The sequence below is a fragment of the Cyprinus carpio genome, chromosome A8 (genome assembly GCF_018340385.1).
Source record: "Cyprinus carpio isolate SPL01 chromosome A8, ASM1834038v1, whole genome shotgun sequence".
NCBI lineage: Eukaryota > Metazoa > Chordata > Actinopteri > Cypriniformes > Cyprinidae > Cyprinus > Cyprinus carpio.
Genome location: NC_056579.1, coordinates 25,799,880 through 25,944,058, shown reverse-complemented (window position 1 = coordinate 25,944,058; position 144,179 = coordinate 25,799,880). Strand labels below are relative to the sequence as shown.

Sequence of the window (144,179 nt, the reverse complement as noted above, 5' to 3'; positions counted from 1 at the left end):
GCTGGGGAGCGGTCTTAGATGGCCGTCCAGCCCAGGGGATCTGGAGAGGTCATCTTCTCGAATTGGCACATCAATTGCCTCGAAATGAAGACTGTATTTCTGGCCCTGAAATACTTCCTCCAGTAGTTAAGAGGCTACCATGTCCTAGTGCGGGGGGACAACACATCTGTAGTCTCTTACATAGATCGCCAGGGCAGACTGCGGTAGCGCCGCTTGAACGAGTTAGCGCAGCAGGGTCTGCTTTGAGCACAGGACAAGTTCCTGTCCCTCAGGGCGATTTACATTCCTGGGCATATGAATGTGGGAGCACACTTGCTGTCCAGACAAGCTGTGAAACACGGGGAATGGAAACTCCACCCCAAAGTAGTCATTCAATCTGGGATTGCTCTGCTCCCGGGAGTCCTAGCCAGGGTCCGTCGACAGGGGTCTCGCCTCTTACTGATAGTGCCCCGTTGGCCGACCAGAGTCTGGTTCTCAGATCTAATATCCCTCCTCGACGGCTCGCCGTGGGCGATTCCGATCAGGAGAGATCTTCTCTCTCAGGCGCAGGAGACAGTATTTCATCCCCGGCCCGAGCTCTGGAACCTTCATGTCTGGCCCCTGAGGGGGACCAACTAAGAGATGCTGGCCATTCAGCAGATGTAATAGAAACTATTCTAAGTGCTAGGGCTCCCTCCACTAGAAGAACTTATGCCCTCAGATGGCGTGCTTTCGAGGGCTGGTGCAAGACACACCATGTAGACCCAGCTCACTGCCAAATTGTTTCAGTACTGGAGTTCCTGCAAGAGAAAATGTCCTCAGGCACATGCCCTAGTACTCTCAGAACTTACATGGCCGCTAGTTTGGCTTGCCATGTTCTGATTGACAGGGTTTCTGTGGGAAAGCACCATCTAGTCGCCCGCTTCATTCTTGGGGCTAAGCGGTTGAGGCCACCCACTAGAGCTACGGTCCCTTCATGGGATTTAGCCATAGTGCTCGAAGGGCTGGCTGGCACCCCTTTCGAACCATTAGAATCAGCGCCTGACAGGCTTCTGACTCTAAAGATGGTTTTTCTTATGGCCATTACCTCTCTAAAGAGAATTGGGGATTTACAGGCTTTGTCAGTCCTGCCTTCCTGCTTAGATTTTGCCCCTGTGCGAGTCAAAGTTATTTTGCATCCTCACCCTAATTATCCTCCGAAGGTTCCTTTCTCAACCATACATCCGGTCATTCTCGAAGCCTTCTGTCCTCCGCCATTCACGACGGCGGAGCAGGAAAGACTTCACTTACTGTGTCCAGTACATGCTCTTCAATTTACGTCCACCGCATTAGCCAGTGGCGTAAGTCAGAGCAACTTTTCACATGCCATGGGGGCTGCAACCGGGGGGCAGCTGCCACCAGGCAAACAATTTCACATTGGGTGAGGGATGCTATTGCCCTAGCCTACGAGGCGCGTGGTCAGACTTCGCCTCTAGGAGTTAGGGCCCATTCAATCAGGGGGGTTGCATCTTCAATGGCTTTAGCAAGAGGTGCGCCCTTGCAACAAGTGTGTGATGCGGCAGGTTGGTTCTCTCCGCACACATTTGTCAGATTCGATAGCTTGGATGTCCATGCTACTCCGGGCTCGCATGTCCTTGAGTCGACATCCCAGAGTCATGTCTGAGACCTCTTCGATGTTGTGCGCACACACTACTCAACCCTGGGGGTCCAGACACTTACAGTGCGGCGGCGTTGGTATTCTCGTTCCCATTAGCGCTATTGAACACAGCATTGAGTGTAGCTTTTGATAAGGGAACGTCTCGGGTTACTTGACTGTAACCCTGTTCCCTGAAAAAGCGGGAATGAGATGCTGCGCTTCAATGCCGCACTGTCGATGTGCCTGGACGTCTCTTCAGACAAAGGGGTAACCTGAAGATGTGTCCGTTTCACGTCTATTTATAACCTGCAGGTGCACGTAACCAATGACGTCACCTACCGAGGTTATTGAAGCCAATTCTTGGCGTGTTTGACACACATGCTTCACAACCGGTCGAACAAAGAATGTTCTCATTAGCGCTATTGAGCACAGCATCTCGTTCCCGCTTTATCAGGGAACAGGGTTACAGTCAAGTAACCCGAGACGTTAGTGCAACTAAGCAAATGAAGAGAAAGCAAGCCCACGTATGCTGAAAACCATTCTCTGTAAGAGAAAGTTGGTTTATGCAATGTTAAGACATATGAAATGAAATGTTATTTGAATTGCAGAAAGACAGAATTTAATGTGTTACGAGTTTTATGCTCATGAACTTATTGAAGAGATCAAGAAGGTTAGTTAAGTGCTTCTGTGAATAGTCAAACTATGTCAGTGCAAGTAAGCAAATGAAGAGAAAGCAAGCACACGTATACTGAAAACCTTTCTCTGTAAGAGAAAGTTGGATTATGCAATGTTAAGACTAAAGCTTGCCTACAGGAAAGATGTTTATACTATATGAAATGAAATGTAATTTGCAATGCATAAAGATAGATTTTAATGTGTTAGGAGTTTTATGCTTATGAACTTATGTTTCATGGGCCCTGCACCTTTAGCATTCGATGGAAGCCTTCAAGCAGAGTGAGTCTTAAAAACAATTTCGGAGGCTAGAGCCCCATGTATGAGACGATCAAAAGATGTAAATTTGCCTTTACAGTTAGTAAAAAACAATCTAATGTTAATTTTTGTAAATCTGCAGATTCCAATAAGTTCTAAGCAAGGCTAATCAAGACGATCTGGAAATGTAAGTATTGCATTTTTGCTTGTGACAAAAAGGTATACTTGTTAAAACATTACAGAATTAAACCTGGGGGCTATACAAGAAGCCAGCTATTTCCATGCCTACATCAGGAATGTTTATATACTTTTAAGTATTTTAATAGTCTTAAAGTACACATCTTGTTTTCATACAGCAAATGAAAAACAACAATCTGAAGGAAAATTTGAAGCTAAATTTTTCTGTCAGCTTTGTGATTTTATTGAACCCTGTCATTTACTGAATATTTTGCCCACCTTCGACGTAGACATCTCAAAGACCACCAAAAAGTTCAGTGTCCATTTCTAGGCTGTAGATTTGAAAGAAGTGTCTATTCCACGTTCAATGCACACAAAATTAGCATCACCAAGATCAAAATTAGAGTTAATAGTAAGAATAGAGAGTAATGAGAATGAAACTGATGACAGTGTTATTGACACTCAAGAGTGTGCTTTGCAAGAGATGCTTTCAGATGAATTATGCCAGGATGATGTCAATGTCAGACTGAATCTCAAGATTTAGGACAACATTTGGAGCATAATTTAGCAGCTCTTTTTTTCTTTTTTAAATGCAAACAAACCAACAGCTTACCCAAATAGTTCAGTTGTCCCAGCCACTTTTGCAAAATAATGTGAAGGCAGTTCTTAAGAAACACTTTGGACATGTAGATGAGTCAGTTGTGAAAGAGGTGTTGAGACTGTGGAAGAGAATGACATATTGTCCAAATCATGTGGAAAAAATGGATGTCTTCCACCTAGAAAGGAGAAAAGGAGAGCATCATATGTAATGTGTAACTTTCCTCTGGTAATGCCTATAGAGTTTGTAGTTGAGAAAAGAAGAAAAACAGTAGCATATGTTTCCCTCTTTCAGATGCTTCAGAAACTATTGAACAAGAAAGATGTTTTGAATAAGGCTATGACAAAACAAGAATATAAACCACATGATTAGAGAATTCAAGATTCAATATTTTTATTTGTCACATACATACACTATTAAATAGAGCATATATAACCAGCAGTGAAATGTGATTCAGGTCCACTCCATGGACAGTGCAATTATTAAAGAATACAACACAGATGAAAATATACATAAATATAGCTATGAAAGAATGAAATAAAAGTAAACAATAAAAATATAAGAATAAAATATAAAAAATATGTATACTGTAGAATTAAATATAGAATTGAAAATAATGTGCATAAAAGTAAACTGTAGTCTTAAATATTAAGATACACAGGGATGTACAAGAGGCAATGTGCATATGTGCATTATACTGTAGTCTTAAATATTAAGATACACAGGAATGTACAAGAGGCAAATGTGCAAACAGGTTGACACTTTCAGTATGTCAATGTGAGGTATTGAATGATGAATATCTTACTGATAAAGTGAATATTAAGTGGAGACATGAAGATGTTAAGAGGCTGGTTTTCAGTCAAGGAGCCTGATGGACTGGGGGAAGAAACTCCTCCTAATTCTCTCGGTTTTTGCCATCAGGCTACGGAAGCGCTTACCAGATGGCAGCAAAGTGAAAAGATGGTTACTGGGGTGGATTGAGTCCTTGATGATTTTAACAGCTCTGCTTTTGCAGCATTTGAGGTAGATGTCCTGCAGAGAGGGGAGAGCAGACCCTGAGATGCGCTCTGCTAAGCGTACAACTCTCTGCAGGGCTTTGCAGTCTTGACTGGAGCTGTTCCTATACCACACTGAGATACACTGAGTCAATACATTTTCTATGGCCCCTGAATAGAAAGTATTCAGGATTGCTGGTGAGACCCTGAATTTCCTCAGCTGTCGCAGATGGTACAGTCTTTGCCTGGCTTTATTAACCTGTGTTTGAATGTGGGTAGTCCAAGTCAGGTCCTTGGAGATGTTTACACCGAGGTATTTGAAGCTGCTCACCCTCTCCACAGGGGTCCCGCTGATCATAAGAGGTGTATAGGGCTGCTGCTGTCTCTTCCTGAAGTCAACAATCAGCTCTTTAGTTTTGCTCACATTCAGAGAGAGACAATTGTCCTGGCACCATGATGTTAATTTCTCTACCTCATCCAAGTATGCGGCTTCATTATTGTTGTGAATGAGGCCCAGAACCACAGTATCATCAGCAAATGATAAATGATAATAGATGTGGAGCTGTGGGAAGATACGCAGTCATGTGTGTAGAGAGAGTAGAGCAGGGGACTCAGGACACAGCATTGTGGGGCTCCTACATTCAGGGTAATGGAGTTGGAGGTGTACTGGCCTGCTTTCACCACTTGAGGTCTGCCGGTGAGGAAATCAAGAATCCAGTTGCAGAGTGAAGAATTCAGGCCGAGGTCCATGAGTTTAGAAGCCAGCTTGATGGGGACTATAGTATTGAAAGCTGAGCTATAGTCGATAAATAGCAGCCTTACATAATTCCTGTTATTGCTGTCAATGTGTGTGAGAGAAGAGTGCAGGATGTGAGAGATGGCATCATCAGTGTATCTGTTGGGGCAATAAGCAAACTGAAGAGGGTCCAAAGTATCAGGGATGGAGGAGCAGATGACATTTTTTTTACCAGTCCCTCGTAGACCTTCATGACTATTTATGTGTGTTTGGCGGCTCTTACTGCGCAACATGTCCCAGTCTACGTCATCAAGAGCCGCTTGTAGCATGGCTTCTGAGTGGGCGGACCAGCGCGTCACCACCCTCTGCACCGGGGGATCTTGAATGAGCCTTTGTTTATATTCCGATGTGAGGAAAATGGCGGCATGGTCCGATTTGCCGAAAGCCGGTAGTGGGCGAGCTTTGTAGGCATGCTTAAACTGAGTGTAGCAATGATCCAGTGTATTCGGTCCTCTGGTTGGACAGGATACATGTTGATAAAAATTAGGCATAACTTGCCTGAGGTTGGCTTTGTTAAAGTCCCCAGCGATGATAATAGCAGCGTCAGGATGTTTGTTGATGTTGCCGCTGAGTGCATCGTGAAGCTCAGACAAAGCCAAACCGGTGTCTGCTTGTGGTGGGATGTAAACAGCAGTAACAATGATCGATGAAAACTCACGGGGCAGATAGAATGGGCAGCAAATAATGGATAAATGTTCCAGATGAGGCGAGCAGGAGCGCGACAGAGTGGAGATATTCCTGGGTTCACACCATTTCTTGTTAATCATGAAACACACTCCACCACCTTTGGATTTACTAGCCTCGGCTGTCCTGTCCATCCGTAAAACAGAGAAGTTTTCAGACGGCATTAAAGCAGCGGCCTCACCGAGGGCGTGAGCCATGTTTCAGACAAACAAAGGGTGATACAGTCCCTAATGTCTCGTTGTAAACTTATCCTGGCTCTAAGATCGTCCATCTTATTCTCCAGAGACTGGACATTGGCGAGCAGAATGCTCGGCAGAGGAGGACTGTGAGCTCTTTTCCTCAGTCTGTTGAGGCTCCCAGCGCATTTCCCGTGGTGTTTCTTGATCCGTCGCCTCGGGTGGTTATTCAGGTGGCCATTGTTCATCTCGGCGTTCCAGAGAATACCAGATGGCCACAATGGGTTGAGGGATAAAGTGTCCTAAAACAGGTTAGTGAAGCGGTGTCCAATGTCCAAAAGTGTTCTTTTGTCGTAAGTGATCAGTGCAGAGGTTATGTGTGTAAAAAGAGGCAAAGATAGGTAAAAAAGTAAATAAAAACACAATCTAAACGGAGTGACCTGGATGGCGACCGGACTTGGCAGCGCCATCTTAAGATAAGAGACATGTAGTGATGGCTCATGCTTTAGAGAGAATGCCCTTCTTAGTTGTGATGAATACACAATCGCTCTGGGTCTGTACATTGATGTGTTTGAAAGGGCTAACCCTTTAGGAACATCTAAAAGAAAACATAAGATGTGTGCACTTTACTGGGTTATTGCAACTTGAATGGAAAATACAGATCCACACTAAACTTAATTCTGCTTGCTTTCTTGTGCAACACTGAATCCATAAAGTGTAGCATTTGGACCAATCAGACACACAACTATTTGTTATATTTAACAAATAATATCTAACACCCCTCACCTTACCAAAGGGCCAACTATGAGGGTCTATGGACCCTCCCCACAAAATGCAACTAACACCTCAAAATGGCAGAACGACCACTGGTTCCATGGCAACCAAAGACAAACCATCTGATCACACTAGTTCCCTTTCAGTCGGTCACTCTCGACGTCACGTCGGTGACTGACAAATTGGGATATCGCTTCGATAGACCAATCTACTTTGAGTGTAAACTATACGAGCCAATGCACATTGGCATGCAATTATTGCATCCAACTGCCACTGATCACAGCGTGAGTATAATAAGGCAGCAGGTGCGATGCATACCAGCTTTTCTCTTCGGAGCCAATCGTTAATATTTTTCTGCTCAAACTGTGTCTAGCTGTGAACTATGAGTTCACCACGCACTCGGAAGCTTTGTGAGTTGGCGAGACGCACTTCAGCGGTGGTTGTTTCCGAGTCAAGTGGGTTGCGCACTTCAGGCTGCACTACCCCCTGTCGTGTTGCAAGCAGCCAATTCTCCTGTGTGCCTCAGCACTAAAAGAGAATTTCCTAAAGAGCAAATTTCTCTAAAAGAAGAGACCGATCCAGCACTTTTACTGCCAGAAACCGGCTTATGGGCTCCTCCTCCTTTACCACCCTAGACTGCATCCCACCGAAGGGGAGACCCGGTGCTTCCCCCAGTGGAGCAGGCGGTAGCGATGCAATTGTGTCCTAAGTCTGCCTCCTGCTGGCGGGGAGACCCGGTGCTTCCTTCCTGGGCCTGTAGGCATTCGTCTGGTCTAACCGGCAGTGCCTATATAGGTTGCGGGGAAGCTGCTTCCGCCTTACACGCTATGGCGTTACTGCAGGTGCACCAGGCAAAGGCACTGAAGGACCTGCACAAAGGTGGTCACAATCCGGAAGTTCTAAAAGAACTCCAAACTGCCACTGACCTTGCGCTCCAAGCGACGAAGGTCACCATGAGTTCTCTGGGTCGTGCGATGTCCACGATTGTGGTCCAGGAGTGCCATTTCTGGTTGAATCTGGTTGAAATGAGGGACGCCGACAAAGATCGGTTCCTTAATGCACCAGTGTCCCAGACCGGCCTCCTCCGACACTTTCAAAAAAACTTCCCACAACATCTCGTCTGCACAACAGCAGAATAATGACACTACAACAACCTTCCCCCCGGCGGGCAGCTGCTGCCTCCACCCATCCGCCTGGCGCAGCCCCCCAGCCTGCTCGTCGCCGAGGGCAGCCCCCTGCATCCACCCCCGCTCCCATGCTGCGTCCGCAGAAGCCTTCGGCAAGTGGCGCCATAGAGCTGGGCGTAGGCAGGCCGCCTCACCCATCCTGGCCTAAGTCAAAACTGGTGGTGAGCAGAAGAGCAAGAGGCCCCGGGACGGGCGACCCAGAGAGAGGTAGCTGCTTCTTGGGGGATGGTGAAGGCACCTCTCCCTCCCCTGGAGGAGGGCTGGGTGGAGAATCTGGAAATATCAAAGAGAGAGCGGTTTTCTCTATCTATTTCTCTGGGTCCCAGGAGGGCACGGTGAGTTGTGGACGGCTAAGCACCGGACCTCGCAATCAGTCGCGTGTTAAAATCATTCGCAAAACTACCGCCAGGTGGCGCAAAGGGACGGATTGCGAACTGAATGTAATTTTAAAATGAAAGGAAGATGTAAAATAGGATAGTCTTAGGCTACAGTCTACTCATCAAAAATTTAAAGAAAGACCTTTACACAAAGGCTCTTATGCATGCTATTGTTTTTGTTTTTAAACAGTCATTTATATATATATATATATATATATATATATACACAGATTAAAATGTTTCATTTCAGTTCATTCTTGGTTAAAAAAAAAAAAATAATAATAATAATCTTCAGGTTCCATTTGCAGAGCGAAATGAGAACGGTCCAGCATTTACAAATAATTCTTATTAACTCTGTTATTATTCTTGATTATTCAAACTGCTAACACTTTGCATTTTTGAATTATGCCTTTACTGTGTGACCATAATTGTGAATTGTGACTTTGATCGCACTGGTGCCTCACGCGCACATATCTGGAAACAGCAGTCGTTCACCGAGCCATGCGGCGCGAGCAGCGGGCCACTTTGGCATATTTTTGCTAATTATGAATTTTTTTTTTCGTCAATACTGAAACACGTGTGAAATCCAAAGCCTATTTTACCTAATGAATAAGAGTTTAGCTTCAAATGGGCAACATGTTTGGATTTGTCCCGAATGAGAGAGATAAGCCCAACCTTATGTATCGCTTTAAATAATTTTTAATTATTATTATTATTGTTGTTGTTTATAAGCCTATATTATTATATAGCCTGCTGCAATTATATTTATCCATTAGAATTATATATTTCTAATTCTTGTTCTGTTCTGATCATTTTTTTTACATTTAAAGGATTTGTTGTAAAGTGAAGGGAACTAAAAATGTCCTGTTGGTACATTAGCCTATAGCATTATTAGGCCTGCCGTTATTATTTCTGAATGTAATAAAATGCAACTCTTACAAATGTAATTTATTTTTTATCGTGTTTTCGTGTATGTTTTTATCAAGCTTTATTTTTCCATTGCATCTAAAAATGAATTTGTGCATTACATTCACTTCTCGCGTTGCTCAGATGTGGCCGATTTCAAAATGTTTGATATAAAGGTTGCTGTCACATTTTATACAGGAATTGTTCGTTAAAAAAAAAAAAAAATAAAAAAAATATCTAATTATATTGTTAGTTTTATGCTAACATGCAATCAAGTCTTCGGATACTATACAAACTACAAGTTCATTTAGGCTATTCAACATGCACTGTGACATTTTACCGTTTCAACTTATAAACTTTTTTAAATCTATGAATCGCTCGCATATATCCTACAACCTACAAATAAGGGCTAATAGAGGTTCTTTCTTTAATTAGTTATTTATAATGTTTATTCTTGAAGAAAATAAGTATTTATTCTTTAATAAAATAAGGGACGATCCAAATATTTGTAATGTACAATAATATAGGCCTATCTGCCTGCAGGTAAAAAGTTATATTTGTTTTGATTCATCCATTTATGTAGGCTACAATTAGCCTATTCTAAAAATAAAAATAAAAATAAATAATGTCATAAAAAATGCCATCGGTCTGAATAAATTTTACCATTATAGAATTGGGGGTAGTAATTTAGGAGGTGAAAATACAGTGAAATTACAAATGGCATGGGATTTCAAAGCATGACAACTGAAGGTCTATGAAACATTTGATGCATTTTTTTAAACAATGGCACTTAAAGTTTTCAACTAAAATATTACTATTTCAACCACATAGCCTGTGAATAAATAAATAAAATGCATACTTTTCAGTGAAAGAACACTGAGAGTGTAGGTTGCTTCTGGTGTTTGGATTTGTACTTCAATATAATGAGCTCCAAGTATAAGAATAGCCTACTCTAGGTTTTTTATTTTTATTTTTTTGTTATTATTTTTTTTAACTCTCTATTTAACAGCATTAACTTACAATGAAATGCGTCTTCCTTCATGCAGACTGAATGTTTTCCTGCCTTGCTAAATGTTGGGTCAGTTTGTGCGAGTCCCACGCGCTGTGAAGCGGGAGCAGCTTACGGAGGATTCCGCTTGGTCTTAAAGCCTTCCGCAAACGTCTACGTTCACAAATAACAATGATTTTGGCAAAAATAATGATTAATTATCAATTGATAATTTATTATTTTGGTCTAGTGAAAATAATAATATGGGCTGCGAGAAAATAATGAATAAAAAGAGTAGGGCTGCTGTGAGTGCAGGCATGTTTCAACCCAGTAACATGACAACACACCGTTCCTCACAGCCAAAAAAACAGACCGAGTTCAGTTCAGCTGGAGGGGGCTGGGGGTAGTTCTGTATAGCTTGTGGGGGTCGAGATAAAGGTGTGAATTTCTTGCTCTTTCATATGGACAGTTTTATGAGGGTTTCAAACTTGCAGAACAGGTTTTAGGACAACTTTAAAGAAAGGTTTGATCCACTTCAAATGTTGACTACTGTATAGAGCAATAAAGTTTATTAGTTATTATAACTTCATTTCAGAGGAAGTTGCCTTAACTTAAAAAAAAAAAAAAAAAACTGTTGCATTAGGGCTGGGCGATAGGCCTATGCCCTAAAAAAAAATCCGATTTACAATTTAAATCGATATTTTTTTTCCCTCCCTACTTAAAATCAATATTCTTAAATTGCAAAGAAATTGTTCAAAACAAGTTTTAATATAACAATATATTATTTTTTAATACTAGCCCATCATGCATCTAACCATCCACTCGGCGTTAAGAGCTGTTCAGATTAAAACTGCCAGCTCCACAGTGAGTCAGTGTCAGGACAGACCAAGTGTAGGCCTAAATCAATTTTCTAGTCTATATTTTCATCTCGTTATGCCGCTGGTTTAGGTTATGTATTTATTTTTATTTCTTATATCAATTATTTGTAAATATAGCAGACACTGTCTAACCGTGTCTACACTGGATGGCCTTGTTCATATAGGGCGAAACATCTCTCTCACTCGGCAATACAGTAGGCCTATGTGAGCGGAGTGGTGCATGAAAACAATATCATCAGAACATAGAAAGGTATACAGTTTTGAAACATGAGGGTGAGTAAATGACAGAATTTTCCCTTTATATAATAATTCAGTATTTTGTAATTGGTATTTTAGTTCCTTAACAGATGCTAAACTGTTCAAAAACAATAAAATGTGCTAAATCAGAACATGCTTCTTTTTTGCTTATGTCCACAAATAATGTGTTCTTTTCTACACGTGATTAAGACGTTTTATGGACGTTCAGGTCTGAGTGGACCGATTTTAAACCTTTGTCAAGATGTGTTTAACTTCGACATAATTGATTGCCTTTCACGATGTTACACAGTTGGTGTGTGATCATTTTATATGCAGGCTTATATATACATACACTTAAACTATGCAGCAACAAATTTAAACATCCAGAAGACGACGCATTTAGATGTCCAGAAGACGACGCATTTAGACGTCCAGGGACGTGCAGAAAAGACGTGCAATTCACGGCCAGATGACGTCAAAGACGTCCGTTCAACTTTCATTTTGGAACTATTTTTCAACCATGACGGGACGTGTCGGACGGACGTATTTTCAACGGTCAATAGACGTCCAAATGTTTGCTGGGAAGCTATAGCTAAATCTGTTTATCATGTGAATTATTGCTAAATATGCAATTATATTACGGGCTGTTGGCATGAATTGTATTCGTGATGGAGCGGTGCTGTAGCGAGTGAAAACCACGACGGTCCGACTTTTAAAAAATCCACTCCTCGCTCCAGTCAGAATCACTCTGCTCCGCTCATACTCTACTCGGCAGTGTGTCTCAAACGCGCGGGGAGGGTTGAGCCCAATCATTCTCAAAACATAAAATATTTATTTTATTTAAATTTTCAGTGTTAAGGCATCTCTCCATTACAGACCGTTCTGAAAGAAGAATTTATGCAAACGCGTATAAAATGCTTTAAAAACTTTAACAGAGATGTCTAGAGGGTATTTAACAGGTCTGCTTCCCACGTAAGATTTTTCTAGTTATAGTCGTTCATTTGTCATTATTACTAATCGCAGGTTTATAATAAATTTACAACTACAATCCAGCCTTAATATATTCCGCGCTCAAGAACATGCATTAAGTTTGTCACAAAGCACAGGCAGAAGTAGCCTAATAATTATGAAAAAGGAGAAATTTTAATTATTTATTAATAAACAAATGTTTTCTTGTCGGCTGCAAGATGAAATTCACAGTGCTGACTCTCTCCACATGGACGCGCCTTTAAAGAGAAATACAACCTTCACAGATTACATAATTCTTTCATTTTGAATTGATTCGTTTAAAAGACATTTCAAACTTTCTGTAGATATATTTCTCATGTATGTGAGACGCCACAATTTTCAGTTATTTCATTATTAGGAAAAAAATCACGTGATCGAGAGGGCGCCTCCCTGTCATGCATGCGCATTAATAATTTTTGAACAAACACTTGAATAAAAATTCACATTTTGCATATGCATTACAAAGTAAATAATTTTTTTACATGCAATTATCCAAAATCAAACCAAACAAGATTTGTAATGAAGATAAAATATGTAGACAAATAAGAATAAATGCTGCACGTGCACTCAGCATCATGCAAGTTGTCAATTAATGAAGCTCTTTTTTTTTTACAGCGTGTGCACTTTGTTGATAAGTGAGGACGTTTTATTAATCCATCCATTCTTTAGAGTTTCAATGATTTAGTTAAATCGTGCAGGTTTAATTTATTCGTTTCTTGTTTTAATCAGGCCTAAATAATGGGAGCGAAATTATACAGTGCCTCACGTTTTACTAAAATAAAGAAAATAATTTATAAAACATGCAAGCCTAGCTCACAATACGCTACCACTTTTAATGCTCCGATGCAAAGTAAACCACATTTTCTTTTTAATAATATAACACATAATTCATATTATATAAATAATACTGCACACTATTTAAATGTGTCTAATCTAAAATATAGTGTAGAGAAAATATAAGCACAGGCTCATAGGCTTGACATTTATCCTGTTTGAATTCGTTCTAAGAAACGCACATATCTTCAGAGGGACTAAACTTTCATCAGTGAATATTAAAAAAAAATTTCTTTCATTTTCCCCGACTGCAGTCAAATATAACACTTCGGTGAGGCAAAGCTGACGTCTATTTGCGAAAATGTGCTTTGATGCGCTTGTTTGAAAACTTGTGATTATAGCGCCACTCAGCGGTCAAAAGCTGCAAATGCACTTTGCAGACACCGCGGCGGCGGTACGAGCAGCGGTAGAACCAACGTTTTGGATGGCCACTTACTGTATGTATATACTTTTACTAGTTTTCACATAACGTGTAAACATTTTACTAGTTAGACTTTTTCCAAAGACTTATAATTAAAAATAATTAAAATATTATTCCTGACTAAATGTATAATCAAGTGAAATATTATGAAGTTTCAATAACAATATACAATACTATACCATTCAAAAGCTTGATGTAAATAATATAAATGTAACAAATAAATGTAACTGTAACAAATGTAACAAACAATGCTGTTCTTTCAATTTATCCCCCCTAAAACCTGAAAAAAATATTCTCAGCTCTTTTCAACATTAATAATAATAATAATAATGATAATAATAACAATAAATGTTTTTTTTGTAGAAAATAAGATTGTTAAAAGGATTTCTGAAGGATTGTGTGACTGGAGTAATGATGCAAAAAATTCAGTTTGAAAGTCAGCTTTGATTGTTCCTAATAAACTGTTTAACTGCACTCACAAGTGAATATTAAATTATGTTGTGGGATAATTAAATATATTCTAAATAAAACTACAAACATAAAATTATATACATTTATTTTGTCCTCACATTCTTTCTTGTAACCCATCCCTCTCAGTGACACAGCTGACTGAATGGCTCATTATGCAGCTCATTATGTGGGTCTTTGTATTCTCAGGTGTAAATCACAATGGTATTCATGATAGTTGACGCCTACTCGCATATGACTTTTACTAACAAAAAGTGTCTTAGAAAATTTAGATCAATATATTGTTTTCTGTAAGTGATGATTTTCACATCATTTAGAAAAAAAAATTTAGGCTACAAGCTCCAGTTCTCAAAAGTCCCGGGAACCAATGTTCTGTATGTGTTTTATTGCCTTTTTCAAGTGATTTAACATTTTTAGTTTTTCACTAACCACGCATAACATTTTTTTTCTCAAAAACACAACCATGTACATACATGCTGCTCACATATTATTATAGCCCAGTTTGTGCTGATTACAGTGAGATTAGACTTTAGCCATTTAGATATTTATAAGAAACTGAAAAAAGCACAAATGTCAGGGCATGACAAAACTTCTCCAGCCCCCCAAAATACCCTTAGACTCCAGAGGGTTAAAATCTATATGATGTTTGATAGGGAGCCAGTGCAGTGTTGACAGAACCGGGCTAATATGATCATACTTCCTGGTTCTAGTAAGAACTCTAGCTGTTGCATTTTGGACTAACTGGAGTTTGTTTACTAAGCATGCAGAACAACCACCCAATAAAGCATTACAATAATCTAAACATGAGGTCATAAATGCATAGATTAACATTTCTGCATTTGACATTGAGAGCATAGGCCGTAATTTAGATATATTTTTGAGATGGAAAAATGCAGTTTTACAAATGCTAGAAACGTGGCTTTCTAAGGAAAGGTTGTTATCAAATAGCACACCTAAGTTCCTTACTGATGACGAAGAATTGACAGAGCAACCATCAAGTCTTAGACAGCGTTCTATGTTATTACATGCAGAGCTTTTAGGTCCTATAATTAACACCTCTGTTTTTCAGAATTTAGCAGTAAGAAATTACTCGACATCCAGTTTTTTATATCGTATGGTGCCCGTGAGAGGACATGGTCGGTTCACTTAGTTTTGTCGTGGCCACGACATAATAACTCGTGGGAACGTGATAATATGTCGTGGCCACGAGATATTAATTCGTGGGAACGTCATAACTCGTGGGAACGTCATATTATGTCGTGGCCACGAGATCATTTTGTCGAGGTAACGACATCCTTATGTCGTGGCCTCGAGATGTTATGTTGAGGGAACAACGTGCATTTCTTGTGGCCATGACTTATGTTGAGGGAACAACATGTTTTTCTAGTGGCCACGAGTTTAATGCGTAAACAAACCTGCGTGACCATAGCAACCCGGGATTATCAGAGATGTATTCATTATAATATTTTATTTTGAATTACGAAATTATTATAGTATTTATTATAGAAAATATTTCATTATTAAATTATTATAATAACCATATGCCTTGGCTACGGGACGTTATTGTGTGTGATAGTCAGCATTCAAATGAAGTTTATCATGAATAAATAATAAATAGAATGAATAATTGTTATAATGAATGAATAAATAGATTCATTTGTAAATGAAAACACAACACGCTCATTTATCATCACATCACGTCAAAACTTTATTGGCACAATTGTCAGATAAATGATAAATGAGCCTGTTGTGTTTTCATTTACAAATTAAACTAGTTATAGCCCCGTCAAGCACCACCATAGCCGTCACTGGCACGTAATAAAGTCCGTAGCCAAGGCATATGGTTAATATAATAATTTAATAATAAAATACTTTCTATAATAATATAATATTTTCTTAATTCAAAATAAAATATTATAATGAATACATCTCTGATAATCCTGGGTTGCTATGGTCACGCAGGTTTGTTTACACATTAAACTCTTGGCCACGAGAAAAACATGTTGTTCCCTCAACATAAGAAGTCGTGGCCACAAGAAATGGATGTCGTTCCCTCAACATAACATCTCGAGGCCACGACATAAGGATGTCGTTACCTCGACATAATAAGACGTTCCCACGAGTTAAAATGACGTTCCGACGAATTAATATTTCGTGGCCACGACATATTATCACGTTCCCACGAGTTATTATGTCGTGGCCACGACAAAACTAAGAAAACAGACCAATCCCTCACACAAACAACTCAATATCGACTATGCATTCCGTTAGTTTTTCAAATTGGTATGTTTCGCCGGGCCCAAATATAGAGCTGAGTATCATCAGCATAACAGTGAAAGCTAACAGCGTGTTTCCTGATGATATTTCCCAAGGGTAACATGTAAAGCGTGAAGAGTAACGGGCCTAGTACTGAGCCTTGGGGTACACCATACTGCACTTGTGATCGATATGATACCTCTTCATTCACTGCTACGAATTGATGGCGGTCATATAAGTACGATTTAAACCATGTTAATGCACTTCCATTAATGCCAACAAAGTGTTCTAGTCTATGCAAAAGAATGGTGTGGTCAATAGTGTCGAACGCAGCACTAAGATCCAATAGCACTAATAGAGAGATACAACCACGATCAGATGATAAGAGCAGGTCATTTGTAACTCTAAAGAGAGCAGTCTCAGTACTATGATACAGTCTAAATCCTGACTGAAAATCCTCACAGATGCCATTTTTCTCTAAGAAGGAATATAATTGTGAGGATACTACCTTTTCTAGTATCTTGGACAGAAAAGGGAGATTCGAAATCGGTCTATAATTAACTAGGTCTTTGGGGGTCAAGTTGTGGGTTTTTTGATGAGAGGCTTAATAACAGCCAGTTTGAAGGTTTTGTGGACATATCCTAATAACAATGAGGAATTAATAATAGTCAGAAGAGGATCTATGACTTCTGGAAGCACCTCTTTTAGGAACTTAGATGGAATAGGGTCTAACATATATGTTGTTGGTTTAGATGATTTAACAAGTTTATACAATTCTTCCTCTCCTATAGTAGAGAATGAGTGGAACTGTTCCTCATGGGATCTATAGTGCACTGTCTGATGTGATACTGTAGCTGACGGCTACATGGTTACAATTTTATCTCTAATAGTATCGATTTTAGAAGTAAAGTAGTTCATAAACTCATTACTGCTGTGATGTTGGGAAATGTCAACACTTGTTGATGCTTTATTTTTCATTAATTTAGCCACTGTATTGAATAAATACCTGGGGTTATGTTCATTTTCTCCTAAAAGAGACGAAAAGTAATCAGATCTAGCAGTTTTTAATGCTTTTCTGTAGGATAGGTTACTTTCCCTCCAAGCAATACAAAATACCTCTAGTTTTGTTTTCCTCCAGCTGCGCTCCATTTTCCGAGCTGCTCTCTTTAGGGAGCGAGTATGCTCATTATACCACGGTGTCAGACTGTTTTCCTTAACCTTCCTTAAGCGTAATGGAGCAACTGTATTTAAAATGCTAGAAAAGAGAGAATCCATAGTTTCTGTTACATCATCAAGTTGTTCTGAGGTTTTGGATATGCTAAGGATTTGGGATACATCAGGAAGATTACTTACAAAGCAGTCTTTTGTGGTAGAACTGATGGTTCTACCATACTTGTAACAAGAAGTAGAATTAACAGTTTTAGCTATATGAAGTTTGCACAAAACTAAATAATGATCTGAGATATCATCGCTTGGCTGCATAATTTCAACACCATCAACATCAATTGTGTGCCTTGCCCATTCAGATTGCGAGCTCATTCAACTAGAAGTGTTGCATCCTCCTGGGCGCTGGCTCGTGGCGCCACGCTGACAGATATTTGTAGAGCTGTGGGCACGTTTGCTAGATTCTATAGCCTTCATGTAGAGCCGGTATCCTCCAGTGTTCTCACCTCAAACGGGTAGTGGCACAGAGAGGCCCGGGTTAGTGTCGGCTTGCTAAAACTATTCCAGAGTGTCCGTACTGTAGACCCTGCTGAGATCCTCCATCAGCTGAGATCCTAGGATCTTTTGTGAATGGAAAGTCAAGGCCAAGACCTGGCAGAAAATTATGGTGTCCTTAGAAGTCTAGCTCAGCATCCCCATCTTCTCAGACTCTAACAGAACCACCGACTGGAGGCGGATCACTGATGTGAAGCCTTTAAGGTCTGAGAAGATTCACGCCTCTCAGGATGGGCTTGCCCAATGAGAAAGGCTGAAATTCCAAGAGGGAGGTTGGAAATACTGGAGAGTTTTACGGCCTTTTGTCTGAGAGCACATGGAACTCGATTAGGTGTTGATGCAAAATTACTAAAGATTCTTAGAACAAAACATTGCCTATGTACCAACATATAATATACACTCTTGTTTAGATCATCAGAAGACAAATTCATAGATACTAACATGGTAAGATTACATATAGGTAAGATTACATGAATGAGTGGTTCTGTCATAAGCATGCATAAAACAGTATACAATGCAAAAGAAAATATACAAGAACAGTAACAACATACACAATGACCTGAAGCATATGTGTGTTCATTCAAAGAAAGGTTTTCCTATGAATTAATTAGAGAAGAGTCCATTTTTATGGGCATTATTTGTCTGTTTTAGAGAGACTTGAGTAATAGTTGCCCTGCCCACATTCCTTTCAGCAATATAACATCTCGGTTACGTATGGTAACCCTCGTTCCCTGAAGGAGGGAATGGAGACGTCATGACGGTGACCGACGAATTGGGATATCGCTTCAATAGACCGATCTACTTCGAGTGTAAACTAAACGAGCCAGTGCACATTGGCATGCAATTATTGCATCCAGCTGCCGCTGATCACAGCGTGAGTATAATAAGGCAGCAGGTGTAGAGGGGCTCCCGCGCCGCCAGAGACGTGAGCTGCTGGACCCGCGGTCCGGACGAGAACCGCACCCGTTACACGGCAGTCGGGCCAGGATGCTGGGCCGTCTAGCCCCTTCAAGCGTCGTGGCAAGCGAGATGGATGCAGCTGTTGGAAGAAGCCGCCGCTCCTCACGCCCCAGACCAAAGAGGGGAGCGCATGCGGCTGCCAGACTCCGCCCCTTACCTGGACCATTCCTGCACGCGTGAGTGTATGTATGTATGTTTGTTTGTTAGACTAGTTTGTGTTAGTGTTTAGTTAATAAAACTACTGTGCACAAATTACACAAGCTTCTGATTCTGCCTTGCAAATTAATTGTCTCTTTATGATTTTGATCCTTGCTACATGCTCTATTGCATTATTAGGCTACCCTAAGAAGGTTGTTTTCTTTGGCCACGAAAATATCCTTTCTTAGAGTTTATATGAAATTACTCTTAATGTTCACTGGACAAACAGATTAGTTGATGGCAATTTAATTCTGCTACAGTTACTACTGGCAGCTCATATAAATAATTGTTATTAATCATAATTAATAGTGATATCAAAATGGTATGGCTCCGAAGACGGCTGCTTCTGTGCTTGGCTCTCCAGTGTTTGTACTGTTTTTGTTCGTTTTTTCCCATTCGTCAGAACACACCAAACACGATCAGTTTCACCAGGGGTGAATTGCTGAACATTCGTCAGAACACAAAATCTCCCCTTTTACCGGATTTCAATTATTCGGGGACCGTTTTACTGAACATTTTTGTCAGTGGAGCAGCGGCGCTGATCAAACGCTTCAAAAAGTGCAACCGGGAAAAGCGAGCTGGTGCGCTCATTAGACTCATTAGGAAGCGCGGATTTCGAACGCCGTTGCCTAGCATCCATCTGGCAAATCTCCACTCTCTACCCAACAAAACGGACAAACTCCTTCTGCTTTCCTGGACAAATAAGGATTTATCACACTCTGCTGCTCTGTGTTTCACGGAAACCTGGCTCAATGACGCCATACCGGACAGCGCGCTCCATCTGCCGGACTTTCAGCTGTTTAGAGTGGATCGCGACGCAGAATCAACGGGGAAATCGCGCGGCGGCGGGACAGGCTTTTATATCAATGAACTGTGGTGCACAGATGTAACTGTGTTAAAGAAGATGTGCTGTTCAGACCTAGAAGTGCTTTTTGTCAAATGCAAGACGTTCTATTCGCCGTGGGAGTTTCACTCGTTCATTCTGGTGAATGTTTACATCCCTCCGCAAGCGCACGTAAGTCTGGCTTTACAGAAACTCGCTGACCAGATCACAGAGACAACAACAACACACCCCCAGACTCTGTTTTAATCATTTTTGGGGACTTTAATAAAGCCAATCTCTCCCGTGAACTGCCAAAATACAGACAGCATGTAACATGTCCCACAAGAGACAGTAACATACTAGATCACTGTTACACCACATTAAAGGATGCATATCACTCTGTTCCACGAGCAGCTTTGGGACTGTCTGATCACTGTCTGGTTCATCTTATACCAACCTACAGGCAGAAACTTAAAATCTGCTAAACCTGTAGTAAAGACTGTAAAGAGATGGACCAACGAAACAGAGCAGGATTTACAAGCTTGTTTTGAGCTCACTGATTGGAGTGTTTTTGAAGCTGCTACCACCAATCTGGACGAACTCACCGAGACCATAACATCCTATATTAGTTTTTGTGAGGATATATGTATTCCTACCAGGACTTATTTAACATTCAACAATGATAAGCCATGGTTTACAGCAAAACTCAGACATCTTCGTTTGGCCAAAGAGGATGCCTACAGAAATGGGGACAGAGTCTTGTATAATCAGGCCAGAAACACACTGAACAAAGAGATTAAAGCAGCTAAAAAGGACCTACTCTAAAAAGTTGGAAGACCAGTTTACTTCCAACGACTCAACTTCAGTGTGGAGAGGACTGGGAGCCATCACCAACTACAAGACCCACCATCCCCCTGAACTGAGGCTAATCAACGACTTGCTAACGACCTGAATGAGTTTTATTGTAGATTTGAAACACCCCCACACCCATTCTGATCCTCTCTCTACACAACCCGTTAACCACCTCCAGCAATCCCCCTCTCCACACCTCCTGCTCTTCAAATCTATGAAGATGATGTGCGCCAGGTCTTCAGGAAGAACAAAAGAAGAAAAGCACCAGGCCCAGATGGTGTTACACCAGCCTGTCTGAGAACCTGTGCTGACCAATTGGCCCCCATTTTTTCACAGATTTTCAACAGATCTCTGGAGTTGTGTGAAGTGCCCTCCTGCTTCAAACGCTCCACCATCATCCCCGTTCCAAAGAAACCCAAGACAACAGGACTTAATGACTACAGTCCTGTAGCTCTAACAACTGTTGTCATGAAGTCATTTGAAAAACTGGTTCTGGCTTACCTGAAGGACATCAATGGACCCTTACTGGACCCCCTGCAGTTTGCTTACCAAGCAAACAGGTCCATGGATGATGCAGTAAACATTGGACTGCATTATGTTCTGCAACACCTAGACAGACCGGGGGGACTTATGTGAGGATCCTGTTTGTGGACTTCAGCTCGGCCTTTAACACGATCATCCCAAACCTCCTCCTGGCCAAACTAACTCAGCTCTCAATGCCCACCTCCGTCTGTCAGTGGATCAACAGCTTCCTGACAGACAGGCAGCAGCTAGTGAGGCTGGGAAAATACACATCCAGCACCCGTAAAAACAGCACCTGAGCTCCCCAGGGCTGCGTTCCCTCCCCACTGCTCTTCTCCCTGTACACTACTGATTGCACGTCTAAGGACCCCTCTGTCAAGCTCCAGTAGTTTGCAGACAACACCACATTCATCAGCCTCATTCAGGATGGTGACGAGTCTGCTTACAGACAGGAGGTTAAAGAGCTGGCTGTATGGTGCACTCTCAACAACCTGTTTTAAGCTTAACACGCTCAAAACAGTGGAGATGATCGTGGATTTCAGGAGAAAACCCCCTGCTCTCCCCCCACTCACCATCATGAACAGCACTGTGACTGCAGTGGAGTCATTCAGGTTCCTGGTAACCACCATCTCTCAGGACCTGAAGTGGGACATTCACATTGACTCAATTGTGAAAAAGGCCCAGCAGAGGTTGTACTTCCTTCGCCAGCTGAGGAAATTCAACCTACCACAAGAACTGCTGAAACAGTTCTACTCCACCATCATTGAATCCATCCTCTGCACTTCAGTAACTGTCTGGTTCAGCTCAGCTTCTAAATCTGACCTCAGAAGACTACAGAGGGTAGTCCGGACTGCTGAGAGAATCATCGGTACAACCCTCCCTTCTATTCAAGAACTGTACTTTTCCAGAATGAGCTAAAAGGCTGGCAAAATCACTCTGGACCCCTCACACCCAGCACACTTCCTCTTTGAACTGTTGCCATCTGGTCGACGCTACAGAGCACTGAGCACCAGAACGACCAGACACAGGAACAGTTTCTTCCCTCAGGCAATCCATCTAATGAACACTTGATAATAACTGTGGAACACACTACACTATTTATATTTACATACACATACACTTATTTATCTAACATACATACTTAGTGTACCTTAAATTTTTTTGCACATAATATACCTGTACATACACAACTGCTCATTGTAATATACCTGCCATACAATTGTCAATTTGTATATTGTCATTTCTTACCTACTTATTTGTATGTTTTGTATATTTTTTTCTTTATTATGTGTTTTTTGTTCTGTCGCTGTCATTCTGTTGCACTGCGGAGCTTCTGTCACGAAAACAAATTCCTCGTATGTGTGAACATACCTGGCAATAAAGCTCATTCTGATTCTGATTCTAATTTCCCCTTTGAGCTAATTTACTACAAAAGTGTGGTTATAAAAGAGTTCTTTGCCCAGTTCTTTTTGATTTAGCCAGTCTTGAACAGCATGGTGTCTACATTGAGCATCTTGGTAGAAGTGTTAAAGGAACTGTGGTCTATGTGTCAGCGGATAACCTCGGTACCCACTCTCTTGCAGAATTTTATGACAACTTCACTGTGGACAGGTTTTGCAGATTTTAAATGGCATCCAGGACTGACGCACAATACCATGAGGTAAGATCTGGTGCATTTCAACGCAGAGAGAGACAGATACACTCAACACAGCCAGGTGCAAGAATTATCGCAGGATCCAAATTCAGGAAGAAACATGGGTGTAAAAAGACAATGCCTTGCTACATGCTCTATGCATTTATTAGGCTACCCTAAGAAGGTTGTTTTCTTTGGCCACGAAAATATCCTTTCTTAGAGTTTATATGAAATTACTCTTAATGTTCACTGGACAAACAGATTAGTTGATGGCAATTTAATTCTGCTACAGTTACTACTGGCAGCTCATATAAATAATTGTTATTAATCATAATTAATAGTGATATCAAAATGGTATGGCTCCGAAGACGGCTGCTTCTGTGCTTGGCTCTCCAGTGTTTGTACTGTTTTTGTTCGTTTTTCCTGTTTTTTGTTTGTCAAACACGATCAGTTTCACCAGGGATGAATTGCTGAACATTCGGCAGAACACACCACAAAATCTTTTACCGGATTTCAATTATTCGGACGTTTTACTGAACATTTTTGTCAGTGGAGCAGCGGCGCTGATCAAACGCTTCAAAAAGTGCAACCGGGAAAAGCGAGCTGGTGCGCTCATTAGACTCATTAGGAAGCGCGGATTTCGAACGCCGTTGCCTAGCATCCATCTGGCAAATCTCCACTCTCTACCCAACAAAACGGACAAACTCCTTCTGCTTTCCTGGACAAATAAGGATTTATCACACTCTGCTGCTCTGTGTTTCATGGAAACCTGACTCAATGACGCCATACCAGACAGCGCGCTCCTTCTGCCGGACTTTCAGCTGTTTAGAGCGGATCGCGACGCAGAATCAACGGGGAAATCGCGCGGCGGCGGCAGGACAGGCTTTTATATCAATGAACTGTGGTGCACAGATGTATGTAACTGTGTTAAAGAAGATGTGCTGTTCAGACCTAGAAGTGCTTTTTGTCAAATGCAAGACGTTCTATTCGCCGTGGGAGTTTCACTCGTTCATTCTGGTGAATGTTTACATCCCTCCGCAAGCGCACGTAAGTCTGGCTTTACAGAAACTCGCTGACCAGATCACAGAGACAGAACAACAACACCCAGACTCTGTTTTAATCATTTTTGGGGACTTTAATAAAGCCAATCTCTCCCGTGAACTGCCAAAATACAGACAGCATGTAACATGTCCCACAAGAGACAGTAACATACTAGATCACTGTTACACCACAATAAAGGATGCATATCACTCTGTTCCACAAGCAGCTTTGGGACTGTCTGATCACTGTCTGGTTCATCTTATACCAACCTACAGGCAGAAACTTAAATCTGCTAAACCTGTACTAAAGACTGTAAAGAGATGGACCAACGAAACAGAGCAGGATTTACAAGCTTGTTTTGAGCTCACTGATTGGAGTGTTTTTGAAGCTGCTACCACCGATCTGGACGAACTCACCGAGACCGTAACATCCTATATTAGTTTTTGTGAGGATATATGTATTCCTACCAGGACTTATTTAACATTCAACAATGATAAGCCATGGTTTACAGCAAAACTCAGACATCTTCGTTTGGCCAAAGAGGATGCCTACAGAAATGGGGACAGAGTCTTGTATAATCAGGCCAGAAACACACTGAACAAAGAGATTAGAGCGGCTAAAAGGACCTACTCTAAAAAGTTGGAAGACCAGTTTACTTCCAACGACTCAACTTCAGTGTGGAGAGGACTGAGAGCCATCACCAACTACAAGACACCATCCCCCTGAACTGAGGCTAATCAACGACTTGCTAACGACCTGAATGAGTTTTATTGTAGATTTGAAAAACCCCACACCCATTCTGATCATCTCTCTACACAACCGTTAACACCTCCAGCAATCCCCCTCTCCACACCTCCTGCTCTTCAAATCTATGAAGATGATGTGCGCCAGGTCTTCAGGAAGAACAAAAGAAGAAAAGCACCAGGCCCAGATGGTGTTACACCAGCCTGTCTGAGAACCTGTGCTGACCAATTGGCCCCCATTTTTTCACAGATTTTCAACAGATCTCTGGAGTTGTGTGAAGTGCCTTCCTGCTTCAAACGCTCCACCATCATCCCCGTTCCAAAGAAACCCAAGATAACAGGACTTAATGACTACAGACCTGTAGCTCTAACATCTGTCGTCATGAAGTCATTTGAAAAACTGGTTCTGGCTTACCTGAAGGACATCAATGGACCCTTACTGGACCCCCAGCAGTTTGCTTACCAAGCAAACAGGTCCATGGATGATGCAGTAAACATTGGACTGCATTATGTTCTGCAACACCTAGACAGACCGGGGACTTATGTGAGGATCCTGTTTGTGGACTTCAGCTCGGCCTTTAACACGATCATCCCAAACCTCCTCCTGCCCAAAACTAACTCAGCTCTCCATGCCCACCTCCGTCTGTCAGTGGATCAACAGCTTCCTGACAGACAGGCAGCAGCTAGTGAGGCTGGGAAAATACACATCCAGCACCCGTACAATCAGCACCGGAGCTCCCCAGGGCTGCGTTCCCTCCCCACTGCTCTTCTCCCTGTACACTACTGATTGCACGTCTAAGGACCCCTCTGTCAAGCTCCAGTAGTTTGCAGACAACACCACATTCATCAGCCTCATTCAGGATGGTGACGAGTCTGCTTACAGACAGGAGGTTAAAGAGCTGGCTGTATGGTGCACTCTCAACAACCTGTTTTAAGCTTAACACGCTCAAAAAACAGTGGAGATGATCGTGGATTTCAGGAGAAAACCCCCTGCTCTCCCCCCCACTCACCATCATGAACAGCACTGTGACTGCAGTGGAGTCATTCAGGTTCCTGGGAACCACCATCTCTCAGGACCTGAAGTGGGACATTCACATTGACTCCATTGTGAAAAAGGCCCAGCAGAGGTTGTACTGCTGAGGAAATTCAACCTACCACAAGAACTGCTAAAACAGTTCTACTCCACCATTATTGAATCCATCCTCTGCACTTCAGTAACTGTCTGGTTCAGCTCAGCTTCTAAATCTGACCTCAGAAGACTACAGAGGGTAGTCCGGGCTGCTGAGAGAATCATCGGTACAACCCTCCCTTCTATTCAAGAACTGTACTTTTCCAGAATGAGCTAAAAGGCTGGCAAAATCACTCTGGACTCCACACACCCAGCACACTTCCTCTTTGAACTGTTGCCATCTTGTCGACGCTACAAAGCACTGAGCACCAGAACGACCAGACACAGGAACAGTTTCTTCCCTCAGGCAATCCATCTAATGAACACTTGATAATAACTGTGGAACACACTACACTATTTATATTTACATACACATACACTTATTTATCTAACATACATACTTAGTGTACCTTAAATTTTTTTGCACATAATATACCTGTACATACACAACTGCTCATTGTAATATACCTGCCATACAATTGTCAATTTGTATATTGTCATTTCTTACCTACTTATTTGTATTGTTTTGTATTTTTTATTCTTTATTATGTGTTTTTTGTTCTGTCGCTGTCATTCTGTTGCACTGCGGAGCTTCTGTCACGAAAACAAATTCCTCGTATGTGTGAACATACCTGGCAATAAAGCTCAATCTGATTCTGATTCTAATTTCCCCTTTGAGCTAATTTACTACAAAAGTGTGGTTATAAAAGAGTTCTTTGCCCAGTTCTTTTTGATTTAGCCAGTCTTGAACAGCATGGTGTCTACATTGAGCATCTTGGTAGAAGTGTTAAAGGAACTGTGGTCTATGTGTCAGCGGATAACCTCGGTACCCACTCTCTTGCAGAATTTTATGACAACTTCACTGTGGACAGGTTTTGCAGATTTTAAATGGCATCCAGGACTGACGCACAATACCATGAGGTAAGATCTGGTGCATTTCAACGCAGAGAGAGACAGATACACTCAACAGCCAGGTGCAAGAATTATCGCAGGATCCAAATTCAGGAAGAAACATGGGTGTAAAAAGACAATGCCCACTTACAGCAAATTTGGAATATTTTCATGTCGTTGGTGGTTATGCTCCTGACATATTGCATGATGTCTTTGAGGGAATAGTCCTACTGGAGTTGTCTCTTTGCCTCAAAAACCTGATGGCAACGAAATACATCACTCTAGATGTGTTGAATGAAGCTATCAGATCTTTTCCTCATACATTCGCTGACAAAACAGATCAGCCTCAGCTGATTTCAAAGGGTTTCTCAACCAAGGGCACAACTGGGGGAAATGGCCATGCAAATTGGTGTCTAATTAGCCTTCTTCCTCTGCTTATTGGCCATAACATTCCAGAGTTGAATATAGGCTGCGTCAAGCAAATTTAATCTACTTGAACATGGTAAACTGGCAAAGGAAAAATGGCAAAGGAATTGAAACATAACATTCTTCAGAAACTTGCAGAGACCATACCCAAAGCATACCCAACTGCTGATGATCTAAAAGCTGTTGCAAAGGCATTGTTGAATACTCACCCTTCAAGAAACCTTCAAGAACCAGGTTCGCCTTCTGGGTGGGTGGATAAACAGTTTGAAAGACAAAATGGGTAATTACAGATCCAAAATGAGGAGCCTTGGACACACAGATGTTATGGTTAATGCTTGAAAAAGAGGAAGATACTCTACCAGCAGTGATCCACCTAACAAGAACATTAAAGGGGTCCTATTATGCTTTTTTACTTTTTCAACTTTAGTTAGTCTGTAATGTTGCTGTTTGCACATAAAAAGATCTGCATTTCGTATTTCAGAAGGCGGGCCTTCATTTAATACAGGAACTATTCGAGCAGTTCATGCCAGAATGGGGGAGAGAGGTGTTGTAATAATGTAAAATATGTGAAAAAGAGCCTGTTCTAGTACACCCCCAAAACAAAATTAAGACTTTGTAAAAGAGCATATTAGGACCCCTTTAAGAAACCAAAAAAAGGGGAGGTCAGCTACCTACCTAACATTCCAAGTGGCCAGGATGCTTCCAATCTTGAAATGCTCAGACAGCAATTGGTGGATGCAGTCTTTATCAATCAGAAGATGGACATGACTGTCCTTAAGAATAAAGGATGTTGTGATCAACAAGCCTCCTGTGAGCCAGATACATGCATTGGCCTGCACTTTTTAGAGAAAGTCAGGTAAAGTGAAATGTCTATGCTTGCATCATATGTAATGAAATTATGGCGTTATTTCCCTGTCAAATGTCGAGAGCACATTATTGTAGCGCGAAAGTACATTAATATAATGTGCGAGCGCGAATCTCTCTGCTCGTGCGCGGGATATAATGTGCGAGCGCGAATCTCTCTGCTCGAGCGCGGAATATAATGTGCGGAGAGCGAATCTCTCTGCTCACGCGTGGGAACTGGGCACGCGCTCTCAGATACACGTTGCTCTTGTAAGAATTTTCTCTGGGCTCACTCAGAGAGTATGCCTGCACTTAAACCATGTTCAGTGCAATCGCGACTCTCTCCTCTTCGCTTAAAGTAAGCGTGTATGTGCTTAGACTGTGTCCCGTGCATTCGCGCATGGCCAAGTACTCTTCTCTTCGAATTCTTTCTCTTTGCTCTTGGCATAAACGCTGTCAAAACGGCAACAACCAATCAGAAATAGGCTTCAACGGCTGACCAATGAAAACGCGACATCGTACATGGAATCTTATTGGTTGATATTGAACCGCACATGGAACACATGAAATAAGTTCACTGAAGTTCAATCAAGACGAGCCGAGATGGATCCGCCGAATCGACGATCTCAGGTAACCAGTTTTATTTGTTTTGATGTTGTATATGTCAAATGTATCTTAGAAATGTCTGGGAAGAGGGCGACTGGATTATTTTACATATAAATTACCTAGACTGTCAACCACATTGTTCACACTACGTGCCATGCCCATTGAAAGTGAGATTTTTTAGCCAAATATATTTGAAAGCGGATTCCAAAAGGCAAAAATAATATTTTACGTCTGATAATTAACATATTGTCTCGTGCAATCACACCAGTGATTAAACATTAAGTACGTAGCGAGATCAACTGCTAAATTCAAATCTGAACAAATATTTCGGGGGAATAGGATAAGGGGGCAAAATGCCCCAGTAAAATTATGTTATCTATGGCTGTCACGAATGAAGTGATGTGAAAATTAATGAAAAGTGTCATCTGCAATGGATTTTCTTTATCGCGGATTGCAGCGTTGAGCGTTATAATCAATCACGCACTGTTTTTATTATTATTATTATTATTATTTAGTTTTTATATTTTATATCTAAAAAATCTCACTTTCAATGGGCATGACACGTAGTGTGAACAATGTGGTTGACAGTCTAGGTAATTTATATGTAAAATAATCCAATCGCCCTCTTCCCAGACATTTCTAAGATACATTTGACATATTTAAAATAAAAACCAAATAAAACTGGTTACCTGAGATCGTCGATTCGGCGGATCCATCTAGGCTCATCTTGATTGAACTTCAGTGAACTTATTCCATGATGGGTCGTTTGCGAATGAGCCGACTCTAAGAGCCGGCTCTTGTAGGTGAACGATGAGAGCTGGCTCGCATATCTGAAGAGCCGACTCTTTTTAAAAAAAAATATAGCCTATAGAAATTAAATCATTATGTAATAATGAAATAATGGATGCATTTTATTTTATTTAAAATAATTGACTAATTCAAAGAACAAAAAAAATATGATATAGGCCTAAAGGCGCACATATTCGTTTCGACTCTCTGATCAGCCTCACATTCTGTTCCTGTCAATCATACACGAGGTGTCAACCAATTAAATGGCATGAGGGCAGAGGTGGAAAGAGTACAAAAATATTCTACTCAAGTAAAAGTACCATTAAATTAATGAAATTTTACTTAAGTACAAGTAAAAGTACCAGTCTAAAAATCTACTCAAGTAAAAGTAAAAAGTAGTTCATTTAAAATTTACTCAGAGTAAAAATTACTTAGTTACATTTTAACAGTGGGAGGGAGGCAAAAATGGGACAGGCCAAGGGTGTCGAACTCAGTCGCTGGAGGGCCACAGTCCTGCACAGTTTAGATATAACCTTAATTTAAACACACCTGATCCAGCTAGTTTAATCATTTAGGCCAGTGGTCTCCAACCCTGCTCCTGGAGAGCTACCGTCCTACAGATTGCAGCTCTAACCCTAATCAAACACACCTGAACCAGCTAATCAACTCCATCAGGGCTACTTCATAATTACAGACAGGTGTGTTTGGAGCAGGGTTGGAACTGAAGACTGCAGGACGGTAGCTCTCCAGGAGCAGGGTTGGAGAACGCTGATTTAGGCTTATTTGAAAACTACAGGATATGTGTGCTGGAGCAGGGTTAGAACTAAACTCTGCAGGGCTACGGCCCTCCAGGAACTGAGTTTGACACCCCTGGGATAGGCCTATTAATATCAAACTAGTTGTTTTTAATTAAAAGAATCAGTTATTTAGAATAATAAGACATTTGGGCTTTTACCAGGCAAATCAGTATCAACAAACTCATCTTTTCAATGCAGACCAAATGCAGAAGCTTCATCAGACGTGGCATTTAGATGTATTTACACACTGTTTAATGCAGGACATGAATGCATTTAACCTGCAGTTACAAATGCATGAATAATGTTTTGATATACAAAACTTAAAATGTTGAATACTCATTTGAAATTATAAGAAATTAATTATTAAAAAAAAAAAAAAAAAATCAAAAGATACAGAAAATGTGAAAACAAAACGGTCCAGTATGTGTCAGCAAGTCACTGTTAATAAGTGAGTCATTGCGATTGAACCGAATCATTTAAACGGTTGATTCATTCAGGAATTAAAAACTGTCATGTTGCTCAGAGACGCAAAACTGTGCTTTGGTGCCTGTGTTTTGAATTATTTTTTGTTGTTTAAATAGAGCAAAAACAGGCAATATGGTGTCTAAAACGCAAGTCTCTTAATATAAACATATACAATTACATATTATAAAAAAAAAAATATATATATTATATACGATATATATATACGATTTTATATATATATATATATATATATATATATATATATATATATATTTTAATCATGATGACTTTTTGGAGGAAAAGACTGCATTCTTTGTGTGATTTTGATTTATTATATGAAATGATATATGTACATTTTCTGCCCTTATATCTTCAATTTTGTGATCATTCTAAATGTATTTTACAAGACTGAATCACACAGTGAAAGAACGCACTATATCATCCGCGCTCACATCATTAAAACAACAACTATGATATTATCGCAGACGATATATATCGCAGACTCCGCACCACTGTCTTTTTGGCTAATTTGTGCAAAACCTCTTGCTAAAATGTCAAAGCTTCATTTTAACCACCAGTGCAACGATGCAGTTATTTAGCTTACCTCTACATGCTTGCGAAGGGTTGATGTCTTGTCGAGATTTTATAAGCTGGTAGTTTGGTCTCTCTGCGGTAAGCACAGCTTACACTGCATAATAAATCATAAATATGGCCAGGGGTTCACTTCATTTCCTTCGAGTTCAACTTCAGAATATGACGGGGTATTGTTTTCAGCGGTGTCTGCACCACTAACGCCTGTTTTGTCCGTCTGCATCTTTCTTGTGATTTGAGCGCCAGTTTGCCCTCCTGCCCATTATTTACTGCGGTAGTTTCCAGGGAGCGATTTTTTTTTTTTTACTCAGTAATTAATGTGTTTTAAAATGTAGCGAAGTACAATACTTCAAACAAAATATACTTAAGTAAAAGTAAAATTACAGATTTTAAAAATTACTTTAAAAAGTAGAAGTACACAAAAAAGCTACTCAATTACAGTAACGCGAGTAAATGTAATTCGTTAGTTTCCACCTCTGCATGAGGGAGGGGCCGAGCCATCACACACACACAGTGTCAGACTCAGAGAAGACACCGCATCAGCCCCTCGAAAGTAAGGCAGCTTGCATTTCTGAATGCAAATCTGTCATAAAATAAAAATATGATCAGCATTGTGTGTGTGTGTGTGTGTGTGTGTGTGTGTTCATGCTAGTTATACAAAACATAACTAGTGAGATAGTTCATGCTGGTTATATAAACATGCCAAAAAAGATGGACCAGTTTAATCCTTTCAGTTATTTTTCTTTAATATGGGTTCTATTATGTTGTTCAGATTCAGATTGTATTTATTTTGTAATGTTGTTGTTTCTATACATTAAAAAGTTGTAATTTAAATGCAAATGTTTAATAGTATTCTTTTTTCATAACAAATCAATGCATTTTCAAAGAAATTGTGAGACATTGTGAGTGATTTCATTTAATAATTTAATTCAAATTGTTTTCACACCTATCATAGTCAAAACATTATTGTTTTTTAAAGAGCCGTTTGTGAGCCAAAAGAGCCGGCTCTTTTCAGTGAGCTGAGTCAAACGAGCCGGCTCATGAAAAAGAGCCGAAATGCCCATCAACCAATAAGATTCCATGTATGATGTCGCATTTTCATTGGTCAGTCGTTGAAGCCTATTTCTGATTGGTTGTTGCCGTTTTGACAGCGTTTATGCCAAGAGCAAAAAAAAAGAATTCGAAGAGAAGAGTACTTGGCCATGCGCGAACGCACGGGACACAGTCTAAGCACATACACGCTTACTTTAAGCGAAGAGGAGAGATTCGCGATTGCACTGAACACGGTTTAAGTGCAGGCATACTCTCTGAGCGAGCCCAGAGAAAATTCTTACAAGAGCAACGTGTATCTGAGAGCGCGCGCCCAGAGCAGAGAGATTCGCGCTCGGGCACATTATATCCCGCGCGCGAGCAGAGAGATTCGCGCTCGCACATTATATTAATGTACTTTCGCACTACAATAATGCGCTCTCGACATTTGACAGGGAAATAACGCCATATGAAATGAGTATTGATAAACATGATGGTTAAATGTTAATTGTAACATTGGTTCAATTTTGACAGATCCCTGATGTTAACAAATGCTCTTTTTTTGTTTTATTTCAGGTGTATGAAGAATTCAATCGAGTGGTTGGGAAGAACCTTGAACAAGAATTCTGTCCTTCGTCACTGTCCACAGCTGATTCAGATCAGATTTTGAGCAATCTTCTGCAACAAACCAAGGTTTGTACATTTAAGTTGATGCCACTGTTTGCTTAATTTTGAAAAGCAACCTGTTATGATTACTTTAAGACTGTGCAGTAACACAGACAAAATTATAATGAATGGAAATTGCCTTGCTTTCATGCTTGCAAATGATACAATGTTATCTCTACAACCACCACAACCTGCAGACCTGTGACCTCGCTGACATGTGATGTGTTGCAATGAGAGGGCTTCCAGTTGTATGCTTTGTAAGTAAGATTAATAATTTTTTATTGAGATTGTTTTATTGTAATAGTTTCCTTAATGTGTGTTTATGTTAGTAAAGACAAACAATCAAACATGTCATATCTGAGTTAAACGACAAACAAGGAGTGAGGAGGAGGCTTTAATTTTAAATCATTCAGGTGAAATTTTAATTTATGTCATAGCACTGCTAAACCTCTAAAATACAATCCAGGATAATATCATTATCTTTACGTATTTTTAATTTAATCAGTAATTCATGTTATATACTATGACCTGTAAACAAAATCAAACATATACATTTAATATTTAAATATTACTGAACTCCTGGATACACTTGTGTACACAATTCACAATTAATTATGCTTGCACTCAACTAAACAGTAACATGTTCAATGAAATTAATATCTAGAAAAAAACTTAGACTGCTAAAATTTATTTTATTAATCTCCATATTCTTGTCCAGGCTTCTGATGATGGAGACACATACCAACATGTGCCAGTTGGAAACTCTTTGAAAACTGATTTTGATAAGTGAATTCAAATAAACTGTAAGTTCAAACTTATTTGTAATGCAGGTGTATTGTCATCAAAAAATTAAAAGCATAAAAACTTTAATTAAACAAAAAAATTTATCTAAACTCACTCACAACATCCATAAAAAATATAACACTCAGGTTGATTGAACAAAAAAATTTATGGAAACTCGTTGCCTTAAAAAAGTTAATTCTGTCATGTTGAAAAAACAAAAACATTTCAAGTTTAATGTACCTAAGGTTTTAAAAGCACTGGATTAAAAACTCTTAGGTCAATAAACTAAAAGTTTTTAATTAAATGCTGTTGAAATCTCAAGTATATTTAACTTAAAATGTATTTTTTTTTCAACATGACAAAATTAACTTTTTTTTGTTTAGGGCAACAAGTTTCCATAAATTTTTTAAGTTCAATCAACCTGTACGGGTTGATGGCACCACCCCTGAAATGATGAAGACTATCTCTTTTCAACAGGTCATATCTGCCCCAATAAATCATCCAAATGTCTATGAAACCAAACCTATGTTATTCAGGAACAAGGAAGGCGGAAGAGCTTATATGCAAACAAATGCCAAACAAAGTTACTGCATGACGTGATTTTTTTTTTTTTTTAATTGACCAACCATAAGAGAAAGCTACTAAAATGGATAATTATTGTATAAAAGATATAAAGAAGGCCAAGAAACACAACTGTCACCTCAAATGTATTTAAATTTGTCAATCATCTACAATTTATTATTATCTAAATCTGTAAAAAAAAAAAAAAAAAAAAAGACAAAAAAACATGAAAGTCAGCTTACATAATATGTATGCATAATGACAATTATTTCTCATAAAAATACATTATTGTCAGTTACAAAATGTTGTGACAAAAATACATTTTGCAGCAAACTTTGGAAAACAGTAAGAGACAAGGACATTTTTTAAAACATTTTTGCTATGAATACAATGAAAATGAATGAAAATTCTCAATGAAAATTATTTTTAATAATAAGAAAAATTCTGACAGTAAATAAAAACTGGCTTCTGGCAAGATGTCGTAAAAAACAGGAGCAAAGGTTAGATATGGTGTAAACTGAGCAAATGGTCATTGTTGAATGTGAAGCTGTCTTATTTACAGATATAAAATCTAGGATAGGCTTTAGTGTATATTTTTCCTGTGGTAGTTTTTGAGAAACTACTTTCATGGCATTGTATATAAAACTAAAAAGGAACATATACAGTATATTTGAATATTCAATGCACACATTGTAATTTCATTGGTAATGCAGCTGTTTGTTGGGCTGCAAACACCAATGGAAAAATTCAAGGGGTTTCAAAATAGAAAAAAAAAAAAAAAAAAAAAAAAAAAAAAAAATATATATATATATATATATATATATATATATATATATATATATATATATATATATATATATATATATATAATGAATATTCAAGCTCAGATGTGTAAGGTGTATAAAACATTCTAAATATGACATAAATACATTTACACAATACTGTAAAAAATTTCCCCTATTGACTGACTTTGATGCAATACTCTATAAGGCACAATGTAATATAATAAAATGTAGTTATTGCTATAATTCTTTAAAAGACATTGTCAGTTATCAATTTAAAAGTAATTTCCACAAAACTAGCCAAAAATATGTGGCCATGAATATTAGTGTCACGCTTATGATATGTTCTGGTTTAGTTTTCTGTGTCTCCATTATCCTGTTTAGTTAGTTTCCATGGTTTTTGATTATTTGGCTCCCCACCTGTTTCTGTTCTGCTTGATTACGTTCACTGTTTATAAGTCCTGTGTTCGCCCCTGATTCCTTGGTCCACTATTGATGTTTGATCGTTTGGATTTGTGTTTGGTTGTGCCCTTTCTCTCCTATGGATTATTAAGGGGAAGTCGTGGCCTAATGGTTAGAGAGTTTGACTCCTAACCCTAAGGTTGTGGGTTCGAGTCTCGGGCCGGCAATACCACGACTGAGTTGCCCTTGGGCAAGGCACCAAACCCCCAACTGCTCCCCGGGCACCGCAGCATAAATGGCTGCCCACTGCTCCGGGTGTGTGTTCACGGTGTGTGTTCACTGCTGTGTGTGTGCACTTAGGATGGGTTAAATGCAGAGCACGAATTCTAAGTATGGGTCACCATACTTGGCTGTATGTCACATCATTTGTCACTTTCACTTAAAATAACTATTTTGTTGTGCGCTTTGCTTTACACACCATCACATAACAATTAAGGTCATATTTCACCCAAAAGAAGAAATTAAGATTTTATAAGAAAGGAATGATGCAATTTTCCACACATTTCCACCAAATTCTCATTAGCATAGTGAATAAAATTGTAAAAATCTCTAAAGAGAATTTACAAGAGAGAGAGAGAGAGAGAGAGAGAGAGAGAGAGAATACACACACAACAAAGTTTTCGTGTGGGGAGAAAAAAAAGTCACAATGGAAAAATATTTAATATTTAATATAAAAAAAAAAAATAAGCAAAATATAATTTTTAGTTTAAATAAGATGTTGTTTTTATGAGATTCACTTAGATAGTTATGGCAAACAGAGAAAACATTACTGCATGTACTAAACCTTTGAAAGACAAAAAAATAACATAGCTAAGTATCCGTGCTGTAAAAGCTTGGAATGAGGTCAGAACTCTTCCTCTTCAGAACTCAGATGACTCTGTTTCTTGCGAACATTCCAGTGTAAACATTGGGCCAGGCTCTCGAACCAATCATTCACGGGATCACGAAAACAGATGGAAGGAACGGGGAAACATGACGTTGTGATGGTAATACTATAAAATAAGAATTGGATTATCATTAAAAACAAAAACAAAAACCAATTGTCATGCATCAAAGCTTCACCTACAAGTTTACAGTACACCATGCCGTAACCAGATCAAAGCGTTGGTGTGACACACGATAAAAGTTATCTTTTGTATGCTAATGAATGCTTTTTTTCCTAACCAGCCACAACACAGATTGTTGGGGATTCAACATTTTTAAATAATAGTTTCAATAATTTGTTTTGGATGACAGTTCAGTTACTGGTTGTGTTTTTAATAGTATTAAAATGGTTTGAGTTCAAATATCATTTGAAAGAGACAAATAATCAAACAATATTGAGACAATTACCTCAGATCTTGAAAATAACAAGTGAAACAAGTGATCTGTAATTGATTGGTGTGGGCACACAATTTGTTTGGTGCTAGAATCTTGGTTAGGACATGGTGATGCGGTGGAAAATATAATTTCCTTAAACAATATGCCTTGTCCAGTAAAAATACTTTCAGCAACATGCATTTACTTAAGAAGCAAAAATATAAGAGATATTTTAAGACTTGTTTTTATTTTGTTTACTTTGTTATATTAATTTGTAAATCATGAAACAAAGTTAGTAAGAACAACAAACTTAGATATAGATATGCAGCAGGTGTATACCTGTAGGTCACACAACATCCAAGTACCATCTAATCAAAACAATATTTTTAACTCCCTGCGGTCTGGGTGCTATTCTGCCCCAAGAAATGTGCAAGGGTTAAGACCATGGGCAAATTATATCAATATCTAAGGAAGTGGAAGAGGAGGGGAAGAGGAAATAAGAAAAGGAAAATGTAAAAAAAAAAAAACACTGAATACCCTTAAACATGCAACATTTCCAAGTTGTATGTCCTTTTGATTATGAGTTTATCTTTTTTTTTTTTTTTGTGGTTGATTTTTTTAGTCTGTAATTGTATTTTGAATATTTTTTTTAATGTATAACACCTGTTCCCTATCTGTCGGTCACTACGAGTTATGTTGTGATGACATTAGGGGTCTAACTTGGGACCCCAATCATCTCTGAGTTAAAGAGAAAACGCCAATGAAAATGGATGAAAATGGCTAGTGGATTTTGCATGATGAGCCACTCCCCGTGCACACGGGTATTTAAGGTGACAGCGTGCATCCACTTTTTTGCTTCGGAGCCGAGTGGTTAATGTACTACAAAGCCATTCACCTGTGTTGAAGAGGAGCTGTTCTTGGTTAGCGTAACAGCACCGTACAGCGGTGTCCCTGCAGCAGTGATTCCCTTGTGTGCTTTTCCTGTAAAAGACCAAATCACGGATGATTTGCGTCTTTTTCAAGATGCTGTTTTGTCCATGTCATTCTGGATGTGGTTGTTTCCTGTCGTCTGTCAGCGGTCACGATCGCTGTCTTCAGTATCTGATATGTCTATTATGGGCATATGACCATGGCATCGCTAAACCAGGACAGGTAGTGACAAAGGGGTCTGCTGCATTCCCCTTGAGGAGAGAGAGACTTAATCGCAGTGATGTCAGCGATGCCATGGTCATATGTCTATTATGGGCATATGACCATGGCATCGCTGACATCACTGCGATCGAGTCTCTCTCTCCTCAAGGGGAGTGGAGCAGACCCCTCTGTCACTACCTGTCCTGGTTTCTCAGCTACAAGCAGAGGACCGCCGGTTAGTGCTCTGGTAGATTTGAGGGTTACAGTGAGAGCTTCTCTGCTGGGCCACGCCCCACAGACCTCTCACTCCTCCCAGAGAGTATGTCATGTGTGGCTGCAGAGTGATTCTGCTGGGCTGTCTCTCAGCAGTCCCAGCGTGTCATTCGGTGGGATGGGCTATCTGCCTCTGAGGATGAAGATTCGGTGGGGCTGCCCACCTCCGGTGTTGTCACCACTGCTGAATTAGACCCAGAGCTGTCTGCCATGCTGGATGATTGGTTTCTCGGTGCAGAGCACGGCTCACCACTGCGTTCTGCTCTGGTTACTTTCTTCCCAGAGAGCATCCACCTGGATGATGTGACAGCAACCATAGTGTGCCAGAATGCCCACCACACAACAGCTTATTAGCTGTCTGCGTGCTGCAGAGTGGTTTGTAATTGTAGCTCGATGTAGCTTCGCTTTTCTGTTGAATCTCTATCTTACTATCACTCTCTGTTGTCTAAAGTGATTAAAATATAAACTTAATTCCCACCTTATATCTGATATTATCTATCAAACTAGTCTGACTAATCTGACCGTTCCATTAAATTTTAAATCGCGAGTGCAGCGCGTGTACAGCGTGTTAGCATTCGTTAGCCGGTTAGCTTGTCATTAATGTTTCCATTCGCATTTTGCGTCTATTACCGTTTTTTTCTATTACCCCTTTTTTCTCTCTGGCTGTTTTTCAAGAGTTCATCAAACAGTCAGAATCATTCTTCAATCATGGTAATGGCTTCTTCTCCTGCTACTGTTGTTTGCACCACTTGCCACATGTATAGTTTAGCTCTCTCTGTCGGCGACAAGGGATTCACATGTGATAAATGCAGGGAAATAGTTATGCTGACAGAGAAGGTTTCAGAATTAGAGACATGCATCCAAACTTTAATGGAGGACAGTAAGAATGTGAGGGCTGTAGATACGGCTTTGGATGCGACTAGCTCAGGGAGTCCTGTATACATTGTTCGGTTCCGGTTACAGAGCCTATGCAGCAGGGTGATTAGGTGACTGTGAGGCAGCATAGTCGTGGGTCAAAACACCGCTCTTCTGTTCTGATCAAAATATTAAACAGGTTCTCCCCACTCAGTGATGCACCCACTGAGAAACCTGATCAAAGTGCTCTAGTTATTGGTGATTCTATTGTACGGAACGTGAAAACAGAGACAATGTTTACTGGGAGCCAGAGCACCTGACATCTTGGAAAATGTAAAAGTGTTGGCTAATGCTAAACGTAAATTCAGTAAGATTGTTATTCACGCCGGCAATAATGATGTTCGACTTAGCCAGTCAGAGATCACTAAAAATAACATTAAAGAGGTGTGTGAACTTGCAAGTACGATGTCAGACACTGTAATATGCTCTGGTCCCCTCCCTGCTTACCGTGCTGATGAGATACACAGCAGACTGTCATCACTCAAGGGCTGGATGTCTAAGTGGTGCCCGCAGAATAACATAGGTTTCATAGACAATTGAACGAGTTTTTGGGGCAGACCTGACCTGTTGAAAAGAAATGGTCGTCATCCCTCCTGGGGTGGTGATGCTCTTCTCTCTAGAAATATGGCACATAGTCTTAGAGTTTGCACTTGACTAACTGGGGCCCAGGTCAGGAAGCAGACAGACTGGCTAAACCGACCATCTGCTAGTCGCCTCACGTCACAGAAGTCAGCTATTTTTGACACGCACATACTTTGTTATTCGTTACCTGTCCTTTATTTTGACAAAGAACTACTTGGGAAAAAGACCTCTTTTTGTACACTGATTAGGAAATTGCTGCTTGTTTTATGAATTATTTCATTTATTTTAGTAAAATGTGAGGCACTGTATAATTTTGCTACCATTATTTAGGCTTAACTAAAACAAGAAATTAGTTAATTAAATCTGGCCACGATTTAGCTTAATCACTGAAACTGAAAAGAATGGACGGATTAATAAAACGTCCTCACGCTTAAACTCAAGTTCTCTCATTATAATCAACAAAGTGCACACAATGTAAAAAAAAAACTTCATTAATTGATAACATCAGTGATTTTAAAGGGAGCCGCCTTTACTTGCTTACTTGCTCATAGATCAAGTGGATGGTCACTGCAGTTAGATCAGATGGTCACTGCAGTCATCTGGATCAAGTACGTATCCAGCCCAGATAGTGGATCAGCACCCAGAGATGACCTCGACAGCACTGAATGCCAGTGGAGAACAGGACAACTAGATGAGCCCCAGAGACAGATCCCCAGTGAAGACCTTGTCTCCTAGATGGCCATTGTTCCTTGCCGCTGTCGCCTCTGGCTTGCTTTGTTGGGGACACTTAATATCCATCGATATCGTCGACACAGATAATATTTAAACTGAACTGAGCTGGATGATGACATCACTGAATTCAATGATGAACTGGCTTTAACTGAAAATTTAGTGTTTACTATTGTCATTTTGCATTATTGACACTATTTTCCTATTTAATATTGTAAAGTGCTTTGACACATCTGTATTGTTAAAAGCACTTTATAAATAAAGGTGACTTGACTGTTCTTTTTGAGAGCTATTTGGACAGTGATGAAGATCTACCAGTCGATCATGATTGATGGGTTGGCGACCCCTGTTTTAAAGTGTCAGTGTAATCAGCCTCCTAAACAAAACTGCTTTAGTTAATGACAAGCACTCTTATTTAGTCTGTTTTGATTTTGATATTGCCATTATTTACTTATGTACTATCATTTACCTTTTTCAAAAAAATGTTATTTGCTTTATTTTAAGTTAATGCCACATATGCTTGAATATAAATATGTTTGAATGCGATGTGATTGGAAAGTACCTGAAATACTTGAAATTATATAGATGTAGAGTATAAACAAATGTACTTCACTTTCTCTGTTTATAATGTAGAACATGATGAAATGAGTAAAAGGTGTGAAAAGTAAATTCATGAACTTAATGTTTTGCAACTAAAAGATTAAAGAGAGGGCACACAGGGTGAAAGGAAGACAAAACAACAAGTGGAGTTAAGACTGACGAAGACTACAGTTAACAAGGGGAGAGGAAGTGCGAGAAGATAACAGTGTAAGAGACAGCAGAAGGATGTCCGGCGAATTGGACATGAGTCACAGAGATCAATACTCCTACACACAGGAAGAGTGGATTAATGAGATGGAAGTGGAATTCCCCAAAAAGTATTATTATAAGAATGAGGAGTAAAACACTCTTAATATGCTGCTCGCATTAAGCATGAAGGACACCTGATACCCTATCACGCTTAACAGCATATCCAATACTGCTGTTCACAGTTTGATTATAGAGCTCTTAGCTTAGCTGATTTTAGGTTTTATTTAGGTGAGTACTTCATGGTTTAGGCTATATTTGAATATACTGTACCCTACCTGAATGAATAATCTTAGGGTTAAAGGTGTAGAATAAAATAAGACATCGAGAAACAAGTCCCACCCTACATTTCTTGTCAGCATATTTTAAGTCACTTACCTGTCACCATAGGCAATTTCCTGCCTTTTCCTGCCATCGAGAGACACCCAGGCCATGTTTCTGGCATCATGAGACAGCGTAATCTAAAAGCATAATAGGTTTCTGTAAATATCCTCATGCATTCAAAGCCAAAGAGCAGCAGGTTTGTTGTGCATTTACCTTGAGCTCAACACCAGCAGGCACTACGATGGGTCTAAAAGACAGGGAGTGTGGGCAGATTGGTGTGATCATGATGGCTGGAACATTTGGATGGATCATAGAGGCACCTGCTGCTACTGCGTATGCAGTACTTCCTGTGGGAGTGGACACTATCACACCTGGCAGAAAGAGCAAGAAGGGAGGGCAGATGAGCTCTTTCTTTTTAAAACACTAATATTGTTTAGAAAAGCATATCACTGAACATTGGACAAAATGCTTTTGAATTTCATCATCAGTATTTTGTCTTTTTCAGTAAAACTATCACAGTAAACAGTAGGGGTGTAACTACATAAAATTACGGTTTGGTTTTGATGTTACTGTTCTGGGTGTTTTCGGTGCATAAGGGGGAAAAACAGTGTGGTTTTCTGTCGTTTACAGAACAAACTATGGTTTTGTTTTTCAATATTGCTGCACACTCTTCATACTGCAGTTTATGGCGTTGTTGTAAATGGAGGAATAGGAGAACTTATTTTCTGTTGTGGATACAAAATATCTTAGCAAAATATTTTAAATATTCCCTTTATATTGTGCTTTGTCTGTTTGACTTGAATGAAAAGTCTGTGACGCTTTAAAAGAAAAATCTATAATTTTGACCCATACAATGTTTTTATGGCTATTGCTACAAATATACCCCAGTGACTTAAGACTGGTTTTGTGGTTCAGGGTCACAAATGGTATTTGTAAGCTTTAGTAGTCAAAAAAAAGAAAAAGAAATATATACATATATAATACATACATACATCAACCTTAAGTAGTTTTGCTTATCAAATAAAAGAATCCATTAAGGATGTGGGTATTCTTACAGGAAACAGACAAAGAAGCAACCTTTTAGAACATGTAATTATAATAAATACATTTAACACTAACCATCTCCCTGAACATTTGTGAAATACCTTTTAGAACATGTAATTATCTGGATTATATTTTACACTAACCATCTCCCTGAACAGTGGTGATCAGATGACCATCCAGAAACAAGTCCACATTAGAGAGGTACGAAGATGGACCTCGGTCTACAACAACTTCATTCAGCACCTGACAGACAGATATATTATTTACAGAAAATAAAACAATGGCTTTACACATGAAAATATCTGAAAGTAACTAAAAGAAAACCCATCTTAATAACTGGCAAAAAAGTAAACATTTTGAAGCGATGCATATGCTATGAATATATTATTTTGCTCAAGTTGGTTTAATTAAAAATGATATCAGATTAAGGATGAGCAAAACTACATATTTTCACAATGAGTTAGTCAGCTAATTGCCAGAAAGACATTGTTAAGAAGACCTTTAATGGGAGTCCACATGATGCAGTCATTTAAGCAGGATGTGTGTCCGGGTGCGCCTCGTCAGTTGCAGTCTTATTAACAATAATTTATTTCGTTTATTATTAACTATAATTTATATATATACATATATACACATACAGTATATGTATATGTACAGTATATATGGTCATATACAGTGCCCTCCATGAGTATTGGAACAGTAAGACAAAATTGCTTTCTCTGCTGTGGAGTCAAGACATTTGCAAATATGATTAAAAGATGAATATGCCACAAAACTACAGAATGTCACATTTTATTATTAGGTCTTTCGACACAAACATGGTTTACCAAATAAAAAGGAAAGCAATTTTAAAGTTCATCCCACTATTTGATGTAAGCATAAGTATTGGAACAGTTGAATTTATGGCAGATGTAAAAGATTAAAAGCTAATATTTAGTTGCAGATCCCTTGCATGCAATCAGAGCAGTAAGTCTGCAACCCATATACTTCACCAGACTCTTGGTCTTATGCTGTGAAATGCTTTCCCCCAGCCTTTAATGCAGCCAATTCCAACTGTTGCTTGTTTGGGGGAGTTTCTGTCTTTAGTTTCCTCTTCAGCTGGTGAAATCAATGTTCAATCGGATTTAAATTTGGAGATTGATTTGGGCAATCTAAGACCTTACATTTCTTTGCCCTGATAAAGCCCTTGACTGAACTGGCAGGGTGTTTTGGGTCATTGTCCTGATCCAATATGAAGTGGTTTCTAATGAGTTTGGTGGCATTTTCTTGAATATTGGTAGCCAAGATGATTTTGTACCCTTCCAAATTCATTCTGCTACTGCCATCATACATAAATAGTGGAGCAATCTCAGAAAGGATTTTCTCAGTGAAAAATTGCAAAGAGTTTGAATTTATCATCATCTACAGTGCATAATATCATCCAATCTCTGTGCGTAAGGGTCAAGGCCGGGAAAACCATACTGGATGCCCGTGATCTTCGGGCCCTTAGATGGCACTGCATCACATACAGGAATGCTACTGTAATGTAAATCACAACATGGGCTCAGGAATACTTCCAGAAAACTTTGTCGGTGAACACCATCCACCGTGCCATTCGCCGTTGCCGGCTAAAACTCTATAGGTCAAAAAAAGAAGCCATATCTAAACATGATTCAGAAGCGCAGGCGTTTTCTCTGGGGCAAAGCTCATTTAAAATGGACTGTGGCAAAGTGGAAAACTGTTCTGTGGTCAGTCAAATCAAAATTTGAAGTTCTTTTTGGAAAACTGGGACACCATGTCACCCGGACTAAAGAGGACAAGGACAACCTAAGTTGTTATCAGCGCTCAGTTCAGAAGCCTGCTTCTCTGATGGTATGGGGTTGCATGAGTGCGTGTGGCATGGGCAGCTTACACATCTGAAAAGCCACCATCAATGCTGAAAGGTATATCCAAGTTCTACAACAACATATGCTCCCATCCAGAAGTTGTCTCTTTCAGGGAAGACCTTGCATTTTCCAACATGACAATGCCAGACCACATACTGCATCAATTACAACATCATGGCTTCGTAGAATATTGGTAGCCAAGATGATTTTGTACCCTTTTTTGTATTGCAATTGTATTTCACTGAGAAAATCCTTTCTGAGATTGCTCCACTATTTATGTATGATGGCAGTAGCAGAATGAAATTGGAAGGGTACAAAAAAGGCCACCAGGGCACCATACAGACTTTATTAAAGAGTTTGCTGATTTTACATCCGAGTTAGTGCTGGCTGCAGATAAAGTTTTAATTGTTGGTGATTTTAATATCCATGTTGATAATGAAAAAGATGCATTGGGATCAGCATTTATAGACATTCTGAACTCTATTGGGGTTAGACAACACGTCTCAGGACCTATTCATTGTCGAAATCATACTCTAGATTTAATACTGTCACATGGAACTGATGTTGATGGTGTTGAAATTATGCAGCCAAGCGATGATATCTCAGATCATTATTTAGTTTTGTGCAAACTTCATATAGCTAAAACTGTAAATTCCACTTCTTGTTACAAGTATGGTAGAACCATCACTTCTACCACAAAAGACTGCTTTGTAAGTAATCTTCCTGATGTATACCAATTCCTTAGCATATCCAAAACCTCAGAACAACTTGATGATGTAACAGAAACTATGGACTAATACACTTCTAATATCCAAATCCAAAATCCACAAACACTTCCCATAACACCCGATGTACTTGCTACATGGTTAGAAGAATGGCATCTACGCTCATATTAGTCTGTTTCTCTCTTATTCCGAGGTCACCGTAGCCACCAGATCCAGTCTGTATCCAAGTCAGAGGGTCACTGCAGTCACCCGGATCCAGTATGTATCCAGCCCAGATGGTGGATCAGCACCTAGAAAGGACCTCTACAGCCCTGAAAGACAGCGGAGACCAGGACTAGAGCCCCAGAGACAGATCCCCAGTAAAGACCCTTTCTCAGACGACCACCGGGACAAGACCACAGGAAACAGATCAACCAAACCCACAATACGCTCCTTTGGCCACTAAACTGGATCGGAATTACTACATCAGTTCATAGCACAACTAGACCCCCAACTGAGCCTGGTTTCTCCAAAGGTTTTTTTTCTCCATTCTGTCACTGATGGAGTTTTGGTTCCTTGCCGCTGTCGCCTCTGGCTTGCTTAGTTGGGGACACTTCATTTACAGCGATATCGTTGACTTGATTGCAAATTATTGCACAGATACCATTTAAACTGAACTGAGCTGCATGATGACATCACTGAATTCAATGATAAACTGCCTTTAACTGTCATTTTGCATTATTGACACACTGTTTTCCTAATTAATGTTGTTCAGTTGCTTTGATGCAATCTTTTTTGTTTAAAGCGCTATATAAATAAACACAACACAACAACACACAACTAGAAGAAGGATCCGGGTACTGAAATGGCCAGCCTACAGTCCAGATCTTTCACCCATAGAAAACATTTGGCGCATCATCAAGAGGAAGATGCGACAAAGAAGACCTAAGACAGTTGAGCAACTAGAAGCCTGTATTAGACAAGAATGGGACAACATTCCTATTCCTAAACTTGAGCAAGTTGTCTCCTCAGTCCCCAGACGATTGCAGACTGTTATAAAAAGAAGAGGGGATGCCACACTTTTTGAGATGTGTTGATGCCATGAAATTTAAAATCAATGTATTTTTCCCTTAAAATGAGACATTTTCTCAGTTTAAACATCTGATATGTCATCTATGTTGTATTCTGAATAAAATATTGAAATTTGAAACTTCCACATCATTGCATTCTGTTTTTATTCACAATGTGTACAGTGTCCCAACTTTTTTGGAATCGGGTTTGTATTTTTGGTGCTGATCAGAGGTTTGCATCTTGCAATGTAGCTTCTGTAATTCTGTGTCAATTCTCCTGCGCACTGTAGATTGACAGAGCATCACCCCAGCTTTCTGGAGGTTGTTGGTGATTTTACAGACAGGTATTTTAGGGTTCATTTTCACAGCTTTTATGATTTGTCTGTCATCAACTACTGTTGTTTTTCTCAGCCGATCAGGTCATCGTTGGTTGCTGATGTCGCCGGTAGTTTCCAAACTCTTGATTTCTCCATGCCCTTTGTTTTTCCTATAGTTCTAATTAACTTCCTCTTATTTAGCATCCAAATTGCTTGCTTTTCTTTCAGAGTCGGCTTCCTCGTCTTCATCCTGGTTTGAGTGTGTCATCATCGAATGCAAGACTTAGAATACAGAAGCAATGAATATAACAGATAAGACACATTCCCTGCTTTTAATATCTGAAGAATTAATGCAACAGGACACAGCTGAACACTTAGAAAGACCTGTGAGGCAACTGTTCCAATACTTATGCTCACATCAGATAGGGACATGAAACTCTAAAAGCGCTGATCTTCTTAGCTGGTAAAACATCTTTGTGTTGAATCACCCAATAATAAAATGTGACATTCTGTAGTTTTGTCTCATATTCATCTTTTAATCATATTTACAGATTTCTTCACTCCGCAGCAAAAAGAACAATGTTTTGACACCCTTCTGATTTCCCCGAAAGATGGGGGCTGAACAAGAAAAGCTAACACTTGTATCTCTCATTAAAGTGATTTTTGACTCTAATGACAAACTGACTTCTCACAATAAATAAGAAGACAACTGACATCCAAACTTCTCTGACCAAAATCGAACGGTCACTTTCAACTCTAGCCGAACAAGTCAACAAGATGCAGACCAGGAAAGGAGCTAATGAGGATAAATTGAGAGACACCTGCGCACAAATTGAAAAGATGGAAAATGAGATCACTTTTTTGAAAGACAAAACAGATGATCTCGGAAACCGGAGCGGGCGATCAAATATAAAGATCACAAACATCTCAGAGAAATCTGAGGGCAGTGACACGGTTGGATACTTGGAAAGTCTCATCCCACAATTGCTAGGAATTGCCTCTAAATTTATTTACTTTTATTCTTTTATTTTTTTAATAGAAGCCCAGTCTTGTTATAAGTGTATACAATGGCAACATTTTGATTTCTAATACTGATATAATTTATGCATGGTACTATTTGTCTTGCATTGTCTAACCAAACCTAGTAATTATAATATCACAATTAATGTCCAGAATCATTACCTCATTTTTTCTTATTTGTTTTTTAAATACATGTCCATATTAATGTAATAATGTGTAACAATTCAGGTCTCTTGAATTGTATTTCACTAAATGTTAGAGAAATTAATTCCCCAATTAAGAGAAAGAAAGTCAAAACAGTTAAAAACAATAATTTATTCAAGAGACCCATCTCACTGATCTTGAACATATGAATTTACGAAGAGACTGGGTGGGCCACATTTTTTATTCCTAATTTTTCATCTAAGGCAAGAAGAGTAGCATTGCTTATTTACAAGAAGCTGAGATTCAGGTTAAACACCATCGAGAAAGAAAAGTATAAATAAATTCACATAAATTCACACTTGTGCCTTTGTATGGCCCCAACATAGATGACCCCACATATTTTTATTTAACAATGAAGCTTGCCACAATTGAAGGCCAGTGTATTGTAGGAGGTGACTTTAATTTGATTCTAAATCCATCAATTGACCGTTCTTCACCCAAATCTCTTTCATTAGCTAAATCAGCAGTAGCTCCAAGGAATGAAAGAATTAGGCCTAAGTGATACATGGTTCATCCAAATCTAAAAGATTACTCATTTTATTCTAGTGTCCATAAAACCCATTCAAGAACTGATATGTTTCTGAGACCATATCACAAATAAATTTGTCAAAAGTCAAAGCTTGCCCCTATCTAGCTGCTACTCTTTCCAAAGATAATCCCATAAAGATGGAATTAGATGTGGGTCCACCTGAATCTGCCTCTATTGATGGAGATTCAGGGGCTATCTGTTGAAAGACCCAGAATTTATTACTTTTATAAATAATAACACTGATGATTGTGATAAAAACAAACTTGAATTCCTCTTCTCATTCTAATATTTGGGAAGCCTTTAAGCCTTATATGAGAGGGCATATTATGTCACATGTAGCACATAAAAATAAGGTAAGGAGAGAAGCATTATCTCAATTAGAAAAAGACATATTGAAGCACGATCACTCCTTGACAAACAATCAAATTTTAGAGGTGTAAAACAAAAAATTACAAATACCATCACAACACTACATTACAACATTTTCTACACTCTCTAGAATAAAATTAAATTGTGGTGTTTTACTTGAGTAGAATAAAACTAAATTATTCAACTTTGCTACATTTATTTTTCACCAAAAGTACAAAAAAATAAAATAAAATAAAAAAAGTGGTGACGATGGAGAAGAGCGAGCCAGCATTTGACGGGCACTTTTCAAACTCCTGGGGTGGAGCCCAGCTGTTGGGCGAGCCGTTCAAACCACACTGTACTTTGACTGTCAATCACCTGTCATTTTGAATCAGCATCATTAGCGTTTCAGTATTTTAGTGAATGTGAGCTGTGCTCTGATTTTAAATTGGAATTTTGTCAGCTCCTGAAATGGGTCATACCATCGATATTATACTCGGTTGATGGAAGGATGCAGTTATTGCATGTATGGAGCAAGAACAATGTATGTGTCTAAAATACATGCACATAGTTTAGTTAAATGGTAAAAATTGCCCTCTTTTTTCGCCTTCCTTTTTATGTGCATCTGGCTGATAGATCAACCAATGATTTATCGGTCAATCAGATGCATTTAAAATCACTTTTTCTGTGTACGTGCTTTGGGTGTGTGAGCACATGGGCATATAAACAGGATAGTCTATGTATGACCGGACGATTTATTCATATCCAAAACAAGATGATATGGACATTACGGAGCGCTTAACACTCTCATGCAGTGCATGTTTCATTCATACTCGAAGCCGGAGGGTGCTCTTGCGCAGAAAGTCCAAAACGGCCTTGTAGAAGTAATAACTTATGACGTACAGGAAATCCCTAATATGGACAAAGTCATCCCACTATTGCTGTAGCTAAAAAGGTAATTCCAGGTCATTTCGAGGTAATAAATATAATATATGAATAATCCAGTTCTAATTGACATTTAATACAGTACAGAAACTATTATGCCTTCTTATGTGTTTGTATAAACCAATCCTAAAATTGTCATTAAGAAAATACAGAAAAAAATATTATAGAATACAAATTAAAATACATACATTTTAATTGGATTAAATACATTAAAATAAAGCCTCTCAATTAGACAAAAGTCAAAAGTTTGAGTTTTCGCTGCTGCACACACATTTTTGTATGTGTTCTTTAGCCTGTTGATTTTTATTCATGGTAATTCAGCTAAAAAGAAAATATTAAGCAATAAGAGTTAGAATAAATGTGAATGATATCTTAGATTTTTCAATTATTTATTTATTATTATTATTATTTATGTTATTGGAATCAAAATTAGGAATTGACAAGAATAGTTATAAAACAGTTGCTCCTGGCAACAGGGATAGGTAGTATGTTTGCTTAACATAGCATCAAACTTGACAATTTATGAGACTAATATCATGTTTTGCTCCAAAATCATTATATAATATCAGTCGTGTTTGAAACAGTTAGCTTCTGTGGTTCCATGTTGCTTCTTATCACAGTGAGACAGAAAATACTCTTTATAAAAAACTTTACTGTGATACAAGCTATGTCCATTAGCGTTGTATGGCAATTGTGTTTTTATTGTCTTCCACATTTCATCAGTCAGTGCATCTCTATCTGCATGTTCTTCAGCTGTAGTGATATCTGATGCATTTGTCCATATAAGGGATTTCCTGGGTCTCACTTGTGAAACAGACATAAAAGTACATGAGTGTTAGGGTTAGGGTTAACCCTGCTCCATAATGCTCACATTGTCTCATTTTGGGTAAAAATAGAAAAATAATACTTAAGTAAGAAACCATCTCCAAATCCATCACTTCTAGAAAAATACAGACCGATATCCCTTCTTCCATTCATTGCAGAGACACTTGAGCGAGTTGTGTTCAACCAACTCTCTATGTTTCTTGTACAGAACAACCTCCTGGACAGCAACCAATCTGGCTTCAAAAGTGGCCACTCAACTGAGACTGCCCTGCTCTCTGTTACTGAAGCCCTGCGACTGGCAAGAGCAGCTTCCAAATCCTTGGTACTCATCTTGCTGGATCTGTCTGCTGCTTTTGACACAGTTAATTACCAGATTCCACTGTCCACCCTCAGAAAGATGGGCATCTCTGGAACCGCACTCCTGTGGTTTAAGTCCTACCTCTCAGATAGATCCTTCAGAGTGTCTTGGAGGGGTGAAGTTTCTAAGTCACAACTTCTTGCTACTGGGGTTCCTCAAGGCTCAGTACTTGGACCACTTCTCTTCTCCATCTACATGATGTCATTAGGATCTGTCATTCAGAAGCATGGCTTCTCCTATCACTGCTATGCTGATGACACTCAACTCTACTTCTCATTCCAACCAGATGATCCGACGGTAGCTGCTCGCATTGCAGCCTGTCTGAGTGACATTTCTAGCTGGATGAATGACCATCACCTTCAGCTCAACCTTACTAAGACAGAACTGCTGGTGGTTCCAGCTAACCCATCGTTACATCACAGCTACTATATAGTCAAGTCTCAAGTCTCAAGTCTCGTTTATTTATATAGCCCTTTCTACTACAACGTAGACCAAAGGACTGTACATCTAAAAGCAAGGAAACGTCAAGAAAAAAAAAAATAAATAAAATATAGAATGACAAAGTCAAGAATTAAAAGAAACCGAATACAAATACGTTTTCACACAAGTTTTAAAAACATCAACTGACGGTGCAGATCTTATATCAGGGGGAAGAGCATTCCACAGTCTAGGTCCAACGACAGAGAAAGCTCGATCCCCTTTAGTTTTAAAACGAGTTCTTGGAACAAAGAGCAGTAAACAATTAAACTCGTGAACAGCTTTACAAACATATAACAAAACCTTATACTGTCTCCGATATTTCACAGGGAGCCAATGAAGCCTTTTCAAAACAGGTGTAATATACTCCCTTTTCTTAATACCAGTCAGGAGCCTCGCTGCCACGTTTTGCACCAGCTCCAATCTTGAGATAAGAGATTGACTAATTCCTACATATAAAGCATTACAGTAATCCAAGCGTGTAGAGATAAATGTGTGAATCACTGTTTCCAGATCAGGAACAGACAAAAAAGATTTCATTTTCGCAATAGTCCTTAACTGATAAAAACAATTTTTTACAACATTTTTAACCTGATGGTCAAACATAAGAGCAGAGTCAAAAATTACACCTAAATTTCTTATTTTAGGCTGAACGTATGTTTCCCATATACCTAGAAAGTCGGCTAAACCACTGTCATCCTTCTTCATCCCAAACACCATGACTTCAGACTTGCTGGCATTTAACTGCAAACAGTTTTGCTGTAACCAACTGATCACCTCCTTTAACCCTCTGGAGTCTAAGGGTATTTTTGGGGCCTGGAGAAGTTTTGTCATGCCCTGACATTTGTGCTTTTTTCAGTATCTTATAAATATTTAAATGGCTAAAGTCTAATCTCACTGTAATCAGCACAAACTGGGCTATAATAATATGTGAGCAGCATGTATGTACAGTCGTGGCCAAAAGTTTTGAGAATTACATAAATATTAGTTTTCAAAAAGTTTGCTGCTAAACTGCTTTTAGATCTTTGTTTCATTTGTTTCTGTGATGTACTGAAATATAACTACAAGCACTTCGTATGTTTCAAAGGCTTTTATCGACAATTACATGACATTTAAGCAAAGAGTCAGTATTTGCAGTGTTGGCCCTTCTTTTTCAGGACCTCTGCAATTCGACTGGGCATGCTCTCAATCAACTTCTGGGCCAAATCCTGACTGATAGCAACCCATTCTTTCATAATAACTTCTTGGAGTTTGTCAGAATTAGTGGGTTTTTTGTTTGTCCACCCACCTCTTGAGGATTGACCACAAGTTCTCAATGGGATTAAGATCTGGGGAGTTTCCAGGCCATGGACCCAAAATTTCAACATTGCTGGAAAATGCATTGTTCTTCACCAAACTGTTGTTGGGTTGTTGGAAGAAGTTGCTGTTGGAGGGTGTTTTGGTACCATTCTTTATTCATGGCTGTGTTTTTGGGCAGAATTGTGAGTGAGCCCACTCCCTTGGATGAGAAGCAACCCCACACATGAATGGTGTCAGGATGCTTTACTGTTGGCATGACACAGGACTAATGGTAGCTCTCACCTTTTCTTCTCCGGACAAGCCTTTTTCCAGATGCCCCAAACAATCGGAAAGGGGCTTCATCGGAGAATATGACTTTGCTCCAGTCCTCAGCAGTCCATTCACTATACTTTCTGCAGAAGATCAGTCTGTCCCTGATGTTTTTTTTTGGAGAGAAGTGGCTTCTTTGCTGCCCTTCTTGACACCAGGCCATCTTCCAAAAGTCTTCGCCTCACTGTGCGTGCAGATGCGCTCACACCTGCCTGCTGCCATTCCTGAGCAAGCTTTGCACTGGTGGCACTCCGATCCCGCAGCTGAATCCTCTTTAGGAGACCATCCTGGCGCTTGCTGGACTTTCTTGGACGCCCTGAAGCCTTTTTACAAGAATTGAACCTCTTTCCTTGAAGTTCTTGATGAACCTATAAATTGTTGATTTAGGTGCAATCTTAGTAGCCACAATATCCTTGCCTGTGAAGCCATTTTTATGCAACGCAATGATGGCTGCACGCGTTTCTTTGCAGGTCACCATGGTTAACAATGGAAGAACAATGATTTCAAGCATCACCCTCCTTTTAACATGTCAAGTCTGCCATTCTAACCCAGTCAGCCTGACATAATGATCTCCAGCCTTGTGCTCGTCAACATTCTCACCTGAGTTAACAAGATGATTACTGAAATGATCTCAGCAGGTCCTTAAATGACAGCAATGAAATGCAGTGGAAAGGTTTTTTTGGGATTAAGTTAATTTTCATGGCAAAGAAGGACTATGCAATTCATCTGATCACTCTTCATAACATTCTGGAGTATATGCAAATTGCTATTATAAAAACTTAAGCAGCAACTTTTCCAATTTCCAATATTTATGTAATTCTCAAAACTTTTGACCACGACTGTACATGATTGTGTTTTTGAGAAAATAAATGTTATGCGTGGTTAGTGAAAAACTAAAAATGTTAAATCACTTGAATAAGGCAATAAAACACATACAGAAAATTGGTTCCCGGGACTTTTGAGAACTGGAGCTTATAGCCTAGAATTTTTTTTTTATAAATGATGTGAAAATCATCTTGTTTTACTCACTTACAGAAAACAATATATTGATTTAAATTTTCTAAGACACTTTTTGTTGGTAAAAGTCATATGTGAGTAGGCATCAACTATCATGAATTCACACCTGAGAAGACAAAGACCTGCATAATGAGCTGCATAATGAGGCTCTCATTCAACTGTGCCACTCTGAGGGATGACTTACAAGAAAGAATGTGAGAAAAAAATAAAAGTATATAATTTTATGTTTGTAGTTTATTAAGAATATATTTAATTATCCCACAACATAATTTAATATCCACTTGTGAGTGCAGTTAAACAGTTTATTAGGAACAATCAAAGCTGACTTTCAAACTGAATTTTTTGCATCATTACTCCAGTCACACAATCATTCAGAAAACCTTTTAACAATCTTATTTTCTACAAAAAACATTTATTTTTATTATTATCATTATTATTATTATTATTATTATTATTAATGTAGAAAAGAGCTGAGAATATTTTTTTCAGGTTTTTTAGGGGGGATAAATTGAAAGAACAGCATTGTTTATTACATTTGTTACAGTTACATTTATTGGTATATTTATATTATTTACATCAAGCTTTTGAATGGTATAGTAGTGTATATTGTTATTAACTTCATAATATTTCACTTGATTATACATTTAGTCAGGAATTATAGTTTGGAAAAAGTCTTTGGAAATAGTCTAACTAGTAAAATGTTTACACGTTATGTGAAAACTAGTACACGTATATAAATAAATGCTCAAGTTTGAGGAAATCCAAATCTCAAATCCTCAACCACATCACATCTTTTTGGGGTGATTTATGTCTTATTCCTCTCATCGCGAAGCAAACAGTAAAATAAAAAAACTTGAAGAACAATCTCGCTGCGTTGTCTTCTGTTGTGTGGGTGTATTTCCGCGCGCTTCAGTGAAACATTTGAATCTCAAAAGCGCGCTCGGCGCGGGGGGCGTGGTCACATTAGAAGATAATGAAGCGAGACGTGAAAAACGGACATCGCGTTGTTTTCATATGGATTACTTTATCTCAGAATATTTGTTTTCGGCAGCACTTGTTTAGTTTAAAAGTAGACATGTCAGGCTTTCTATACATATCTCTCTCATGTCTCTCTGTTGAGTATTCACTGAGTTACAGTTCATTTTAATGAGGCGTTTGTAACTGAAGATCAGCTCAGACAAAGGATGCAGACAGCACTCCTTGTTTGTTATCTTTATTTTATAAGTGCACAAAGTTTTGTTGTTATTATGTCTGTATACAAAAAAAAGTAGACCCTTTACAGATTCGATTGATGTATTGCTCTTATCTGTACGATCAAAACTGAAAGTGTAATTTAAGTTCTTTTCGGGGTTATCAGGAGAAAATACCCCAAAACGCGTATACGCGTTAATCGACTTCAGATGGTTAAACAAGCAACCAGGGATAAATTAGGGCTTGATCCTCCAGCTCCAATCGGTAAATAAATCTGAATGTCATTGGCATATAGGTGATAAAATATACCATATTATATACAGCTGGGTTCGTCAACCATAATTCCTTCCAGGACAGCCAGAAACCTAGGAGTTGTGATGGATCATCAGTTAAGCTTCACAGACCATATTGCTACAATGACCCGGTCCTACAGATTTGCCCTATACAACATTAGGAAGATTAGACCCTTCATATCAGAGCAAGCCACCCAACTTCTTGTCCAAGCTCTTGTTCTCTCCAGACTGGACTATTGTAATGCTCTCCTGGGGGGCCTTCCTGCATATACTATCAAGCCTCTTCAACTGATCCAGAATGCAGCAGCAAAGGTTGTCTTCAATGAGCCAAAAAAAAGTCAAACTTATGTGCCCTCCAGAAGCTTCCATTCTGCAAGTGAACGGCACCTTGTGGTGCCATCCCAAAGAGGTTCAAAATCACTCTCACGGACCTTTTCCTGGACTGTGCCCGGCTGGTGGAATGTCCTCCTAATTCAAACATCCGAGTCTTTACTCGTTTTCGAAAAACATCTAAAGACTCATCTTTTTCGCCAGCACTTGACCAACTAATACTAGCACTTACCTTTTCTTGTCTATCCTATTCTTGGGAAGAAAAAAAAGTTAAAATAAAATAAACCCTTGCCACGGGTTCTGTGCTAGACTAACTGAGACTTGTCATGGCACTTGTATAGTGTTGTTGTTCTCTCGTTGGTCTGATTGCTTCTATTGTTCTCATTTGTAAGTCGCTTTGGATAAAAGAGTCTGCTAAATGATTAAATGTAAATGTATATATAATTATTTTATTTTTGAGCAGTTGTTCTGAGAATACTATCTCCCACCCAAAGCACGATAATTTAGGTCATTTTTTTATTAAAGGAGGCTGCTTTTTTGTGCTTTACTGAGAAAAAGAAAATAGGAGAGTCACACATGTAGACTGAGCAGCAGCTACTGTTAATGCTGATGGGCTCTGAGTTATTTAATATAAGCCTAGTTCCAAAATCAAATCACTGAGGGTGCTTCTGAAATTTAATGCACATATATTTTGACATTTATTTTGTCCTGTGATTATCACTATGACTGTTTACATGTGCACAAATAATTAGATTAACCAGAGGAAAAATGTATTGCTCGTTGGTTGCTCTTCCTATGCTCAGGATACTTAGATGAGATTCTCATATATCGCTCATTTTAGTTTCAACAGCATTTCAGATGTTTCCCCTAAAATTCCTTTGGAGAAACAGAAGTAGACATAAATGAGACTTGAGAAATATTTGAGAAAAAAAAAAAAGCCAAAACATGTGTTGGAAAAACACAGAATATCTCTTTATTGTATTGCTGCAATCTCGATCAAGACTCCATTATAGGAATAGTTTATTGCTCAGAGTTTGCACTTTCTAAACTCAGGAGACTTAGTTGTGATTCTCATGTATTTCTCATTTTAGTATCAACAGTGTCTCAGATGTTTTTCCTAAAATTCCATAGTAGAAATAAAAGTAGACAACTGAGACATGAGAATGTTCTGAGAGAAAGGACAAAATGAGAATGGACTGTGATAAACATCTCAGATCTCTTTATTGTCTTGCTATAATCTCTTTCAAGACTCTTAGATAAATGTTTTACTGCTTAGTGGTTGCTCTTTCTATTTTTCTTGATTACATTGGGATTTTTCATCTTTAGGGCCTTATTTTAATGATCTAAGCACATGGGCACATGGTGTCCGAATCCACTTTTGCTAGTTTAAGGAGGAGAAAATGGTCAGCGCGTCCGGGCACATGGTCTAAACAGGTTGTCCCTATTCTCTTAATGAGTAATGGGTGTCATCTCCCATTCCCTTTAAGAGCCAGTTGCGCTCGTGCCATGACGGATTTGCTATTTAAATGGCGAAATTTGAAAGCGCAAAGACTGAACGCGTCCCCAGAAAGGAAACGGAGCTTCTTTTGCGCGAGCAAATAGGTAGCATAATTCTGATACATGCGATGATATCCATCATGACATGTAGACATATTTATATTATATTTAGCCTACACAATAATATTATTTTACATTATAATCCTTTTATTTTTAATATTTGGCATGTTTGTGTGCTGCTGTGCATTCCTGTGTGTGTAATAAGCAGCATGTACGCACGAAAAATACCTTTATCTTGGACTCAAACTCATGCAGTCTGAGGTGCAGTGCCTTCACATCGATGTGCTGCCCAAAAGGCTCTGACAGGTTATTCTACTCTCAGTATACCAAGCAGTGATTTTCTTATATGTCTCATTGAGATAATAAAGTAAGCTTTGTCTTAAGATGTATTCAATTTTATTTTAGGAAAATCTTTAAACTTTTACTAATAATGTAAAAACTAAAACTATCATTTAAATAGTATTAAACATTTCAGAATATCATGGGTTAATAGTTTAAATTTATCTTCAATGCCCAGCATTGTATATACAGCACATTTTCAAAGACTTATATAAGTGCAAGATGTTTAGTATAAAATCAATACTTTCTTTTTAACAAATGTAACACTATAGTGTACAGGCCCAATGGGGATGCTAGAGAGTGCTCAAATGAAATTAATAGCACCCTCAGTTAAAGCTGTAATAATGGCATTTCATTGCAAATTTGGTAAACTATTTAGTGTGTTATGTCTGGAGACTGGTTTCTATTCAATGTGATTGTGCACCTTTGAGCAATGTAGCCAATCACAGACATATCTGTTGATTTCTTGAATACAATAAACAGTCAAAAGGCTTTTAAGTTAAAATCCACTCACTGCTCAGGACACTTGAGTTTTTGTTCAGGTGTTGTGTTCAGCACAAACCATCTCATTACAACAACGTGTAGATGCAATTTAAATAAAAGATTCATTGTGCGGCATTAAGAACTTCACTGATTATAACCTAACTTTGTGAGGTTGCAATGAACTAAGATAAGTGATTACAAGAGAGTGCTCTTTGTACCATAGCAATGGATGGCGTTTACATAAATACAGGTGCATCTCAATAAATTAGAATGTCGTGGAAAAGTTAATTTCAGTAATTCTACTCAAATTGTGAAAATCGTGACTGAAGTAGTTTAAGTCTTTGGTTCTTTTAATTGTGATGATTTTGGCTCACATTTAACAAAACCCCACCAATTCATCTCAACAAATTAGAATATGGTGACATACCAATCAGCTAATCAACTCAAAACACCTGCAAAAGTTTCCTGAGCCTTCAAAATGGTCTCTCAGTTTGGTTCAATAGGCTACACAATCATGGGGAAGACTGCTGATATGACAGTTGTCCAGAAGACAAGGTGGGTAAGCCACAAACATTCATTGCCAAAGAAGCTGGCTGTATCCAAGAATGTTAACAGAAAGCTGAGTGGAAGGAAAAAGTGTGGAAGAAAAAGAACCACAGCCAACTGAGAGAACCGCAGCCTTATGAGGATTGTCAAGCAAAATCGATTCAAGAATTTGAGTGAACTTCATAAGGAATGGACTGAGGCTGGGGTCAAGGCATCAATAGCCACCACACACAGATGTGTCAAGGAATTTGGCTACAGTTGTCATATTCCTCTTGTTAAGCCACTCCTGAGGCATCTTACCTGGGCTAAGAAGAAGAAGAACTGGACTGTTGCCCAGTGGTCCAAAGTCCTCTTTTCAGATGAGAGCAAGTGTTGTATTTCATTTGGAAACCAAGATCCTAGAGTCTGGAGGAAGGGAGAAGCTCATAGCCCAAGTTGCTTGAAGTCCAGTGTTATGTTTCCACAGTCTATGATGATTTGGTGAGCAATGTCATCTGCTGGTGTTGGTCCATTGTGTTTTTTTGAAAACCAAACTCACTGCACCCGTTTACCAAGAAATTTTGGAGCACTTCATGCTTCCTTCTGCTGACCAGCTTTTTGAAGATGCTGGTTTCATTTTCCAGCAGGATTTGGCACCTGCCCACACTGCCAAAAGCACCAAAAGTTGGTTAAATGACCATGGTGTTGGTGTGCTTGATCAGACCTGAACCCCATAGAGAATCTATGGGGTATTGTCAAGAGGAAACTGAGAAACAAGAGACCAAAAAATGCAGATGAGCTGAAGGCCACTGTCAAAGATACCTGGGCTTCCATAACACCTCAGCAGTGCCACAAACTGATCACCTCCATGCCATGCTGAATTGAGGAAGTAATTAAAGCAAAAGGAGCCTCTACCAAGTATTGAGTACATGTACAGTAAATGAACATACTTTCCAGAAGGCCAACAATTCACTAAAAAAGTTTTTTTTTTTTTTTTAATCGGTCTTATGAAGTATTCCAATTTGTTGAGACAGTGAATTGGTGGGTTTTTGTTAAATGTGAGCCAAAATCATCACAATTAAAAGAACCAAAGACTTAAACTACTTCAGTCTGTGTGCATTGAATTTATTTAGTAACCAAGTTTCACAATTTGAGTTGAATTACTGAAATAAATTAACTTTTCCACATTCTAATTTATTGAGGTGCACCTGTACACACACACACACACACATATATATATATATAGAGAGAGAGAGAGAGAGAGAGAGAGAGAGAGAGAGAGAACCCTCACTAATTTAAGAAGCACCCTCAGTGATTTGATTGTGGAGCCGGGCCTGCTAGTGTACCAGCGTTTTTTTTTTTTTTTTTTTTTTACCCCTTAACTGTCACCGTCCCACCTGTGGGACGCTTGGCGCTCTTTTTTTGTTGTCCTTTTTCTCTATAAAATCTTATAGGAATCATCATAAAATATATATTATTTGAAAGCTTAGAAGCCCAAGATTCATCCTGTGAAAACCATTTTGAAATCGGATGTGGCGTTACCATGGAAATAGTACTTTAAAATCTTATGGCGGTCTCCTCCCCCTTAGTGGGCAGTGTCAAGGGTCAAATTACAAAATGCATTACGGTCTTTTAGAATCAAAACTTTTTATAATCGTGGCTACAAACATATCATTGGAAAGGTCTGAGTCTCAGGATTCCATATTTGGTGGTTATTTTGAGTATTGAAGTAAAATTGACAGAGAAATCCAGGGAAAAAAATTCATTAAACAAAATTCAAAGGAGTTTTGATGGCTCCCAGTGGCTGTTTGTGGTATGACGCCCTAAATAAAATCTCACAGGAACCTCAATTTTTTTCATATCAAACTTCAAATTTGGAACATAACTTATTTAGACACATGGCTTTAATTGTATACCAATTTTAGAGTAAAACCTGACATTTAAAAAAACAATTGTATAATTAAAAGGAATAATATTAATGAGACATTTGTATAATTAAAAGGAATAATAGTAGCTAATAGTCTCTTATTGTCCTGTTTTGGCTGAGCCATCGATAGAACAAACAAAACAAGCCCTAAAAATGTATAAAATAAGACTAATAATATTATACAGACACATCATATTTAAGGGCATCAGATGATTTGTTAATTGCCTTTAATACATTACACTTTCAATTAAACATTTGCAATGGATTTGTAAAAGTTGTTTTTATGCATGTTTGGCCGGAGTTTTCATTGCATTTACATTGCTTTGACCAGCAGACATCACCAGCATGTGGTGTTTCAGCACTTTGAAATAGTGAATCATTTTGCAAAGCAATTGGTTCAATGAATTCTCTCATAAACTTGCCATTATAGCCAAAGTATTTTTGCAGTAAGTTTAGCTAATAGCTCTTAGATAATTAATTATTAATACATTTTATTGTTTTTTGTAATTATTGTTATATTAAAGAGAATGTAACTACCATACCCCCCTCACCCCGTCTTAACCACTTTCTAGACAAACCTAGCAAAATGCTTAATGTACAGGTTTTATTTTTCTCTTTGGATTACTGGGTCATTTTTTGGTAAACTGTTTATAAAACAAGGAGAGTGTGTCCACCATTTTTAATTTCTTTAAACTCCCACTAGACTGTTGTTCCAATTTTCATCTCAACTCTATTCAGTTCATCTTTAGAAAATGGCAAAAAGTTGTTATTATTAGGGGCCAAGCACAGAATTATTCCTCTGATTCCTTGGCTCATGCAGAGTTGAATGCATACTAAAATAAAAATTTTGAATTATTTGAAAAACCTACTTTTTTTTAACTTGTCCTAGACCATTTGTCTGGTTTTCAACAAAATTGGCTCAGATCAACTTCAGCCCATGCTGGCAAAAAGTTGATTACTTGATTAGTCGAACTGATATCGAATAACAAATTTGAACCAAAAGAGCACAACAAAATGGATGTGATGCAATATCTCTGCAATGCTTTAGCATATTCAAACCAAACTTGGTGTGTTTTATAATAACCATGACCTGAGCGTACCTACACAGTTTTGGTACAGTAAGATATGAAAAACTTACATTTTTACTAATAACTTTTAAACGGTTTGGCCAAAAATCACAAGACTGGTGGCATATCATCATGAAACTAAGTATGTGTCTTCAGGACCATGCCCTGGAGGTACTTAAAAGTCATTTGTCATTTGACTGGTCTTGTTAGATTGCTTGGATAATGCCAAGAACATTGTATGCCAATTATGCCATAATCACCTGAAATTTCTGTCCACCATTTTAAATTTACTTTGAAACCATACTTGTTTTAACTCCTCCTGGACCGTTGGTCTGATTTTCACCAAATTTGACTGAGATTATCATCAGACCATGCTGGCAAAAACTGATAGATTTCGTGTTGATAGGCAAAATGGTTTTCATTTACCACATTAAGAAATTTGACAAATTGCATTTGTTTATCAAAAGTGATAAACCATTAGATCATATTGCTAATGACTAAATATAAGGTTATTCTGGCATTTTGAGTAAAATCACCTTAAAATGTATTTAATTATTCATTGCATTTGGTCTGATCCTCCTTGCCATGCTTGCTCCTCATTCAACCTCTGCTGTGCTTGGCCCCTTAATTGATGCTTGCAGCTATATTTATTATTATTATTTGTAATCATAAACATTATTGTTTAAAGCATTAACTAATTTGATGGCATGATGGCAAACTGAATTTGTGGCTGTATCTTTGCAATGCTTTGGAAACAAAATTCCTGAGCTCATGCTCAGTCAAATGTATACAATAGTTTCAATTTCTGCCATTTTGAAGTTTTGGAAAAACTTTTTTTTTAAGCTTGTCTTAGACGGCTCTTCACCAAAATTGGCTTAGATCATCATGAGGCTATGCTGGCAAAAAGTTATAGAATTCAAGTTGAATTCATTTAGCGCATCAAATCCTAAGGGGATGCCAAAATGGACATTAAGATTTAAAATATCAAAATTTAGGTTTCTCCATTAAAGGTTGCAAAGTTTCGGCACAATACCACCAAGAGATTTAAAAATTTATATTTTTGCTTAATGCATAATTACTATAACAAATATTAGTCGCAGCAACATAATGCATCCATTTAGATGTCTCATCTCTAATATGTTCCAATTAAGCAGTAAATATATATTGTTTATTGGGGGGGGGGGGGTTCTCCCTCATCTTTCCCCATTACATTATTTGTGACTTTAATTGTGAACCAAGTTGTAAACCTTAAATCTACCTTAGTATTCAGTGCATTTCCAGTGCTCTGCAAAACCTACAGTAAGAGAGTGGCATCACCACTAAATTTAAATAGTGTGCTAAATGGCTTACCGGTCTGCCTAACGAAAGGGCAATTAAAATTAAACACATTATTGAAAACCAATATGTAATGCATTTACTGTAATGACATTACAGAAATGAAAAAACAAAAGCAAAACGAAACAAAACCTGTCAAAAAAAAGTCAACAATGAGCAATAAGGCTCTGGTACTCACTTGATAATGCATAGTTTTGTCTCCATTAGTGACCAAACTGATTTCCTCCACAGATTCCTTCTCTCTATTTTTTTTCATTACCTTCACTTCTAGGCGACTGCGTAGAATTACTGCGGCATTTCCTACAAAAAGAACAATATGAATATATATATTCATTGAATATATTCATTTTTCTCAAATTCAATATCCTGGATACAAGGTAAATAACTGCAAAATGCTGCTGCATACTTTTTGAAATAGCCTTTGGGCTACCTTGTGTAAACTGTCTAGGCAGGCAACTAGCTAGATTTTGAAATACAACTACAGTTTTCATGAAAAGAAATATCTGCCCTTTACCTCACTATCTGTTACACAAGAGCAATAACATTCTTATAAATTGATACTTCCAAACACAATACAGCTGCAGAGGTGTAAAGACTAAACCAGATTGAACAGTCCAATATATCAGACCCTTTTGTCAACCTGGAACCGAGGAAAGTGTTACAAATATAAACTGTGAATAATCAGATGTCCTCTCACAGTGTAATGACTTACCTTCTATAACCTGGGTGACCTGAGATTGGTATGTGTCGAACTTAAATGGCGTAAGGAATCCCAGAGAACCCAAATGGAAGGCCATGACAGGAGGCACACTCTCCTATATCATACACACATGTACATTTAGGCTTTTAAGGGGTGTTCATATGGAAAACAATCTGAAGCAACAAAGCTACTAGAAGTCATTCAATTTCAAATAGAGCCCAGAATTTCTGGCAATATAAATGACATGAAGTGAGCATGCCCAATGCTGTGATTAAGTGAGAAAAGGTTAATTTTATGCAAATGAGCAGTGACTAGGGCTTCAAAATGCACTGAAAATAAAGATAACAAACAGTGAAAATCCTGATGTGTTAAAGGTTTCTACATTTTTTGCAAAATACATAATTGTTGAGCATATAAATGCATAGTTTACTAGATAGATTTAGTTCATAAGACTTCAGTGTCAGTAACTTCAACCTGTCCTAATAAATGAGTTTTAAGCAGTCTGAACCTCAGATTTTATTTTATTTTGATGGTGGTGCATGAGGAACATGAAGAAACAAAGGGAACAATTCTCTGAGTTTACATCACAAGCTCACTGACTAAGTTCTGAACTCTATAAATATCAGTTTAACTCTGCAGTGCAGACAGCTTTATTACAACAGAAATATTCAAAGAAGTGTAGAACTCTGCAGATAGACAATCTATAGCTTGGGGGAGGGAGTGGGGGTGCTCATCATGTGAATGAGACACAACATCAGTGCTCTGAAGGCCTACTCCAGAGAACAGAGTGGAGAGAACCCTCAGTCAAAATCATAGCTGAACTGCAAACAAGGAACACAATGGACATGACTTCGTATAGCAGTATATATAGGGGTACAACTATTGCAATTATTTTGAGTACAAAGTACTCGTGTAACATGGCACATTCCTCTAAATGCACTGCTCAACTGCTGTCACCTGAAATGGCATTTGGTGAAGCTGACAAGCAGAATTAATCATAAGCATGTAGAACAACAAATGTTTAGTAGCACAAAGGCCAAATCAAAGGCACAGGCCATCCAGTCTGCTGCCGAGCTTCTCAGAGTCCAGAGTGGAAGACAGAAATCTAAGAAAATCAAAAGAGATCATACAGCAAGCTTTTGGATTTTACACAACCCCCTACATGTAACTCCCACAAGAGAAACACTGCATGAAAGTAAAAATTGAAGGTAAACACTTAGAGTCTGAAAAAAATTAAATCAACAATGGATGGCACAAGAGTGTCCTTGTGAAAGCACTGATGACGCAGCACTGGAGGGCAGCATGGTGCTGTTCCCTATCTGTCGGTCACTACGAGTTACGTCGAACAACATATGGGGTCTCACTTGGGAGGCCAATGAGTTTAAGAGAAAACGGCAATGAAAATTGGCTAGTGGATTTTGCATGCTGAGCCACTCCCTGAGCCTGCGGGTATATAAGGTGACAGCGTGCATCCACTCATTCAGATTTTTGCTTCGGAGCCGAGGAGTCGATGTTCTATATTTGCTACAAAGCCATTCATCATTCTGTTCATGAAGAGCTGTTCCTGGTTGGTGTGACGGCGCAGTACAGTGGTGTCCCTGCAGCAGTGATTCCCCTGGGCGCTTCAGCTGAAAGAGCTGTTTTTCCTAAAAGAGCAAATCACGACGATTTACGTCTTTTTCAAGATGCTGTTTTGTCCATGTCCTTCTGGATGCGGTCATTTCCTATCCTCGGTTGACGCTCACGAGCGTTGTCTTCAGTGTCTGGGCATCCAACACGCTGAAGCGGCACTCGTGGATGACTCATGCGTCTGTTGTGGGTGTATGAGCATGCTCGAGCCAGGGAAACCGGGATGGGTGGCGGCAGAGTGGTCTGCTGTGCCTTCTCGCGGCGGTCCCAGCTTGTCTTTTGGTGCATCGCCCGAAGATCAATTGTCGATTGCAGCATCGGTGGATGGGCTATCGGTCTCTGAGGATGAGGATTCGGCAGAGCTGCCCCCCTCGGGTGTTGTCGCTGCTGCCAAATCTGTCCCATAACTGTCGACCATGCTTGCCCGGGCAGCCATGAGCATTGGGCTGGAGGTGACTACATCGCCCAGCCCTGAGCACTCGCGGCTGGATGATTAGTTTCTCGGCACGGAGCGTGGCTCACAACCGTGTTCTGCTCCGGTTCCTGTCTTCCCAGAGGTGCATGAAGAGGTGACAAAGTCGTAGATGGCCCCTTTTACGGCCAGAAGCTGCTCGTCTCCCTCTTCCATCCTCACCACCCTCGATGGCGGGGTAGCAAGGGGGTATGTGGACATTCCCCAGGTGTAGAGAGCGGTTGCGGTGCACTTGTGCCCTCAAAACGTTGCCACTTAGAGGTTTCATCCGCGTCTCCCGTCTAAAGCCTGTAAGCTGTCAGCGGCTCTAGCTGCCAAACCTTACAGTGCTACGGGCCAAGCTGCCTCTGCTCTGCATGCCATGGCTATCCTGCAGGTACATCAAGCCAAGGCGCTAAAAAAAAACTTTGATATCAAGACACACAAAGTTTGTTTTCTCGATGCTCCCATCTCCCAGGCGTGCCTGTTCGGTAACACTGTCGAGGCCTTTCCCGGCAGTTCTCGGTGGTGCAAAAGCAGACTGAGGCCATTCAACACATCTTGCCCCGACATAATCCTCCAGCTGCCACCATTCCATCGTGAGGTGGAGGTGGCGGAGACAGTGTCACTCCTTCCCCCGGAGGAGGGCCGGGTGGAGAATACTCAGTTTTCTTTTCTTTTTGTTCTGCCATTGGTCCAACGGCCAGCGGTACCCACATTTTCAATAAAAGAGCAATTTCCCTTTCCTCCAAGTTGCAAGGCTTGTGGGTTGACAATGAGTGACGCACTGCCTCCTCATTCTCACCCGCGACGCCCCCTATCGCCAGTGGCCAAGTGGTCACAGTTCGGAGACGCAACGCCTCTTCACGCACCTCTGGCCAGTTCCTTCGGGAACACGGGGAGTTTTGCTGTGATGACTCAGAACGCAATGCTTTCTGGGCCATCAAACACGATTCCCCATCGCTGCACCACTGTGGGTACGTCGACTGTCCCTTTGGTGCCACTCGTACAGAGTTTGGGGGTGTGATTTGCGCTACCCAACCTGTCCCATTGGCTCATTCGGACGGTTCGACTCGGCTATGTGATTCAGTTCACCTGGCGACCTCCCAAGTTCAATGAATTTCTCGGGACTTCAGTGGCAGTCCGGGATGCCGCTGTCTTGTGCGTGGAGATTGCTGTCCTAGTGGCGAAGGATGCAATCGAGTCAGTCCCTCCAGCCGAGATGAGGAAGTGGTTTTACAGCCCTTACTTCATCGTACCCTAGAAAAGCAGTGGCCTTCGACCTATCTTGGATCTGAATTGGGCCCTGCAGAAGCTCCCGTTGAAAATGTTGACGCAGAAATGTATTATCAAATGCGTTCAAGCCCAGGATTGGTTTGCAGCAATCGACCTGTAGGATGCGTATTTTCATTTCTCGATTTTCCCTTGCCACAGACCGTTTCTGCGGTTTGCGTTCAACATTTTCTAGAACAAAAGCGAGAATTTTTTCACCATTATTGCAGTTTATTATTAATGACATGACAATTGAAGGTCTAACAGCTTGCATCCACACTAATGCACAGTTCTGTTTTGACATATCAGATGTTTTAACCTCTCTGTTTACAATCGGCAAGCCACAAGAATTCTTCAGAGGACATACACACACACACAAGTGCACATGAGCAACTGAAAGCAGCTGTCTGTCAGTCAGTGATTTTTGTATTTCAAATACATGCTGAATTCCAAACTGCATAAATGATGACTTCGTAAGGCATTTACTTAAAACATAGAGACCATACATAGTATGAGCAAACACTGAGCAAAATCCAAGGTTTTCCAAAGTTACATATCTGTATAATAAAGCTTGATATCATTTGGCCTAGTAATTTACTTTGAACTTTACAAATAGTATCAAAGTTTGGATACTTTGCTCACACAAGTCATCAAGTAACTGCGGTTGCATCTGAAAACCTGAGAATTTTATTTATTTGTTTTCTATTATCATGCTATTATCATGGGATATTGAAGGCACAAATCGTGTTTTAGCTCCAGCAATAAAATCGAGTGTGAACGAATGATAATACAAAAATGTAACAAAACATATTTTATAATGTTATTTCTATTTCTTTGACAGTGCACTTTGATTTGAACTATTCTGTCAGTATTAAATCAGTTTAGAAAAGATTTTCAAACCTGGAAGAGAGAAGAAGCATACAGCAAAGTCCCATCTCCTCCCAAACAAATGATGAAGTCGACACAATTGGAAATATCATCATAATCTATGAAACATGTAAAGAAGTTGCACATCAGTTTTACAAATTGCTAAGCAGTTTTTATAGTCATTGCAATAGTTTTCCTATAATACACTATATGGACAAAAGCATTGGGACACTCAGAGGTGTAGCAATAGGTCAGGCAAGGCAGGCAATTGCCTGGGGCCCCGCATTTTGCCCCCTTTCGCATTATGCTGGATGTACTTGCTTTTTCCTCGTGATGTGTCGGCTGCCGTTTTCAAACTGGGACAGTCCTTACTTGTGCATTTGCTAATTTAAACAGGAAGAGGACTTATCCATCTGGGAGCCAGAAGTGGAAAAAAAACAAGAAGAGGAGGAAAAGAGGAAACATGATAGCAGTAAATGATGGAGATAAGATTGACTTAAGGATAATTATATAACAAACAAATGTTATCGTTGTTAATTCCATCTTATGTCCCATTACTAATAGGGTTACTGGGAAAAACTGTGTGCTCTCAGAAAACTGTATATAAGAAGTTTAAACTCATATGGTTTAAAACTCATGATTTCATCATGATTTCAAAACTCATACAATAAAAAAACTAAAATCAGAAAAAAAACACATCATGGTTTAAAACTCATGATTTCATCATGATAAACATGATAATCAGAACCAAAACAGATGTTTTTAGCAGGTCTGAGCTGCAATGACACAGCTCTATTCTGTAAAGGGGGACAGCAAGCAGCAGTTCATTACACAGGCCCGAAAAACAGCTTGTTTCTGCTTCCACTCAAAATAGGCATTTTCAGAATTTGTATAATAAATGATCTGTGGAGTATTTTGATCTAAAACTTCAAAGACACATTCTGGGGACACTAGAGACTTACATTACATATTTTAAAAAGGGGCATAATAGTTAGAGAGTTGTGGCCTAATGGTTAGAGAGTTTGACTCCTAACCCTAAGGTTGTGGGTTCGAGTCTCGGGCCGGCAATACCATGACTGAGGTGCCCTTGAGCAAGGCACCAAACCCCCAACTGCTCCCCGGGCGCCGCAGCATAAATGATACCCACTGCTCCGGGTGTGTGTTCACTGCTGTGTGTGTGCACTTTGGATGGGTTAAATGCAGAGCACGAATCCTGAGTATGGGTCACCATACTTGGCTGTATCTCATGTCACTTTGTCACACTTTGTCACTTTAATATGTCACCTTTAAAGCTCTCCTTTGATGTGTCTTTTTTAGGCAATGTTTGAAAAAATTAATTTTTTAATGATTTTTAAATGAATTAAAAAAAAAAAAACGAAATATTTAATGCATTATTTAATTATTATACCATTAATAATTAACTTAATTTGTAGTTAACAAGTTAAGTATTTAAATAAATTACCATACTAGGCTGTTGTTGTCTTGGCTTATTTATTTATTTATTTTTAAATTACACAAGACTTTGTGACTTCCTGCACTTGATATACTTCATAGTCATTTTATAATAAATCCAAAAGCAAGACGTGAGAAAAACTAGGGAGTTGAAATGGCAACTGAGCTAATAGATGATCCTCTGGTGCCATCTACTGGAAATAATGGTAATTTTATGTCATTATCATCTTAAGTCTTGTTTTTTTTTTTTTTTCACCAGGAGACAATTTTTTCCCTTGTCACCTTCATGAATGAAAGTGAACATTTAAAGTGAAATTTGGCAGAGTTATATAATAAAATAATAATAAAGGCTTTAAATTATTATAAGTCTTTAGAAAATGTGTGTGTGTGTGTGGGGGGGGGTGGTCAGACATTCGACAGTCATAATTACTGATGTTAACACACAGGGAAAATATGTAACAAATGCCTCGCAGATATAAACGGGGGAAATAAAAAGATAGTTAACACTAAATGTCAGCGAAACCCTAACAATTCACAATTTTATTATATTTTTTTTTAACAATAGTTATTAATGTTCTGCATTTCTGTTTTGAGCTACATGCGCTGAAGATGACCAGAAGAGTGACGCATTTGATAGCAAGTTTTTAATCGATGGGATTAAAAACTGCGCGGCTCTGAATGAACTCATTTTGTGGACGCGTTCTTCATGCAACAATGTGCAGAAACAGGGTAGCTGAACTCTAAAAATTCACAGCGTTTTATTATAATGGTGTTCTCATTATAATGGTATGTGTATGAGAGTCCCAGTCATAGTTATTAAAATTCTGTATTGTTGTTTGTCCTGTTCGTGCTGCGTGCTAAAGAGATAAACACCGTAGTACTACAATGAAGCACTTGACTCAACCAAATGCATCTTATATCAGGTAAATAATATATCCACGATATATATAAACCGGCTGAAATGTTTTGAAATCACTTGTACCCTACCTGATCGAAAAAATCCAGTTTCTGCCTCTGTCAGTTTGAGTCTTCTTAAAGTTTTAAATCCCTGCCGCCAAAATGCTCCTTTGTCGGTCTCGGATTATGGAAAATGAAACAAAACTATAGGGGTGGTTGGATTTATTCACACACTTTAAAATATTTACTTGAAGCTTCTTTCTTTTCAGATTCTTATTTACAGCCTTATCATAATAGGCTGTATACTAACTTATTGGGAGAGAACCGGTAGTTCTATGTGAAATCAGACATTTGAGCTCCCCCATATAGTCAAAATGTAATCAAAACAACACCCCACCAATATAAGAATCTGATAATTGAATACAAATCATCACCCTCGAATCGAAGCACCGAATCATCGACTATTCCGGGCAGAGTATGTGGGCAGAGCGGAGTGGGAGCGGAGAGAGGAGTGGAGTGATGTGATTTTGACTGGAGCGAGGAGCTAATTTTTTCAAAGTCGGAGTGTCGTGGTTTTCACTCGCTCCAAGAACACTCCACCACCGCTCCATCCCAAGTACAATTCATGCCATCGGCCCGTAATATAACTGCATATTTAGCAAGATTTCTCATTTTAAACATATTTAGTTAGCTTGATATAGCCTAAAAGGATCACTCAAATCAGAAAGACTGTGAAGGCAATGATGGCTATATGGACATGAGCAGGAAGTTATAGTTCCCAAGGATGTTTGATCCTTCTAGATACTAAATATTTTCAGCTGAAAGTATGATTTAAACAAGTACTACAACACACAATCGCTCTCTCAATAATGCATTCAAACAAATGTAATCTTACAGTGCTACTTTATCTGTATACGATTTTGAATGAGCAGAAATCTCTAAGAAATGCATTGATCCGTAGGTAAAATAACTGGCGAAAACATTTCATCACAAACTAAATTTGCACCACAAAAAGCAGCAATTATACCTTTTAAAGCTGACGTTTAAGCTCGTAAGCACCATTTTTAAGGTGACAATATGTTACTGTAAATATGAAGATTTTACTGTATCTTCAAGATTGTATTGTACATTAATGTATCTCCTGCCATAAAGATGAAGATTGATATTTTGTTAAAGAATAAGCACTTTTTTAAAAATAAACAATATATTCTATAATATATTTTTTAAAACTCCTTTTTTAATTTTTATAAACATATATCTAGGTAACGAAGATATATTAACAAAATCTTTTAGAAGGGCCTAATCTATTAATTTTGCCTGTGGCCCCCAATTTCATCTTGGTTCGCCTCTGGGAACACCTGACCATTACACCAACTGGGACTTTTATGACACAACGCTGTAAATACATAGATATTAATATGAAGTTGGTCTCCCCTTTGTAGCTACAGTGGTAAGCGAAAGTTTGGGAACCCCTTGCAGAATCTGTGAAAATGTGAATAACAAAATATTTTAACAAAATAAGAGAGATCATACAAAATGCATGTTATTTTTTATTTAGTACTGTCTTGAGTAAGATATTTCACATAAAATATGTTCACATTTAGTCCACAAGAAAAAAAAAAATCTGAAATTAATAAATAACCCCATTCAAAATTTTAGGAAGCCTTGGTTCTTAACCACTTAACTGTCCTTAGTATGAAAAGACGGATCTAAAAATGATACAGTCACTGCTGGAAAACTGCAGGACCTGGAGGATTCTTCTGAAGAACAGTGTAACTGTTTAACTGTTTAACTGTTCAGAACAAACAAGGGGCTCATGAACAACCAAAAAAAAAAAAAAAAAAAAAAACGTCGTGGATCATCCATGAAACCACTCAGTATTAAGAAACCAAGGGTTCCCAAAATTTTGAATGGGGTTATTTGAATAATTTCAGCTATTTTGTTCTTGTGGACTAAATGTAAACAACTTTTATGTAAAATATCTTGCTCAGGACAGTACTAAATAAAAAAATAACATGCATTTTGTATAATCTATCTTATTTTGTTAAAATTCACATTTTCAGATTCTGCAAAGGGTTCCCAAACTTTCGCATGCCACTATATATCACTGTCTGCCTACAGCCCTCTGGGAAACCTTTCCACAAGATTTTGGAGTGTTTCTCTGGGAATTTTTGCCCATTCATTCAGTAGAGCATTTGTGAGGTCAGGCACTGATGTTGGACAAAGGCCTGGCTCACAATTTTCATTCCTGTTCATCCCAAAGGTGGGTTGAACAGGAATGAAAACAGTGTTGCATGCCGTGTTCCGAATGTTAAGCGACATAAGTGTATTGCGGTATATTAAAAATTCATATCATAACAAAAATAAACACTGGTATTCGGTATGAACCGGTATACCGCCCAGCACTATGTTATGTGAGACTTGCATGAAGCTTCTCAACCCATGGAAAACCCATGCTGTGCAGTAGAAGTGTAGAACTGCATTGCTACGTGATTCTATACACTTGTGGCAATGGGTCTGATTAAAACCTAAATTTAATAATTAATTAAGATGTGTGTCCCAATACTTTTGTCCATAAAGTAAACTTGTAGTACCAGTAAGCAACTAAGGGGGTGTTTAAGGGGCAACTTAGGGGTAACTAAAAATGGAAAGCTTCTCATATGTTTTGGCAGTTCATTTACATAACAATTGCAATTTGAAGATGCTAACTTTTGAAAAATGGTTCCAAAATGTAACAAAGTATATTTTGGATAATGCCTCACCTTCTCTAAAAGTGCAAATTTTCTTCTTAAGAGAGACAAAGCTCTCAATAGCAATGGCTGGATCTTCAATGATTTTTCTCTCCACATAGACAATCATATTTTTTTGCTGAAAACCATTAAAGCAGAGAACAAAGACAATGTCAACAGAGCAAATATGAACATAACTCAGGAAACATTATGATTTAATATCACTAAACTGAGGTTTTGAATTGAAGAACACTTTAGTAAAATCATTTTCAAAGAAAGCATGTTAATGCAATTAGTGACATACCAAAGACTCATATTAATACAGTATACTAAACCCTGAACCACAAATATCTTACTCATTAATTCAAATGTGTGTTCTTCAAAAAAAAAATATCACATACAGATGTGGCCTTTAAGAATGTGCATGCTACACAGTAGCACGCAATTCATCAAGTGCTGACACAATGCACCCTGCAGGCATGCTTCTTAGAATGCTTCTTAGGTTGTGGAGATAAATTCAACCCAGTCACGTGAAACTAGGGATGTCAATGATTAATCGATGATCGATTAATTGTCGATAAGAGATGCAATTGATTTTGGGCTGCATGCAGCTCATGCGCAAAACAAGTGCGAGCGCCTGTGACGTTGACCATATATAAATGCATCATCATTCATTCATAATGTACAAATTAAGCTCTTAATGTGATTTAAACTTTAAAAGTACATTAAAATAGAAACAACAAAAAGTTATTAAACATGGAAAGCAATAGAAATGTAGTAACTAAGTCATTTCCCCAGATAATTGTTTCATATCGTGCGCTTTGCAGGGCTGCGACACAGGACAGAAAGGCTATCAACTTGTTAATTCGTTCCTACGACTTATTAATTGGTGGCAACTGTCCATGTTTCATTAATTTGTTCCTTAACCCATGATTTAACTGAAGGGAACAAATTAATAAATCGAACGAATTCTTAATTCATGAAATCTTTTATTTCCCTTCCCACATGTTTGCCACAGAAAGAGATGTGAAAACAGTGATTAAAAGTGAAAGACAATAAAATAAACCTGCGAAATTAGAGGGTTAGATGGTGATGATTTAGGAAAAGAAACAATGCCTAAATGTTACTGAATTTATGGAAATTTGTGACCAACAGGCAAACAAGAACAGAGCCACGTAAATGTCGGCTATGGGCTGGAACGCATCCAAAAGCTTGGTCGCGATGTAACATTTTCCAGCAAATCAATTATTCCTCTAATAAACAAAGCTTTTATACCACACTTGTCATAATCAGAGCTTATAATTTGTAAATAAATAAATGCTGGATTCAAAACGGCAATTAAAACGCGCTTTGACCAATAAAGACAATACTTTTTCCTGGAGCATTCAATGATGTCACTAAACGGTGATGCCGAGCATCGTTCACAAGTTTCTGCATGGACCTCACTAGCCTAGAGCACAGGTTTTCAAGCCCTGGGACAAAATGGGATGCTTTAAGGAAAATATATAGCCTATATAAGAAATAGGCCTATAACATAAAAATAACAATTTGTTTAAATAAAAATAAAAATAAAAAAGCGAAATATATCTGACTTAATTAGCTATTTAAGATAATGAATTTAAAACAGAAGTGTGACGGCGCTCCATAAGTTCATCTAAAAAAAAAAAAGGATGACAACGTGCATTCTGTTTGTTTGCTTTATTTTACAAGAGCATAAATCTTCTGTTTTTATTGTGAGTGTGCACAAATGAAAGTAAACACTTTTGCGGATTTTATCTTACTCCAAAAGGTTTTTTTTTCTTTTTTTTATGTCTCAGCTGTTTCAATCGCACTGGCGCCTCGCGCACACGTACTCCAGCAATTCAAATTTACATCACAATTCATTATCAAAATAAAATACAGTCAACCAAACATATAACAGGTTACACTGGTCAGTTTAAATAGACCGTAATATACCGGTCCACTCTGCTGTTATGCCAAGTTCGTTTTTTCTCATGTGAAGAGGATGATCTTTTCCGTCTATATGCAAATGCGTGTAAAGTAACCTACAAGCCTAGTTTACATTATAAATAATAGTTTAACATTCAAATAAATTGCAAATATGGAAGAATTTGGATTTGTCCTGAATGAGACATGAGCAACAACCTCCAAATACATCACCCACAGTTAGGCCTATGTTTGGGATGATTTTATTTTAAACGCCATACTGTCAGTTGAAAACATTGCAATTGTGTTTTAAAATACAACAACGAGCACCACGAAACTATTTAAAGAGGCGCGTTCAGCGGTCTCTGTGCGGGATAGAAAAGTAAAATGATCTCAAACACACGGTGCACTCTCTTCATTTTATCAAATGATCTTAATCACATCTATTCATTTTATAATCCTGCTACTTGCATTTTATTCAGACTAAAACCCCTGTAATTCAAGTGAGAAAGGGTTTTTTTTTTTTTTTTGAGAGAGAGGCTTTTGCACATCCTGTCATACCGGTGACTGCGTGCTGCTGCAATAGACGCATATTGCAGCATTAAGGTTAACGATTAGGGATAGTTCACCCAAAAAATCAAAATTATGTCATTAATGACTCACCCTCATGTCGTTCCAAACCCGTGAGACCTCCGTTCATCTTCGGAACACAGTATAAGATATTTTAGATTTAGTCCGAGAGCTTTCTGTCTCTCCATTGAGAATGTATGTACGGTATACTGTCCACGTCCAGAAAGGTAATAAAAACATCTTCAAAGTAGTCCATGTGACATCAGAGGGTCCGTTAGAATTTATTGAAGCATCGAAAATACATTTTGGTCCAAAAATATCAAAAACTACGACTTTATTAGGCACTGACTTCCTCTCCCGTGTCTGTTATGAGCGTGTTCACAGGACATCCGGTTCGCGAACGAATCACTCGATGTAACCGGATCTTCTTGAACCAGTTCACCAAATCGAACTGAACCGTTTGAAACGGTTCGCGTCAACAATAAGCATTAATCCACAAATGACTTAAGCTGTTAACTTTTTTATTTTGGCTGACACTCCCTCTGAGTTCAAATAAAACCAATATCCCGGAGTAATTCATTTACTCAAACAGTACACTGACTGAACCGAGCCAGATAACGAACGAAACATTGACTCGTTCTCGAGTCACGAAACGGTTGCATAGGTTTTTTCGGATCACCGGTAGTGATGGGAAGTTCTGTTCTTCTCCGCGAAACGGTTCTTTCGGATAGTTTGATTCAATAAACCGGTTGCCGAAAAACGGTTTCACCAGTTCTTTTTGCGCTCGACGTAATGACTTCATTGGCGATGATTGCCCTTGATTCAAGCCTTCGGTTTACACCGCGCTCATAACATTAGCACAGAATCAGTTCAGAATCAATCACCAAAAGAACCAGTTCGGTTCAGACGCGCTGTGTGTCAGTCTGAATCACGCATGCACAGTATCATCAGCTCCTCTGTTCTCGAATCGGACGCGTCCGACAGAAACGGTTCTTGACTCGAGAACGAGTCAGTGTTTCGTTCGTTATCTGGCTCGGTTCAGTCAGTGTACTGTTTTGAGTAAATGAATTACTCCGGGATATTGGTTTATTTGAAATTTAGAGGGAGTGTCAGCCATGTTAAAAAAAGTTAACAGCTTAAGTCATTTGTGGATTAATGCTTATTGCTGACGCGAACCGTTTCAAACGATTCAGTTCGATTTGGTGAACTGGTTCAAGAAGATCCGGTTACATCGAGTGATTCGTTCGCGAACGGATGTCCTGTGAACGCGCTCATAACAGACCCCGGGAGAGAAGTCAATGCTGAATAAAGTCGTAGTTTTTTGATATTTTTGGACCAAAATTTATGTTCGATGCTTCAAAAAATTCTAACGGACCCTCTGATGTCACATGGACTACTTTGAAGATGTTTTTATTACCTTCTGGAAGTGGACAGTATACCGTACATACATTCTCAATGGAGGGACAGAAAGCTCTCGGACTAAATCTAAAATATCTTATACTGTGTTCCGAAGATGAACGGAGGTCTCACGGGTTTGGAACGATATGAGGGTGAGTCATTAATGACATAATTTTAATATCCCTACGTGAAACTCTCATAACGATTAATCGATTAATTGATCGTTAATTTAAACGACAATCGATCATGGAAATGGTTGAAAATTAATATCCCTACGTGAAACTCTCATGAAATCACCACCAGGTGGTGCAAGGGGAAGGTTTGCACCACAACTCAGTAATTGTGACATTTTCATTTATAAATGAATATAAAAAAAGGCTGGTTATAATAAATATAATACATTTAAATTTTAACATTTAATGTCAACTAATTATTTATCAAATACAGTAGGTGGCCAACCAGAACGTGCTTTTTATCACTGCGAGTGCCGCTGCCGCCGCCGCATCTGCAAAATACATTTGCAGCATTTGACCGCTGAGTGGCACTTTAACCACAAGTTATCAAGTGAATGCTTAAAAGTGCATTTTCACAAACAGCCATCAGATTTGCCTCGCTGATGTTACATTTGACGGCTGCAGTCAGGGAAAATGAAAGAAAAACACTGTAGGCCAACCTTACCTTATGTTTTGCTTTAAATTATTATTATTATTTTTTTTTGTCGTTTGTTTATAGCTAAGCCTATATTATTATATACTGCAATTATATTTATCCATTAGAATTCTATATTTTTATTTCTTGTTCTGTTCTGATAAATTTGTTAAATTGAAAGGATTTGTTGTAAAGTGAAGGGAACTAGAAATATCCTGTTGGCACATTATAACATTATTAGGCCTGCCGTTATTATTTCTGAATGTAATAAAATGCAACTTATACATGACTTGTATATTTTTTTTCCTCTCACAAACTTAATTTATTTTTAGCGTGTTTAAAAAAAAAAAAAAAAAAAAAAAAAAAAACATGCAGCAAACACAAATAGCCAATTAAGTCAATCATTTACATAAAAGTTTTAGAGCATTTATCAAGCATAATTTTTCAAGTTTGTTGGAACATAAATGTAAACTTAAATAAACATTTAAATACAATTTTATAAATAAAAATCAATTAACTGAAAAATATAAAAAAAATAAAATATATAAAAAATAAATAATAGTAGTGCTACAAACACACTAGCAACCAGCAACATTTGTGTTTGGTATAAATGACACAGAACATCTAAAGTGCATTCTAATTTCAAACTTACATCGTAGTCTGTTCATTATTAAAATAAAGTACAGTCAACCAAACATATAAGAGGTTACACTAGTCAGTTTAAATAGACCGCAGTATACTGGTCCACTCTGCTGTTATGCCAAGGACGTTTTTCCTCATGTGAAGAGGATGATCTTTTCCGTCTAGTTTACATTAAAAAAAATACAAAATGTTATAGTTTAACATTCAGATTCATTGCGAATATGGAAACATGTGGATATGTGCAGAACGAGACGTGAGCAATAACCTCCAAATACATCTATCCAAACCCACGCTCGCTCGTCCTCGTCTGCACGCACGCATGCACTGTCACGATCTAATGCACTGTAAATGCCGGATTTTTTTAAAACAAATAGGCCTACCGGAACACAAAAATTCAAAATCAAACATTTTGCAGAACAGGATCAAATAAAGTACTGGCAAAAAAACTCTAATAAAAAAAAAAATGTGAAAAAAGCGGTTCACTGACTGCACAGCACAGCCACAAACGCCACAGTTATGTTTGGGATAATTTTATTTTTAATACTATAATGTCAGTTGAAAACATTGCAATTGCATTTTAAAATACAACAACGAGCACCACGAGACCATTTAAAGAGGCGCATTCAGAGGTCTCCTTGACGGGAAACAGTCAACAAAGTAAAATGATCTCAAACGTACAGCGCGCTCTCTTCATTTTATCAAATGATCATAATCACATCTATTCATTTTACAGTCCTGCTACTAGCATTTTATACAGACTAAAACCCTTTTAATTCGGGTGAGAAAGCTTTTTTTCCGAGTGGCTTTTGCACATAATAATAATACCGCTGCTGACGCATTTTGCAGCATTAAGCTTATTCATTGATTGTTAATTTAAACGACGATCGATCATGGAAATGATCAAATATTGACATCCCTAAATGCAAATGAGTTGGATGGAAACCTGGCTATTGTCTGCATCAAACCATGCTTCCGAACAAATGTCATTCACCGTTCTGGACTACTCCAGGACAGCTGTCTCTCCGAGCACGGTGCTGTCTGTGAGCGGGGGGGAGTAACGGAGCCCTCAATCCCGCTGCAGTGTTTGTGAGAGCTGCCACCTTCTCCACCCCATTTACAGAGTGAAATTCTATGACTACCTTTATCTCCCAGGACTGTTGTTGAATCTTCCAAAAGTTTTGACTTGGGGTCCTTCACATGCGGCAGCAGCACTTTCCACCGCACCAATAACACGGGGCTGGGGTACCAAGATGGCGGCGGAGTAAGCAGTCGCTTTTTTGAGAGCTCTCTTTAAGACCGTGGATTTTCATGATTTAAACTAATTTACTCCACCCGAATTGAAACGATGAATATTCAGCAGATACTTAACCCAGCAATACTGCAGTCACCGACCTCTTCAAATCCAGAAAAGCCAACAGATGGTGAGCATAATTACTGTGCAATGGATGTAACAATGCAATCAAAGAGGGAATGCGGACCAGACTCGACGCCACCAACTCCAAGTAAGACTTTAAAAGAAAAAAAGGCTAAGCCAAACATTGAGAGTGATCATCTCCAAGTTTCAAATAACGATATTTTGGAAGCAATATTGGAGTTGGGGAAACGTGTGACTGGAATTGAGTCGCAGTTAGGAGACATTAAAGAACAAAACCGCCAGAACACCGCCATGATTGCTAGTTTAACCAAAACTGTGCAGTTCAACTCGGAAGAGTTAAATGAGATTAAAAAGAAAGTGTTGGAATTGGAGAGGGCTAATGGCCATTTACTGGAGGAAAACAAAGAATTGAAAAAGAAAGTAATGGAACAGAAACGATATAGCATGAGACCGTGTCTCTGAGTGAGGGGACTAAAGGAGAAGAAAGATGAAAACCTCAGAGCGACCATCATCCCCATTCATAGACTTGGCACCCCAGAATATGCGGGAGACATGGAGCGTGCGGTGGATGTTGTTCATAGACTTGGCAAACGAGAGGATAACAGCACCAGGCAAGTCATTATCCTGTTTGCATTGAGACACGTGAAGGATGAAGTATGGCTGAAAACCAAAGACTCGCCAATATGCAGTATGGAAGGTATTAGCTTTGCGGAGATGTTACCCAAAGAGGATTTGGAGGCATGAGAGCGTTTTACAAAGCACAGGGAGCTTTCGTGAGATCGAGAGCAAGATGCATTGAATCAGGTGAAAAGAATTCCTCTTATTTTTTCAATCTAGAAAAAAGCAGACAACAAAAAAAACTGCATCTCTACTCTTTTGGTAAATGGTGAGGTACAGAAAGACTCAAAAATCATAGAAAATGAAGTCTACATGTTTTATTCTAAATTATATTCTTCTCAGTTCTCGAAAGTAGACTGTAATAACCTCTTTCAAAATCTTTGTCCATTAATTCCCCAGATTGATATATCTTTTAAAAATATATGTGATTCGGAACTTAGAATAGAGGAACTGGATGCAGTTCTTAAGAAAATGGCTTCAAATAAATCCCCGGGATCAGATGGCCTCACAGTTAATTTCTATAAATATTTTTGGAAAGATTTGAGAATCATATTATTTGAAGCGCTAAAAGAATGTATAGTTAGGAAAGAATTGATGACTAGTATGAAACAGGGTGTAATTACTCTGATCCCAAAGCTGGGGAAAGACAAACAGCAACTAGACAATTTAAGACAGATTACTCTACTAAACACAGATTATAAATTATTTTCAGGATCCATTGCCTCTAGGCTTAAAAAAGGGATAGCAGACATAATAAGTGAGACACAGTCAGGCTTTATAAAAGGAAGAGTCATTCATAATAACATTAGACTTGTTATGGATTTATTAGACTATAGTGATTTAATTGATGATGATGGTTTTATACTCTTCCTTGATTTTTATAAGGCCTTTGACTCTGTTGAGCATGAATTTATTTTAAAAACACTCCATTATTTTGGTTTTGGCGACAAATTCAAAGATATTATACATATGCTGTATTCTGATATAAATAGTTGTGTGTCTTTGGGACACGGGTCCTGTAAAAGATTTAATATTGAAAGAGGAATAAGGCAAGGATGTGGAAGCTCTCCCTTGTTGTTTATAATGGTTGCAGAAATTTTAATTAAGAACAGCGTGATAGAAGGTCTGAATTTAATGGGCAAACAAATAATTATAAGTCAGTTGGCTGACGATACAACTTTGTTTCTTAAAAACAAATTCCAAATTCCCATAGCATTACAAGCTATCAATATTTTCTCAAAAGCCTCCGGACTTCAGTTAAACTTAAATAAATGTGAATTATTGCCATTAAAAGACCAATCCATACAATCATTGTATAACATAAAGGTAAAAAAAGAAGTCAAATACTTGGGTATTGTAGTGACTAAAGACAAAACGATCTCTGAAAAACGAAACATAGAAGACAATGTGGACAACTGCAAATCATTTCTAAGTAGATGGTTACGAAGAGATCTTTCCATTTTTGGCAGAATATTGTTAACTAAAATGGACAGTTTATCTAGATTAATATACCCAGCTTACTCCCTTCCAATAGCACCCCATATAGTTAAAAGCTATCAACAAACTAAATTTTGATTTCATATGGCGGAATAAATGTCATTCTATAGCCAAGCAGGATTTAATTAGAACTTATGAGGATGGTGGTGGTAATGCAATGGATTTTGATTGTATGAATGGCATGTTGAAAATTAGATGGTTAAAAAACTATATTCAAAATAAAAATTCATTGTGGTATTATATTCCCAATCAGATTTTTGAAAAAGTAGGCGGCATTAGTTTTCTTCTAAAATGTGATTTCGATTTTAAGAAACTTCCTATGAAACTTTCAGATTTTCATCAACAGGTCCTTCTGTATTGGAAACTAATATTCAAGCATAATTTCACACCACACAATACACCAATTTGGAATAATAGGTATATTTTGGTAAATAGAAAATCTCTTTTTATTTCAGAATGGTTCTCTAAAGGTGTCTGGTTCATGGATATGGAAGGAAATGTTTTACAACATGTTGAATTCTGTGACAGATTTCAAATTAGTTGTACCCAAAAGAAGTTTAAACAGATTGTGAAAGCTCTCCCAATATCACTTGTAGCTATAATTAAGCAGGATATAATATATCCAAAAATCACGCCTTCCTTAAGACAACTTTGCATTAATGGTATTGATTTGCAAAATTACAAATGTAACAACAAGTTTATAAGGAACTGTTTACTTAACTGCCAAACAAGCTCTCTCAAAAGAGATTATATTCTCAAAGACTTTAGTAAGGAGATAAAAAAGATTAGAGGTGATTACTTAAAATTCCCAGTCCCGCAAAAAACGAAATAAATGCAGTTTAAAATTATAAATAGGATTTATCCAACTAATGATTTCTTAGAACGGAGATTTAAAATAGATGTAGGAAACTGTAACTTCTGTGAGAATGAACCTGAAGATTTGGATCATCTTTTCTGGTTGTGTGAAGTTGTACAAAGATTTTGGCTGGACCTTCAACAATTGTTCGTCTCTAAAGGAATTCAAATGATGAATCTAACAATTAATGATATAAAATTTGGTATTTTTCGAAATGATCACAATGATTTTGGCATTAACAATGTAATTTTGTTAAGTAAACATTTCATACAGAAATGTTGTTTCTTCAAGACAATTCCTAACATTACTCACTGGAGGAATGAGTTGAAACTTTTTTATAACTCTTTATTTTGGATTAATAACAAGAATGCAGTGAAACTAGCTTCTTTTATAAACAAACCTATTGAATAATTGCCCTTTTGATTTGATTCATTTTCTTTTGATTATGTGAATGCCATTTTTATCATATATAACGTGCCCCATGTTCTTCTGTTCTTTTATGTATTTATTTTCTAAGATGTGCACTGTAGAATTGTTGTAAGATTTTCACATGGTACCTGATTGATTGTATTTGCTTTGTCAATTTAATAAAAAATAAATAAATAAAAAAAATAACATGGGGCTGCCCGCAGACGTGCCTGAATTTAAATCGGCGATATATTAAAAAATGACAAATATCGGCCCGATATATCGGTCGACCTCTAAACTGAAGGTCTATGAAACATTAGTCAATAAAGCATTTTTTTTAAACGATGGCACTTAAAGTTTTGAACTAAAATATTATTTCAACCATATAGCCTGTGAATAAACGAAATCCATACTTTTCAATGAAAGAACACTTAGAGAGTGTAGGTTGCTTCTGGTGTTTGGATTTGTACTTCAATATAATGAGGTCCAAGTTTAAGAATAGCCTACAGTAGGTTTCTCTCTCTCTCTCTCTCTCTCTCTCTCTCTATTTAACAGCATTAACTTACAATGAAATACATCTTCCTTCAGGTAGGCTGAATGTTTTCCAGCCTTGCAAAATGTTGGGCTCATGATCAATAAGTTGTATTCGCCTCAAACTGATTTTGTAAAATCAAAACGCTGATGGTGAACCTGGGTCAGGTAGCATGAGTCACTCGCTGTGAAGCGGGAGTAGCTGACGGAGGATCTTAAAGCCTTCCTCAAACGCCTATGATCACAAATAACAATGATTTTTGCAAAAAGAATGATTAATTATCAATTGATAATTTGTTATTATTATGGTCTTGTAAAAAAAAAAATAATATGGGCTGCAAGAAAATAATGAGTAAAAAGAGTGCAGACAGCATATTTCAACCCAGTAACATGACAACACACCAGCTAAAAAAAAACAGACCGAAATGAGTCCAGCTGGAAGGGGTTGGTGTTTTTGGGGTAGTTCTGTCTAGCTTGTGGGGGTTAAAATAAAGGTGTTAATCCCTTGCTCTTTCATATGGACATTGTCTTATGAGGGTTTCAAACTTGCAGAGCAGGTTTATGCAAAGTAGGACAAAGTAGGTCATTTTGGTTTTAAGACAACTTTAAAGAAAGGTTTTGATTCACTTCAAATGTTGACTACTGTATAGCGCAATATAGTTTATTAGTTATTATAACTTAATTTCAGAGAAAGTTGCCTTAACTCCAAAAAAAGAGATGCTATTAACTTAACTGTTGCGTTAATTTTATTTTTTTGTCTAAACAATATTCTTTAGAGTGTGAAATATAAATTCTCACAGAATGTAGCCTATTCATATATATATATATATATATATATATATATATATATATATATATATATATATATATTAGGGCTTGCATAAACTAGTCGAGTAGTCGAGTGATCGACTACTTCAACCACTTGTCAGTGCTGTCGGAAACAATCGACTACTCGAGCATGCATTAACTATAATGCATGCACAGAGTTTGCAAGTACGATGTGAATTTTAGGATTACAATATTTTGTGTAGCTGTTACTTTCTATGACTTTATCTATGTTGCATGTAAAATTTAAATATGTAATGTAATAATTAGGGGTGTGCCCGAAGCCAAATACCTTATTCGGAATGGCACAGATAATGGCTTCAAAAATGAATAACGGACAAGGAATAATTCTGCCTGAATATTCAGCTGAGGCTGGCACAGTTTTGTGCTTGCTAGATAACAGTTGAGCCGGGGATCAGCGCAATATTATACACAGACCTCTGAAGTCACCCAATGAATGTAAACTTTATGAATGAAAAGAGCGCAAATCAAACACCGCATTGCTGTTGCCTCAGAATTCAGAGCTTGGCAAGAGTAATATCACCTATAATAATACATCATACACGTTCTATTATTTGTATACATTTAAAAGGCAATGATTTAAACCTTAGGCTACGATATGATACGAATAAATGGAATAAGCACAGCGCGCTCACCATTCAAACATCTGCATTTCGCGTCTCAGTCTCTCAAAAACCAAACCAGTTCTCTCTTTCAAGAGTAGGCTAATAATCAACTTAGATACAGATAAATTTTCTACTTGGCCTACATGTTTGCATCTTTATCTTTTGTTGGTTTGTGTGGCACACGCACATTTGTTTAAAGACTTCTGCGTACTGAAAATATGCGCATTGAATAATTCAGTCGTGTTCAAATGATCACTAAATGTAGCCTCAGTCATTATAGCCTATATTTCGAAACTAAAACTACTGCGTGCGACTATGAAAAAATATTTAGGAGCACCAGTGCAACTGAGCCGATCAGCATATTTGTGTTTGCAATCAGGGAAGAGTCTATGGTTTCTACTTAAAACGTGTTTTTGCACGTGTATTGATTATAATGGAACTTTGTGAGATCGCAATGAACTATGGAGAGTGACTGCTTTTATTGATTATTAAGGGACTTTGCAATGTGATATTGATTTAAAACAACAAATCAATAAACAAGAAATATTAAGTGACTTACATTGTCTGACTATAGCACTATTGCCTAATTTTGTCAACAAAAATAGTTTGAAATAAAAGTCACAGCTTAGCAGCTGCGCATCTCTAAAAGCAAACACAGTGGCGTTTTGTTTATGAAAGAACGTGTTTTTAAACTAGTCAGTGATTCATGATTACCCATTCATAATGCCTTCATTCCTGTACAAATCAGCCATTCGAACAAATCAATTGAAATAATTATTCAATGATAAAATCAATGACCTGCCATCACCTACTAGCAGTTTTAGTTTCATTTTTAAAGTAAAATTTCAATCATTGAATATTTCTATAGGCCTATTAAAATTGTTATATTTAAAAAATTAATCTCAACATAAATTTATGAATTTAATTGCACTCAGACCACCTCTGAACCACATTAAACATCTAAAAATACACCTACAATCCACTTTTGTCTTCTTCTGTGCCACCTAGTAGCCTACAAATTAATGTTAATATTGTTTTCATATGATTGGTAACTTATTCTTACTTTTTGAATTTGACATAAAAGCTGACATACAGTACCTAATTACTGACAAAAATGCCATTACTGTAAATCACTTTAAGGAGTCAGATATCACCTCATAATGGTAAGGCTAATTATTTATTTTTTTTATCAGACTTTTTGATTATTGAACAGGAGGTACTGCTTAATTTTTTGACTGCGCTCCTAAATGTTTTACAATTTACCAGTGCTCCTTAAAGAAAGTAAGATTATAGCCCTGACAAGCGAGCACAAATGTTGTCAACACTATCCCTTGCTTTTTATTATAATAAAATAGCTTCGAGACATTACTCAGCAGGTAATGTCTCTAGGTGAGGTTTTTTTTAAGTGTTTTTGAAGTAACTAAACAGAGACAAACAGATAATTCACACAAAATGGCAAAAAATGGCCATATTTACACTGAGCACGCTGAAAATGTAACTTTTAAACATTTATGTCTGCTTATCTTAATAATAAAAACACCCTATCTATTCCATATTGTGACACTGACAAGCACTGTTAGCCCACTGAGGAGGCTGACAATGTAACTTTTAAACCTTTTTGTCATCATAAAAACAGAGCGCTGTGTAGTGCAGTGGATCAGTGCAAGAGTTTCAAATATTGGGGGGGACATTTTTAATTATGGGGGGGGGGCTTGTCCCCCTCAGTGTCTATGGTGGTTACGGCGCTTGATCAGTGACACAATCATATCTGCACAAAACAGTGTTTATGCATGTATGTATGTTCGCAGTCCCGTGTCATAGTAATACTTCTTTATAAAATAAGAGTCTCTAGTCACAGAGCCTCACTGTGACAGAGTGGATTATTTTGAATGGGAACATTTTAAGTGATAGCTTAGCCTTCTAACACATGGATTTATTTACTTTATGTCAATACTTTGATCACATATTTAATGTTTACTATTTTGCTGATGCATTTTAACAGGTCATGTACATACTTTGTTATTCATTATTTGTCCTTTTTAACACAACTATCACCATACTACAGAGCCCTGACATGGCAAATTTTATTTTATTTTTTTTAGAATAAGAAATTGTTGTTCTTAATCTGTTAAATGTATAAAAATCTAAAAGACGGCATAGCCCACTGTAAAAAGGCTCACAGTATTGACATTTACTATGCTGCCAGAATTAATTTTAAGTAATAAACACGTACACATAATTTCATAAGTCCTATATTTGCTTTTGTAACAATTAATCATTTTATTTACAGTGTTTTCTTAGATTCTCCATCGACTACAACCTTCCGTTAGATGCCACTCTCTCATGAACGTGCGTACGACAGTTAGCGGAACCTAGAGATTAAGATTAATAGTTGTAAATATGAATATTTTTCTTACACAAATGCATCGCTTTGATTCAGAAGGCCTTTATTAGCCCACCAGAGCCGTGTAGACTTCTTTTATAATGGATGGGTGCAATTTTTTGGACTTCAAATTTTGGCCTACCATCCACTCCCATTATAAAGCATGGATTAGCTTGGATATTATTTAATATAACTCTGACTGTATTCGTCTGAAAGAAGAATGTCATATACACATAGGATGGCTTGAGGGTGAGTAAATCATGGGGTATTTTTCATTTTTGGGTGAACTATCCCTTTAATGTTTACCTTATGTAAATGAGAGGTTGCATTAAGTTATTTCTGCTAATCTCCTCATTTTTAATGACATCCATAAACAATATATATAAAATGCAAAACAGAAAAATATAGCGCGTCTATTTACATTTAATAAAAACATAATAAAAAATAATAATATAAAATATGAATTTATTCTCATTATTCCAAGCATATGACATTTTTATCAAATCAGGCTGCATCACAACAATCAATTTTTTCACACTACATTCTGGCCATAGCACCTCATCTTCATAACAAGCAATGGTTTCACACTAGCTAAATATAGAGTTTAAATGCACCAGATTCAAAGTTCAGCAATGCAATTTACAAGCAAAATCATCAATAAAAAAACCAAGACATAATATTCATTAATTCCATTAAAATACAAGGAAGGAAACAATCAGTTCAAAACATTTTAACATTTTAACATGCTTTAAAAAATATGTAATCATGCCTGTCTTTGTGAGTATCCTTGCAAACATCGTTGGCCATCAGTGATGCACGGGTTGATCCAAAATGAGCGGGTGCTTGCGGTCACCCGTGGTTACCCGCGGTTATGAGTCGTCCAAAAATATTTTTAATGATTTTCGGGTCGCGGCCGGTCGGGTCGTTTGAAAATAAAGATGCCAATTAAACCTTTGTAATTTATATAGCACTAGACACAATTTTGAAATACATAGGCCTACACTTTATTGGCTGAATAACTGGCGCGAAGATGACGCATGAGCTCAGTCTAGTGATGGGAAGTTCGGTTCTTTTCCGTGAACCGGTTCTTTTATTCAGTTTGATTCAATAAACCGGTTGAAAAAAACTCAACGTTCTTTTACGCTCGACGTAACGGCGTCATTGGCGATGACATAATGGCGTCAAGTCTATCAAACATTTAAATATATAAAGTCAGTAATCATAACTTTAGTCAGTTAAAAACCTCATAGTCATGAAAAGTTTACAATTAAGTTTTGCAACAACTCACCCAAATACAGTAACAACAATAATGTGCATACGAGGATTTAAGTCTCGAAGATATAAAGTAAATAAATTAGGTGTCATCAGTGCAGAAACCATCCACTTACCATCCACTTACTATACATAATCCATTGCGATTTATTTCTTATTAAATAAACTTACGTTTCGCCAGATTGCCCTTTATTCAAGCCTTCGGTTTACCCGCGCTCATAACATTAGCACAGAATCAGTTCAGAATCAATCACCAAAAGAACCAGTTCGGTTCAGACGCGCTGTGTGTCAGTCTGCTTCACGCTGAATCACGCATGTGCAGTATCATCAGCTCCTCGGTCCTCAAATCGGACGTGTCCGAAGGAAACGGTTCTCAGTTCAGTGTACTGCTGACCGGTTCTTGACTTGAGAATGAGAACCGCTCTAACCGGCATGCTGCAGTTCAGTATCATCAGCTGTTGCGCTTCTTGTCCAGTGAGTGACTACATTCCGCCCATTTAAAAATAATAAATGCGCGTCCTTGAAAGCGCGCCGTTTTGTAACATAGCCTATTTACTTTAACTTCTTAGGTAATAATATCAATGGTATGATGTTTCAGATGCCATCAGATACGAAATTACAAAACATATACATATATTTAATTGTTTTTTCAAAATTATCGCTAGGGACAATTTGGCAGTCGCTGGACTTTGGTAGGGACACGTCCCTGGCGTCCCCCCCTAATTCTACGCCCCTGCGCTATGATGAGCATTTACTACTTTTAAAAAATGCGGGATAGGAAGTGGGTCGGGTACAATATTTTCTTTTTCTTTTTTTGTGGTCCAAGTTGCGGGGGGTTAGTTGAAAACGTCGGTCGGGTGCGGTTTGTTTATACATTGACCCGCGCATCACTGTTGGCCATGTCTTAAGTGAACATAAACAGTTGAGAAAGACAATGCATGTGTATCAGTATAGGTGTACTGGATCTGTGAATTACGTCTTAATGGAGTCCACAGTATTCCTGCACTACACTGCACTCAACCTGAGGGATTCCTACACTTTCAGTCTTTGAGGAGACATTTAAAACAGCGCATACCGCAGGAATGGTATAATAGAAAATATAAGTCGTTTTGAAACTGTGAAATTTTCAAATCGCGGTATACCTTGAAACCGGTAATCGGCCCATGCCTCGACCATAGTCCTTTTTTCTCTGAACATAGCACATATCAAAATGAACTGCCTACAACCATGAACTGAACCAAACAGTGATCAAATCTGAATCATTACATCCCTACACATCAGGGCAAATCAAAAACCAGAAGAACAAAGACAGTGAAATCTGACAAGATATCAACTCATTACAAAAGCAGAGCAAATGATAAAACTAAGCGCTACTTTGATTTATCAATTACACATGTAAAACACCATTACTGACTGAATTTGGCATTTGTACAGAAAATTTACTTGCCAACATTTAATGTGCGCTGATGTTTTTTTTTTTTTTTTTTAAATACAGCTCTGAGGTTTACAGATTCGCTGACCAGCATATCATCAGTTTCAATACATGACATACGAATACATATTCCTGTGCCAGAGCATGCCTTCTGGTCCTGAGACCTTTGTTTCCTTTTACCTTTGACACATATTCGTAATGGCCACATCTGCATTTTTTTTTTGTGTGTGCAATATTTTGTGGTGTTCTCACCTGTGTCAGAAAAATGCAGAGTTCTTTGAAAGGCTGTAGCAGGCTGGCGTCTCTGATTTTCTTTATAATAAGGACACTTTTGGGTGGCTTGTTCCATGTCAACCTTTGACTGGCTGGATCTTGAATATGCCTGAATGCACAGATATGAACAAACATGTTTGTCAAAATTGCATGATTTTATTAAACATTTAAGTTTATTGGGTGACAAAAATAAGCTGTTAATTTGTTTTGCATGGTACAGTAGGTGGCCAACCAGAGTGTGCTTTCTACCGCCACCGCCGCTGCGTCTGCAAAGTGCATTTGCGGCTTTTGACCGCTGAGTGGCGCTTTAACCACAAGTTATCAAACAAACGCATCAAAGCACATTTTCGCAAACAGCCGTCAGCTTTGCCTCGCCAATGTGTTACATTTGATGGCTGCAGTCGGGGATAATAAAAGAAAAACAGTGTAGTTCAAATATTTTATATTCACAAATGAAAATTTAGTAGGACTGCTTAAGACGTTATGTGCTTTCTTATAATGAATTCAAGAAGGATAAATGTCAAGCCAAATGAGCCTGTGCTTATATTTTCTCTAAGCTACACACTATTACACCATATCTTAGATTTGAAACATTTAACTTTTAACATTGTTATATTATCCTAAAGAAATGGTGGTTTTCTTTTCATCGGAGCATTAAAAGTGGTAGCCTATTTTAGTGAGCTAGGCTACATAAATGGATTCATATGCAACATGTCAATATTCTCACATATTAGGCCTATATTTATCACAAGAAAAAAAAATTATATTTATATTTTAAAATTCCTTTTATAAAACAGCATGCATTTTTTGACACGCACATACTTTGTTATTCGTTATCTGTCCTTTATTTTGACAGAGAACTAGTTGGGAAAAAGATATCTGTTTGTACAGTGATTAAGAAATTGTTGCGTATTTCATGAATTATTTTCTTTATTTTAGTAAAACATGAGGCACTGTATGATTTCGCTCCCATTATTTACACCTAACTAAAACAAGAAACAAATAAATTAAACCTGGCCACGATTTAGCTAAATCATTGAAACTGAAAAGAATGGACGGATTAATAAAACGTCCTCACGTTTAAACTCAAGTTGTCTCATTATAATCAACAAAATGCACACGATGTAAAAAGAGCTTCAATAATTGACAACTTCAGTGATTTTAAAGGGAGCCACCTTTGCTTGCTTTTATACATTTATATATTTATATAAAACTAAAAAAAAAAAAAACAGCCACATTTAAATGCAGGAGTGTATACTATTCCTTAAAATATCAGAGTGCAAGATTTGCGCGGCGCGCATGATACTTATCTTGTTTGGTTTATTTTGTATAATTGAATGTAAAAAATAATTAACTTTGTAATGCATATGCAAAATGTGCATTATTCGCAGTCTTTAGCATTTTATAATTATTTGTACAATAATATTTAATGTAACCTGCTTTGTATCTTTATTATTTAATGCAAAAGAGATTTATTAAAACAAGTTGAGAGTCATGCATCCGTTTAATCTTGATCAAGAACAATTAATGATCAACGAATTGGAGCTTCGTGGCTGTTAGATCATGTTAAAATGTCAAATAGCCTTCAATTTACAGGTTATAACTGCATCTGTCTTGGATGTAGACTTGTGAAGATTTATTTTTTAAAGCGGATCCCATACTGTAACCTAAAAGAAATGTGTTCCATTACTATTCATATTCAAGTGTTTGTGCGGAAAATTCTTAATGCGCATGCATGACAGGGAGTCGCCCTCAAGATCAGTGGATTTTTTTCCTGATGATGGAATAACTTAAAATTGGGGTGCCTCACATACATGAGAAATATATTAACAGAAATCTTGAAATGTCTACTTTTAAACAAACCAATTCAAAACGAAAGCAAATACTCCCTGATTATGTAATCTGTGAAGGTTGCATTTCTCTCTAAAGGCACGTCCATCTGGAGAGATTCAGCACCGTGAACGTCATCTTGCAGCCGACAAGAAAACACTAGTTTATTTATAAATAATTAAAATGTCTCCTTTTTCACAATTATTAGGTTACTTCTGCCTGTGCTTTGTGGCAAACTTAATGCGTGTGCTTGAGCGCGGAATATATTAAGGCTCATTATTGATTAGACTGTGTTAATTTAATATAAACATGAGATTAGTTGAATAATGACTTAAATTAATGACTACAACTAAAAAAAATATTACGTGGGGGGCAGCCTTATTAAATTCCTTCTAGACATGTCTGTTAAAGATTTTAAAACATTATATACGCGTTTGCAAAAATTCTGCAATGGTCCGTAATGGAGAGATGACATTTTTTTTTATCTATTACATTTTTTTGCCTATTAAAATCTTTTTTTTTTTGATAATGGTCAACCCTTCTTGCTTCTGCAGATATTGTTGCTTCTGGTTTGTGCATTGTAAATCACAAAGTTTACAAAATATGTTGTCTCCCAAAAACTTCTGTCCATAACGCATGTGTATTTCCCAAATCTAAAAAAGCTGTTCATAACGTTCATAGACGGATTCTTTTCTGATGTCTGGACTCTGTTTGGGATTTAGAAAAACATAAAGAGATGGTTCAATATATTGGTAATGAATACATTCTGTTAGAATTTACATTTCAGGTTTTGACTTTGTGGTTTATTATTTTGAGTCGTTTGGAATGCAGTGACACAGAAGACCCTTTCACAACATGCTTTATAGATCTATTGTGTTTGCCACTCAAAAATGTTCATGTAATCATGCTGCATGTATCAGTAGTTCCCTGCTCTGGCGCAGTTAGCACTCACACTGCATGTCCACAACAAAACAAAAAAACTCAACCGCGCACCTCCTCAAACCAACCAACCAACCTATAAACATAAAAAAAAACACACACATATATATACACACACACTACCGTTCAAAAAAAAAACCTGTAAAATACTTTAAAAATAATTCAAATAAGCCCATCAAGCCCACAAATACTTCATCAAAAATACAAAAAAAACAAAAAAAAAAACTGTAATCTTGCAAAAATGTTATTATTAGAATATAAAATAATGGTTTCTATTTAAATATCCTTTAAAATATAATTTATATCTGTGATGCAAAGCTGAATTTCCAGCATCATGACTCCAGTATAAAAGTGTCACATGATCCTTCAGAAATCATTCTAATATGATGATTTATTATTAGAATTATCAATTCTAATAATATTCCCTGGAAATTGGAAAATTGAACCCAAGACCTTTTGCGCTGCTAACGCAATGCTCTATCACTGAGCCACAGGAACAGTACTTTTTTTTAACAGTACATATTTATTTTAAATGGATTAACTATTATTAAACATGTTTTATTTAATACAAAGGAACGATAAAAGTGATGAATTTCTTAATTCGTGGACAAATTTTTGGCATGTCATGGGCTTTGTGTAAGGGAATAAAATATGTTAAAAAAGGCCAGAAAACAAATATATGAGTGACCTGCTGAAATAAATAAGTAAATTATTAAATGTAAGTTTCAAGCCTTTCATAATTTGTGACATTAATGTGACTATAGTGCCAAAATATGTGTTAGAACTAGGCCTAGCCTTTAACACTCAACAATAAGCCACCTTTCAATCATTTTATTTTTTATGACATAATGCACACATCCTTAAATGTAATCTATATATTCCAAGTTAATATCCTATTTTTTGTACGATTTCTATTTTTTAATGTCACAGATTTAGCCTAACTTATTTTTTTCAAGGTTTTTATTTTTATTTAATTTTTTTATGTATTTATTTATTTTTATAGTGTGAGTCAGAGAAAATTGTGCTGCGAATAAAGTCCCATGAACGTGCAGCCTTGTACACATCGATATTTATGCTTTACAGTGAACCAACGCCAAGGTCAGGATTTTTCGCTCAAAAACTTTCATTAGCCTGTAGATCGAAATGAAAGCCCCTTAATGCAACATAAGGAAATTGCTGTAATGGTTTCATAATGAATGTTTAATAACCATAACATCCAGTAATGGGCCTTTGTGTAAATTATTATTTTTTTTTTTTATGCATTAGGCTGCAGCCTATACAACTATCTCACATTTCGAAATTAACTTTCTAAAAATACATTTTAAATTAGATTTTCTAATGATTTTTAAGGATGTTATAATGTTATATTATAAAGTTATTTTTATTTTATTTTGTTATTTGATCTCCTTTACAGAAAATATATTTATAGTCAGTTTGCAAACTGTACCTATGCGCCACCTGGTGGTAGTTTCGTGAACGACTTAAACACGTGACTGACTTGCAGTTAACCCTCTGAAGTCGATCCACGCATATACGCGTGTTGAGGCATTTTCTCCTGATAACCCCAAAAAGAACTTAAATTACACTTACAGTTTTGATCGTACAGATAAGAGCAATACATCATTGGAATCTGTAAAGGGTCTACTTTTATTTGTATCCACACATATAAACAACAAAACTTTGTGCATTTACAAAACAAAGAAAACAAATAAGGTGCGCTGTCTGCAGCCTTGGTCTGCGATGATCTTCATTTAGACAACCATGTTCATTAAAATGAACTGTAACTCAGCAAATACTCAGCACAGAGACACGAGAGATATATCTATAGACAGCTTGACATGTCTACTTTTAAACTAAGCAAAGGCAAACATATATTCTGTGATAAAGTAATCCATATGAAAACAACGCTATGTCTAATACAAGTATATATATGGGTATGGAAAGTATTCAGACCCCCTTAAATTTTTCACTCTTTGTTATATTGCAGCCATTTGCCATTTGCTTCTTTTTTTTTCCTCAATGTACACACAGCACCCCATATTGACAGAAAAACACAGAATTGTTGACATTTTTGCAGATTTATTAAAAAAGAAAAACGAGGGAAAAAAATGAACAAATGATTTTAGCAAATGGCTGCAATATAACTAAGAGTTCAAAAATTTAAGGGGGTCTGAATACTTTCGGTACCCACTGTATAAACTTGTATTAGTTTTCACATAACGTGTACACATTTTACTAGTTAGACTTTATCCAAACTATAATTCCTGACTAAATGTAAAATCAAGTGAAACATTAAGAAGTTTTGTTCACATCATCTAAATGTTCTACTGTACTACTAGTATCAGTGACCATCAAAATAATGTTAATAATGCAGTTTATCATTTAGTTTATTTGAGAGCACATAAACAATATACACTTTGGAAATGCTAGTTATGTGATGTTAATTTATATATGTCAACATTACACAATACCAGTCAATACCAGTTTGCCAAAGCAGTAATATTGTGAAATATTTAATAGTTAAAATAACTGCTTTCTATTTGAATACATTTTAAAATGTAATTTATTCCTGTGATCAAAGCTAAATTTTCAGCATCATTACTCCAGTCTTACTCCAAGTGTAACAATATACACTATACCATTCAAAAGCTTGGAGTCAGTATATATAGAAATTAAAACTTTTATTTAGCACACACGTGATGATAAATAAAAACAATTAATACGATAAATGTTGCAAACAATGCTGTTCTTTCAATTTATCAAAAAAAAATAAAAAAAATATTCTCAGCTCTTTTCAACATTAATAATAATAAAAATAACAATAAATGTTTTTTTTTTTTAGTAGAAAATCAGAATATTAGAAGGATTTCTGAAGGATTGTGTGACTGGAGTAATGATGCTAAAAATTCAGCTTAGAAAGTCAGCTCTGATTGTTCCTAATAAACTGTTTAACTGCACTCGCAAGTGAAACTCAAGTTATTTTGTGGGATAATTAAATATATTCTAAATAAATTACAAACATAAAAATATATACATTTATTTTGTCCTCACATTCTTTATTGTAACTCATCCCTCTCAGTCACACACCTGACTCAAAGGCTCATTATGCAGCTCATTATGCGGGACTTTGTCTTCTCAGGTGTGAATCACACAAATATTCACGGTCAATCATGTCTACTCGCATATGCCCTTTCTAAACAAAAAGTGTCTTAGAAAATTTAAATTAATTAACAAATGTTCTGTATGTGTTTTATGACCTTATTTCAGTGACTTCAAAATTTTAGTTTTTCACTAACCACGCATAAACATTGTTTTTCTTAAAAACACAATCATGTATATACATGCTATTAACATATTATTGTAGCCCAGTTTGTACTGAATACAGTGTTTTCAGACTTTAGCCATGTATATGTTTATAAGCAACTGAAAAAAACACAAAAGTCAGGGCATGTCAAAACTTCTCCAGGCCCCCAAAACCCCCTAGACCTCAGAGGGTTAATGCCGCGGCCCTGCGGCGGCGGTACACACAGGTGGTATTAGGCATTTTGGTTAGCCACCTACTATAATTAAGAGGTCAATTGAGAAAAAAAAAATTCCCATGATAGTTGGACATTTAAGAGGTCATTGTACTATAAAACACACACAAATTAAAGCTGAGAACTTCCCCCAAGAACAGCTCTTATTGAAACCAAGCTGCCAAAATAACTTGTTTTATACTTCCTTGTCGTTATGATGTAATAGAGATAAGTACACCAGCACAAGCTTGCCTGCACAAACACGATTAATGTATCCATTTTCAAGAAAAAATAATGTTTTGTTATAGCTTTTGGAGCAGTGGCACCGGCATCATGCAAGAAGCATGTGACGTCACAGGGTTGGTTTGCTCCATTAGCCAGTGAAGTAATTCAAGCATTTCTTTACATTTGAACACACAAATGTTATTTTGACACTCAAAATATTTTGGTTTTCACCATAATTTGGATGAATATTCAACATTAAACTGTCTACATAAAGTTTTGAACGTGGTATCCCAAACATTGTTTTTGCGAGGCGCAATGTAAACAAACAGCGTATCATACAATATTATTCATGTTGCAGACCTTGCAGACATATTTCCATTACACTGGCTCATCCACCACTAGTGGTGTGTAATACATTATATGTTCACCTGCGAATACAATTAGCTTACCTGCTGTTAACAGGACACTAAAACTAATCACCTATCTGAACGATTGGACTAGTGCTTCTTCCTCAAGAAAGTCATTCCTCATTCCTCATTCTTGAGGAAATGCAGACAATATTATGCCAGAATGGCCGTATTGTTTCCAACTAGGGGTGTGCAATATGACAATTTTTGATCGTGGATGATAAAAATGTCTCCACGATCTGCTTTTGAAGAAATATTGTAGTATCGTGCTACAGCGCACATTCTATCAGTTGCAGTTCTGGCGCCACCGTCATATACTGTACAACACCACATGCATTCACATCAGTGTTGACTCAGCGGTAGAGTTACTCTCACAGGAGTTACGCTCTCATTATTTGCATGTGCTTTTAAATGTTTCATTTGCGCACTGACCCGACCTGTGCTTTTTCTGAGAGCTGCATACACCCGAAACGCGTGCGCTAAAGTCTGTCAAACAGCGCCTGGTTATTGAATTATCTTTTGTGCTAATACTGTCAAAACACACAAGGTTTACACTCAGTTGGTTATATCTAAAATAAAAGTAAACAGTTGAGAGAAAAACGTATACATGCCTGTTTATTAGATGGGTGCAGGTCTTAAAGGGACAGTAGGCCTATTAAACATGAAGTCAACTGTCAAAGGATAGTTCACCCTAAAATTTCATTTCTGTCATTATTTACTCACTGTCACATTGTCCCAAACCTGTTTTAATTTCTTTCTTGTGCTGAACACAAAAGAAGATATTTTGAAGAATGTGGGAAGTCACTGTGGACCAGCAACTGTTTGGTTTTCCACGTTCCTCAGAATAGCGTATATGTTCAGCAGAAGAAAGAAAGTCATTCAGGTTTAAAACAACTTTTGAGTGAGTAAATGGTGGCATAAAAATAAAACACTATGACAGAATTGACAGACAGCTGACAGAATTTTTATTTTTGGATGAACTATTCCTTTAACATTAATAAAACAACAAAACACAAACAGAAAAATCACTCACTGCTCTTGACTGAAGAAATTCAATACAGTTGCTTTAGGAATCCGTTTATAAAGTGTTCAATTTTGTTCATTCAATTTTTTGAATGCTCCTGCTAAATACACCTATTGTACCTGAAAATAAAGCACTGTTTGTTTTATTTGTATATTATGTGTAGTTGTAATGTGTATCTTTGTCATTCTTTTATCTTTGTTATAAAAAAAAAAACAAAGATTTTTATCTTCACCCTCTTTGGCCTAAATATCTGCCATTATTTTTTTTATTTTTTTTACCTTGAAAGGCCTTGTCATTATAATAGGGAATTTAGTTTGGCTGTAATGCTCAGATAACTTGCAAAATAGTAAAACCAACATGACAAAGAATCATGATAAAATCGTAAATAGTGATATTTAAAAAAAAAAAAAAATTGTGATATGATATTTTTTCCATATCGCCCACCCCTATTTTCAACCCACTCTTCATGCCAAACTAGCATGTTTACAACTTCTTCCACCCGTAACGGTAGTACTGCTTGGTCCCTTTGTTGTATCGTCTCAAATGTATAAGCAATTGCACTTATTATGGGCTCAACAATCCTTCCAAGTTTGTCTTCCTCCATTTCAAAACAAGTGTGTGTTAAAAAAGTAAAGAAATGCTTATATTACTTCACTGGCCAACAGAGCAAACCAACCCTGTGACATCACACGCTGTGGTATTGCAATATGGTGGAGCCCTTGCTCCAAAATCTAAAACAAAACATCTTTTTTTCTTTAAAATGCTTACATTAATTATGTTTGTCACATTTTCATTAAAGTGGATAACGGTTTACTAAATAATGTAAATTTGAATGACTGCTTCACTTCCACTTTAAGTATTTAATAATAGAAAATGTTTTCCTAAAACAACATTATAGATATAAGTCAAATATATTGTAAAATAATCTACAGAAATAATTAATAAAGGACTCACATGACAGCTTTAGGATTCTTCAGCATGCAGGCTTTGGGCCCAAATGTGGTGACAGGGCTTGGTCCATGAAGTGACTGTGTCCTCCTTTAAAAGAACAGTAAAATGACAATATAAACTTTTAAGTATATAATGTAGCTGAAAGCGTTGACAACATGCAAAGTCTAGAAATCAAAGAAATCAACAAATCTAGAAAAATGATGCACAGTGACCACATGCATTCAAATGGATAAATATGAGAGGACTATGTCAATGTCTGTGATGCGTTCAACAATGGCTTGTTTGCAAACACGTGATTCTGATGATTTGAGAAATTCAGATGTAGGGCGGGAAGTGAAAAGCAGAATGGATGAGATGGAGGAAAGTCCATATTGTACTGGTTTAGACACTATTACAAGAGAGACGTATAAACAAAAAAAATCACAACTTATGTTAGATGTGATCCTTATGTTATGAAGAGGAGCGATTTTTCAACTAAGTTAAAATACTCGCCTGCCATCGAGGCGGTGGACATAGGTAAAGATATAGTAAAGCTGCTTTGAAACAATCAGTACTGTATAAAGTGTTATGCAAATAAAGGTGACTTGGCTATGGCCCACATTAGCCACAGTGATCAGCTCCCATGACCCCCAAACATACAATGAGACTCTACATCTTGGCATAATGTTAAACAAGTTTGGTAAGAATCACATACATTCCCTTGGAGAAATATTAAAATTTCAGATCCTGCATTTAAAAAATAAATAAATAATTCAAAATGGCCAACTTCCTGGTGGGCTGACTGTAAATTTGAAAGTTGTCAAGATTGTTGAGATGATTGTACCATGTTTGGTTACTAAAAGTAAACCTAACCCAACCACTTTAGTAAAAGGCGGCCCTAAAGAGGTACACTTCCATGCCCATTTCTTAGATAATGTCTAAGATTAACGGCTGTGATTTATTAACTGTGCCGAATTTCATGAAATTTTAACCATGCTAAGAGCCTCAAAAACATCAGAAAGGAGTACTAACATTGGACAGATAAAGATATCAAGAATTCTGTTTTGATATTATTCTGACCAAGTTTAAAGCTATTTGGGTAAACTGTTTGAGTTTGGGTAAACTGTTTGATAACACTGTTTGAGTTATCAATAATGCTATTTAGCATCCTCAGTTGTCTTAGAATAATGTTTACTAAGATTGGTGACAATGACAATAATCCCCAAACAATAAAAAAAAAAAAAATAAAAAAAAATAAAAAAGTCAGCCCAATTCTTTATCATAACTAGAAGTGTTGCTCGTAAATTTTGCTTGATGAGAACTGTATGTGTACCGAGTTATGCACATATATGTGGCAGTATGTACAGTCGTGGCCAAAAGTTTTGAGAATTACATAAATATTAGTTTTCAAAAAGTTTGCTGCTAAACTGCTTTTAGATCTTTGTTTCAGTTGTTTCTGTGATGTACTAAAATATAATTACAAGCACTTCATAAGTTTCAAAGGCTTTTATCGACAATTACATGATATTTATGCAAAGAGTCAGTATTTGCAGTGTTGGCCCTTCTTTTTCAGGACCTCTGCAATTCGACTGGGCATGCTCTCAATCAACTTCTGGGCCCAAATCCTGACTGATAGCAACCCATTCTTTCATAATAACTTCTTGGAGTTTGTCAGAATTAGTGGTTTTTGTTTGTCCACCCGCCTTTTGAGGATTGATCACAAGTTCTCAATGGGATTAAGATCTGGGGAGTTTCCAGGCCATGGGCCCAAAATTTCAACATTCTGGTCCCCGAGCCACTTAGTTATCACTTTTGCCTTATGGCACGGTGCTCCATCGTGCTGGAAAATGCATTGTTCTTCACCAAACTGTTGTTGGATTGTGGGAAGAAGTTGCTTGGTACCATTCTTTATTCATGGCTGTGTTTTTGGGCAGAATTGTGAGTGAGCCCACTCCCTTGGATGAGAAGCAACCCCACACATGAATGATGTCAGGATGCTTTACTGTTGGCATGACACAGGACTGATGGTAGCTCTCACCTTTTCTTCTCCGGACAAGCCTTGTTCCAGATGCCCCAAACAATCGGAAAGGGGCTTCATCGGAGAATATGACTTTTCCCCAGTCCTCAGCAGTCCATTCACTATACTTTCTGCAGAAGATCAATCTGTCCCTGATGTTTTTTTTGGAGAGAAGTGGCTTCTTTGCTGCCCTTCTTGACACCAGGCCATCTTCCAAAAGTCTTCGCCTCACTGTGCGTGCAGATGCGCTCACACCTGCCTGCTGCCATTCCTGAGCAAGCTCTGCACTGGTGGCACTCCGATCCCGCAGCTGAATCCTCTTTAGGAGACGATCCTGGCGCTTGCTGGACTTTCTTGGATGCCCTGAAGCCTTCTTTACAAGAATTGAACCTCTTTCCTTGAAGTTCTTGATTAACCTATAAATTGTTGATTTAGGTGCAATCTTAGTAGCCACAATATCCTTGCCTGTGAAGCCATTTTTATGCAACACAATGATGGCTGCACGCGTTTCTTTGCAGGTTAACAATGGAAGAACAATGATTTCAAGCATCACCCTCCTTTTAACATGTCAAGTCTGCCATTCTAACCCAGTCAGCCTGACATAATGATCTCCAGCCTTGTGCTCATCAACATTCTCACCTGAGTTAACAAGATGATTACTGAAATGATCTCAGAAGGTCCTTTAATGATAGCAATGAAATGCAGTGAAAAGCAGCATTTTTTGGGATTAAGTTAATTTTCATGGCAAAGAAGGACTATGCAATTAATCTGATCACTCTTCATAACATTCTGGAGTTTATGCAAATTGCTATTATAAAAACTTAAGCAGCAACTTTTCCAATTTACAATATTTATGTAATTCTCAAAACTTTTGGCCACGACTGTACAATATATGCAAGGATTAAAGGCACAATATGTAAGATTTATTTTATTAAAATATACAAAAACTACAAGGACAGTGTTACATATTTTTCTGACTTGTGTACTTACACTATCCCAAATGTTTCGAAGAATGTTTAAATCCAGAGAAACAGGCAATTTTAACTAGTGGCACGGACCGTGTCCATAGTGTCATTGTGTCGCCTGCCAATGACATCATACACTCTCGATTTCCTGTTTTGTTTTGTAGAAAACATGGAAACACCAAAGACACTTTAATATGTTATGCATTTTACTAAACAGGTGATGACTGCACAGAGTAGCATTATAACAGAACTTTCAAATGTGTCTAGTATGATAAAACAGCGCTGCCCATACACTCACGACCGGAAGGAGCGGAAGCGTAATAAAAGCTCCGCTGCTTTCGTGCCGTGTGTCAGGCTCGTTCAGCGGCCTCGATTCCCTAAATAACTGCTTTCTATTTTGAATATATTTCAAAATTTAATTTTTTCCTGTTATCACATCCATGAACATGATTTCTGCCCGAGTCCTGTTGTATTGCATCGGCTGGGGGATGAAGACGACAACTCCCATGATTCCACATTCAGTCACGCCGTCATCAAACTACGCCTTTGTTTCTTTAGAATACGCAACCCTCTAGAGGCGAAAACTTACATATTGTGCCTTTAAGAATTAATATTATGACTATTTTTTTACTATTTTAAATAACTGCTTTCTATTTTGAATATATTTCAAAATTTAATTTTTTCCTGTGATCAAAGCTAAATTTTCAGCATCATTACTCCAGTCTTACTCCAAGTGTAACAATATACACTATAACATTTAAAAGCTGGGAGTCAGTATATATAGAAATTAAAACTTTTATTTAGCACAAGTGATAATAAATACAATAATCATGTTACAAATGATGCTGTTCTTTCAATTAATAAAATATAATATAATAATAACAATAAATGTTTTGTTTTTTTTGAGTAGCAAATCAGAATATTAGAATGATTTCCGAAGGATCGTGTGACTGGAGTAATGATACTAAAAATTCAGCTTTGAAAGTCAGCTTTGATCGTTCCTAATAAACTGTTTAAACGCACTCACAAGTGCAATATAATTAAATATATTCTAAATAAACTACAAACATAAAAATATATATATTTATTTTGTCCTCACATTCTTTATTGTAACTCATCCCTCTCAGTCACACACCTGGCTGAAAGGCTCATTATGCAGCTCATTATGCTGGCCTTTGTCTTCTCAGGTGTGAATCACACAAATATTCACGGTCAGTCACACCTACTCGCATATGACCTTCGAAACAAGAATTGTCTTCGAAAATTTAAATCAATCCATTGTTTTCTGTGAGTGAGTAAACAAGATGATTTTCACATCATTTTGAAGCAAAATTTCTAGGCTGCAAGGTCTATGTTTGACAGTCTTGTGAACAAATGTTCTCTAGGTGTTTTATGACCTTATTTCAGTGACTTCAAAATTTTAGTTTTTCACTAACCACACATAAACGTTGTTTTCTCAAAAACACAACCATGCACATACATGCTATTTACATATTATTGTAGCCCAGTTTGTACTGATTACAGTGTTATTATACTTTAGCCATGTATATGTTTATAAACAACTGAAAAAAACACAAAAGTCAAGGGATGTCAAAACTTCTCCAGGCACCAAAAACCCCAGAGGGTTAAGACTGGTTTTATGGTCCAGGGTCACATTTGCTCTCTTTCAGTACAATGCAAGTGTTATAATTAGTAACTTAAACTGTTTTTATTAAATTCATGTTAAAAACAAAGTCAGTCACATTAAATATTTATTTAATATTTAATACGGTTTTATGCATAGTTAATAGATTACACTAAAATTAAGCTACTTTGCCCATTGCCCATTATAGATCAACTAACATGAGCTATAAAGGTGCAAAAGGCATTTAGTTACACATATTTGAGAATCGAGATACTTCATGATACATTTAACATATTCGAATAATAAAAGGAAACATGAAATAAAACATAAGCACCCCCCTTACTCGTGCCCCCTCAAAAATAATAAGTGCATGACGCCCCTGGCTGAATCAACAATGAACTGCCTGTAACTGAATAACTGACTGATAATATTGTCCTCCTGCATTATTGACACGCTATTTTCCTGTTTAACACTGTAAAGCTGCTTTGACACAATCTATAGTAGATAAAGCACTATATAAACCAAGGTGACTTAAATTGACACATCTGAGTGATAGATAAACCACAGTTTATCATTCAGTTTAATAGCATCAAGTTTAAGAGGGTAAATTGTATCATTCAGCTGTACTGTGCGCATGCATTTCAGATACTTACATAATGTTATTGCTTTGTCCATGCAATAAATGCACGTCCCTGAAGAAAGAGGATTTTCCTTCAACCATTCAAGTAATGTCAATTGTATGACCCATTTCAAGGGCGGACAAAATTACATTTTAAAATCAGTTCAAGCTATTAGAAATTTACCCTCATACTTACAAGTAACATTTCATATTATGAGATTATTTATTTCTGTAACTTTTCTTGCTCTGAAAATAAAATTTTTACCCTATATTACTATAAACATTCATCCTAAAACGGCAGTATTTTATTGTGTAGAATCTAAATTCCATGCAATAAAAGCCATATTTCAGCAGTAGTGGCCACACAATGCGTTAGAAGCTTTATCAATGGTTTGAGTGGTTTGACTCAAGACTATAGCACTTATTGTGAGAGAGCTGTCATCATCTGCTGTCCTGAGGAGGGAACAATCATGAGCTGCTCAGAAAATGTGTTCAACCTAAAACTTTAATCAAAGAAAACATTACATATATAACAATTATACAAAAAAAATAATAGACATAACATCGTTATTTAACCTAAATCTGTAATTACAGTTAATTTTAGTTTTATAATTCATATACATATCATTTAATATTTAGTTATATAATAATAATAATCATACACAATTTGATATAATAATAACCCAATATGAAGCAAAAACAGAATGTCCTGACAAGCTTTGTGAAATTATACCACGTAAACTTTTCAGAAGACAGTCAGCTTCCCTCAGAAATACATTCATTTAACCCCTCCCCCTCCCCCAAATCAATATTAAGGATTTTCTTATAATAGTTTGTGCATCATGAACAGTGAGTGATCTGCCTGCTACAGTATTTTTCTCTGTGCGTCCGTCTTCAGCGTCTCTGGCCTGTGTTAACGGGTGTTAATAGACTTCATATTAACACATAAATGACATTGTGCAAGTGACAAGAGTTGCAATAAGGCAAAAAATGATCCGATCACGTAAAGGCCAAAGTATTTTTCATCCGTCCGTGCAGCGTCTGCATTACGTTATTTTCATCATCAAGAGGGACAGTCGCGCAGCCCGTGGTTTTGCGCATGTGAGCTCATCTGTCCGCGCTTATCTGCGGTTGATATACTTTTGAAAGCGCTGCGGACGCGGCTGTGCGCGAGACGGAAAGGAATGCTGAATGTGAAGTGTACCCGGGCCTTAAGGTCGGCCATCCTACACACACATGACTGAGCGCTCGCTCACACCAACAGGAGGAGGAGGGTTCAGTGTTACTCTCTACACTGCACTCAGCCTGAGGGATTCCTGCTCTTTCAGTCTTTGAGAAGACCTGGCAGAAAACAGCCCATACCGCAGGAAATGGAAAATATTAGTGGTTTTGAAACTGTGACATTTTTAAATCGCGGTATACCTTGAAACCGGTAATCGGCCCATGCCTATGGCAGATAGTCTTTTCTTCATTCCATGATATATACAGTGGGTACGAAAAGTATTCAGACCCCCTTAAATTTTTCACTCTTAGTTATATTGCAGCCATTTGCTAAAATCATTTAAGTTCATTTTTTTTTCTTCATTAATGTACACACAGCACCCCATAATGACAGAAAAACACAGAATTGTTGACATTTTTGCACATTTATTAAAAAAAAACCCTGAAATATCACATGGTCCTAAGTATTCAGACCCTTTGCTCAGTATTTAGTAGAAGCACCCTTTTGATCTAATACAGCCATGAGACTTTTTGGGAAAGATGCAACAAGTTTTTTACACCTGGATTTGGGGTCCTCTGCCATTCCTCCTTGCAGATCCTCTCCAGTTCTCTCAGGTTGGACTGGTACAATGGTCTCAACCTTACAAAAGTAGACTAAAAGATAATACAGATCCTAAGACTCAAGAGATATTTTGATTACTGTAATGGGAGTGTCCTTTTCCAGGGTCTTCCATGTAAATTACCTTCTGTTCCCTTTGAGGTGTAAACTACCCTGGTCTGGTACCTGATTTAATGCAAATTCCAATTGTTTGTTCATGCCTCCACATGGGGATGTTTTATCTTGTTGTTGTATTTAAAGGATTGCAGCAAAAGGATCAGGGCGAAAGTAGTGTGTTGAGTGTCTCTTCATTTTCTAAGGTCAGGTATGCATATTTTACTTTTAGATGCATCTTTGAGAATTTGATGTTTTGTTTTGTATTGATATGATTTGATATGTTTGAATTGGATATGTAATTGGCAGAATACATATTTACCTGACTGATAATAAATTGTTACATTTGATTTTATTTTACTCTGTAATTATTGACTCTAGTAGATTACGTTGAATCCTTGTTAGCGACAGGAGCACCTGAATGAATGAGTTAATATAAAATAAAGAGTTTAACTAGAATAATCAAATGTCAGAAGAATAGACCTACTAATTAAGAAAAGACGTACAACCAATTTGGATTCCAACCTAAATTCGAGGTCATAATAAAATGGAGTCAGATTAAATAAAATGGAGTCAGATTTGAGTTTAACCTAAAATGAATAACTCTACACGCTGAAAAGACCAAACAAGCAGGAAACCTTCAGCCAGCACCGGATACCTTCCTTGGACCGAATGCATGGACCTTACAAAGAAAACTAGGAGAACTGAATATAATAATTTTCATATATGATAAATTACTTGCCCTCAGAGCGAGCAGACAAAACACAATAAATGATGTCATTGCTTTCGGAGGCGGATGCATGCTGCTGTTTGGGAACGCAGTCGTGTAGGACATTATACAGAAATACGTAGATGACAGACTTTGCTCAGGCATTTCAGAACGACCATAACAACATTTCAGATGCTTTGGAACGAGATCATGCAGTCCGCAAGTTATCCCGCCTCATAGCGCAAAGTCAAATATTTTTTTATATGCGCTTAGAGGAATTTATTCGCAAAATGCATTTCCATCTCCCATTATTCGCATGAATCCTTTTTCGCCAAGTCAAAAACCACCTCAAGCGAGCGCAAAAACTTTTTTGCGAATTAAGGGATTTTTTATTAGAAATTTGGCAACATATTCCTGCACTTGAAAAAATTTAGAGATAATGAAAAGCAAGCCAACAGAATTTCGGAAAGTGCCTGGACATCACACAGCACCACCGAAGTAGGTCTTCGAGGAATAGACGGCGTGGACGGGATCGCAGCGGCGGCAGGCTGTAGTGAATGACATTAGCTGGCTTTAGCTAGTCTCTAATCTAGACAGCTACATGCCTGTAATGAATATGATTATGCATCGCTCCAGTAGAGTTATTGTAAGCCAATTTGACATCACACAGTTCACACAAAAACTTTTCAGTTTTCTTCTAATTCAAAATAATCCCACACCTTGCTCGTCTTTCACGTGGTCAATTTTGAGCTCGCCACAACTGACATGATGAAAACTCATGCGAGGCATGAGGTAAAAATGTAGTTTACGTCCTGAAACACTTTTAAAAAATAATGTATTATTTTTCAAATGTTTTATTTTAACTTGTTATTTAAAATGTTTTAAATGTAACAATGGGAATTTGATAGTAGCATAAAATGATGGTAATTTGAATGATAATCATATACCCTTTTTTTTCTGTCGTGTAATCGACTATTGTTTTCAGTGTCGACTAGTAGGAGCTGTACCGTTTAGTCGACTAGTCGACTAGACCCGCACATCCCTAAAATATACACTGCCAATCTCCATGCATACCCCGAATCAAAAAACTTGACACATTAACACAAACATTACCAACAAGAACAAGATCACCTAAGTATTTCTTGCGCAAATCCTCATATAAAGAGCAATCATACAAAAAATGCTTCTCATCTTCTATCACAGAAATATTTGATGTTAACTTACAAGAACTACAGATTCTCTGTATTTGCTATTGGTGTATTACTCCATCTGCCTGTTTCTATAGCAAGATGATGACTTGAACATCTAAAAAGGAACAATAATCGATTCGTACAAGTTGCATGTTAGACATGGACGCACTGTAGCTCTCTTGTATCAACAAAGACTTGCACTGTGAATATATATTTAACTATTTATTTTCCAAAACTGCTGTATACCATGCCTCATGTGCTTTTTATTTTAATCGTTGGTTAAGAATAGCTGTAAATGTTCTTATATTACCTATACTTTGAGCTTCCCAGGCACTAGAAAAAACATAAAAAAATATAGCAGAACTCTAATACAAGTAACCCGTGTTTTTCTACCTACTTCATTCAATTGATAAAACATATTATAACATTTTTTTGGATAATGATAATTGGACATAGACACCAGTTTTATCCAATACAAGATACATCTTTTCATATAAAAAGTGGACAATACAAATCTACCCAGATCACCCAAGACAGCCACATTGCTCACACTTGATACGCAGGAGTTTTTTTACAAAAAGATACATGAACATTTTCAATACACTCCACTGGTTCAAAACCCCGTATCTCAGATCCATAATAAAGTATAGGTGCAACCATGCGATCAAACAAATACAAAGATTAATTGCAGCTAATTTTAAGCATTGCTTTCTTGCCTTGGCTTGCTAAAAGTTGTTGGGTTTTCCACCATGACAATTTTGGTGTAAACCACATACCAAGATATTTGTAACAATTAACCACTTCAATCTGTTCACCAGCAAAATATAATTTTTCATCTTTATTTAGAAAGCCCTCTCTTCTAAAAAACATAATTTTCATTTTACTCAAACTCACTCTCATACCATAAAGATTACAAAAAATGTTCAGCTGTTCAATCTGTTTCTGTAACCCTCCAATTGTATCTGCTATATTAGCCATATCATCAGCATATAACAAGGTCTGTACTTCTGTCATACTTTCAATCTGAATACCTTTACAATTATTCTTCAACATTGTTATATATTCATTTAAGATTAAACAAAAGCGGACTCACCATGCAGCCCTGTCTTACACCAATGGTGCAGCTAAAATACTCTGTTAGACCATCGGTTCCTTTGACACATGATTTAAGTTCAGAATACATAGATCTCCATACACTAAAAACTTTTCCACCAATGCCATTCTTAATGAGAGTGAAATACAAATGATTATGTTGGACACTGTCAAAAGCTTTAGAGAAATCAATAAATATACAATACATCCTTCCTTTTTGCTTTGTAATATATTTCTGAACCACTGTAAAATAAAAATATTATCTATTGTAGAATAACCTGACCTATACCTTGCTTGTTCTTCATAAAACATATTATTTACTTCTACATAAGACACTAATCTCCCGTTCAAGACCTTTGTAAAAAATTAACCAAGCACATTAAGCAATGAGGTCCCCCTATAATTTCCTACATCGTTTTTATCACCACTCTTGTATAGCGGACAAATCACAGCCTCACACCAGATCTCTGGAAAGTCCCCTGTCTCTAATATTTTGTTATATAAAGAGAGCATTATAGGACATAACATACAGTACAGACCAAAAGTTTGGAAACATTACTATTTTTAATGTTTTTGAAAGAAGTTTCTTCTGCTCATCAAGCCTGCATTTATTTGATCAAAAATACAGAAAAAACAGTAATATTGTGAAATATAAATAAAATAATAGTTTTCTATTTGAATATACTTTAAAAAAATAATTTATTCCTGTGATGAAAAGCTGAATTTTCAGCATCATTACTCCAGCCTTCAGTGTCACATGTAACATCCAGTCTATCACATGATCATTTAGAAAATCATTCTAATATTCTGATTTATTATGAGTGTTGGAAAACAGTTCTGCTGTCTAATATATTTGATGAATAAAAGGTTAAAAAGAACTGCATTTATTCAAAATAAAAAATAAAAATTCTAATAATATATATTCTAATAATATATTTTTCTTTACTATCACTTTTTATCAATTTAACACATCCTTGCTGAATAAAAGTATTTATTTTATTTAAAAAAAGAAAGAAAAAACAAATTACTGACCCCAAATTACTGACCAGTAGTGTATATTGTTATTACAAAATATTAATATTTTAAAAACATAGCTTCTTTTTTTTTTTTTTTTTTTTTTTACTTATTTTATTCACCAAAGTATCCTAAAAAGTATCACATGTTCTGAAAAAATATTAAGCAGCAGAACTGTTTCCAACTTTGATAATGAATCATCATATTAGAATGATTTCTAAAGGATCATGTTATAATGATCCTAAAAATTCAGCTTTGCATCACAGAAATAAATGATAATTTAAAGTATAATAAATTTTAAAACAATTATTTTAAATTGTAATAATATATCACAATATTACATTTTTTTCTGTATTTTTGATCAAATAAATGCAGGCTTGATGAGCAGAAGAAACTTCTTTCAAAAACATTAAAAATAGTAATGTTTCCAAACTTTTGGTCTGTACTGTATGTGATGCTGCTTTCAGCATAATAATAATGCCATCTGGTCCAGGCGCCTTTCCATTACTCATTGACATAATAGCTTTAAAGATCTCATTATAAGTAATACTACAAATCTAAAATTTAATCTTCATTTAAAAATACAACTTCATAATTATTCAAATAATCTGTGACAAAGTTTTCAAAATCAGCATCTATATAAAATTTTGAATCAGATAATAACTTTATTAAATATTCTAGCCACTTATCATTTGCAATATTATTACTGTATATTATTAGACCTTCCATAACTTTTAATTTTCTTCCACAACTGCTGTTTTCATATTTTCCTGTAGTATATTACCTAAAACATTTCAATTATGTTTGTTTCTCAGGAATATACAGATTTCTGTTTCAGTAAACAATTGTTCATCCCACCACTGTGGTTGTTTACCTTTAAATATGGGCTTTTTTACAGAAATCTGCCTGCTTCATGTAAACAATTTGTCAAAATCTTAGCTATAATTGTGGATGCTTCTAAACAATGCAGTAGAAAAACCTCCTAATTTGTAAAGTTTCCATTTAGTAAATAAGATAATCTTTGCAAAAACTGCCTTTCACCATTAGTTCCCCATTTAAATCTTGTCCAGGGTCTTACATAACTGGGATTTTTTGGCATTTTTGTCCTTGATTCAACACTGCTTAACCTCATGGTGTATAATAATGGGAAGTGATCAGAAATGTCTACATATACAATCTCAAAATCTTTAACATGTGTAAAGAGTTCACTGGATATAATAAAATAATCAATCACTCTGGATCCAGCTGTTGATATAAATGTAAACTCTCCATCAGTATCTTTCCCAGTTCTTCCATTACAAAATAAATATTTAAATTACGACACATATCAGAAAATGTGAAGAAAAGTGAAAATGTGTTGAGAGTTATGGATAGAACGGAAAGGACTAACACCTTCTCAGCTGAAACACATATTAACAGACAAGATTAAAGCCACTTGTTTACACTATCTTTAATTGAGTCTAAGTCTAACTTTAGTCTTTACCTTGACAGAGAGAGTCTTGTTTTACCTGAACTTGGCAGAGCTGGGTGCTGATGGCATGGACATACTCCTGGCTTTAGTTCTGTTCCGGAACACTTTTCCACGTAAAGGCTCCTCACTACAATCACAGGCTGAGCAACAGTAGGAAAAAGGCTCTGAGCTTGCATCGGACTTTAGCGTCAACTTAGACTCTACAGAATCCTCCATCTGGATGCAAAAGATGGAACAAAACAGCAATATACTGTATGAGTGTGAGTTCACAAACAGATTGGATACACACAGTAAGATACAGGCTGTCAAGTTTTTTTCTTATGCCTAACATGCAACATGCCGTGTTCAGGTAGAGTTGGGAAAATCACACATAACAGAGAGAAACAATATATATAATGTATAACCTCCACCTGTTTAAACTTTGTTCTACATACCCTTAACAAAAAGTCAAATTAAGTTTTCATTTAATTTTTTATGAGCTGGGAATGCTTCAATTTCCCTTCAATCGATTCAATTTACTGAATTCTTCAATTCCCCTCAAATCTACTAAATTTTACCGATCCACCGTTGTTTTTCACTGACACAAAGGTTCTAAATGGTTTCGATCCACCCATGTTCAAGGAGTGTATAAAACAAATAACATGACGGTACAGAAGAGCTGACACACTATAAGGGATTAGTTAAATAACTATATTTTTTTTTTTTTTTTTTTTTTTAAGGGATTAGTTAAATAACTATATTTATGTACTTTTTACTTTTTTATTAACATGAAAATTAAAAGCAATGAAAGAAACTGAACCACAAGCAACATTTGTAAAAAATTAAGTTGAAATTAAATGTCAATAAGCGGTCCCCGCTACTTCTTGAAACAAAGTGATGTAAAAAAACAAACGAGGAATCTGTAGAGCGAGCATTTATTGCTACAAAAAGCATGAAATGTTACACTGACTGTTACTTGTTTATAAGCTTGTAGCATTTTTGTCGCGATCCGAGTAAAAGATAATGCATGCACCTGCTATGGCCACAGTCCTGAGCGCGTCATAATACGCTATCGTTATAAACACATAGTTTTACAGAAAACGTTATGAAATAAAAAGCATAGGTTAAGTGCGTTAGCCGCTAATGTGCCAGCCGAGTACGTTACAAGTACCTCAATCAAGCTTGATCCCGATCCTTTCAAACAAACTAGATATTTAGCCCACCGTGTGGCTAGCAATGCAGCAGGCGTTATCCCCTTTGACTCTGAATGTAGGATATAAGTACTTCCATTGCTATATGTTTCGAGACGGAGACAGGGCTAACCGGTTAAACAGTCTCTGTTCAGCTGTCATCTGTACACGATCGGAACACTTCCTCGAGACGACGTCAAAACTGCGCCCATTGGATTATTCAGAAAGGCGGGTCTTGCTTTGAGTAATGAATATTCATTACTTAAAGCGTCCTTCGCCAAGCATAATTATTGGCACAGTGAGCAAAGAGATTCAAAATATCTCTCACATTATTATGATAGAGTTTGAAATACCAAACACAGAACCAACCAGGTAGAATAGGCCAATAGTATGTACCTGCCAAACCTGTCGATCAGGGCACCCCAATCAGAAAGTGGCAGCAGTGGTCGCAACCAATCGTCATTAAAAAGGAAGGAGGATGAGGATCTCAAAGATCTGAAGGACCAACCCCTTCACCCCCGGGATGCGATTTTAACCCTTTAACTGTCACCCCCCATTTTTTAAAACAGGCATTAAAGTGCACTATCCAAACTTAAATTGTTGTAATTTATGAACACTTTGGAATATAGACCTAAGGTTGGTCTCTTTTTAAAGAAGAAAATTAGCAGATTTTGGCAAAGTGGAATTTTTGGAGTTAAAGTATCAAAAAGTTATAGAAGTTTAAATGTACTGTAAATAAAATGTGCTATATTAATTTTATTTAATTTTATTTATTATAAATATTTTACATAACAGGTTTTACTCTAAAATTGGTGTAAAATTAAAGTCTTGTGTCTAAATAAGTTATGTTCATAATTTGAAGTTGATATGGAAAAAATTGAGGTTCCTGTGAGATTTTATTTAGGGCGTCATACCACAAACAGCCACTGGGAGCCATCAAAACTCCTTTGAATTTTGTTTAATGAATTTTTCTATAGATTTCTCTGTCAATTTTACTTCTATCTCAAAATAACCACCAAATATTGAATCCTGAGGCTCAGACCTTTCCAATGATGTGTTTGTTGCCAAGATTATAAAAAGTTTTGATTGTAAAAGACAGTAATGCATTTTGTAATATGACACTTGACACTGCCCACTAAGGGGGAGGAGACCGCCATAAGATTTTAAAGTACCATTTCCATGGTAAGGCATTGTCCGATTTCAAAATGGTTTTGAATCTTGGGCTTCTAAGCTTTCAAATGATATATAATTTATGATGATTACTAAAAGATTTTATAGAGAAAAAGGAAGGTGACTGTTAAGGGGTTAAATGCATAAAGCAATCTAAACCAAATGCGATTTGAACCGAGATGGACCCTGGATCTGAATTGTGTCACCTCATATTCAATTTAACATTTGACCCCCACCAACAGGGGCGCAATTATTGGGCGTTTTTGTTATTGTTTTAATTGTTTTTGACTCATGTAACTTTGCATTTTAATTGGCTAAATTATATTGTATAAAGACAAGTACACAATAATAAATGAACAAATGACCATGATCATGGTAATCAATTTTATCACAGTATTGTTATGTTCAGAAAGTGCTCATACACACAATGAAATCATAAATTTTATGTTGAAAACCAACAAACAACAAATAAAAGTAGCACTTATTGTTTACATAAACATTAAAAATATTAAGTCAAGTCACCTTTATTTGTATAGCGCTTTATACACTAGGCCTACTGATTGTGTCAAAGCAGCTTTACAGAATCAAACAGGAAAATAGTTTGTCAATAATGCAAGAAGACAATAACAAAGAGTCCTTTTTCCAGATAAAGTCAGTTCATTGAAAAACACTTGGGAGAAACCAGGCTCAGTCGGGGGCTAGTTCTCCTCTGGCCAGACGAAACCAGCATGGCATGGCTTAATTCCAGGCTGCAAGACAGGTCAGATTGTCTGGTTCCCGTGGTTTTGTGCCCCATGGTCATCAAGGTGATGAGGTCTTTACAGGGGATCTGTCTCTGTGGCGCATCTAGTTGACGTTGTCTCGGCTGACATTCAGGGCTGTAGAGGTTGTCTCTATGTCTGGACTGGATCTGGGTGGCTACAGTGACCATCTGGATACAGACTGGATCCGTATGGCTACGGTGACCTCGGAATAAGAATGAACAAGACTAATATTAATTAATTTTAAAAACGATGGCCGGATTTTATAAAAACAAAAAAATCTTGGTTGGGTGACTTACAACAACATGTTCAAAAAAAATAATAATTTATAAGAGGTTATAAAAAAAAAAAAAAAAAAAAAAATTATAAGAGGTTATAAACCTCCGTTCAGTCTTTAACTCATTTTAAAGAAAAGGATCAAAATCATTAATTATAGGCATTTATATTTTCCACAAACAATTCTACATAGGCTACCTTATTATCCAAAGTGTTGAGATTTTTAGAATACACAGCCTGTTTTCAGTCTACCAGTTTTTAACAACAACAAAAAAATGACAGATTTACCACAAAAGTTAGATGAAAAATCTGCATTGGTCTGAACAAAAAAGGCAGACTGGATGGAACAACAGAAATAGAGATGTTTCCCCGCTGCCGACAGTAACAGAATGGGCAGTCCACCAGTAAATTCTGTTAATTCTGTTACTTAAACGTTCAACTCTGTTTATGTTTTCAAGAAAAAAAAAATGAAACTGTTGTTTAAAACATCATAATATTGATGTATTTTGAACCCTTATGATATTTCAACAAAAAAATTTTGTTACTGGATATTTTATATAATACATTTTTAGATTTAAAATATTTGCTCCAAATGGATGGTTCTGTGAAGACAGTTTTTTTTTATTTTTTTTTTATTTTTTTTTAAGGTATACATCAGTTACATTTGTTGGAATGTAAGGACTGTTTGTCTAATGAAACAAGAAGGATTTTTCCTTTTATGATTTGTTTTTAACAAAAAACACTACAAAAAAATAATACAACAAAGAAAAAAAATAAAAAAATAAATAGTTTTCGTTAAAAGTAATAAAAAAAATCAGTTGGCAAAAATATTTGAAAAATAATTCAATTCTCACACACACAAAACACACAAAAATAATTCACATTCACACACACAAGCACTGAATTATGAAAATTAAATAATCATCTAGAAAGATTTTTGTTAGTGAACGTTTTTTTTTTTTTTTTTTTTGCTCTTTGTGTAATCTCCAATTATAGAATACAATAACACACACACACACACAGACGCACGCACCACATGAATTAGGCTAATCATAAATATTTTTTGACCATTTTTTTCAAACTAAAATATAAATGAATAAATAATAAATAATTTCAAAATAAACACAATTAAAATAAACACTATACTATATTATATATATATATATATATATATATATATATATATATATATATATATATATATTATAGTATTAGTGTTTTATTTTTTTTGTATTTTGAATTATTTATTATTATTTATTCATATATATATATTATTATTATTACATTTATTTAACCAGAAAAAAACTCACTGAGATTAAAATCTCTTTTCCAGGAGTGTCCTGGCCCAGATAGACAGCCAAGTTTGCATATATAAATAAACAACATAGTTACAACAATAGATATGTATATATGTCTATGGTTACAACATACATTACATAACCAAACCTATAACTGGTTAAAAACAATTGCACTAGATTACATAATAAAAACTTTGAGAAGAAAAAAAAAGGTTTTGTAACTTCATCTCCTTTTGGAAGAGATTCCAATCTAAAGGTTTTACCAAGCTCAGTTCTGACAAGGGGCACACAAAGATTATAATTATATATTTTATTATTCGCCTACATGTCCTATGATCATTAACCGACATCAGAGAAACACGAACATGAGGATGTGCTGTTAAATTGTTGAAATATTAATTTAAAATCTCCGGGGACTTCGAGAAGATGTTTTATGTTCTGTAGTCAAGAAAAGACTGTTAAGCACTGTTATGCATGCACACAGCATATGAAAGAGGATGATGTGAGTTTGTGCTAAACAGAAAACAAAGCGTGAAATCAGTCAATTAAAATCTCCTAGCGCCCCAGGACACGTAAACGCATGCGTAAACCCTACAAATAGCAGCATCTGCGCACTCCAGCTCAGTAGGTGGCGATACTTTATCTATAAGCTGATTTGCCAACTGCTAATAATCGTTAGAAGAAAACAACGACGACCAACCAGTCCGTCTTTCAAACAAAAACACGTGCAGAAAATGAACAAGAAAAAGGTGTATATGATTATCCATTGCTCTGGCTACAATGTAATCCGCTTTGACATATCGGTATAAAAGTTCTTTGTTGATGTCGGATGTTTACTGTAAAGATGTTGTCTAAAAAAATAAATAAAACAAAACTCATTTCAGCGGCTTTATTATTTATTAAAAATTGCACTTGACAATTGTTCGTAATCTTTTTGATAGAATGGAGTAAATCTACCGCTTACAAAATGTACCGTGTAGCTGATGATATCATATAGATAATATCATGGTAATTTGTTTTACCATAGTACTGAATAAATGTCATATTAACTATAAGTACTCTGCTGTCAACATGATATTCCTGTGGACTTCAATGACTTGAATACACTTTTGTAATGAGCATGCCTTTAATTAATATTCATTGTTATTTTTTAGGCTGATGCATTTGTCACAATATTGTAATGAAGGTCTTATTGATTAGTGAAGTTCTTAAAACAAGAACCGAAAATTTAAAATAATATTTTATTATTATGCTTTAAAAAACAATTTCTTAATAAATAAAAAAAAAATGACTACTGAAAATGCACCTTAATTCAATGTAGAAACAGAGCTGAAGTTAGGCGGATGTTACCAATGAAAATAAAACAAAAAAGACAGGAATAGAATGAAGAAGACATTTGTGACTGTCTGTATTTCAAAGAACTAGAATTTTCTTTATCATGGACAGTCTAATTTGTTATTTACCCAACAAGGTAAACATTTATGAATTTGATTGGCTTTTTCTCACTTAGCCTCAAAAACGCTATTGGGAGGAAACAGAAAAAACAGACCAAAGTCAAAGGAGACCAGAGGAAGAACAAGACAAAGCTGGTCAGAACCAGAATAAATCAACAGTAAAAGAAAGGTCATTAAAAAGGATGAATGGTGAAAGTTTGGAGGTAAGAATATTTTTCCATTAATTACATTTACATTTAGTCATTTAGCAGATGCTTTTATCCAAAGCGAATTACAAATGAGGACAATAGAAGCAATCAAAACTAACAAAAGGGCAACAATATGTAAGTGCAAATGACAAGTCTCGGTTAGCCTAACGCAGTAGAATCAAAAATCTTGTAGTGTATAATATATTTGACCCTGGACCACAAAACCAGTCCTAAGTGTCAATTTTTCACAATTGAGATTTATACATCATCTTAAAGCTGAATAAATAAGCTTTTCATAATGTATGGTTTATTAGGATCGGAAAATATTTGGCCGAGATACAACTATTTGAAAATCTGGAATCTGAGGGTGCAAAAAAATCAAAATACTGAGAAATTCGCCATTGAAGTTGTCCAAATGAATTCTTAGCAATGCATATTATTAATCAAAAATTAAGTTTTGATATATTTATGGTAGGAAATTTACAAAATATCTTCATGGAACATGATCTTTACTTAATATCTCTCTGAAGTAATAAATTTAGGTAGAGCCAGTGGTGGTTTTGTAGGCAAACATTAATGCCTTGAATTTTATGCGAGTAGCTACTGGTGGCCAGTGCAAATCGATAAACAGAGGTGTGACATGCGTTCTTTTCGGCTCATTAAAGATGTTAAAGTTGTATAAGGCAAAGTTGTATAAGGCAAATCTGCAGGACCAGGCAGTTTTAGCAATGTAGTCTGAGAAATTCAGGTTATCATCAATCATAACTCCAAGGTTTCTGGCTGTTTTTGAAGGAGTTATGGTTGATGTGCCTAACTGGATGGTGAAATTTTGGTAAAGTAATGGGTTTGTTGAAACCACAAGCAGTTCTGTCTTAGCCAGGTTGAGTTGAAGGTGATGGTCCTACATCCAGCAAGAAATGTGATGCGAGCAGCTACCGATGGATCATCAGAATGGAATGAGAGGTAGAGCTGAGTGTCATCAGCATAGCAGTGATATAAAAAGCCATGTTTCTGAATGACAGAACTTAGCGATGCTATGTAGACAGAGAAGAGAAGTGGTCCAAGAACTGAGCCCTGAGGCACCCCAGTAGCTAGATGTTGCGACTTAGACACCTCACCTCTCCAAGATACCTTGAAGGAACTATCTGAGAGGTAAGACTCAAACCACTGGCGTGCAGTTCCTGAGATGCCATTTTCCAATAGGGTTGACAGGAGAATCTGGTGGTTCAATGTATCAAAAGCAGCGGACAGATGCAGCAAGATAGGTATAGAAGATTTGAAATCTGCTGTTGTCAGTCTTAGGGCTTCAACAACTGAGAGCAAGGCAATCTCGGTCGAATGTCCACTTCTGAAGCCAGATTGGTTGTTGTCCAGGAGGTTGTTCTGTGTGAGAAATGCAGAGGCATTCAGTTAAATGTTTTGACAGTAGTTTACTAGCGTCCTGTTAAAAGCTTAAAATCAGAGTGATTCTAATAGTTAACATTTTTGTGAGTTTTAAAGGGGCACCCAGTAATTTTTGTTTGTTGTGTCTTGTTTTTGTTTATAGTGTACTGATATCAATCAGCACATATGCAACATCAAACAAATACAAGTATCGATGTGTTGAATACATGAATGGTACTTTGGATAAATACGTTTGCAGTTATTCCTTTAAAAATAATATTGATATTTTATTATTTTATATGTATTATTACACTATTGCAGTTATTTCTTTCAAAAAAATAATTTAAGCTTGAGTTAGAATTTTTGCTAACAATTAATTGTCAAACAAATAATTGCAAATGATTAAAGGAACAGTTTGCTTAAAAAAATTTACTTACCCTCATGCCATCCAAGATGAGTTTGTTTCTTCATTAGAACAGATTTGGAGAAATTTAGCATTACATCAGTTGCTTACCAGTGAATTCTCTGTAGTGAGTCCAAACAACTAATAAAAACAAACTAACTCATCTATGTCCTGAATGGCCTGTGGGTATATTAGGATGACACTTTTTGCTTTATGTATGGATATATTATACGGGCATCCAATTTTCTCCAAACTTTCTATGTTCACTTAAGATATAACTGACTGTGTTTACAAGGATTCTCACCAAGATATGCAAACTACCATAAATTAGAATGTAGGGTAAACATACCTATTAAGCTCACCAAAATCTACATTGAGACATTTTTAGTGCACAAGATATTGGTTTTTAGTACAAACGTTATATTAAAATAAAATATTAAAGTCTACGTGAACCAGAAGTTGCTGCCGATTTTATTTCAGTGTATGTGTATTCAGTGACGTGTTTCCAGCTGAAATGGAATATTGATATTCTGTCCAAGCCGTCAGAGAAGGAATGCCATTCCAGAGCGGAAGCAAATGTTCAGATTTTGATTAAAGATTACCAAGACAAACAGTTTTTTTCAGCGGATTAACTTGCACGGATTAATTGTTCACATCAAGACTTGCAATGTGCGCTAGTAAAGTAAATAAAGTCAATTTTGATTTCATGTGGACTTTCTCTCACACAAAAATATTTAATTTTAAAATGACAAAAGCATTTTAAGATATACATCATTAAATTAAAAAAGTGGCTGTACAAAAGCATTTCAAAGATACAGATGTTTTATTACATCGTTTATTTTAGGGAAATGTTTCATTAATAGAAGGTACAAAGTTCAAAAAAACCCAGACACACTAAAATCAAGCACAAGGGATCCAGTCTATCACGTTGAAGTGTCAGCACATTTCACATCTACACTTCAACGTCAGCTAACATATTCAAAAATCAAATAAACCAATAAAAAACATTTAATTCATGGGGATGAACACAGAAACTAGCTTCATTATGAAACCTCTTTTTAAATGGATGTCAGTTTATAGTCTCTTAAGTCTGGAATACACTACAGGATTATTGCCCCTATTTTCCACTGATGTACAGTCTGGAGAAGTTCACAGTAGTTGCCAAAGGTCAGAGCCAGTCTGCAGATTTAAGTTGACAGAATCCATAGAAAATCGATTAACTTAACTTAAAGGGACAAGCATCAGTTAATATTTAAAGTATGTTTATGAAGTATTTACATAAACGTTCAGTGTGGAAGAGCTTAAAGAGAGAACACTGAGCTTAATTGGAGCAGCAACATTTTGTTTTATAAATTTTATGTAATATTTATTAAAATGAGGATTTTGCTAAATAAACAGTCTGGGTCATATATTAAGTTCATACATATTTTAATATGAACAACTATTATTGACAATATCTATGAAATTATACTTTTTCTTACTGATGTCACACTGAAGCTGTGTGTCACCTTAAAACAATATGAAACTGTCAATTTATAATATTATGGTTGCAAAAGTACAAGCCAGGAATATATTAGCGTAGCACATACTTTTACAGCTAGTCAACTAACTGTGTTCTGTAGCGTCTAAGTTATGTTGCTTAAACTATCTTCTGGATCTAATGTAATTATTTCCCACATCCAAGTTCTTGGTTATAATATGCAAAAGTCTGAGCATTAATCTCTTAATTTTACAATAAGTAGTGAAATTTACCCAAAATAAATATCTAAAAAATGTACATTTAAGGAGCTCCTCTTTGGGTCAAAGTTTTTAGACTGCTTTCAAAATGGCCACCAGACCGTGTGAACAAATGGAGACTCATATCTCATTGTGCAATGATCTGATTGACTTGAAATTACAGGAAGTATGCAGTAACAAACACTTCAATTGGTTAAGACATCAAGTAGGAAAATAAATTATTTTTTCTTTTTATAATCTGAGCTCAAAATGGAAGTGTGCTTAATGGGTACGTGAGCTTAATAGATATGTTTACCCTATTTGTCCGTTCAAGTGCAATAAGATGTGAATGAGAGAACTCAGATTGGTTTTCGCGCACAGTCTGAGAGGCTACTTTGAGTGCACAGAAAACCATGGCTAAGTGCCAAATTGAGTTCTTTCACATCGTCTTGTACTTAAATGGTTTGAAATCACTTGAATGTTTAAACTGGCAAGACTTAAAACAACGATCTTGTTGTTGAGCTCTGTTCATACACAAGAAGTCATTAAATTATATTATAAAATAGGCCTAATAGATTTTCTAGAACAGAAGTGTTTCCTACATATGCTGGACTTTTGCTACTAAGCCAAAATATGAGTTTAAATGGGGATTTTTCTTAAACAATTACTTTAGAGTTTTAGAGACATATGATAAACTAAACTTACTGTTCATAACAATTAAATATTTAGTATTACCTCATGGGTGGACTTGAATAGGCTTGGACTTGGTCCTGGTGCCCCAGCACTGTTTGGCATGATGTTATATATCCCGGACAGCCTCTGTAGTCCCATTTAGCCACATGTATTTTAAAAAAGCGGTTGCTATCAAGTAGGAACTTAAATAAATAACCCACGAGGGGTATTACTGATGTATTTTATGTTGTAGAATAAAACATGAAAATATATATAAAACACAAAAACCAAAAACTCTATTTTATGCCTTTAACAAAAAAAAAATAAAAAAAAAACCCATAGACTTCAGGAAGATGGAACAGGAAATGCTAAAATGCTTGTTTCTGGGTTTTGGACTACAAAAATACACTATCCCTGTAGCGCTCAACAGAATAGAAATGTATTATTCTGCTTATCTGAGGAAAAAAATCACTATGAAGGGGTACGTTGATTACAAATTATTAAGGAACCATTGCTTTAAAAATGAAATTTCTCATATTTGGATGGCAAAATAATGAAATTTAAAATGCACCTTTATTGTGGTTATCTCAATCAACAAACTAAATCAACAAACTAACTTAATAAAATTGTTTTAATTTAATAAAAACTTTTTAATTTAACATTTTAATTTAAAATTTCATCTTAAATTTTCTGCCCCAATTGTCTGCCCTGATTTGAAAAAAATATACTAAATTTGACCATAGTCAAAAAGTCAGTATTTCAACAGTCCTTCTGTTGGTTTATGTTCTAAATTTAGAAAAAGGACCCTTTTCCTGGTGAGGCTCCTATACCACTTAAGCAACTCCAGAAGTTTCAGAGAGGAGAGAAATACAAAGTGGTAAGTCCAAATTCTTCATAAATAATAATAAAAAAGTGTTATACTTACAACATCGTCAAAATGTTTTCCTATATTATTTTAATATATCTGTTTTGAGTTTATTTGGCATGTAAAAATGGATGCAAGTCACTGTGTGGAGTGGGCAGTGTGAACAAAATCTTACATCTCTATATTTTTCCGCAAACACTTTTGAAGTATTTTTTAACAGTCAGCCATGAATTTTAGAGTTTTTATTAAAGCAAACATTAAAAAACCCAAATAAAAACCCAATTGAAACACAAACCAGTGCTTTTTTATTCCTGGAAATAAGATACCATTTAAATGGTATCTATAACCAGTGGTATATATCAGTACCAATTTCGATACCACAGAACATTTTTTTTTTGCCTTAATATGTGGATAATCAGTACTGATAATGAAAACATGAAAGAAACAAAACTTTAAATATAATATAATTATATGTAAATTTGCACACAAATGTCTAGGAATCCCATTTTACTGTTTTCCAGTAAATTATATGGTAATTCATAGTTTTTTAACATAAATCATAAATTTGACAGTTATTTTAGAGTAAAATTACCTATAATGTGATGTTACAACCATTTACATTTTTTTTCGCTATATATGGCAAGGTAACATAGTTAACCAATTAACAGCCACTTCACAGTAATTTTATGTTACAATTCTGAAATAAATTCACAGTCTAGTCTGGAAGATACATAGTGAATAGAATTTTTTTTTTTCAGTACTAAGTGTATCTTTTTGTGGTTTGACAGCTTAAAATCTATGCTACATATGGAAATGGCATAACACATCAACTTTTCTAATCTTCAGTTTGTTTGGTCACTTTTTTTTCATACACCAAACTTCAAACCCCTTGATGCCATTGCTTGCATCTTGGACATGAGCACACAAGTACATTATAAACATGCGAAAACTTCCGTGAAAGGCTGAAAGAAGTACTCTGTTTTTATGTGTCAGCCTGCAGGAGCCCGTGAAAGGCTGAAAGAAGCCATTGCAATCTCGGAGGCCATGTCTGAACACGCTCAGAAACAGGCTGCGCGATATGATCTTTTACTTCCAGAGGATGCTGGGTAGTTTAGTTCACATTTTCATTCTTATTATCATCTGCCACAATGACTATAAACCCTCAGAAGTATTAAAATAATAGTTTAACAAAAATGTAAATTATGTTATTACATCACCTTCTTATAATTTCAAATATGATTTTTTTTTTTTATGTGTAACACAAGTTGAGAAAGGAGAATGTTAATGTCCAAGCTGCTCTATTTCCATACAATAAAAGTAAATGTGGATTGTGACTGTTAAAAGAAGCGCAACAAAAGTAGTCCATGTGACTTTGGTGCTATATTGCAGATAGTGGTCGACTGATATTGATTTTTTAACTGCTGATGTCTTAGACAGCTTTAATATAAAGATAGTAAAAACACATTTATTAATATTTGTGAAACATTCCATTTAAATATTTAAACTCAGGTTCAGTGATTAATTCACACTAATCATGCACACTAATTTTTGTGCAGTCTACAAATGCAGACTAAAAGTTCTGCGTAATAATTTATTAGTCAGAACTGTTTAACAGAGACAGTAAACTAGAGAATGGGAGCTTCGTGCACTCAGGTGCTGGCGATGTTGCCACCGTCAAAGTAAAATTCCCGCTTCCCTCAACATATTGGCCAAACAAAAAATATTAGCCAATATATCTCCTGTATCTTGTTCGAATATATATTAAAATAACTTACAAACAGTGTTTTTAAATGTGTTCCACACCAGGGCTGGACTGGGACATAAAATCGTCCCTGGCAGTTTTTGGTCCAGGGGGCCCACCACAACTTCGATATGTACAGTACAGGTCAAAAGTTTGGAAACATTACTATTTTTAATGTTTTTGAAAGAAGTCTCTTCTGCTCATCAAGCCTGCATTTATTTGATCAAAAATACAGAAAAAACAGTAATATTGTGAAATATGATTACAACTTAAAATAATAGTTTCCTATTTGAATACTTTAAAAAAATAATTTATTCCTGTGATGCAAAGCTGAATTTTCAAGCATCATTACTCAAGCCTTCAGTGTCACATGTAACATCCAGTCTATCACATGATCATTTAGAAATCATTCTAATATTTGATTTATTATGAGTGTTGGAAACAGTTCTGCTGTCTTATATATTTGATGAATTAAAGTTAAAAACAACTGCATTTATTCAAAAATAAAAAAAAAAATTCTAATAATATATATTCTAATAATATATTTTCTTTACTATCATTTTTATCAATTTAACACATCCTTGCTGAATAAAAGTATTGATTTTATTAAAAAAAAGAAAGAAAAAAAAAAAGACTGACCCCAAATTACTGACCAGTAGTGTATATTGTTTACAAAATATTTATATTTTAAAAACATAGCTTTTTTTTTTTTTTTTTTTTTTTTTTTTAGTATTCATCAAAGTATCCTAAAAAAAGTATCACATGTCTCTGAAAAAATATTAAGCAGCAGAACTGTTTCCAACTTTGATAATGAATCATCATATTAAGAATGATTTCTAAAGGATCATGGTGATAATGATCCTAAAAAATTCAGCTTTGCATCACAGAAAAACTAAATATAATTTAAAGTATAATAAATTTAAAAACAATGATTTTAAATTGTAATAATATATCACAATATTAAATTTTTTTCTGTATTTTTGATCAAATAAATGCAGGCTTGATGAGCAGAAGAAACTTCTTTCAAAAACATTAAAAATAGTAATGTTTCCAAACTTTTGACCTGTACTGTATACTTTAGAAGGATTCAGCGCATACATTCCCTGTTGATGAGGTTCCAAAGGGCATGACAGTTTTTGCACAATATTTTATATTTAAAATATTTACAAATATACATACAAATATTTTAATTATTTTTAAGTGACTGATTAACACATGGGTCTAAGGGCACATGCCCAGGGCACTAGACTAGAAGGGGAGGCCATGTTAAATACCGCTCCTCAAGGGCCATGATTTCAACAAAGGGGATACCTCGGTTTATTTATTATAAAGCACTATTATAACAAAGCAGTGTTCATTTTGGCATTGTACATTGTAATTTTTGTGATTTATTTTTTATTATTTATGTATTTATAATTATTATATTTTTTTGCAGTGGAACATTTTCTATGAAATGTATTTCTATAATAAAAAATACATTTAACATCTCTCCTTACAACAAATGTGGAAGCAAAATGGCTAAACAAAAAAATTAACTATAGGCATATTATCTTTTCAAGTGCAGACTTTTTACACTGCAGTTTTTTTTATATGTATATGTTTAACATCAAACATCTCTATATCCGCTAATAAAAAGTTTATTAATCAACCAACAGTTTGGGGTTTATGTGATGTAAAATTAACCCCGCTTTCTGGACTCTCTGCCCAGAAGCCTTGCACATTCAAGTATTGCATAGAAAAGGTCAGCTTGGACATTTTGTGAAACTACTGCTTGTATTCATCTTGACATCAACTCACCTCAATTAGCAAATATGCACACAAAAAAAAAGTCCACACACACACAGAGCTCATAACTATCTGTCTGTCACCAGCTTCCTGGAAGGAGATGAGGATGAAGACACAAACACAATCTCTCAAGCTGACATAGCAGATGCAGTTGACATCACTTCTGGATCAAAGGTGATAGGTCAACGATTTATTTTGAACAATACTGTTTATTATTAACCTTACTGGATTTTGTAGAGCTTGAAAATCAATATGTTGAAATTAACCAAGTATGTGGCATCAGTATCCCCTTTCACACATACAGTCTTTACTGGTAAATTACCATTTAGAGATCATAAACAGGGCTTTTTCAAAAGTACACATTTCAGTTATGAGAAGTTGTTACCAGTAAATTAACCTTGTTGCTATGTTTGAACAAGGCATTGTACCATGTCACGTACCAAAGACATGTTCTGTGTGATCAGCCCTTTACGGCTGTCACTTAGAAGTAAAAAATGTTGTCAGATTGGGCATTAGATAAAAACTAAAGCACTTCCCATCCGGGGGATAAAGAAAATGGTGCAGCATTAAAAGGTAATTTGCGATGATTAACATCATGGAGTTTACTGGTGTTTTGATGCTGAAATATAATGGTCTGGAACTGGTAAAAAGACGCAATGCTGTTGCTTGTGTTAACAGCATATATGGTGTATTAACCAGAAGAGTCAAACTGGTAATTTTACACTAATTTATTTGGTTTTAATGTGTGAAAGGAGCTAATAAATTTCACAGATGGATGATTTTATGGTTGATTAATATTAGCATTAATATTTTAATAATTTCAAAAAAGCAATATCATTCTTGACCAGTCAATCTATTTTTTTAAAACTGCTATTAATAAGTAATAGCAGTATTAGATTTACATATTTTTCTTTCTTTATTTTTTTTTTCAAATAGTTCAGTGAGATTTTTGTATGAACAAGGAGTTCTATAGCAGACAGTGTGGCCCACACAGATCTGAATTTACCATCACCAAGTCAGTCTTGGGTTACCTGAACAGACAGAAGCAATTGAGCTTAAATCCATAAAAGAACTGGGGCAACATCTCTGAGATGGCATTAGCTAATCCTTACAGTATTTATTCATCTTTGTTAACGTTAATTAATAAAACTACAACTGTTCATTGAAAAAATTAAATACACCAAGGTACCCATATAGTAAAAATAAAAAGCCTTTAATTAACTGGGCTAAGTCATTAAAATTGTTATAAGTGTAGTTCAGATTTACAACCATTTATTGTTAGTACGTGTACATTAATTAATATTAACAGATACAACTTTGGATTTTACTAATGCATTTGTAAATGTTTAAATTAATATTAACAGGTTAATAAATGCTTTAGAATTAAGTATTTTTAAGTAAATTTTTTTCACTGTTTCTTCATGTTAACTAATGTAGTCAACTAATGTAAGAGGTGGGGGAAAAAATTGATTCACATATGAATCACGAACAGAAGGCAGCAGTCAGCTGTGATAGCAGTGCAGCACCAGGACAGTTTAGAGAATGCACATGGCAGGTTTGAAATGGGGAAAGCATTATGAATGAAGCTTACTTGACAACTACTTTTCATATATTGATGTTTTGATGAATAGAAAATAGCCTTATATCGTGTATGGTTTCAGGCTTTACACACAAGAAGCTTGTTCAACATGGACACGGAGTCGGTTATCATTATCACCAATATCCTATAACATGAACAGGCAATATTTTTAAATATGAAAATAGTTCAATATAAAATATTTAGCCTAGATATTAGAAATCAGTTTATTAGAAATGAAGTAAAACAATAACATGATATTGAAAAATAATAATTCAGAATAACTTTAATTCAAGTTTAATTAAATCTGTGAGTTGTATGTAATAGATCTAGGGGGCTTCAAGGGCAAAAGGTTATAAAAGTGCAGATCACATGTTTTTGTGAAGGATCCAGTAGAGGAATTATGTGCAGTTCATCAGTCTTTTCATTTCATTTCTTTTATATTTTTAGTTTTATTTTAATTTTAGTTAACACATTCTATATAGAGAGAGAGAGAAAGAGAGAGAGAGAGTACACCTCCTCTGAATAAATATAAAATATGTATTTTCTTAATGATCACTAATATAATTCATGGAAAGATGGCAAAATTGAAATGTATTAAGCATGCACTTAATAAAAACAACAAAATATATGCCAATATTTTAAGATAAGTAAATTGGCCAATTTTGTTTAAATAAAGGATTGCAGAATTGAGTAAACCTTAGATTTAATTCAGAAAATGTATAATATTCTAGTACTTAGTATGTCCTCCAGACCTTAAAGTATACTGCTCTGACCCTTCTTGGCACTAAGTGTACAAGTTCATGACAAATTTTCACATCTGTCCTGTTTAGCTCCTGGAGGATGACCTCCTTAAATGCTCTGGTCTTTAATGGGGAGTTTTGCTCAGCTCGTCTCTACAGAATCCCCCACAGCTGCTCAAGAGCGTTAAGATTGAGTCAAATACATGTCCACTGGGGGATTTTCATCTTGGGAGAATGAATATCTTCATTGTCATGCTGAAAAAAATGCCCAATAATGCAGGGAATGAGGGGAGGGTAGCATCTTCTGTTTCAAGTGGTATGTGAATTCATGCCAGCGTTGATAAAGCACAACTCTCTCACACCTTCAGCTCTCATTCATCCCTATAGAATTTTTATTTATTTTTATTTTTTTTTAAAGAAATTAATACTTATATTCAGCAAGGATATGTTAAATTGATAAAAAGTTACATTAAAAACTTGTATTGTTAAAAAATATTTCTATTTTTATTCATCAAAGAATCCTGAAAAAAGTTTCACAGGTTCCAAAAAATATTAAGCAGCACAACTGTTTCCAATGTTATTAATAAAACAGCAAACTGATAATAAATCAGAATGATTTAGCAAAATCATGTGACAATGAAGACTGGAGTAATGGCTGATGAAAATTCTGTTTTGCATCACAGGAATAACTTAATCCCATAGAAGGGGAACTAGGGGAACAAATATCAAAAAGATAGTCACTCAAAAATGAAATATTGACCTTAGTAAAATTACACAAAAACAATACAATAAGAAAATTAAGTAACACTTCAGTTAAACAGTTTATAATAAGTTCAACATACACCGTTCAAAAGTTTGGGATCAGTTCGACTAATGTTTTTTAAAGAAGTCTCTTCTGCTCATCAAGGCTGCATTTATTTGATCCAAAATACAGAAAAAAACGGTAATCTTGCAAAATGTTATTATAATATAAAATAATGGTTTCTATTTAAATACCATTTAAAAAAAAACATTTACCAAACAAAATGCACAAAAATTCCAGCATCATGACTCCAGTTTAAAGTGTCACATGATCCTTCAGAAATCATTCTGATATGATGATTTATTATTAGAATTATCAACAGTTGTGCTGGCAAACATTTTTTTTTGGAAGCTGCGATACTTTTTTCAGGATTCTTTGATGAATAAAAAGTTAAAAGGAACAGCATTTATTCAAAATATGAATCTTTTCTAACAATGTAAATCTTTGCTATCACTTCTTAACAATTTAACACATCCTTGCTGAATAAAAGGTTTAATTTCTTTCAAAAAAAGAAAATAGAAATTTACCGACCCCAAACATTTGAACAGTAGTGTATCTTGTTAGAAAAGATTTCTATTTTAAATAAATGCTCTTCTTTTTAACTTTTTATTCATCAAAGAATCCTGAAAAAAAGTATCATAGCTTCCAAAAAAATATTTGGCTGTTGCCAAGATTGATAATTCTAATAATAAATCAGAATATTAGAATGATTTCTGAAGGATCATGTGACACTTTATACTGGAGCCATGGGTGATGGAAATTCAGCTTTGCATCACAGAAATAAATTATATTTTAAAGGATATTTAAATAGAAACCATTATTTTATATTATAATAACATTTTGCAAGATTACATTTTTTTTATGTATTTTTGATCAAATAAATTCAGCCTTGATGAGCAGAAGAGACTTCTTTAAAAAAACATTACAAGTCTTACTGATCTTTGTGTGATTAATTGTATTTTGCATGTTCCACTCAGTTTTTTTTTTCTTTCCCTCTCCCTACAGTACTTCAACTTGCATCTTTCCCAGTTTGGCCCATATACCTCTCCCTACACCACTTCAACTTGCCATATATCCCAGACTACACCATAAAATGGATGGTATGTGCTAAAGAATAATATAATTATTTAAATAGACACTTTTAGTTACAGAATACTACAAATATAGCATTGCAGTGATATTTAGAGGACATTTGAACTTTCTGCTTAATACTCCAGTTCAGAATGGATGGATTAGTAGATGTGTTATCAGGTTCAAGTGTCAATAAAACCTTTAGAGATCTAGTGTTAAACAAGTTTTCAGTATTCATGTTGGGGAAAACCCTTCTTTATGTATTCTGCCCTCACTTTGGTGTATGTCTTCCAGAAGTTAGACCGATCGATAAACTCTTTCCAACACGTACACTTATGGGAGAATTCCGCTTCATTCCAGACCATGTTGAGTATGTTGAAACTACAGAAAGTAGTATAGTAAAGCTATAGTTATCTCTAAGAACACACTATCTCCATTTAGTCCACATACACACTGCAAGTTTCAAAAGTGACAACCGCATTTAAATGCGGGAGTGAGTCCCGTAAATTATCGTTCCATGTGTGTCCACATTACACCTCTCTCCACCATCCTGTCAGATCTGAAGTGAACACTTGACGCCTGACAGTACACGCACATTGCTTCACATTGCTTCTTCTTCCCGGTTCTGTACACACTGCATAGAATTCCTGTAAATGCGGTTGTCACTAACTGTGTCTTTCGGGAGTTAATGCAGTTGTCACTCCCGTATTTTAGTGAATTTTGTGTGTTCAGAACGCGATTAAGTTCAGCAAATTGAAACTGACAACTAAATTCAGCTGCAGTGTGTATGTGGCCAAAAATACATAGTTCATAACATATTTATAAACAACAAATACAAAAAATAAAATAAAAAAATAAAAATAAAAATTTACAGAAAATGTTTTCTACAGACTTTTACAGATGATCACAAGATGAATGGCTGCTACGAGTTCATTGTGTGAAATTGTATTTAAATAAAGCAACTAACTCTGAATACAAATGTCCTAGAATGTTACTATGGCAACATATTTTAAAGGAAGCTGTTAGGACAACATATCAGAATTATGATCACTACAAACATTAAACTTTAAATAGATGATCCAGAACATTAGTATTTAAAATTTAAAACACAGATGAGTCAATATAACTGTCACATTTCTGTTGGTTGTGTTTTGGATTTTTCTGTATTTCTGTTCCCTCACATTTGGTGTCTGTTTCCTTAGCTAGAAGTTCATCTGGTTGTTAATTAGCCCGACACCTGTTCTTTCCCCTTCTCTTTCTCACCTGTATTTAAGTCTTATTATTTGGATTTACATTGCTAAGCTTTTGATACTGTTTGTTTATGGACTTGTGGATATTCTCCTGGGGCCTCATTTAGAATATTTTTCTCTACAAAAGGGGGGGGCTCTGGCAGTAAAAGTCTGGGAACCACTGGCCTACTCAAACACCACAAAAAGTGGAAAAATCCCTTTCCAATCCCTTACTTTTTCTATAAGGTTAAAATATTTTGCCTGTATTTTTTTTTTTCATTGTCGCAATATAATACCTCGATATCGCCTGGACAGTGTAAAATATTGTGATGATGAATTTTAGCTCATATCACCCCCCCCTATGCTTACAGAGAATCTAGTGGTCGGAATAGTGAACGTTACACATAAAAAGCATGTTTTTTTCTGTTTACATATAGAATTGTTTCTGAAGGAAATCAATGTCTTCAGAAAAATGGATGTCATTTTCATTTAATCTTGCATGTAATGGTCTGATAAAGCAGTTTTTTTTTTTGAGCTGAGGGCTGCTTTGTTCAGCAGTTAACGGGGGAAACCTCGATCTCTCCCACCCCAACAGCGCCTCCTGCTGGCAACTGAAAAAATCAATAAATCTAACTACCTTGTCTAATCTTTTGTGGCTATCTATTTTCTTTTCATTTATTATACAATTAGTTCTAACTGCAGCTTTGCCTATTGAATTTCTATTCTATCTGTTTTCAATTTTATTAATATTATTTAAAGCCATTGCTACTTGTACTGCGTTTAAGCTAAAAGACTTGTTTTAGCACTTATATTATCATTGCTCTTTTGTTGTTTTTGATTGCTTGCTTCCATTGTCCTCATTTGTAGGGTCACTGTGTGAAGCGTTGTAAATGACTAAAATGTAAATGCAAATAAAAAATAAAACTCAATGTAGAAACACTGTAGTCTCGTACTGAAGTGTAAACTCTGCAGATTACATCATTGTCCACATTGTACTGTCATCAAATTATTATAAAAACATTTTCAAATTGTAACATAATGTTTACATAGATCGTTCAGGTGCATGTGTAATAACTAAAAAAAAAACTTACAGGTCTTGTCGCGATCACTAAGCCACGACCTCCCCCCTTCCCACCCCCCAAACCATTCAAATTTCCGTGTTGGGAATTATTTTAATGATTTAAATGGGCGCTTTGTGATATCACAAAACCCGGAAAACAAATGCTGTAGTCCAAACAAGCTGTTCATTGTAGTTCTTGAAAAGGGATTTTTTAAAAACGAAATATCCCCCTTTGGAGTGGACTTTGAGATTTGTAAGTTTGAAGAGCTTTTTTATGCCCAAACATACACACTACACACTAACTAAAATTAAAAAAAGTGAAAAAAGCTAACAGGACCCCCTTTAAGTCTTCTGTTTCCCTCAGTTTATCATCTGCTATTATTTGGATTTACGTTGCTGAGCTTTGATACTGTTTGTTTATGGACTTGTGGATATTCTTCTGGATTTATTATTAAAAACTCCTTTTGAACTCTACTCCTTCATTGTGCACTTCTATCTCAGCCAACACCTAACAATAACAACTCAATGTTTTTTTTTTATTATTATTTGTTAATATAGAATATTTACACTATTGCCCTGTTAGAGAATTTATACTGTCAACATTCTTTTGTTTATAATCCACATTTACACATCTTTACTCAATCTGACCCTTTCATTAACATTGATTTGGTACATAAGAGACATTCTCAGTGTGCAATGTTTCACTGTACCCTGTGTAATAATACCCTGGCAATTGGTTTTGTTGGCACTGTTTGTATTATACTCACTGTGAATAGAATAGATTTCTGAAGCTCTTTGCGCATTCTGTACACATTCTGTATTATGAATTTTGGAGCCTAGTAATTACACAAAGGCATTTTGAAACTGTTAAAAATATGTTAACATTAACTTGACAGACTTTTTAAAAAATCCTGTATATCACTGTTTTCTTGTGCTTTACCATTTAAGAACCTTGTTCAAAAATGTAAAATCGAGAACATCTCCTGACATTAACATCAGGATACCTTGAGCATCTTAATCCAGACACTGAAAACTCATTATATGAAAGGTTTATTTAAATCATTGCATTAATTGCATTTTCATTGTATTTATTGAAAAAATTACAGATCCATAAAAATGTGTTTGTCTGCAACAGGCATCTTCTAGTGGGTGGAAAGAAAGGTCATGTGGCCTGCATCGACTGGCAATCCAAATGCCTCATGTGTGAAATGAATGTCATGGAAACGGTGAATGGCGTCAAGTGAGTGCACCTTCATCAATACATCTCTTGATTTTCTGGCACACATGCTTCATGTTGTAGCAACCATTATGACTGAAACAAAGTCTTAGCTTTCAAATTATTATTATTATTATTAGAATGTATGTTGAAAGATAGTACAACTTACTGAAATGCATCATGTCTCATGTAATCACTCAATCCGTGTTTAACCGTGGAAAGATGTCTGTAAAACAGCTGGTAAAGAATGTCACGTAACATTACATTTACCTCAGAAAAGTCATTCAATGACCAACTCGTTATTGCGATTATGTGCAATTTAAATGTTTGTATGCCAGTTGTTAATCTTAGTCTTTAATATTATAGTAGTGTACTGACAGATTCCCCTATAAAGTTTACAACATTTTTACTGTGAAAAATCGACACGTTCTGTACCTGATACATATCCAAATTAAGTGATATCAAATTGAATCAAGATCAGTTAGATCAAGCTCGTGAATTGAAAGCAAATCAATTTCTGTGTATATTATGATATATTGGTATCAATCAATATTGAGACTTGTACATTTCTGCTTCTGTTACCCAGCCCCTGTGTGAGAGTGATCGGTGAACTTCAAAAGAAACTGACAAGCCTTCGTCTTGCTCGAGGCCATGTTTGCAGTGGCACAGAAGAGATGGCTCTATATCTATGACTCTAAAGGTGTGGAGCTCCACTGTGTGAAGAAATTCAATGACGTCTTAAGAATGCAGTTTCTGCCCTACCACTTCCTACTCGCCACAGCGGTGCATCAACAAGTGCTTTTGGCAAAACTTTTAATTTCTTTAAGGTTTTAACACTGCAGCCAGTTGGCATGCAGTGTCTTTGTCTGATTTGCTGTCATAATCCATGATGAAATGTATCTTGAGAAACATGGATTCCACTTTGACTGTGATATGTCCAAAAAAAACTCTGAGATGAGTGAGCTGTTCATTGGCATTTTTAATTGAAATGACAAATGAGAAAAAAAAGAAAAAAAAAAGAATTTTGTGAAACAACCAAGAAAAGCAATTGGTAAATGGATGAACAGCAACTGGCAAATGCTTTTTTTTTTAAATGTGCCTTGGAAAAATATTTATTAATTCAATACTCTGTTTTAAAACATGAATTAAACTGATTAGTCCATTTAAAAAAAAAAAAGTGATTTATTTTCATTTTTATGCTTGAATTATTTTATTAATTGTTACTCATTTAACCTTTTCATGGTGAAACATGAAAAACCCAAGTGTTTGTGCTTGAAAAAGTAATGTAAGGGTGGTTTCCCTACAGTGGTTGACTAAAGAAATGTTATCAGCATGATGGTATAAAACGTACCACCCACATGAGTGCTGCAACTTATACCAACTAAGCGCGGAAATAAGCGCGTTGCTACAATAGCTATATATTGGGGAGAGCGTTGCTATTAAGTGACTATATTGTATTGCAATAGGTAGCACTTCAAAGTTAATATTGAATCAAGATTAGTTGACACATAATTAGTTACAATTGAAATGGTTTAATTAAGAACTTTGAAATGGTTTAATAACATATTTTGTTATGGTTACACTTGAATTGGTTACAAAATAGATGAAGGATAGGGATAGTAAAACATATAGTTAATTGTACCTAACATGTATGTAAAAATATTATCTGAGAGAGAAAGAGAGAGGGGAAGATGGAGAGAGGGAGAAAAAAGGGAGAGACGGCAGAGGGCAGAGCCCTGAGAAGAGAGCTCCAGCAAAGGAAAGAGTCAGCAAAGAAAAGCCAGCAGAGAGGAAGCCACAGAGCAACATTTACAGTCTTCTTTTATCCCTTCCTTGACCATGTGACTGAAACCCAAATGTGAGACATTCAAACTGACCAATCAGCAGACTACAGCTTCACCCACTGTGCAAAAGGTGTGACAATTAGCAGACCCCCGATGTATAAACATGTTGGCCTACAGGCCTTGATCGATATCAGCAATTCTGTGCCTTCAGGAATGCCAAATGGCCCTTTTGTTACTCAAGATAGTTTGGGACAGGAAAACAGAAGTCTTTGATCATTTTTGACCCTACAGTAACTACCTTAACAATTGTATCTCAGCCTTAAAACAGGTTTTCCATATGACAAATATAATTTCACCTTTCAGAGTGCCACAGGGTTTCTGCAATATCTGGATGTATCGATTGGTAAAGAGGTTGCAGCTATCTGCACAAAAATGGGACGGCTAGACGTGATGGCACAGAATCCCCATAATGCAGTAATCCACCTGGGCCACCCAAATGGCACCGTTAGTCTGTGGTCGCCCAACCAGAAAGAGTCACTTGTAAAGATGTTGTGTCATCATCGCGCTGCTCTTCCCTCATCAACAGACAAAAAAACCACCACATTATCACCACAAAGTACTGGGTGGATTTCATCAGTGCGGGGGGCCAGCAGTCTCAGACGGGTTGTTACAGTAGAGCTGACGGATGAGTAACACCATTAATCCTTACCTCACACAGCCTGTAAACTCTTCAGTAATGAATTCCAGATTTTTCAGAATAAAAAAATCCTAGTGTGAACATAGATTAGAAGTGAGTCAAAACCAAGAAATTAAATATGTTTTATTAAACTTACTTACAGACGAAGATTGTTGTTGGTAGTTATGTGATTTCGGCTTCGGCTCTTCAGCATGAATATAATGTTTTGAGGTTACATGCGATCATTTTGCGAATCTCACTAATGACATCAAAACTAGGGCTGCATGATATTGGAAAAGACTGGCATTATATGATATATTGAGATAATTGCAATATGAAAGACTAAAGGAGTTTTCACCAGATGACTTGAATTTGGATAGAATGGCTCATTGTAGAGTTACTGGGGTGATTGTTTTGGGAAGGGCATCTACTGTATATAGAAAGCAAAATAATAATAATATAAAAAATGCGATAAATAAAAAAAGAGGGTTTTACATGCCCTGTCAATTTTCAGAAAAAGTGAGATGAGAGTAGTCAGATGGCTTGATTCATGTTGCTGGATTAGACTTCTCGACTCATGAAGTGTTTGTTGTGAGTATGGACACATCCTTAATGGGGTCCTGACTAATTAGATGTTGTTGAAGATTTAGGTGTTATGTTTCTCCTCCCCTCGCATAAATCAGTCGTCTTAGTCACGTGGTTCTTGCAGAGTATAATTTAGACATGATTTCTATAATGAGAGTATGATACTGTTTATCAAGAACTGATTGATATCAAATATTGAGAAACACTTTTTAATTCACACCCATAACAAACATCAAATACTTCCTATAAACCTATAAGTAACGTACTTATGTATTTTATGCTATACATGGATCCATGTGCAAAAAAAGTGATTAAAAAAAAACCATTACATTCTAAATTTAAAAAAAAAAAAAAAAAAAAAAAAACCCTTGTGACTTTCTGATGTTTACAGGTAAGGATTTAACTGTGAGATGTAAGTTATTCACTGGGTGAAACATTTCTTAAAGGCTTTAAAAACAGACACCCGTGAAAGCACTGCAAGCAAGCCATGTTAAACTATATGGCTATTACTTTGTTTGAAATGCTTCATACACAGCATTGTCATGTTTAGGATAACTTGGGTAGTACACTTTTCCTGCAGCAGCTCATTCTGTGTCTTCTGCTATATTTAGTCCATATTCATTCTTCACTTCTGTAAAGTGATGTCAGATTTGATCAAATACTTTAACTTCGTTTGTTGGTTAGTTGCTGCAGCCCTAGATTATACCTTACATTTCCTTTATTTATACCAGTAAAATATGTTGTTAATTGCAGGTACATGGTGACGTCCGGTCTAGACAGGAAGCTAAAGGTGTATGATATCAGAGCTTTTAAACCTCTTCACTCCTGTTTCCTCCCTGCTGGAGCCTCCTGCTTATCTCTAAGCCAGAGGGGACTACTCAGTGCTGCTACTGGAGAAATTGTACAGGTAGTGTACATATACACACAAGTAAAACTTTCTGGATAAACATTTGTTGTTGGTTGCAAAGAGAAAAAAATTTTCATTTTTCTAAATATTGGAGTTTTTTGGTGCAAAAAAGAAAAAAAATGTTGCAAACTGACTTTGAGAAACAATATCTGAAACTGCATTTTATGACCTCCATAGTAATCATACCAAAACAAAAGCAGTGGGAAAACAAAAGCAGTGGGAAGAACCGAGGGAATGGGAAATTACTGCTACACAACTGAACCCTGTGGCATTAACCTTTTAAGGATAGTTCCCCCCAAAATAAAAATGATCTCATCATTTATTCACTCTCAAGTTGTTCCAAACCTGAGTTTCGTCTTTCTTCTATTGAGCACAAAAGAAGATATTTTGAAGGATGTTGGTAACCAAACTGTAATATTTTGTCCCATGCAGGTTTGGGACAACTTGAGGATGGTTAATGTTTGGTTACCAACATGCTTTAAAATATCTTCTTTTGTGTTCCACAGAAGAATCTCATGCAGGTTTGGGACAACTTGAGGATGGTTAAAGAAGATTTTTCATTCAGCACGCAACATAAGATTGAACAATAACACATTAATTGTTTGAAATGTTATATATAGATAATTTGAAAGGGATAAAGAAACTGCATAAAGTACAACATGTATGCTTGCTCTCTTGAAGCTGCACGCACGATTTGCAGTTAAGAATTTTAAGAAGTTTCTGTAAACAGCATTGCAATATTACAATATTGTTAATAAGAGTTACAGTAACTATTACAATAATAGAGCTATGTTTGTATCCATAGGTTTATCAGAACGTTTTGGGAAGCAATCCTGTATCCAAACCCTACATGGCTCACCGCCTTCGAGGGCAAATTTGGGGCCTTGCGTACTGCCCCTTTGAAGATGTTCTGGGAATTGGACATGGAGAGGGCTTTACCAGCATGATAGTACCAGGTAAGAGAGGAATACATTTGAACACCTTCGTACCAGGAGACTACATATAGTCAGTTGTGTTTCATGGATGATGGACAGATGTCTTTTTCAGTACTTTTCTTGATTCCCAATACAAACATTTAAACATCATTAAATCAAAATACACTTACTTGAGAGGCAAAATGAAGATATGAAGTCTTGTAAAAAATTAAGTCTGTTTGTTTTAAAGAACAACAAATGTGTCAGTGGAGAAGAAATACTTTTTTTTCTTTTTTTCTTTTTTAGAGTCCATTGTTCTTTTCTGTTTTTTTTTTTATTTTCTTTTTTTATTAATCTAACTTTATTTTGATCAGTTTAACAGAAAACAAGATCACTATTGTAATTTTCCTTCTTAAAGGGGTCCTTTTATGCTCTTTTACAAAGTCTTAATTTAGTTTTGGGGGTGTACTAGAACAGGCTCTCACACTAGGTTGTTCGAAAACACATTATTTTTCACATATTTTACATTATTACAACACCTCTCTCCCAAGTCTGACATGAACGGCTGGAATAGTTCCGGTATCAAATGAAGGCCCGCCTTCTGAAATATGAAATGTGCTGTGATTGGTTAGCTGGGCCAGTGTGTGTTGTGATTGGCTCCACTCGGCGCCTGGTCGGGAAATGTCACGCCCCTTACCATGCTGCGAAATTCAGTGTAAATATTGCATCAAAATCAAATCAATTTGAGCTAGATTTAAACCCGGATGATTGTAACCACTCTAAGTTCGTCTGCATTGGGAAAGCTAGCGTGTCTCTGACAGTGATAACACTCGTTGTCTTCTCTAGTGCAGCTCAACCAGGTCTCATCATATCTCATCAAAGATCGTCGATCTTTGTGATATCAAAAATCCAAGAAAATATGCGTTGTAGTCCAAACGAGTCGTTTGTTGTAGTTTTTGAAAAGTGATTTCTGTTAAATAAAATATCTCCTTTTGAAGTGGACTTTGAGTTTTGTAACTTTGCAGATCTTTTTATGCTCAAACAGCAACATTACAGACTAACTAAAGTTGAAAAAGTGAAAAAGCATAATAGGTGTGCTTGTTTAAGAATCTTTTAGACATTTGCACTCGATAACAAGACAAGAACACTCTTTTTATCAGTGTAATTTTCAAGCTAAAGAAAAATTCAATCCTTAAAATCTTTCAAGCTACTGACCTCTACAAGTCTTTAAAGCTATTTTTGTAAAATGATTTAAAGTAATGAAGAGATGTGTTGGAAGATGTATTTTCAAAGTGTTGATTATAGAGCTCATTGTCTGCTCCCTAGGCATTTACATCTAGAGGACATATTGATGTTTTGTGTTCCATTCAAATTCTCATCCATAAAATATCCCTGCTTTTTTTGTGCCTCTCCAGGTGCAGGGGAACCGAATTTTGATGCTCTTGATACAAACCCATACCGCAGCCATAAACAGAGACAGGAGTGGGAGGTCAAGGCTCTGCTAGAGAAGATGCAGCCTGAGCTGATTGGTTTGGACCCTGGACAGCTGAGTAAAGTGGACCAGGCCAGCTTTGAGCAGAGGCACAAGGAACAAGTTGAAGCATTGGTAAGTTTATGCCCCTGATGTTGTATGTTTTGACACGAGCGACAGTGGCCACTGCAGTCAGGATGTAGGCATGTGGAGTCCAGCAACATGACAGATGTTTAACTTAATGCAAATGAGCAGTGGTTTTTGGAAGTGAAGTCTGTGGAATGCAAGTGATCCATCAGATAATCAGGGATTCTGTGGGTCTAAGAATATGCCCTATGTGCCATTGGAACAAAGCTCATCTGTACAGAGTACAATAAGCTGTGCCATTTCTTACTGAAGTGAGAAGTTTTCTTCAGATATTTGGCTCTGACTTAGACACAGAGATATACGAGAAGGTGGAAGGATCCAATCCAACTTTCGGCTAGTCAAGATTTGTCCTTGAGGGCTTTGGCTTGGGGTCAGTTGAGTCAAATTATTTTCATACTTTTTGTAGAAGTATGGATCATAAACTCTAGAATGTAACAAATATCAAAAAGGTTTGCAATAGAAATATCAAAAGGATAGCAATAAAAAATGTAGATAATTAAAGCGGGGACTTTCAGTGTTTTTAATAAACCTCTGGAAAGCATTCAGATTGGATATGTGTGTACCAGTCAACATCTTCATTCCAAATTCATGAGCTGTTTTTAACTGTCAGATACTTGGCCACGGCTCTGCTCTTTATTAAAAAATAAAAAACTGTGGAGAAGCCGTTAATGAATCAGGATGTATAAGTCAAAATGCAGCAAATGTTCAGCTAATTTGTACAGATCAACAGTCTTTGATATATATCATTATAGCAATTTGGCCTGTTTGTCACCTCATATTTATACCCTGTAAATTAGAAAATTATGGCTTGTCACTTAATAATCACTTAAAAACCTACAATATAAATGTGACTCTACTTCAGCTAGATTTTTACTCATAAGAATTTTTAAGTGTTTTTTTTTTTTAAAGGTAAAAGTGGCAATAATTGTGGCACACATTGTTGTGAGTAGATATCTATATATATATATATATATATATATATATATATATATATATATATATATATATATAGATATATAGATAAATATATTGGATAAATTTGATTTCATGAAAGAAAGACGAAAAGGAAATTCCTATGAAGCTCCTAGTTGGTTTTGTTCCTATTTATCAAGAGCCGCTTTTCCACTGTTGGGCCAGTGCGAGCCAGTGCTTTAAACGGGCCAGGCGGGGCTAATAGCCTTGGCTCTGTAGCACCGAGGCCAAAATAGCACTGTGTTTCCACCATCGGGCCAGAAGCTCCGCTGCACTTCACTAAAACCCGCCCTTTACACGCCTCTCAGGAACAACGTCATGCAAACCCATCATTTCACCATCAAACAGAAATTATCAGAAAACTAATATGAAAGAAGTCACTGGAGCTAGCGCTATCACAAAACGAACATGATAAAAGCAGCCTTTTTTTGCATGCTTTGATAAAATATTTAAATCCAAAAACATCTAAGTTTTACTATAATTGGCCTAATAGACACACAACACAATCAATTAATTTATCAGGATTGAAAATTAGTCACACAGAAATAAAGCGTTATGAACATAGCCTGCTTATTCAGTCGAGTTTATTTGTAGTCACAGTAGCCTTTATACATCACATTTAGAAAGAATAATAATTTCTATATTTTTATAAAAGCTCCCGAACAAAAACCATTATTATATTTTTATGACATAGACTACGCGGAGCTTAACTCTCGAGACGAGACTTATGACAGATAAAATATGTAACTAAAAAAACACATGATTGTGATATAGAGAATAAGAAGCTGTCGTCTGATTTCTTCAAGTGGTCACATTTACCATGTTTACCATTTACTATGGTAACGTTAATACCTAGCGTGCATAGTCTTTTGCATCGCTTATAAATATTTCTGACCTTGTATGGTGATTATAATCCGCATCGGATCAAGTTATTTCAAACACTCGCTGCTGACTGAAAGTGAGTTTTGAGCTCAATATATTTGTAAAAGATTTTAATGCTGGTGTTATAGCTGTTATCTTTCTGAAATGATCTGCAGCGATGACGCTCTCCAGACACGGAGAAACTCTGCCTTCATTCATAACCACTCCTCTAGCCCCAGCTGGCCCACTTTGGTCCAAGGTTTTCGTCGGGCCAAAAAACCCTGGCCATTGGCCCCTAAGAAGCATCGACGAGGCACGATCAAGCGCCGGACACAATCACACACACAGACACACACACACACACACATAGCTCGCCCGCTTTTTTGGCCCGACAGTGGAAACGCGGCTATGGGTGCTGACATTGCAGTAAATGGATTCAGAATGCATCCATCAGTTTGGTGTCATTAGTTCTTACTTTGTGTCTTGTCTTTGTTTCAGGGCTTTGATCCAAAAGACAAATTTAAACCAAGGACAAAGAAGAAAGGAAGAAGCTCGGCTGGTGCCATAGAGAATTTCTCTCTCTCTTCTGTCTCTGTTTGCAATCATCTCACATGTTTTTTCCCCTCTCTTTTCTGTCTTGTCTCTGTTTGGAATCATCTCCCATTGTTTGTGCTACAGACATGATGATGTCACATGTAGATGGACAGGTAACATTTCTGACTGATCAGACTAAAATGTTTGCCTTGTGGACAGCAAGTAAAAAGTGTCATAGTATTCCAGGAGGGACCAAAGCCATACATAGAGGCCAGAATATCATAGACTTAAGGGGTTTTTGAGAGCAAGTCTTTGTTGAACTTAAACACAAGCCTCTCTCAGAATAGTGTTTCTATTTTGCTGTCTGTTCACCCCACTTCTTCTTTATTGTGATTCTGCAGGACGTAATTCAGCAAACCGTTCAAGAGCGAACAGAATGCTGTGAACCCATCCTAGAGAACTAAAAAAAAAAAAAAAACTCCGAAAACAACACAAAACCTAACATACACAAAAATCAAATACGTGAATCCATCGCAGAGGACTAATTCAAAGGAGAAGAAACTATTCATACATGCTACTCTGTTGCGAATGTAAGAATGCTGTTGTTTAAGACATAAAAAAAAAAACTCTTGTTGTCATTTCCTTGTTTCTTAAAAGCTCTTTGCTTATTTAATAAAATATCTTTAAAATCTACAAAAAAACTTAAATGTATTTGTCTTTAAAAGCCCCATGAGATGGGGGAGAAAATGACAACAGTCGAGAGGCATAATTCTGTAGCTCAGCTATTAACCAGAACTAAGACACATCTTGTCACTCCAGTTTTAGATACTTAGCACT

The 144,179-nt window shown here is 36.6% G+C and overlaps 2 protein-coding genes and 1 long non-coding RNA gene across 9 annotated transcripts; 2 read left to right on the top strand and 1 right to left on the bottom strand.

The window, feature by feature from the left end:
• Window positions 1–32,970: 32,970 nt before the first annotated feature.
• Window positions 32,971–33,865, top strand: LOC122145859. Its single transcript, XR_006160591.1, has 3 exons — window positions 32,971–33,094; window positions 33,265–33,324; window positions 33,786–33,865. It is a non-coding gene; the product is annotated as an uncharacterized LOC122145859 (long non-coding RNA).
• Window positions 33,866–35,929: 2,064 nt separating this feature from the next.
• nadka (NAD kinase a) lies at window positions 35,930–113,560 on the bottom strand. 7 transcript variants are annotated; one of them, XM_042762958.1, is made up of 12 exons: window positions 113,479–113,560; window positions 111,926–112,129; window positions 99,304–99,387; window positions 90,389–90,518; window positions 73,163–73,268; window positions 68,085–68,170; window positions 63,845–63,947; window positions 63,311–63,432; window positions 42,942–43,041; window positions 41,968–42,125; window positions 41,809–41,891; window positions 35,930–36,647 (listed from the first exon to the last, which is right to left on the bottom strand). In XM_042762958.1, the coding sequence occupies exons 2-12, from the start codon at window positions 112,087–112,089 to the stop codon at window positions 36,500–36,502; spliced, it is 1,284 nt and encodes a 427-aa protein (XP_042618892.1). In that variant the 5' UTR covers window positions 112,090–112,129; window positions 113,479–113,560; the 3' UTR covers window positions 35,930–36,499. The 7 variants fall into 7 exon arrangements, with proteins under 7 accessions (XP_042618892.1, XP_042618889.1, XP_042618891.1 ...); XM_042762955.1 differs by having other exon boundaries at window positions 111,951–112,129; window positions 113,479–113,557; XM_042762957.1 differs by lacking the exon at window positions 113,479–113,560 and adding an exon at window positions 113,064–113,374.
• A 4,527-nt stretch (window positions 113,561–118,087) lies between these two features.
• wdr46 (WD repeat domain 46) lies at window positions 118,088–143,492 on the top strand. Its single transcript, XM_042761458.1, is given in 13 exon segments — window positions 118,088–118,244; window positions 123,200–123,280; window positions 124,262–124,374; window positions 126,881–126,968; window positions 130,921–130,976; window positions 134,405–134,525; window positions 135,134–135,274; window positions 136,639–136,898; window positions 138,290–138,443; window positions 139,249–139,399; window positions 140,773–140,963; window positions 143,307–143,402; window positions 143,487–143,492. Coding segments are annotated over 13 exon segments (1,479 nt in total). The 5' UTR covers window positions 118,088–118,223.
• Window positions 143,493–144,179: the final 687 nt, after the last annotated feature.

Excerpts from the sequence above, each read along its gene's own strand:
- nadka (XM_042762955.1), bottom strand. The coding sequence starts at position 112,129 with ATGGAGGATTCTGTAGAGTCTAAGTTGACGCTAAAGTCCGATGCAAGC. Across the intron at positions 99,388-111,950 it reads CCCAGCTCTGCCAAGTTCAG|GAGGACACAGTCACTTCATG; the intron begins GTAAAACAAGAC and ends GTTCTTTTAAAG. Across the intron at positions 42,126-42,941 it reads CACCACTGTTCAGGGAGATG|GTGTGATAGTGTCCACTCCC; the intron begins GTTAGTGTAAAA and ends TCTTTCTGCCAG.